This window comes from Artemia sp. Qi Xiang Cuo, chromosome 9 (assembly GCF_049724085.1).
Source record: "Artemia sp. Qi Xiang Cuo chromosome 9, ASM4972408v1, whole genome shotgun sequence".
NCBI lineage: Eukaryota > Metazoa > Arthropoda > Branchiopoda > Anostraca > Artemiidae > Artemia > Artemia sp. Qi Xiang Cuo.
Genome location: NC_142802.1, coordinates 2,461,920 through 2,588,230, shown reverse-complemented (window position 1 = coordinate 2,588,230; position 126,311 = coordinate 2,461,920). Strand labels below are relative to the sequence as shown.

Sequence of the window (126,311 nt, the reverse complement as noted above, 5' to 3'; positions counted from 1 at the left end):
TCACTTCGTTGAGAAAATTTAAAATTGAACTAGAACCTTTTATCTTCCGTGAAAATATTCACAAGTATGTTATTACTTTTTCTATCTTCCACCTAAAAATTTAGAATTGAACTTTAAATTTCTTTATGTCTTTGTGAAATAAAGAACTGAAGTGGAAGATTTTTGTTTTCTCTGGAGAAATTAGAATTGAATTGTGTTCTTTGATGAAATTCTGAAGAGAACTAGAACTATGAGGGACTAAGAATCCTAGCTCTGAAAAGTCCAAAAAGCAAACTACACCTCCCAAATCATAATTTTCTGAAAGCACACACCTATGAAATGCTAAGAAATCTAGCTCAGAAAAGTCAAAAAATAGCAACCCACACATCCCAAATCATAGGTTTCAGACACCACATACCTACGATAGACTAAGAAATCTGGTTATGAAAAGTCGGAAATAGCAAATTGCATACCTCAAATCATAAGTTTCAGACAACACACACCTATGACATACTAAGAAACCGTAGCTCAGAAAGTCTTGAAATAGCAAACTGTTCATCCAAGACCATAAGATTTAGAGAACAAACACCTATGAGGGACTAAGAATCCTAGCTCTGAAAAGTCTATAAAACAAACTAAAAATCCCAAATCATAATTTTCTGACAGCACGCACCTATGAAAGGCTAAGAAACCTAGCTCAGAAAAGTCAAAAATAGCAAATTAACCATCCCAAATCATAGGTTTCAGACAACACATATCTATTAAAGGCTAAGAAACCCAGCTCAGAAAATTCAAAAATAGCAACCCACCCATCCCAAACTATTTGTTTCAGACAACACAATTCAAAAAAAGACTCTGAAATCTATCTTAGAAATTTATGAAATTGTAATTTACATATCCCAAATCATAATTTTCAGAAAACATTCACCTACGAAATACTATGAAACCATTGCTCAGAAAAGCCTCAAATAGCAAATTAGACACCTCAAATCAAAAGTTTCAGAGAACGCAAATCTACTAAATACTATGAAACCATAGCTCAGAAAATCCTGAAATAACAAACTACTCATCACAAACTATTGGTTTCAGACAGCAAACATCAGTGAGGGACTATGAATCCTAGCTCTGAAAAGTCCAAAAAGCAAACGAAAACTCCCAAATCACAGGTTTCGGACAACGCACACCAACGAAAAACTAAGAACCGCATATCCCGAATCATAGGTTTTAGTCAACACACACCAGGTTTCAGACAACACACACCAACGAAAGACTAAGAAATTTATATCCCAAATCAAAAAGAAATTTATATCCCAAAGTTTCTGACAACACACACCTATGAAAGGCTAAGAAACCTAGCTCTGAATGGTCAAAAATAGCAAACTACTCATCCCAAACTATAGGTTTGAGACAACACACACCTATGAAGGTCTGAGAAATCTATCTCAAAAAAGACCAAAATAGCAATTTAAATATCCCAAATCGTAATTTTTTGACAACATTCACCTATGATATACTATGAAAGCCTATTTCATAAAAGTCTGAAATAGCAAACTACTCATACCAAAATAGAAGTTTCAGACAACAAACACCTATGAGAGACTAAGGATACTAGCTCTGAATAGTAGAAATAGCAAACGATACCTCCTAAATAATAATTTTCTGACAACAGACACCTATGTAAGGCTAAGAAATCCAGCTGAGAAAGGTCAAAATAGCAATCAACACTTCCCAAATCATAGGTCCCAGACAACAAATTCCTATGAAAAACCAATAAATCCAACATATAAATGTAAAAAATACCACCCAATACCCCCAGAATCATAGTTTACACAAAACAAACATCACCGAACGCGGGGTCTGGGGGTGGGCCGGGTAGGTTCTGGGGGGCCGGCTGGGACCCCGGGTGCCCGGTGTGGACGAGGAGGGTCCTTCGGAATGGGGGGTGGGGGATCGAAGCCATTTGTATCTGGGTTGGGCTATCGGAGCCCTTTGGGGCTGGGGTAGAGGACCTCACGACACTGTTCAAAAGAACTTGTTTACTATAGCGACCACACTCAAAACCTCTTCTAAAACTCTTTCTAAAATCATCTTTTAAAATGTCTCTAACTGTTTCGCCGAAATAATTCCATAACCTGTCTAAAACCGTTTCGCCCAAATAATCCCCTAAAAGTAATTTCTGTGTGTTCCTTTTGTTTTTGGCATCTCTGTGCTTTCACATTTCAAATTTCTAGGAAATCCTTTCCTACGTTAATCTCTTTATCTCATAAATGTTCCTAGCTAAACTATTAAGGTTTCGTTAGAATATCAATTTATCTCTCCGACTTAAAGCTCAGTGAAGCCTTATTTAAAAATAGAATTTCTATCTCTTTAGACTCCTGCATAATTCCAAGACAACAAGTGATGTCATTTATGATTCCGGACACTAAATATCAATGAAACCATATTTAAAAATAGAATATTAATTTTTCTCTCTGACCTAAAGAACGTTTATCCCTCAGACCTAAGATTAAAGAAGCCATAATGTTTCTTAATTCCCCCTTTCGTGAATCAATACATTCCCCTAGCGATTATGTAAATCAATTTCTCAGGTTAGGTTCGCCTAAAGATCAAAGAAGCCATGTTTGTTTCTTAATTCCCCCTTTCGTAAATACATAAATTCTCCCCCACCGATTATGTAAATCAATTTCTCAGGTTAGTTTCGCCTAAAGATATAAAACAGACATGAATTTTTGTTAACATCCATAAATGTGAGAAAGTTCCTGTTTTTTTCATTCTCACTGACAAAAACCCTTAAACATACATGAAATACTGTTGACATACTTAAATGTGAGAAAGTTCCCGTTTTCTCATTCTCACTGACAAACACCATAAATCATCCATAACCATCCATGAAAAACATCAAATAAATTGAACAACACACATAATCGTCCAAGAAAATATCCATAAATGTGAGAAAATTCCTGTTTTTCCAAGTGAGAAAATTCCTGTTTTTTTATTCTCAGTGACAAAACCATAAACCACCTGGTGGGCGTGGGAGTAGCACCCCCCTTACTACTGACGGAACCCACCTGGGCCCGGCGGCAGGCGTTATGAGTAATGCTTTAGGGGCATATATAGTTCTTATGGAAGGGATGCTCGTATAAACTTCGGGGAGGGCTCATTTGATTGGAAATTGAAATTTCTAATTCACTTTTTAAGAGTCAAAAGTGATTGGAGGGCAGCTAGCCTCCCGCCGCACTCCATTTATTTCTTTCCCAAAGGCACTTCATATAGAAGGGGTCGTCGTATAAACTTCAAAGGGGGCTCATTCGATTGGAAATCGAGAGTTCTAGCGCCCTTTTGAAGATTCAAAAGTGATCAGAGGTCAACTGGCCCCCAAGCCCTTTTTCCCCAAATACATCTGATAAAAATTTGGGGCAGCCATTTTGCTAAAAATAGTTCAAACATCATATAACGAAAAATCCTTTACGTATTGTCATTTCGTTAAAAATTAGTTCAAAGGTCAGATAAGAAAAACTCCTGTGTCGACACAACCCCCTCCCCCAAGGATTGGGGAAGGAGCTGTTAGTATTGCTCTGGGGGCATATACCGTATGGTTCCTATGGAAGGTATGCTCGTATAAACTTAAGAGAGGGGTTATTTGAATAGAAATTAAAAGTTGTGGTTTATTTTCTCAGAGTGAAAAAAGGTCGGAGGGCAACTAGCCCCTCCCGCCCTTCACGTCTTTGGGTGTATCGGATGGATAAACCCATCCGATAAAAATTTCAGATGACCATTTTGCTAAAAATAGTTAAACCATCAGATATTAAAACTCCAGGGTCGACACAACCCTCGCAGGGACAGGCGTTATAAGCTATACTCTGGGGATATATATGGTTCTTATAAAAGGGATACTCGTATAAACTTCAGAGAGGGCTCATTTGGTTGAAGATATAAAGTTCTAGGTCACTTTTAAAGAGTCGAAAGAGACCGAAGCTTAATCTAGTCACCCCCGCCCCTTTTCCCCAAACCCATCTGATAAAAATTTTGAGATAGCAATTTTGTTAAAAATATTTCAAACATAAGATAATAAAAACTCCGAGGTTGACACAAACCCATTTTTTTTTACTTTGATATTGTTACTTTGATATCTGTTTTGATACTTTGATGAATATTTGATTTTTTTTTAAGTTTGATTTTGAAATAAGGAATTTCTTAAAAACTTGAAATTTTTTGCAATCAAAAACGAACAAAAACTAATTAAAAAGACTTTCTGAAAAATAAGTTTTTCAAAGAAAAGTAAAGGCCATTTTAAACTTAAGCTCAGGAGATACAAATACCTTTTAAAATTCAAACTCAAAACAGCCAGAAATTACTATTAAAGAATAAATGAAACCCAAAACGAATAGAAATTAAATAAACAATCATAGCAAAAACATACAACAATTAATAATATAAATGAATAAATAGATCTTAAAGCGAGTAATGCTTAGATTGAATATGAAAATCAAGCTTAAAACGAAAAAAAATATTTTCCGATTGAAGTATAAATTAAAGTTAAAACGAACAGAAATTAAATAAACAATCAATGCAAACAAACATACAATGTATGTGATATGTGGATGTATGTGATACAGTTTGTTTGTTTTATAAGCCCCCTCCTTTTCCAACACATCTGTTCTGCGATTTGCTTGATCAGCTTTCTTGTGTGGGGTCTTTCTCTAAAAAATGCATTCGTGTTTTGGGAGATTTTAATTGTAATATGTTAAATATTGGATCAAATGATGAATGTGACCATCTCTTTGATGTGCTTTCTTCTTCTGATCTACTTCCTTCAATTTTTTTTCCTTCTCGTGTTCACCCTACTAGAAATTAGGCCAATTTAATAGATAATTAAATTAAAAAATACAAGTTTTTTAAACTGAAAGTAAGGAGCGACATTAAAACTTAAAACGAACAGAAATTATTCCGTATATGAAAGGGGCTGTCCCCTCCTCAACGCCTCGCTCTTTACGCTAAAGTTTTTTTATTGTTATAAAAAATATAGTTGTGAGACAGAGTCGAACTTTAGGGTAAAGAGCGAGGCGTTGAGGAGGGGACAGCCCCTTTCATATACGGAATAATTTCTGTTCGTTTTAAGTTTTAATGTCGCTCCTTACTTTCAGTTTAAAAAATTAGTTTTTTCTTATTTAATTTCTGATTGTTTTTTAGTTAATACAGCTTTGATTTTGGCTCACCGTCATTGAATAAGTAAACAAAATTTGCATAAAAATTTTACTTTTCTTTTGCTAAATGGCTGTCTCTAAATTTGGTTCTGACGTAATTTTAAAATTAACTTAAGTAACGAACTTCTATATTCGTATGTTTTTCTTCTGGCAAAAAATACAAAGTTGCAGATTTTTGCAGATATGAGCTTGAAACCTATGTAAAAGGGTTTTTTGATACGCTGAATCTGACGGTGTAATTTTCATTAAAATTCTTTCACTTGTAGGGGATGTTTTCCCCCTCTTTAAAAAATCAGGTAAATTTTCTCAGGCTCGTAGCCTTTGATGAGTAATACTAAACTTAATAAAATTTATATATTTAGAATCAGCATTATAAGCCCATTCTTTTGATACACTTATTGACATCAAAATTCCGTTTTTCTTATTTAATTTCTGATTGTTTTTTAGTTAATACAGCTTTGATTTTGGCTCACCGTCATTGAATAAGTAAACAAAATTTGCATAAAAATTTTACTTTTCTTTTGCTAAATGGCTGTCTCTAAATTTGGTTCTGACGTAATTTTAAAATTAACTTCCGTAACGAACTTCTATATTCGTATGTTTTTCTTCTGGCAAAAAATACAAAGTTGCAGATTTTTACAGATATGAACTTGAAATCTATATGCTAGGTTTTTTTGATACGCTGAATCTGACGGTGTGATTTTCATTAAAATTCTTTCACTTTTAGGGCACGGTTCCTCTCTCTTTAAATAACCAGTTATATTTTCTCAGGCTCATAGCCTTTGATGAGTCATACTAAACTTAATAAAATTTATATATTTAGAATCAGCATTATAAGCCCATTCTTTTGATACACTTATTGACATCAAAATTCCGCTTTTAAAAGTTTTGATTACTATTGAGTCGTATCGCTTGTTTTTTTTTATTACGTGTATGTTATTACGTATAAGAGGGGGTTCTCCGCTTATTCAATACCACGCTCTTTACGTTAAAAGTTAAAAAAAAATTTAATTCACAAACCCCTGAATCACAAAGGCCGTTTAAATAGAATAGATAGCTCTTTTGAAAGCACTAAAAAAAAACTTTACCGTAAAGAGAAAGGTATTGACTTGGGGGAGAACCCCCTCATATACGTAATAATTTCTGTTCGTTTTAAGTTCTAGTCTTGCTTCTTACTTTCAGTTGAAAAAACTTGTTTTTTTTTAATTTAATTTCTAATCGTTTTTAAATAATGCTTGGAAATCCGGCGCCCCCTTCATAGAAATTTCCCTTACCCCAAAGAAAAATCCTCCACGGAAAGATTCTCCCGAGTAGCCCGCTCCTCTAGCCCCCCCCCCCCCACCAGAAAAAAATTCTTCCGGAAAATGTCTGTATACTTCCCAAAAACCAAAACAAAATGTAAGCAATGGGCAAAGTTCATAACTTGCAGCCCGTACCCAGGGAACTGTGGGGGATTAATTCATCCTAAAAGACATATTTATTAGATTTTCGACTACGCTGAACAAAATAGCTATCTCAAAATTTTAATTGGGTGACTTTGAGAAACAAATGAGCGTGGGAGGGGGCCTTGTTGCCCTCCATTTTTTTGGTCACTTAAAAAGGGCACTAGAACTTTTAATTTCCGTTCCAATGTGCCCTCCTACGATATTCTATTACCATTGGGTCAGTACGATTACCCTGAGGAAAAGAAAAAAAAAATTAACACGCATCCGTGATTTTTCTTCTGGCAAAAAATGGAAAATTCCACATTTTTGAAGATAGGAGCTTAAAACCTCTACTGTAGGGTTCTCTGATACGCTGAATATGATGGTGTGATTTTCATTAAGGTTCTATAGCTTTTAGGGGGTCTTTTCTCCCTTTTTTAGAAAATCAGCCAAATTTTCTCAGGCGCTTAACTTTTGATGGGTAAGATTAAACTTGATGAAACTTATATTTTTAAAATCAGGATAAAATCTGATTCTTTTGATGTATCTATTGGTATCAAAATTCCGTTTTTTATAGTTTCGGCTACCATTGAGCCGGGTCGCTCCTTACTTACAGTTCGTTACCACGAACTGTTTGATATTTTCATTTCTCATTCTCCTAATTTGAAGTTTACTTCTGGTCTTGTTTTCACTGATCTTTCTGATCACTTCCCTATTTTTGTATCACTTTTTGTGCCTCAAACTGAGATTGCTGTTGATGAGCGGGGTGAGTCTTCTTTTAGAACTTCCACAGATAATGAAATTTGTAATTTAATACATAGTCTTCAGAGTAATGATTGGTCTAGTGTTCTTGACGCTAATGATGTCGATTCTGCAACGAATTTATTTTTGTGTCGTATGGGAGCTCTGTTGGATAAGCATATTCCTCTTAGAAAGAGGCCAAGGAATTCCACACCCAAATGTCCATGGATGTCTAAAGGTCTGATCAATGCTAGACATATGAAGGCGTTTTTTTTCTAGGCTGCATGTAAAAGTAAGACACAGGATGATCTTTTGAAGTATAAACTTTATTAAAATGTGCTTACTTCTTCAGTACGTGCAGCCAAAAAGCTCTATTTTTTGCGTCGAATTGATGAGTGTAAGGGGAATTTGGGAAAGATTTGGACTGTAGTTAATGAAGCTCTTTCCCGCAAGAAACTCAAACATCCCTCCCCCCCCTTGTCGTTATATGAAAACTAATGGATCTTTTGTGGATAAAAATTCTTCAGCAAGCGCCTTCAATTTGTATTTCACCACACTTCCTTCAGTTCCTATTCCACCCCATAGCAGAGTAAGTACTTTTTCCTTAGCAGAAAAGTCATTTTTCTTTTTCCCAGGCAGTGATACCGAAATTCCAAATATTATTTTTCAGCTTTCAAGTAGCCGTTCAGTCGATGGTTTTGGTTTGAGCTATAATGTTCTTAAAAAAATCGGTCAGTTTGTTTTTATCCCCATCTCACACATACCTAACCTCTATCTTTCTTCTGGTGTTTTTCCTCATTTATTTAAAGTTGCTAATGTTGTACCTTTGTATAAAAAAGGTGATTCATCACTAATTTCAAATTATAGACCTATTTCTCTTCTTCCTGTAATCTCTAAGGTTGTTGAAAAAGTAGTGTATAGTAGACTCTCTTCATTTGTATTTAGTACTAATACGACTGCTGGAAATTCTCTCATAACTAACCATCAGTATGGCTTTCGTTCCAGTTTTTCTACCTTGCATGCACTTTCAGATGCAACAGAGTTTGTGCGTGTTAATCTTGACAAGGGCTTTTGTGTTTTGGGTCTATTTCTTAACTTTTAAAAGGCATTTGATATGGTCGTTCACTCTGTTCTTTTGTCTAAATTATCTTCATTTGGAGTGCATGGAGTCCTACTTGAATGGTTTAGGTCTTACCTCTCATGGAGATCTCAGTATGTTTCGGTTAATGGTACTTCTTTCTCTTCCTTGTCTATTTTGAAAGGTGTCCCACAGGGCTCTGTGCTTGGACCACTTTTTTTTAATTTATATTAATGATCTTATTGATGGTCTTCAACCCCTTGTGCACCCTATTCTTTTTGCTGACGACAGTAACTTTTTCATTGCTGCAGTGGACCTGCCATCTGCCACTCCCCTAGCTCAAGGTCTTCTTGATAAAGTAAAAGATTGGTGCTGGTCAAATGGTATGACTCTCTACAGCCAAAAAAGTGCCATTGTACACTTTAGGACCCCTTATCGCATTTGATACGTAAGGGAGCCAACCGTCCTGACTTATGGCAATGATATTGTACCGCAGGCTGCTATAGCGAAATTTCTTGGTGTGTATCTTGACTGTTTTTTTTCGTTTAAACCCCATATAACTCATACCCGTTCCCTTGTCCTCCGCCAATCTTCAACGTTATACATGGTTAACTCATTTATTCCCCCAGATATTATGCTTTCTTTTTTTTATGCTTTTATTTTTCCTTGTCTTTCTTATTGTTGTTCTGTCTGGGGTAGTACTAATAAATTTCTTCTCTGCTCACTTCAAAGAGCCCAAAATAGGGCAACCTCGTTTTTTCTTCAACCTCGTTTTTACCCTTCCTCTGATCTTTATAATGATACCGGAAAAGCTCCACTGGATCGTATTGTGGGTAAAAGTTACCTTTATTTAGCGCATTCTGCTTTTCTAGGTAAACTTCCACCGTCTCTGCAGCAGTTTTTCTTTCTGTCAGGCTTAGGTAGGTACTCTTTTTTTTACGTAGCTCTTATCGCAGATTCATTTTACCTAGACGATCATCAACAGCAGGTCAGAGGTCTCCTGTTTATCAATCAATTCTACTTTGGAACTCCATCCCTCCTGATCCCTCCTCTATCTCTCCTCTATCTCTTTCTGCAAAGGCAGTTTCTCACCGGGTCTTTCCAGTATAGTAATTTTTTTCACTTTTTTTCTTTTTTTGAATTCCATCCTAATTTATATGTCTCTCTTTCTTCATTTAATATATTTTTCTGGTCCTTTTTTTTTATTCAATCCTAATTTTTAATCTCTTTTCTTCGTTTAAATATTTTTTTCAGTTATATGTTATGTTTCCTTCTAAATCCCCTATTTAATAATTGTCTCTTGATCCATTTTTTTTTGTATATTTATGTTTTTTTATGTGCTTTATTTAAGTGTCTTTTTTCTTTCTTTTTTTGCCCTCTACAAGCTGAGCTTCTTGGGCGTGTAAAAACCTTACGTTTGTAATTGTTTTTTTTTAGTATTAATAAATTGATTGATTGATTGATTGACAGTAAAGCGCCAAAGACGCAGTAAAGCGCCAAAGACGCATATATATATAATTAGCATAATAATTTTTTACAATTATCATAATTAATTGAATCATTCTAACTTAGCAATTAACAAAGAAAAAAAAAATGCACCTGAAAAAATCAGTACTTTCATCAGCCTTGTGCAAAAATTTAACTGCAGCCTCAAACAACTTGATTTTGCAACTTTGACAAAATGAACCTGCTGAGATTTTGATAATAATGTATTGAATATCTTTAAATTTGAATTTTGGTAAAAGCCAGTCTCCATTTGGCAGATTATGAAAATCTGTACTGCCAATCTGCAAATTTTATTTCAATGGAGACTTCTTTTGTGGAGACTTCCAAAATTCTTTTAACACTACTAATCATTTGAAGAAAACCTGGTAATGGTGCAGACTAGAGACCCCTGCAGTCAAAGGTGCAGAGGTACTGTTCAAATTAACCAGGACTTGCAGTAAGAAATTAATTGTTTATATCCTGCTTCTACTGGTCAGCCCTCTGCACCTTTAGAGCCCTGTTAGAGCCCAATAGACCGAATAATGTATAGTAAGAAATAAGATGTTTTTATCAGGAGTCCCTTTTATTCACCTTTACTGAAAACTTGGTTAGCCTCCCTACCTCTGCTTCTTGATCATTGAACTGCCATCAATAGCGCCCACTAATGACACCAAAAATTGTAAAAAAGTTTGGGATACCAGGTGATCTGTCACCTTTTACTATTCATTTCAAATATTCTGTTGTTTCCATAGGATCATGACTTTCTTGTCAATAAAGGATATTTTCATTTACAGGATGATTATTTTAAGGTGATTGAAAGCCAGTTGATACTCATTGATAGCCCCCGGCCTGCTGTACTATATACCTGTAAAGTTGCCATATGAAACTAGGTTATATTACTTTGCTTAAAAAAATTAACTTCAAAAAAGACAGAATGGAACAGCTACTGTATGTAAAAAGCTACGAAAAATTTTAGTCTCTTTTGTTCCTTAGAGGTTCTTTTTTTATAGATGTTCCTACAGTACCAAGGGGATAAAGGCCTGTTTTGTTGTATATAGCTATTTTTATAAGGAGACAGCCTTGCTTGTTTAGCCTGCCTGCCTGCCAAGTGAAAGGCCGAGATACTATGCAATGTTAACATAGCCTAGTTTATTTGTCATTGGAAATAAACTTAGCTTAATTTAACAGGGTGGCCCATAATCATAAGTCACAATAAATAGAAAAAACGGTTATGTTTGTATCGGAAATAATTCATAACATTATCTGCACTATTACCATTATGTTGGAAACACATTTTAATATGTTTCTCCCACTCTTAAATAAATAAATAAATGAGCAAACCGATGATCTGCTGCAAAAACATAAGCATATGTTCTATTTATGGTTACTTTTTTCATTCCTACTCAAATTTTACTCAAAGGACAGTAAAAGGAGTATGATTTGCTATGGAGCAAGGGGGATTGCTCTTCTAGGATATGGTGGTCAAAATAAACAAAATATAAAATTTATATGGCTGTATTAGCGTATTCAGTTGTAGTAGGGTCACACTACTAATCACACAAACGTTAACAGTGCATGAAATATATGTTTTATTTAGTTTCCAAGATTGTATCCCTGACGTCTGATATTTTTCAGATTAGTATGTGAGATAGCGTTAGTGAAGATTTCAACTCTAGTGTTTTACCCTCTTCAAATTATATAACTCCTCCAAAGAAAAAACAGAAGAAACGTGAACCTACACAAAATTCTACCACTCAGATTCAATACTCCCAAAAGTTTGTTAACTCATGGATGAGTGACCCGCAATTGAAGGGATGGTTAAAAAAAAAGAACTCATATCTTGGATATTGTGGAGCATACAGTACTGATCTCAAACAAGGAAAAAACGGAAAATCAGAGCTTATAAAGCACTCCAACGCAAAGAATCATATGTGAAACATTGAAGCACAAGGGTCCACTTCAAATACTCTTGATCACTTTTTGCAAGGGGGATTCACTGACCAGACAAAGCTTCTTGAGGCTAGAATCTGCACTTTTCTAGTTGAAAATGACTTGGCTATTTCTATGGTCGAGTCTTTTGTAGCCTTTTTAAAAAAAATTGCTTTCAACGCAAGTAGTAGAGAATGTGCAACTCAAGAAACAGAAAGCTACCAATGTTATACGAACAGGACAAAGTGGTTTTTATGAAGATCGTTTGATTGAAATCTTGCGGAATCGCTGCTTCTCGATATACATGCAAGAAACTGCCAAAATCCAAGGAAGACATCTGTCGCTCCATATATAGTCTCTTCAGTCATAGTCACAAGAGGCAACATGCTTTCCTTGAATTTCAAAAGTTCTACCAAGTCAACATGCATAAAATTCTGCAGGCAGGGCAGACTCGATGGCTTTCAGTCAAAGCTGCTGTGGCCAGAAATTTGGAACACTTGGATGCTCTTTGTACCTACTAACGACTTATGCTATTTGTGGACCAAACAAAGTCGAATGAGCTTATATCCACAAATCTGAACCCTGTTTTGAAGTGCAGGTTTAAATTTGTTGCCTTTGCATTGTGATTACTTACTGAATCCAATGTATCTTTTCAAGCTGACAAACTACTGTTTTATCACCTTAAACTAGAGACTGAATATCTTTTCAATGAATTGTCTATGAGCTTCATGAAGAAGGACTCTGTGAAGTCAACAAATGCATTCCAAATTAATATGAATGACCCAGTGTTTACCTTCCCCTCGAAAATATTTATTTGGGTCCAAATGGGCAGGACTCTCTCTTGACACTAAAATCAGATCCTGATATACCTCATGATGCAGTCGAAAAGATCCTTTAGATCTGCAAAGTGTTTTTACATAGAATCTGTATAGCAGATCCAAAATCGATTTCGTTTCGATGGTGATATTTACAAATATACAGAAATGGTTGACCCTGTATCAGCTCAGTCAGTACGATTTGGTTTTCTCCAACCATTAGTTCGAAAGTATGGAAAAGTATCATGGGATGGAAACAAAATCGAACAAGAGTGGAGGAAGCAAAGTCTCACCAATGTTGAAAATATTGAAAATATGTGCGGTTACCTACTGGCGTTTGATTTTTTCGAAGAAAAATTCCGCCGGGATCGAGGTATACGCAAATCTAAAATTAGCAGTAATATTTGTGTTTACTCTTCCTTTCTCCAACGTTGTCGTCGAAAGGTTTTTTAGTGCAGTAAAAATCATAAAGACAGACAGACAGAACTTTCTTAAAACGGAAACGTTACGTGGAATTCTGAAAACAAAATACGGTATTAAGCGGGCCCACGAAAGTGCAACATGTATTCGTGGAGACTAGCAGCTACTGCTGCACATGAAAAGAGTCAAGGTTTCAGCTACCATCGGGAAAAAGAATGAAGGTGTTGAATCTGATTCTGACTAGAAATAGATTTTTCTTTATTTATTTCTTTAATCAATATAACTGGATTCTGAGGCAACTAATGGATTGTTCACATTGGTGTAATAACCAGTGTGACCTTAAAGCCCAAATTACCAAAAATAACCATATAAAATAAATATTGGTTTGTTTTGACCACCATATCCACGTGCTGACTCAACAAATTAAGCACTTTAATTGGTCATCTGTAACAGAAAATAGAATTAAAATATATTTCTCTTACTCGTCTTACTACACCCTATACGCCTTTTGACGCCTTGTTGCACCTTGCTACACGAATGTGAACAATTCCTAAGTATTGTTTTATTTTTTACCTTTTCTGTATTACTCAAAGTATATGTCAAGCAATTTTCTATCCTTTAAGTTCATATTTTGACAGATCTGTTGACTGATATCTTTTTCTTTTTTTGAAAAATTTTTATTAACATAAACACAAGTCAATATGAAAACAAGTCAAAGCAAAAATAATGCTTGAAAAAGCGACCATTTGGATATCATTCATGCGAATCCATCCAATGGGGGTGTTGCAAAAGTAGTAATAAAGAAGAAAAAAATAATGGCAAAGAAAAATAAATAAATAACATGTCTTCATATGGTCCGGAATCTTGCACCGGAATCTATCAATTAAAACCGAACTTAACTAGTCTATAATTAAGAAGCATTGTTTTGAACGTCAAAGGAACATATTTTGGTACAAGTAAATGGTTCTAAGTTGCAAAATAAGTCGTCTTGAATAAATGCTATTAAAAGTCGGCATAACGAGGCTTTACTAGTGATTTGGAAAGAAGTCAGAAAATGGGGGAACCTTTAGGGATTTCGGTATTGAAAATGGGGGATTTCTAGGGATTTTCCACCAGCCTCTTAGGAATTTAAAAAAATATGAAGTGGAAACACTGGCAATCATATTCATTATATTTATCAATCAAAACCGGCAATTTGACTGTGGAATAGCCTATAGCATATTTTTATAAAGGTATGATTTTGTTGGGTATAATAAAATGATTGTTCGAGTAAGTAGAGCTTCCCTTGAAAAGAAATTTAGTAAAAGTTAGTTCAAGGATGCTTGAACATCTTGTTTCTGTGCAATTTTGCTGATTCAGATTCATTAAAAATAATTTTTTTTACTGTCAATATTCACCAAATCATATCATTGAGTTTCAAATAAAGTAAATATACCATTCCATGCCTTTTTTTTATGCTGATTACAATTATAACAATCATTTCTATTGGAAATAAATTTTAGCCCCCCCTATAGGCTAGGCTATATGCCAATTCAGGGTAGCCTATATATTTCTATAGGGTAGGCTAGCCTAGTAAAATTCTAGATGGGCCAGATACTTTTTGCTATCTTGGAAAGGGGATAGGTTAGGAAAATGAAACTTCCAGGAATGGATCTACAGACTGAAGTAGCCTATGCCATGGGAAAGTATTTTGAAGAACCTACCTTCATTTCTTTTCCCTCATGGGATCCTGACCTTTAACAGTCTTTGTTTATAAAGGTAAAATTTGGATATCCACTCTTTGACTAGGCTATTGGAAAAAATTAGGGTAAAGTTCTACGAAATCATATTATTGAGTTAGGAATAAAGTGAATACACCATTTGATGCCTTTTTGTATGCTGATTATGAATATAATAAGGGGAAGGTGCCCAATGGATATTCTTTAAAAAATTACATTCTATAGAATGTAAAAATAATATCCAACTACACTTAGTATCAAGATAAAATATCATGCTAGACAGATAATAACATTTTAAGACTCTTACACCTTTACCTACCTAGCTGAATATTTGACAGTCTATGCAATATACAGAATATCTACCTAGTTGGATAATAACATAGCTTAGTGTTTTGGATATATATATCCAAATAGGCAGATAAGAAGATTCTCTAAGCAGTTTTGGGTTAATATCCAACTAGCCAGACAAATTGTTTCTCTTAGGAACAGCAAGAATATCCACCTAGTTGGATAATAATGTAGCTTAGTGTTTCTGATATATATATATCCAACTAGGCAGATAAGAAGATTTTCTAAGCAGTTTAGGGCTAATATCCAATTAGCCAGATAATTCATTTCTCTTAGGCACAGCATGAACATGTAATTAGGTGGATAATACCAAGTCTTGACACTTCTGATATAGCCTATATCCAACTGGGAGGATAAGTAAATTCCATTACACAGTTTTCAGATAATATCCAACTAGCCAGATAAATTGTTTCTCTTAGGCACAGCAAAAATATCTAACTAGGTGGATAATAATGTAGCTTAGTGTTTCTGATATATATCCAACTAGGCAAATAAGAAGATTCTCTAAGCAGTTTTGGGTTAACATCCAACTAGCCAGATAAATTGTTTCTCTTAGGCAGAGAGAATATCTACCTAGTTCAATAATAATGTTGCTTAGTGTTTCTGATATATATCCAACTGGGCAGATAAGAAGATTCTCTAAGCAGTTTGGGGTTAATATCCAAATAGCCAAATAATTCATTTATCTTAGTCATAGCATGAACATCTAACTATGTGGATAATGCCAAGTCTTAAAACTCCTAATATATCCAACAAGAAGGATAAGTAAATTTCATTATACAGTTTTGGGATAATATTGAACTAGCAAGATAAATTGTTTCTCTTAGGCACTGCAAGAATATCTAACTAGGTGGATAATAATGTAGCTTACTGTTTCTGATATATATCCAACTAGGCAGATAAGAAGATTCTCTAAGCTGTTTGGGGTTAATATCCAACTAGCCAGATAAATTGTTTCTCTTAGGCTGAGAGAATATCTACCTAGTTGGATAATAATGTTGCTTAGAGTTTATGATATATATCCATCTAGGCAGATAAGAAGATTCTCTAAGCAGTTTGGGGTTAATATCCAACTAGCCAGATAATTCATTTCTCTTAGGCACAGCATGAACATCTAACTAGGTGGATAATACCAAGTCTTAACACTCGCTGTTATATATCCAACTAGGAGGATAAGTAAATTCCATTAGGCTATGCAGTTTTGGGATAATATCCAACTAGCCAGATAAATTGTTTCTCTTAGGCACAGCAAGAATATCTAACTAAGTGGATAATGCTGAGTCTTAGATCTTCTAATATAAATTTAACTAGGCAGGAAGTTACTTAACTAGCCTACCTAGTTTGATTAATATCAGAAGGGCTAGGATAAAGTATTATCCCCCAAGTTAGATGTTCATTCTATGTCTAAGAGAAAAAATTATCTAACTAGTTGGATATCATCACTAATTTGCATGAAGAATTAACTTATCTGTCTAGTTAGATATATATCAGAAGCATTAAGTTAAAGTATGATACACCTAATTGGAGATGCTAAGTTGGCTCTTATGCTCTATTGTATTTGACTAGTAAGATAAAACTGTTTTTCTTTTAAATTTTAATTATTTTCCAAGTTGGATAATTTCTTACTTGCTTAAAAGGATTTTTCAGATAGCAAACTAGTTGGATAATTTTGGCAATAACTAAGTATGGTTGGAAATTATTTTTACATTCTATAGAATAGAAATTTTTAGATAATATCCATTGGGTATACTCCCGAAATGAATTTCAGCCCCCCCCCCTATATATGCCAATTCAGGGTATATATGTCTACATTAGGGGGGGGAAGTGGGGGTAAAGTTTGAACTTACCTCCCATTTACATCAGAAACAAAATTTGCCCCCCCCTTAATGTAGAAATATATACCCTGAATTGGCATATGTAGGGGGGGGGCTGAAATTCATTTCCAATAGAAATGATTATTATATTCATAATCAGCATAAAAAAAGGCATCAAATGGTGTATTCACTTTATTCCTAACTCAATAATATGATTTGGTAGAACTTTACCAAAATTAGTTTATAAGCTTATATAGAATGGTACTATCCAATCTCCTTATAATATAAAACATTTTAGTCATCTAGTTGGAAAATTTGGCCCATCTGTATAGGAAAAATCAAAATTTACCAACTAGTTGACAATAAATGTTACCCCAGCAAAACTTTCATTTTCCAACTAGTTGACTAATAACTTCTCCCCAGCAAAACTTAATTTTGCCAACTAGCTGAAAAAAACATTGCCCCAGAAAACAATTTATTTTCCAACTAGTTAACTAATAATATTTAGAATTTATTCTGAATAGCATAAAATATGTTAATAATATAAGTTTTTTCAAATTTAATTATCACTATTGTTACTGTTGTGTTACAATTTCCATCTCTCTCCCTGTCTCCCTCTTAATGGGAGATATATTTTGAGTTATATATTGGGCTTTGAAGCCAGGGATTTTTTGTTTTAATTCCCAGGATAATTAGTCTTATACCTGGTCCTAAAAGTGAGATTCAATTTGTCAAAGCTTGGAGGGTTATTCCTCCTGTCTGTTTAAGGAAAACAGATGCATATTTGAAGTTTTGTTCATTTCTATCTTACATTTAATGGACATAAAGTGTGTATGTTCCTTCATTTATCAGTCTTTGTTTCTTTTCTGGAGGAATATTTTTGTCTCATTTTTAGAATTTGTAATTAATTTTTCCAACTAGTTGACTAATAACTTCTCCCCAGCAAAACTTAATTTTTCCAACTAGTAGACTAATAAGTTTTCCCCAGTAAAACTTAATTTTTCCAACTAGTTGACTAATAACTTCTCCTCAGCAAAACTTAATTTTGCCAACTAGCTGGAAAGAAACATTGCCCCAGAAAACAATTCATTTTCCAACTAGTTGACCAGTAACTTCTCCCCAGTAAAACTTTATTTTTCTAACTAGCTGGAAACAAACATTGCCCCAGAAAACAATTTATTTTCCAACTAGTTGACTAGCAACTTTTCCCCAACAATACTTTCTTTATCCAACTAGCTGGAAACAAACTTACCCTATAAACACTTTTGTTAGCCATCTATTTGGCTAGTAACTCTTCCTCAGAATAATGTCTTAGCTATTGACATGACATAAAAAGAAAACAAAAAACTTACTATTCCCGGTCCAACAAAAATTGGCAGGATGTGCTTTTAACAAATGCACTACAGCTAAGGTAAATCAAACAAACTGAATTCAGGAGTAAACAGTCTTGAAGCCACAGACCTAAGTCTTTTCCTTCTATAAGTGATTTTATATATATATATATATATATATATATACTATTTACTCATGAATTCAGTTTGTTTGATTTACCTTAGCTGAGGTGCATTTGTTAAAAGCACATACTGCCAATTTTTGTTAGACCGGGAATAGTAAGTTTTTTGTTTTCTCTTTATGTCATGTCATTAGCTAAGAAATTATTCTGAGGAAGAGTTACTAGCCAAATAGATGGCTAACAAAAGTGTTTATAGGGTAAGTTTGTTTCCAGCTAGTTGGATAAAGAAAGTATTGTTGGGGAAAAGTTGCTAGTCAACTAGTTGGAAAATAAATTGTTTTCTGGGGCAATGTTTGTTTCCAGCTAGTTGGCAAAATTAAGTGTTGCTGGGGAGAAGTTATTAGTCAACTAGTTAGAAAAATACAATTTTGCTGGGGAGAAGTGACTAGTCAACTAGTTGGAAAATGAAGTGTTTTCTGGGGCAATGTTTCTTTCCAGCTAGTTGGCAAAATTAAGTTTTGCTTGGGAGAAGTTATTAGTCAACTAGTTGGCAAATTTAAGTGTTGCTGCAGAGAAGTTATTTGTCAAACAGTTAGAAAAACTAAGTTTTGCTGGGGAGAAGTTATTAGTCAACAAGTAGGAACAACTATTTTAACATTCTTAAAATGAGACAAAAATATTCCTCCAGAAAAGAAGCAGACAGATAAATGAAGGAACATACACAATTTATGTCCATTAAATGCAAGATAGAAATGAACAATACTTCAAATATGCATCCGTTTTCTTTAAACAGACAGGAGGAATAACCCTCCAGGCTTTGACAAATTCAATCTCACTTTTGGGACCAGGTATAAGACTAATTATCCTGAGAATTAAAACAAGAAATCCCTGGCTTCAAAGCCCAATATAAAACTCAAAATATATCTTCCATTAAGAGGGAGACAGGGAGAGACAGAAGTTGTAGCATAATAGTAACAATGGGGACATCCACCACATGACTAATATGACTAATATGGGAGTAAATGTCATTTGTGATGCAAATGGATGTTATATTTAGATTGAGGATACAATTCTAGGTATATATTTGCACATTAGGGGGGTGGGGGTATATATACCATGAATATTTAAGTTCTAGAAAATTCATGAATTTCTTAGAAAAACACAGAAAGAAATGAAGATAAAGGCTCTCCCCCTGCAAAATGTGTCAACTAGGATTATTTTGCATATTATGGAGTAGAAATTGTTTTCTTAATATGTTCCCTCATGTCCAGCTGGACTCCTAGGCTTAAAATACTGGTTGGTCAGTTGGCTAATTCAAAGATTTGTATATATATACTCTATCAAATTAACCATATGGTGGTATCCTGTAACAATAGTGATAATTAACTTTGAAAAAAACTATATTATTAACATATTTTATGCTATTCAGAATAAATTCTATTATTATAAGTTTATAATTCTATAATTCTATTATATAATAAATAAAACTATTATTAGTCAACTAGTTGGAAAATGAATTGTTTTCTGGGGCAATGTTTCTTTCTAGCTAGTTGACAAAATTAAGTTTTGCTGGGGAGAAGTTATTAGTCAACTAGTTGGAAAAGGGAAGTTTTGTTGGGGCAACATTTATTGTCAACTAGTTGGCAAATTTGAGTGTTGCTGGGGAGAAGTCATTAGTCAACTGGTTGGAAAAATTAATTTTTGCTGGGGAAAAGTTATTAGTCACCTAGTTGACAAATTTAGATTTTTCCTATACAGATATGCCAAATTTTCCAACTAGATGACTAAAATGTTTTTAATTATAAAGAGATTGGATAGTACCATTCTATATAAGCTTATAAACTAATTTTTTTCAATAGTCAATGGGTAAAATTGTACTTTAGCTACTTTTGGCTATCTTGGAAAGGGGTTTGGTTAGGAAATTGAAACTTTCAGGGATGGGTCTACAGGCTAAAGTATGGGCAAAATTCTACTTTAGCTATTGTGTATCAATGAATAGGCTACTTTAGCCTGTAGATCCATCCCTGGAAGTTTATGTTTTCCTATTCTGACCCCTCTCCAAGATTGCCAAAAGAAGCTAAAGTATAATTTTACAGCTACTTTTGGCTATCTTGGAAAGGGGTTAGGTTAGGAAAATTAAACTCTCAGGGATGGGTCTATGGGATAAAGTATGTCCTGGGGAGGTATTTTGAAGTACCTATCTCCACTCATTCTCCCTCCAGAGGGCTCTGAATTTTGCCTACATGACAAAATTTCATGACCTATTGAAATTTTGATAGAACAATATTTTACCTTAGTTTTCAGTTACCAGTTTCTTTTTCTCTGGCTTTAGTTCTGAAAATGCAATCCCTGTTATTTGAGTAGAATTTTAAGCCACATCAATGTTTTTTTTTTTGTTTTTTTTTAATCTAGGAAATAATAATAATATAATACAAAACAAGTAGGCCACAGGACCTCTACAAAAATATTTTAAATTAAAAAAAATTGTAGGCACTTTCACTGTAGTATTTGTCCAGTTCCTGCTTGAACAAGTTTAATGAGTTGGGATTGATGACTTCAGAAGGGAGCTTGTTCCAGTGTTGTGTTACTTGGTTCTTGAATGCCCAACAGCCAATGTCCTTTTGGAACCTCTCCTCTTGAAGCTTGAGGTTGTGACCACAAAGGTTTGAGTGGCTGAAGCTTAAAACATCAGTAGCCTGGATGTTTTTGTAGGCATTGTAGCAAAGCCTCAATGAGGTCTCCTTGGTGCAGTCAATAAGCTAGTGAAGGAAGTTTGAGCTTGAAGAGCCTATCTTTGTAAGGTAAGTTTTGCAGAGTTGGACAGAACTTTGTTATTTGTCTTTGAACTTTTTCAAGAGCTTCAATGTCTTTGTTGTAAAAAGGATATGTAGTGCAGTGGCCATCTTCAAGGATTGGCCATACTGAAGCTTTGTACAGAAGGCAAAGGGTCTTATCATTTCCAAAAGTGAAGTTGCACCTTAAAACTCCTACAACACAATTTGCTTTCCCAATAATGCTGTTATAGTGGGCCTGGAAGTCAAGGTTGCTGTCAATGACAACTCCCAAGCTGCGCTCCTCCTGGCATGATGTGATCAGTAAGTATCCTAGTCTATACTCATAGTGGATAGTAGGTTTCTCAATCATTAGCTTATGACTATTGTCGATATTGATTTCAATCAGCCAGTTGTAAATCCAACAAATGAGCTTGTCAAGGTCCTCTTGCAGAGGACCTCTTGCAGATTGTTCATCAGCAACTTTTTTGATTACTTTATACAGTTTGTTGTTGTCTGTACACAGTAGAATCTCAGAGTTGATGCCTTCTACTAGATCATTGAGATACAGGATAAATAAGAGAGGGCCAATGACCAAGCCCTGGGAAACACTGCTGATTACTTCAACTTTAAGTGTGCTCAAAACTCTATCTACTGATACTGTTTGAGACCTTCCAATAAGAAACTGTTCAATCCAATCAACTGTGGTTCCCATACCAAGGTTGAGGAGTTTGTATAAGAAGCAACAATGAGTTACTTTGTCAAAGGCCTTTTTAAGGTCTATATAAATGACATCAACTTGATCACCCTTATCTGCATGTATTTTCCAGTTTTCTACCACCAGAAGAAGCTATGACTCTGCAGACCTTCTCGTCAAGAACCCAAATTGCATACTAGTGATTATCTTTCTTTTGCTTATGTGGTCAGATATGATAGATTCCAGTATTTTGCAGAATAGACTGATTGGGCAGTAATTTAGAGGATCTTGGCAGTTTTTTCTTTTTGTGCAATGGTATCACCATTGCCTTTTTCCAGATTAATTAAAAAAAAATCCAGAAAATAAGTTTTTCAAAGAAAAGTAAAGAACTCCATTAAACAAAAAATGAGCAAAAATAAAATCAAATAATCTACCAAGTGTGAAACATCCAAAAATCAGCATTGATAAATAAATGAAACCCAAAACAAACAGAAATTAAAATAAATAACCAAGTCAAACTCAAATAAGCAGAAATTAACATAAGTTGGGTGCAAAACCCCTATGCCTTCCCAAGGCCAAAACAAAATTTGCACTTTACAGAAAAAATACAAATAAATGTGCATTGTCAGTTTAATATACATATACTGATATTAATAATCAAAATATTAATATTATTTGATTTATTAAAGTTATAAAAGTAAAAACAGTTATGTTTTTTCAGTAAAGTGCAAATTTTGTTCTGGCCTAGGGGTTTTGCACCCAACTTATGTTAATTTCTGCTCGTTTTCAGTGTACTCCTCAAAAATATATTTTCTATTTGGAAATCAACTACACTGAACAAAATGGCTATCTCAAAATTTTGATTAGATGTGTTTGGGGAAATGATGGGAGTGGGTGGGGGGCTAGTTGCCCTCCAATCACTCTCAACTATTAAAAAGGGCACTAGCCCTTTGAATTTCCAATTGAATAAGCCTTTTTTGAAGTTTGTATGACAACACCTTCTATAAAAAACCTTATATGCCCCCAGGGCATAACTTAAAACCCTGGCCCTGAGGGTTTTGGGGTAGTTTCCTCCTCAAAAACATTTTTTCTATCTGTAAATCAACTACCCTGAACAAATTGGCTTTCTCAAAATTTTGTTTGGATGTGTTTGGGGGAAGGATGGGGGTGGGTGGGGGGAGGAGGGCTATTTGCCCTTCAATCACTTTTGACTATTAAAAGGGTACTAGCCCTTGGAATTTCCAATCGAATGAGCCTGTTTTGAAGTTTCTATGACAACGCCTTCTATAAAAACCTTACATGCCCCCAGGGCATAACTTAAAGTATCCTCTTCAAAAATATATTTTCTATCTGGAAATCAACTACGCTGAACAAAATGGCTATCTCAAAATTTTGATTCATGTGTTTGGGGAAATGATGGGCGTGGGGGGGGGGCTAGTTGCCCTCCAATCAATTTCGACTATTAAAAAGGGTACAAGCCTTATAACTTCCAATCGAATGAGCCTATTTTGAAGTTTCTACGACAACGCCTTCTATAAAAACCTTATATACCCCCAGGGCATAACTTAAAACCCTTGCCCTGAGGGTTTTGGGGGAGTATCCTCCTCAAAAACATATTTTCTATCTGGAAATCAACTACGCTTAAAAAAATGGGTATCTCAAAATTTTGATTGGATGTGTTTGGGGTAATGAGGGGCGTGGGTGGGGGGAGGAGGGCTAGTTGCCCTTCAATCACTTTTGACTATTAAAAGGGTACTAGCCCTTGGAATTTCCAATCGAATGAGCCTGTTTTGAAGTTTCTATGACAACGCCTTCTATAAAAACCTTACATGCCCCCAGGGCATAACTTAAAACCCTTGCCCTGAGGGTTGTGGGGAAGTATCCTCTTCAAAAATATATTTTCTATCTGGAAATCAACTACGCTGAACAAAATGGCTATCTCAAAATTTTGATTCATGTGGATTGGATTTGTTTGGGGGAATGATGGTTGTGGAGGGGGGCTAGTTGCCCTCCAATCACTTTTGACTATTAAAAAGGACACTAGAACTCTCAATTTCCAATCAAATGGCTAATGGCAATTTCCAATCGAATGAGCCCCTTTTGAAGTTTCTATGACGACTCCTACCATATGAAGTGCCAGCTCTAAAGGGAAAAATAATAAATAGTACATTGTGCCAATATTGTTCTTATATGCCCTCAGGGCATAACTTAAAACCCTTGCCCTGAGGGTTTTGAGGGAGTGTACTCCTCAAAAATATATTTTCTATCTGGAAATCAACTACACTGAACAAAATGGCTATCTGAAAATTTTGATTGGATGTGTTTGGGGAAATGATGGGCGTGGGTGGGGGCTAGTTGCCCTCAAATCACTTTTGACTATTAAAAAGGGCACTAGCCCTTTGAATTTCCAATCGAATGAGCCTTTTTTGAAGTTTGTATGACAATGCCTTCTATAAAAAAAAACCTTATATGCCCCCAGGGTAAAAATTAAAACCCTTGCCCTGAGGGTTGTGGGGGAATTTCCTCCTCGAAAAAATATTTTCTATCTGGAAATCAACTATGCTGAACAAAATGTTTATATCAAAATTTTGATTGGATATGTTTGGAGGAAGGATGGGTGTGGGTGGGGAAGGGGGGCTAGTTGCCCTCCAATCGCTTTTGACTATTAAAAAGGGTACTAGCCCTTTGAATTTCAGATCAAATGAGCCTGTTTTGAAGTTTCTATGAGAACGCTTCTATAAAAACCTTATATGCCCCCGGGGCATAACTTAAAACCCTTGCCCTGATGGTTGTGGGGGAGTGTCCTCCTCAAAAATATATTTTCTATCTGGAAATTAACTATGCTGAACAAATTGCCTACCTCAAAATTTTGATTGGATTTGTTTGGGGGAATGATGGTTATGGGGGGAGGGGCTAGTTGTCCTTCAATCACTTTTGACTATTAAAAAGGACACTAGAACTCTCAATTTCCAATCAAATGAGCCCCTTTTGAAGTTTCTACAATGACTCCTTCCATATGAAGTGCCCAGCTCTAAAGGGAAAAATAATAAATAGTACACTGTGCCAATATTGTTCTTATATGCCCTCAGGGCATAACTTAAAACCCTTGCCCCGAGGGTTGTGGGGGAATGTACTCCTCAAAAATATATTTTCTATCTGGAAATCAACTGCACTGAACAAAATGGCTATCTGAAAATTTTGATTGGATGTTTTTGGGAAAATGATGGGTGTGAGTAGGGGGCTAGTTGCCCTCCAATCGCTTTCGCCTATTAAAGAGGACACTAGCCCTTTCAATTTCCAATCGAATGAGTCTTTTTTGAAGTTTTTGAGAACACCTTCCATAAAAACCTTATATGCCCCTAGGGCGTAACTTAAAACCAATCCTAAGGGTTGTGGGGGAGTGTCCTCCTCAAAAACATATTTTCTATCTGGAAAATCAACTACACTGAACAAAATGGCTATCTCAAAATCTTGATTGGATGTGTTTGGGGGAAGGATGGACGTGGGTGGGGGGCTAGTTGCCCTTCAATCACTTTTGACTACTAAAAAGGGTACTAGCCCTTCAAATTTCCAATCGAATGAGCCTATTTTGAAGTTTCTACAGCAACACCTATAAAAACCTTATATACCCTCAGGGCATAACTTAAAACCCTTGCCCTGAGGGTTGTGGGGGAGTGTCATCCTCAAAAAGATATTTTCCATTTGGAAATCAACTATGCTGAACAAAATGGCTATCTCAAAATTTTGATTGGATGTGTTTGGGGAATGATGGGCGTGGGGCGGGGGGGGGGCTAGTTGCTCTCCTATCACTTTCAACTATTGAAAAGGGCACTAGCCACCCCAATTTCCAATCGGATGAGCCCTTTTCTAAGTTTCTACAACAACTTCTTTGATACAAAGTGCCTGTTGAAGAAAGAAAAAAAAACACATTGTGGCCACATCATTCTTAAAACCCTTGCCCTGAGGGATGTGGGGGTGTGTCCTCCTCAAAAATATATTTTGTATTGGGAAATCAACAATGCTGAACAAAATGGCTATCTCAAAATTTTGATTGGATGTGTTCGGGGGAATGAAGGGCATGGGGGGGCTAGTTGTCCTCCAATCACTTTGGACTATTAAAAAGGGTATTAGCCCTTCGAATTTCCAATAGAATGAGCCTGTTTTGAAGTTTCTATGACAACGCCTTCTTTAAAAACCTTATATGCCCTCAGGGCATAACTTAAAACCCTTGCTCTGAGGGTTGTGGGGGAGTGTCCTCCTCAAAAAGATATTTTCTATCTGGGAATCAACTATTCTGAACAAAATGGCTATCTCAAAAGTGTGATTGGATGTGTTTGGGGAATGATTTGCGTGGGGGGGGGATTCTAGTTGTCCTCCAATCACTTTCGACTATTAAAAAGGGCACTAGCCACCCCAATTTTCAATCAGATGAGCCCTTTTCGAAGTTTCTACAACAACTATGATATGAAGTGCCTGTCAAAGAAAGAAAACAAAACACATTGTGGCCACATCGTTCTTAAAACCCTTGCCCTGCGGGATGTAGGGGGGTGGCTTCCTCAAAACAAAATGGCTATACGCTGAACAAAATGGCTATCTCAAAATTTGGAGTGGATGTGTTTGGGGGAAGGAAGGGCGTGGGGGGTGGGCTAGTTGTCCTCCAATCACTTTGGACTATTAAAAAGGGTATTAGCCCTTCGAATTTCCAATAGAATGAGCCTGTTTTGAAGTTTCTATGACAACGCCTTCTTTAAAAACCTTATATGACCTCAGGGCATAACTTACAACCCTTGCCCTGAGGGTTGTGGGGGAGTGTCCTCCTCAAAAAGATATTTTCTATCTGGAAATCAACTATTCTGAACAAAATGGATATCTCAAAATTTTGATTGGATGTGTTTGGGGAATGATTTGCGTGGGGGGGGGATTCTAGTTGTCCTCCAATCACTTTCGACTATTAAAAAGGGCACTAGCCACCCCAATTTTCAATCAGATGAGCCCTTTTCGAAGTTTCTACAACAACTATGATATGAAGTGCCTGTCAAAGAAAGAAAACAAAACACATTGTGGCCACATCGTTCTTAAAACCCTTGCCCTGAGGGATGTAGGGGGTGGCTTCCTCAAAACAAAATGGCTATACGCTGAACAAAATGGCTATCTCAAAATTTTGAGTGGATGTGTTTGGGGGAATGAAGGGCGTGGGGGGTGGGCTAGTTGCCCTCCAATCACTTTCGACTATTAAAAAGGGAACTAGCTCTTTAATTTCCAATTGAACAAGCCTGTTTTGAAGTTTCTACAACAACCCCTTCTATAAAAACCTTATATGCCCCCAGGGTATAACTTAAAACCATTGCCCTGAGGGTTGTGGGGGAGTATCCTCCACAGCCCTAGTTGCCCTCCAATCATTTTCGACTATTAAAAAGGGCTCTAGCCCTTTAATTTCCAATCGAATGAGCCTGTTTTGAAGTTTCTACGCTAACGCCTTCTATAAAAACCTTATATGCCCCCAGGGCATAACTTAAAACCCTTGCCCTGAGGGTTGTGGGGGAGTGTCCTCAAAAATATATTTACTATCTGGAAATCAACTACGCTGTACAAAATGGCTATCTGAAAATTTTGATTGGATGTGTTTGGGGAAATGATGGACGTGGGGGGGAGGGGGGCTAGTTACACTCAAATCACTTTTGACTATTAAAAAGGGAACTAGCTCTTTAGTTTCCAATTGAACGAGCCTGTTTTGAAGTTTCTACGACAACCCTTTCTATAAAAACCTTATATGCCCCCAGGGCATAACTTAAAACCATTGCCCTGAGGGTTGTGGGGGAGTATCCTCCTCAAAAATATATTTTCTACCTGGAAATCAACCTTTGAATTTCCAATCGAATGAGCCTTTTTGAAGTTTCTACGACAAGGCCTTCTTTAAAAAACCTTATATGCCCCCAGGGCATATCTTAAAACTCTTGCCCTGAACGGTCTGGAGGAGTGTCCTCCTCAAAAACGTATTTTCTATTTGGAAATCAACTACGCTGAACAAAATGGCTATCTCAAAATTTTGATTGGATGTGTTTGGGGAATGATGGGCTTGGGGAAGGGGAGGCTAGTTGCCCTCCAATCACTTTCGACTATTGAAAAGGGCACTAGCCACCCCAATTTCCAATCGGATGAGCCCTTTTCGAAGTTTCTACAACAACTCCTTTGATACAAAGTGCCTGTTGAAGAAATAAAAAAAAACACATTGTGGCCACATCATTCTTAAAACCCTTGCCCTGAGGGTTGTGGGGGAGTGTCCTCCTCAAAAATATATTTTATATCAGGAAATCAACTATGCTGAACAAAATGGCTATCTCAAAATTTTGATTGGATGTGTTCGGGGGAATGAAGGGCATGGGGGGGCTAGTTGCCCTCCAATCACTTTGGACTATTAAAAAGGGTACTAGCCCTTCGAATTTCCAATAGAATGAGCCTGTTTTGAAGTTTCTATGACAACGCCTTCTATACAAACCTTATATGCTCTCAGGGCATAACTTAAACCCCTTGCCCTGAGGGTTGTGGGGGAGTGTCCTCCTCAAAAAGATATTTTCTATCTGGAAATCAACTATTCTGAACAAAATGGCTATCTCAAAATTTTGATTGGATGTGTTTGGGGAATGATTTGCGTGGGGGGGGGATTCTAGTTGTCCTCCAATCACTTTCGACTATTGAAAAGGGCACTAGCCACCCCAATTTTCAAGCAGATGAGCCCTTTTCGAAGTTTCTACAACTCCTATGATATGAAGTGCCTGTCAAAGAAAGAAAAAAAAACACATCGTGGCCACATCGTTCTTAAAACCCTTGCCCTGAGGGATGTGGGGGGGGTGTGTCCTCCTCAAAACAAAATGGCTATACGCTGAACAAAATGGCTATCTCAAAATTTTGAGGGGATGGGTTTGGGGGAATGAAGGGCGTGGGGGGGGGGGCTAGTTGCCCTCCAATCACTTTCGAATATTAAAAAGGGAACTAGCTCTTTAATTTCCAATTGAACAAGCCTGTTTTGAAGTTTCTACAACAACCCCTTCTATAAAAACCTTATATGCCCCCAGGGCATAACTTTAAACCATTGCCCTGAGGGTTGTGGGGGAGTATCCTCCACAGCCCTAGCTGCTCTCCAATCATTTTCGACTATTAAAAAGGGCTCTACCCCTTTAATTTCCAATCGAATGAGCCTGTTTTGAAGTTTCTACGACAACGCCTTCTATAAAAACCTTATATGCCCCCAGGGCATAACTTAAAACCCATGCCCTGAGGGTTGTGGGGGAGTTTTCTCCTCAAAAATATATTTTCTATCTGGAAATCAACTATGCTGTACAAAATGGCTATCTGAAAATTTTGATTGGATGTGTTTGGGGAAATGATGGACGTGGGGGGGGAGGGGGGCTAGTTACACTCCAATCACTTTTGACTTAAAAAGGGAACTAGCTCTTTAATTTCCAATTGAACGAGCCTGTTTTGAAGTTTCTATGACAACCCCTTCTATAAAAACCTTATATGCCCCCGGGGCATAACTTAAAATCATTGCCTTGAGGGTTGTGGGGGAGTATCCTCCTCAAAAATATATTTTCTACCTGGAAATCAACCGAATTTCTACCATTGAATTTCCAATCGAATGAGCCTTTTTGAAGTTTCTACAACAAGGCCTTCTTTAAAAACCTTATATGCCCCCAGGGCATATCTTAAAACTATTGCCCTGAAGGTTCTGGGGGAGTGTCCTCCTCAAAAATGTATTTTCTATCTGGAAATCAACTACGCTGAGCAAAATGGCTATCTCAAAATTTTGATTGGATGTGTTTGGGGAATGATGGGCTTGGGGAGGGGAGGCTAGTTGCCCTCCAATCACTTTCAACTATTGAAAAGGGCACTAGCCACCCCAATTTCCAATCGGATGAGCCCTTTTCGAAGTTTCGAAGTCTCTTGCCCTAAAGGTTCTGGGGGAGAGTCCTCCTCAAAAACGTATTTTCTATCTGGAAATCAACTACACTGAACAAAACGGCTATCTCAAAATATTGATTGGATGTGTTTGGGGAAATGATGGGCGGGGGGGGGGGGCCCTAGTTGAACTCCAATCACTTTTGACTATTAAAAAGGGCATTAGCCCTTTGATTTCCTATCGAATCAGCATGTTTTGAAGTTTCTGCGACAACGCCTATAAAAAACCTTATATGCACCCAGGGCATATCTTAAAACCCTTGCCTTGAGGGTTTTGGGGGAGTGTCCTCATCAAAAACATATTTTCTATCTGGAAATCAACTCTGCTGAATAAAATGAATTTCTCCAAATTAGTTGGCGTTTTTTTGCGGGGACTGATGGTCATGGGGGGGGGCTAGTGGCCCTACAGTCATTTTTGACTATTAAAAAGGACACTAAAACTCTCAATTTCCAATCGAATAAGCCCCTTTTGAAGTTTCTACGACGACTCCTTCCATATGAAGGACACTAAATCAAAACTGGATATCAACTACGCTGAACAAAATGGCTATCTCAAAATTTTGATTGGATGTGTTTGGGGGAATGATGGGCGTGGGTGGGGGAGGGGGGCTAGTTCAATCACTCCAATCACTTTTGACTTAAAAAGGGAACTAGCTCTTTAATTTCCAATTGAACGAGCCTGTTTTGAAGTTTCTATGACAACCCCTTCTATAAAAACCTTATATGCCCCCGGGGCATAACTTAAAATCATTGCCTTGAGGGTTGTGGGGGAGTATCCTCCTCAAAAATATATTTTCTACCTGGAAATCAACCGAATTTCTACCATTGAATTTCCAATCGAATGAGCCTTTTTGAAGTTTCTACAACAAGGCCTTCTTTAAAAACCTTATATGCCCCCAGGGCATATCTTAAAACTATTGCCCTGAAGGTTCTGGGGGAGTGTCCTCCTCAAAAATGTATTTTCTATCTGGAAATCAACTACGCTGAGCAAAATGGCTATCTCAAAATTTTGATTGGATGTGTTTGGGGAATGATGGGCTTGGGGAGGGGGAGGCTAGTTGCCCTCCAATCACTTTCAACTATTGAAAAGGGCACTAGCCACCCCAATTTCCAATCGGATGAGCCCTTTTCGAAGTTTCGAAGTCTCTTGCCCTAAAGGTTCTGGGGGAGAGTCCTCCTCAAAAACGTATTTTCTATCTGGAAATCAACTACGCTGAACAAAATGGCTATCTCAACATTTTGATTGGATGTGTGTGGGGAAATGAGGGGCGGGGGGGGGGGCTTGTTGAACTCCAATCACTTTTGACTATTAAAAAGGGCAATAGCCCTTTGATTTCCTATCGAATCAGCATGTTTTGAAGTTTCTGCGACAACGCCTATAAAAAACCTTATATGCCCCCAGGGCATAACTTTAGACGCTTACCCTGAGGGTTGTGGGGGAGTGTTCTGCTCAAAAACACATTTTCTATCTGGAAATCAACAGCACTGAACAAAATTCCCGTATCTAAATTTTTATTGGATGTTTTTGGAGAAATGATGGGCGTGGGGGGGGGGCTAGTTGACCTCCAATAACTTTCGACTATTTAAAAGGGCACTAGAACTCTCAATTTCCAATCGAATGAGCCCTTTTGAAGTTTCTACGACGACTCCTTCCATATGAAGGACACTAAATCAAAACTGGATATCAACTACGCTGAACAAAATGGCTATCTCAAAATTTTGATTGGATGTGTTTGGGGGAATGATGGGCGTGGGTGGGGGAGGGGGGCTAGTTGCCCTCCAATCACTTTTCGACTTAAAAAGGGTACTAGCCCTTCGAATTTCCAATCGAATGAGCCTGTTTTGAAGTTTTTACGACAACGCCTTCTATAAAAACCTTATATGCCCTCAGGGCATAAATTAAGACCCTTCCCCTGAGGGTTGTGGGGGAGTGTCCTCCTCAAAAATATTTTTTCTATCTAGAAATCAGCTACGCTGAACAAAATGGCTATCTCAAAATTTTGATTGGATGTGTTTGGGGGAATGATGGGTGTGGGGAGGGGGTTTAGTTGCCCTCCAATCATTTTCGACTATTAAAAAGGGCACTAGCCACCCCAATTTCCAATCGGATGAGCTCTTTTTGAAGTTTCAACGACAACTCCTTCAATACGAAGTGCCTGTCAAAGAAAAAAAAACACATTGTGGCTGCATCATTCTTAAATCCTTTGCCCTGAGGGATGTGGGGGTGTTTCCTCCACAAAAACATATTTTATATCTGGAAATCAACTACGCTGAACAAAATGGCTATCTCAAAATTTTGATTGGATGTATTTGGGGGAATGAAGGGCGTGGGGGGGTAGTTGCCCTCCAATCACTTTCGACTATTAAAAAGGGTACCGGCCCTTTGAATTTCCAGTCGAATGAGCCTGTTTTGAAGTTTCTACGACAACGCCTTCCATACGAAGTGCCCAGCTCTAAAGGAAAAAATAATAAATAGCACATTGTGCCAATATTGTTCTTATATGCCCTCAGGGCATAACTTAAAACCATTGTCCCGAGGGTTTTGGGGTAGTTGACTCCTCAAAAACATTTTTTTTATTTGGAAATCAACTACGCTGAACAAAATGGCTATTTCAAAATTTTGATTGGGTGTGTTTCGGGAAATGATGGGCGTGGGTGGGGGGCTAGTTGCCTTCCTACCAATTATGAATTTTAAAAATAACACTGTCTCTAGGAATTTCTAACCAAATGAGCCTGTTTTGAAGTTTCTACGACAACGCCTTCTATAAAAACCTTATATGCCCCCCAGGGCATAACTTAAAACCCTTGCCCGGAGGGTTTTGCGGGAGTGTCCTCCTCAAAGACATATTTTGTATCTAGAAATCAACTGTGCTGAACAAAATGGCTATCTCAAAATTTTGATTGGATGTGTTTGGGGGAATGATGGGCGTGGGTGGGGGGAGGAGGGCTAATTGCCTCCAAGCACTTTCGACCATTAAAAAGGGTACTAGCCCTTGGAATTTCCAATCAAATGAGCCTGCTTTGAAGTTTCTACGACAACGCCTTCTATAAAAACCTTATACGCCCCCAGGGCATAACTTGAAACCCTTGCCCTGAGGGTTGTGGGGGAGTGTCTTCCTCAAAAACATATTTTCTATATTGAAATTTACTACGTAGAACAAAATGCCTATCTCAAAATTTTGATTGGATGTGTTTGGGGGAATAAGGGCCGTGGGGGGGGGGCTAGTTGCCCTCCAATCACTTTCGACTATTAAAAAGGACACTAGAAGTCTCAATTTCCAATCGAATGAGCCCCTTTTGAAGTTTCTACGACGACCCCTTCCATATGAAGTGCCTAGCTCTAAAGGAAAAAAAATAATAAATAGTACATTGTGCCAATGTCGTTGGATATGTTTGGGGGAATGATGGGCGTGGGGATGCTAGTTGCCCTCCAATCATTTTCGACTATTAAAAAGGACTCTAGAACTCTCGATTTCCAATTGAATTAGCCCCATTTGAAGTTTCTACGACGACCCCTTCCGTATGAAGTGCCTCTGGGAAAAAAAAAAAAAAAAAACATTGGAGCCGTATGGCCTTTACTATAGGTAACGCTTTTGCGTTGCCTCTGAAAGTAAATAAAATCAGTTGAAGAAAAAAATAAGGATTTCAGCATTTCTGTCCGTAACTTCTCGGGCTCTCATGGGCCAGTGATGATCTTACAGTAGTAATTGGGATCCTTGTAATCCATCTGCCTATGCTCTGATGGCTTCTGAGTAGTCACTTTTTTAGTGTCCTCAAGTAACTAAAGTCACTTTTTCCACGCACCTCGTCGCGGCCACCCCTGTAAATTTAATAAAACTTACAATAAAATGAGATCTTTAAAAATAAATTGAAAAATAAAAACAGTCCCAAGTTTATTATTGTATGATGGATATGCAATGTGGTTTTTATTGTTTTAAAAAAATAGTTTTTTTTAGTACTTGGATCAGGACAATAGCTGTGGCATCCAATAGTTTGTCAATGATTTAGCTCCATCTTTGGTGGTCTAGGGTTCATCCCTGTGTGATTTTGACTCAGTTTTTGTCCCACTTTTGGTCAAAGCAGCAAAATTCCTCTTTGGGCTTCAGGCTAGCTTTGGCACAGGCAAACTATGTTTTGTGTTCTCCCCCTTGAAATTTCATTCAGCGGGGGAGAGGCTGGCAGTGAAGGGCTTTCAAAACACAATAAGAATATATTTCAGAAATGTTGTTTGATTTCCAACAAAGTTGGCATTTATAATTAAAAATATAAAGGATTGGGCAAAGAAAATCAGTGAAGAGAAATTGTGTTAGTGGTAAATACAGAATCATGAGGAATTAAATATAGTCTTAATGCATTTTGAGATGCTAACATAAATTACTAGAAGTTTGATTTTTATAAATAAAAATACAAGGCAAATGACCTACCCATATTTTCTTCTCAAATCTTATATAGAAATTAACTCTAATCTTCTAAATACAATCCAAATTGTTTTGTTTTAATATATGTTTCTACTATATTACATAAATGATTTTTACAAATATGACCCAAAGCTGTTTTAATATTGGAAAACTGAATAGTAAGACATTCAAATTTTGGCCTGATTGTGCCAGGGTGCTCAGTGCTGGCAATAAGTGAAGCTTGAGTCTGCTTCACATGGAAAGTTCGAGTTTTGCCACGCTTGGCATTTAAGAGTTTTCTGTAGTTTCAAAAAGTATGTATGTGCTTGCAGGTGGGAACACTGAAGTTAAAGCCCAAAACAATTCTCTAGAAAAATATCTTAAAAGGCAAACATTTTGGAATCTAAAACTTCTCTTCCTTCTACAACAGTATTGTTAATTGAGAGGGGGCATGTGCCCTCCCAGGCTCATTAAAAATACTTTTTTTATGTTTTTTTTATAAAAAAAATTGTTTCATTCATATTTTGTTTATGCATTATTTTTTTTTGTCTGTTTCTTTTGAAAAAAAAATTAAAAAGCGAAACGTTTATTTCCCTGGTCAAATTTAAAAACCTATACCTCCCCCTCACCAGAAGCTATACTCAGGATCATTTTATAGGTGGGGGGAGGTCAGATACCTCAAAGAGTGCATTTTAATCCTGAAACATCCTAACTTTCATTGAGCCTTCAGACAAATATAAAATTACTTCTAGGGAAGGGATAGAATTGATATTTAATCTTTCTGGATTTCCGGGAATATTTCTAGAACACCCCTCCATTCTCTCCATTCCAGACTCTTGAATTGGTGCCATTGTGTTACAGGTAGCTTTATGACAACTAGGTTTTTTATCTTTAAGTATACTTAGTTAAAGCTCAATTATTGCCTTTTAAGAAAGTCAACTAAATACTGGAAACATTAAGCTAATTGCCTAGATAGCTACCTGGAGATAAGGAGACATGTTACGAAAACAATTCTTACTTCATAATATGCAGAATAATTGTAGTTAACACATTTTGCATGCAGCCTTGCTATACTTTACCCTCCCCCCTAATGTGCAAATATATAACCCAAATTATATATTTTTCAATGCATTATGCAACCTGTAACTTGTTTTTCCAGTTTCTATGTTATCAGAGTTGATTCAATTTACAGGTACATGGGTTGAAACAACTGAGACACATTCTGAGAATAGATAAGAAATATATAATTTGGACTATATATTTGCACATCAGGGGGTTGGGGGGGGGGGGGGGAAAAGTAGAGCAGGGGTGCATGCAAAATTTTGTAGCTGTGATTGTTCTGCATATTACAAAGCAAGAATTGTTTTCTTAACATGTTTTCTTACCTCCAAGTGGCTATCTAGATTAAAAACTGTACGTTCATTATGTATTTTGCAAATGAGTTGTTTGCACAACTTACAAATGCTGCAATTTTTTTCCTTGGGTGTTTTCAGAAATATAATGAATTTCTTATTCACTTGTTCTATTTTAGTAGGTAATTCATCATGAAATATGAAAGGAATCGTGACTCCCGGGAAACAGAGCAGTTTAGGAAACTATTCATTGGAGGCCTTGACTATAAGACTACAGAAGACACCCTGAAATCTCATTTTGAGCAGTGGGGTGAAATTGTAGATGTTGTGGTCATGAGAGATCCAAAAACAAAGAGGCAAGTTCCAGTTTATATTTTGTTTATGTGTACTTATTTCCTGTTTCATCATTATTAGCTTGGTTAAAAGTAAACAATCACAAGGGTTCAATGCTCCCAGTTGTATTAATTTAAAAGGCTGTGTTTTATGCAACATAGGTTTAACAGGATTGTGGAACTGTGTTAAGATTGTGTAAAATAGCAATTATTACATGGTGTAACATAGTTAACATTGTGTTTAACATAATAAAACTTGACTGTGTTTAACTTTATTTTTTCTAGCATCTTTAAAAAGTATCTTTTATTAGTATGCAAAATACAATATATATTGATGCCATTCTAACCCATAAGTTAATGAAGGCTGACACTTCTAGCATTATTCCTTATTGCTGATTTTAATTCAAGAGGTCATTGGCTGAAACTTGCTAAGCAGTCTACTGTAATCAGATTTTGCACTCAATTCTTTTCCTCGACAATCGTCAACTGTTTGGAAAAACTAAAGATACGGCTACTGCTGTATCTGTTGTTGTTGTCAAACAAAGGCTGAATGATGAGAGGTCCTCAAGGGAGTGGAAACTCGAATGGGAAGTTACTCACCTTCCAACCGCACCTGGTCAATAAACAACAATGGAGACATCTTCAATTATCAACTCTGGAGCTTCACAAGAAGAAATCCTTAGATTGCTCCAAGCTGCAATTTAAGGTAGTATCCCAAGCTGTAATGCCCAAATATTCCTGAGCAAGAAAATGGAGATAATACATTTATGAAAAAGAGAGTGTTCCTATATATATATATATATATATATATATATATATATATATATATATATAAATGGAATACATTTCTAGAAACTGCTTTGTTGCTGGTGCTGCATCGATATATTGGTTTTTGAAAGTGCTACATAACACCTTTTAATTTATCTCACATTCTCTGTTAGCCTTCTAAAGAGTGTCTGTAGTACAGAGTTTCTGTACTAGTTGATTCAAAAAAAATATATTTTAAGGCAATATATATATATATATATATATATATATATATATATATATATATATATATATATATATATATATATAAATGGAATACATTTATAGAAACTGCTTTGTTGCTGGTGCTGCATCGATATATTGGTTTTTGAAAGTGCTACATAACACCTTTTAATTTATCTCACATTCTCTGTTAGCCTTCTAAAGAGTGTCTGTAGTACAGAGTTTCTGTACTAGTTGATTCAAAAAAAATATATTTTAAGGCAATTTTTCAGTTGGTTATAAACGTTTTTATAGGATTGTTTATACATTTTTATTTTTTTTGTCATTTGGGAGGAGTATTTGTGTTATATGTCATGATTATATCATTATAATCTATTTATTTGTGTCTTTTTTTCTTTTTTTTTATATGATGCCAAGGGGAAAAATTCCAGGACTTGTTAATAATGCTTTCTAGCAATGTAAGTATAGTATCAATATAAATCTATTAGACAAGCCTCCTTTAGCCATCAGGGGATCAGCCTGAAATATTATCTAAATTTGCTATTTTAAATATACTATATGCCATTCTGGTATATATATATATATATATATATATATATATATATATATATATATATATATATATATATATATATATATATATATTTAAAACCTTTTGTTTATTCTATGATTTATAATATCTGCCCCTTTGATTTCCTTATTTCCTTTAACTGCTAATTTTTAAAAGTAAATTGTTCTAGAAAACATTTACATTCTTTCATATTTTATCTTCCACTTTTACAAATTAAATCTTTTCCTTTATTCTCTGATTTCTAGCCTTTACCTCTTTGGTCTTATTTCCTGATTTTCTGATTTGTTTCAACCCCAGAGTTCTAAAAGTAAATTTTTAAGAAAATAAACTAAAGATTAATCAGCAAATAGTGCATGCTTGTGTATCCAGGTTTTTTCTTTACTTACAATTTATCTTGGAAGTATTGGAGTGATCCAGTTGCACCAAAGTTATAAGTGGCCTGGGTGTTGTTTGGAAATTGAAGCTTTACTTGGAGATTGGAGTTTTACCTCAATTCGCTCTTGTAATATTATACCATGTGACCCTTTACATATCATATGGTTGTGCTTAGAGGGTGAGTAATTTTTATGCAAATTTTAGAAAAGTGCAAATTCTACAGATTAAAGTTGGTCGATTGTTAGAATATTACGTTGAAGGAGTTGATGACAGAGTGTCTTGCATTAAGTATTTATGAGTGTATAACATAGAACAACCTCATGATTATCAAGCTGCCGTTTTCCCATTTCAATGTTGGAATAATGTAAGTCCTTGGGCCTTTAGTCAGTGCCTTTGTGTTGGTGGTGCCCTTCTTTCATAAGGTACTAGGAATACATATAATTATATATAATATGAAATATTATATGTATTATAATATAATACATATAAAATAATACATATAATTTTATTGTCGAGTATCCAGATAACTGATATGCCAAGTTCACTATCTGTTATCCAGTTCTGGAAATTTTGAATAATATTTCGATTGGCATTGGGGGCTGAGCACATTGGTTTATTAAAAAGAAATTAAAAGTTGTTTTTTTTATGATGAATTATAGTCCTTTAAATTCTATTTTTTGTAATATTTCTTGCTGCTTTTTTCTTAATAATAAATATGGTCTAATGAAAGGGCATTTTGACTTTTGCTCTTTTAAATGATTGATTAGTTGAGAGTAAAAAGATTACAGTCCTGTTTTATTAGACACTTGTTTGCTTTTCCTCGGCAGTTGTTTTAAATTATGTTTATTTTAAAGCAGTTTGTAAATGTATTAGTCAATCAGTCGTATAAAAGATGTGAATTGATATTAATTTGGAGAATATCTTTGAAGTAGTAGCTAAGATTCCAACCAAAAAGTAGATTTTGAGAAATCGGTATGTTATTGTATCTATAGTAATTTAAAAAAATCATGGAATTAAATTAATTTACTTTTAAGTCTTACTTCATGTAGGCTATTGACTCTTTCCAATAATCAACAGTTTCATGCCAACACGTCATTCTAATTTATAAGTCTATAATTAAATAAAAAAAAAACAAGTTTTTTTAACTGAAAGTAAGGAGCGAAATTAAAACTTATTTTCTAAACTATTTTTCTTAAAACTATTTTCTATCCGGAAATCAACTACGCTGAACAAAATGGCTATCTCAAAATTTTGATTGATGTGTTTGGGGAAATGATGAGTGGGGGGGGGGCTAGTTGCCCTCCAATCATTTTCGACTATTAAAAAGGGCACTAGCCCTTTAATTTCCAATTGAATGAGCCTGTTTTGAAGTTTCTACGACAACGCCTTCTATGAAAACCTTATATGCCCCCAGGGCATAACTTAAAACCCTTGCCCTGAGGATTGTGGGGGAGTGTCCTCCTCAAAAATATATTTTCTATCAGGAAATCAACTATGCTGAACAAAATGGCTATCTGAAAATTTTGATTGGATGTGTTTGGGGGAATGATGGGCGTGGGGGGGGCTAGTTCCCTCCGATCACTTTCGACTATTAAAAATGGCACTAGCCCTTTAATTTCCAATCGAATGAGCCTGTTTTGAAGTTTCTACGACAACACCTTCTATAAAAACCTTATATGCCCCCAGGGCATAACTTAAAACCCTTGCCCTGAGGGTTGTGGGGGAGAATCCTCTTCAAATATATATATTTTCTATCTGGAAATCAACTACGCTGAACAAAATGGCTATCTGAAAATTTTGACTGGATGTGTTTGGGGAAATGATGGGCGTGGGGGGAAGGGGGGCTAGTGACACTCCAATCACTTTCAAATATTAAAAAGGCACTAGTTCTTTAATTTCCAATTGAATGAGCCTGTTTTGAAGTTTCTACGACAACGCCTTCTATAAAAACCTTATATGCCCCCAGGGCATAACTTAAAACCCTTGCCCTGAGGGTTGTGGGGGACTGTCCTCTTCAAAAACATATTTACTATGTGGAAATAAACTACGCTGAACAAAATGGCTATCTCAAAATTTTGATTGGATGTGTTTGGGGTAATGATGGAAGTGGGGGGGGGGGCTAGTTGCCCTCCAATCATTTTCGACTATCAAAAAGGGCACTAGCCCTTTAATTTCCAATTGAATGAGCCTGTTTTGAAGTTTCTACGACAACGCCTTCTATAAAAACTTTATATGCCCCCAGGGCATAATTTAAAACCCTTGCCCTGAGGGTTGTGGCGGAGTGTCCTCCTCAAAAATATATTTTCTATCTGGAAATCAACTACGCTGAAAAAAATGGCTATCTCAAAATTTTTGTTGGATGTGTGTGGGTAAATGATGGGTGTGGGGGGGGGAGGGGGCTAGGTACAATCCAATCACTTTTGACTATTAAAAAAGGCACTAGCCCTTTAATTTCCAATTGATTTAGCCTGTTTTGAAGTTTCTACGACAACACCTTCTATAAAAAACCTTATATGCCCCCATGGCATGACTTAAAACCCTTGCCCTGAGGGTTGTGGGGGAGTGACCTCCTCAAAAATATTTTATTTATCTGGAAATCAACTACGCTGAACAAAATAGCTATCTCAAAATTTTTATTGGATGTGTTTGGGGGAATTATGGGCGTGTGGGGGGGTGGCTAGTTGCCCTCCAATCATTTTCGACTATTAAAAAGGGCATTAGAACTCTCGATTTCCAATCGAATGAGCCCCCTTTGAAGCTTCTACGACGACCCCTTCCATATGAAGTGCCTCTGGGGAAAAAAAATAATAAAACATTGGAGCCGTATGGCCTTTACTAGACAACGCTACAGCGTTGCCTCTGATAAATAGCTCTGATGAAAGTACAAAACAAACTTTAGCGTAAAGAGCGAGTTAATGACTAGGAGGCGAACCCAATCGTGCACGTAATAATTTCTGTTCGTTTTAAGTTTTGATGTTGCTCCTTACTTTCAGTTGAAAAAATTGTTATTTTTCTTTAATTTCTTATTTTTTTTTTAAATAATACTGGGAAATCTAGTGCCCCCTTCATAGCAATTTCGCTTCCTCCATAGAAAGATCCTCTCACTTAACCCCCCCCCCCCAATACCATAAAAAATACACCCTGAAAAGTTCTGTATATTTCCCAATAACCAATACTATATGTAAACATTGGGCAAAGTTCATAACTCGCAGACCTTCGCTCGGGGACTGTGGGGGATTAAGTCAGCCTCAAAGACATAACTTTTGTATTTTTCGACCATGCTGAACAAAATGGATATCTCAAACTTTTGATCGGGTGGCTTTGGGAAAAATGAGCGTGGGAGGGTGCCCAGCTTCCCTCCATTTTTTTGTCATTTAAAAAGGGTACTAGAACTTTTAATTTTCGTTTGAATGAGCCCTCCCTCGATATTCTAGGACCACTGGGTCGGTACGATCACCCCTGGGAAAAAAAACAACAAATAAACACGCATCCGTGATCTTTCTTCTGGCAAAAAATACAAAATTCCACATTTTTGCAGATAGGAGATAGGAGTAGGGTTCTCTGATACGCTGAATCTGATGGTGTGATTTTCATTAAAGTTCTATGATTTTTAGGGGTGTTTCCCCCCTTTTTGAAAATAAGGCAAATTTTCTCAGGTGCGTAACTTTTGATGGGTAATGAAAAAATTTACATATTTGAAATCAGCATAAAAATCTGATTCTTTTGATGTATCTATTGGCATCAAAGAGTTTCGGTTACTATTGAGCCGTGTCGCTCCTTACTTACAGTTCGTTGCCACGAACTGTTGATTAGTTAGCCAAAAATTCAGTAGGTAATAACATAACTACACTTAAGAATATTAAATTATCATTTAGTCGACAACCAGAACGTCATTTGTGCTTTACTGAAAACAATACATTTTAAAGTGTTTTTTTTTACGTTAACAAGTTCAAAATTGTTTGAGACTTTCAAGAATTAATATCAATATACACTGAGCTAACAAACCACATTCATTCGTTTTGGTATTTGACCAGTATTTCACACTGGAATGTTTATTAAATCTCTTCATTAGTAAATGGCTTAAAAATCCAGAATTTTTTTTATTTGGTTATTTATTTTTCTGTTCAGATCTCGTGGTTTTGGATTTGTAACATATTCAAAAGCTGCAATGGTTGATGCTGCACAAGATGCTAGGCCTCACAAAGTTGACAGCAGGGAAGTGGAACCCAAGAGGGCTGTTCCTAGAGAGGTATGATTGATAATGATCTACTTTGTTACATATTGTATAGTTTACTGATTGCCTTAGATTTTCCAGAGTTATCAATGGTGCATAGGGCGTTTACGAAGCGTCTCCAATTGTCCTGGAACTGCTGCTGTGGCAATGTCTCTCGATTCTGGATGGACACAGCATATTGGTCATAATATTATTTATAGATACAGATAACTCAGACCCTGTAACACCACCTACATTATTGTTATTCATTCGGCTCCAAGAATCGGGTGTGCCACCTATATGAATTTTTTTTCCTCTCTCAGTGGTTTAATTTATTCTCAGGGCCCTTATAGTTATCACAGTAAACCTAAGCTAATGGAAGTTGATCTTCTCAGCTAGTGTCATAACCCATATACAATTTTTGTACTTTTCTATATTTTACGTCAAACTAACAGACTTTTTGTGAAATGAATAGGTATGCTATAGTCGCTGCAGAAGCAAGTAAGCGTCTTTAGGAACTTTTATTAACAAAACCCTGTCAAAATACAAACCTCGCCACCTTAATGTTTCTGAAACAACGATGTATCAAAATAAACCCGCTTACCATAGATTTTGAGTTTTTGGCTTAAGACTGTCGAGATCATAGACTATTCTATCATTTTTTGTTATTTTCATATAAATAATTTGCGGAAATAAACAAAAGAAATGTTTCACTATTGATGGTGGTAATGTTGCCCTAATTGGCGACTGTGGGATGATGTAGGAGACTTGTGCGCATATTAATATATTTTTTTATTTCTTTACACTCGATAATTTAAAGGAGCATAATGTCTTGAGCAATAAGATGGTGGAGCCAAAATGATTCCAATCATTATGATCAATATATTTTACTTCAAAATATTTCTGCTAACTTATTTCGTAAATTATGTGAGCCTACTTGTATTGACAGATAAAAATTCAGGGGTCCTTGAAGATTTGTTTTCTCTAGTGCTTTGGTTTGTACGTCATTGTACTTATTAAAATTTATTTAATTGAACAAAAGCAAAATAATGAAATATGGATTATAAAGTTTTCCCAAAAATCCTTAGTGCAAGGAAAGACATAAAATTGTCATTAACTTCATTCCTAGCGATTCCTGGATATAGTAAAAATTGAATAATAGCCTTTAAAGAGCAAAGGTAATTCCTATGCAGCTCAAAGGAAGATATTATGACAAAAAACAAGAGCTACTGATAAACTTTTGATGATACCTATTTTTAACACTCGGTGTAGCAAGTGTGGTGGAAGGGGATGGTAGTTCAGGACATCAAAAATTGTCATTAAAATAGGTAATTTTTACCTTCTGAAGTTTATACTTTAGTACATCTATTCGAATGCATGTCTGTGTGTCCTATATGCATTACGACTCCTCTCATCCGATGGCCAAGAAAGCTAAGGACGTTGTTGAGTAAACTCTTGCAAGTTTTCTGTACCCCCCCCCCCTTTTCAATAACGCCCACCTAATTCTTTTCATGCTGACTAAAATTAGAGACCTTTCAGCACAACTATGAGCATGTCTCTTTTGGTCAAATTTTCTAGATATTCAATTTACGGGGGAATTAATTAGGAATTATGTCATCTAACACGTTTCTGAAATTGTAAAATTTGTTTTCAATAAATTGGTTGAATTTGGTTGTCAATAGTTTCGTTAATTTTGGTATTGAAGCTAATTTTTCAAATACTTTTCAAATTTAAAAACAGTAACGTTATTTTGAACGTGGGATAATTTTCCAGGATGGAATTTTCTGTTGGCGAATTACTGCAGTGGGAGCGGATTTTTCTTAAATTTCCTTTCTTTTGAGGTTGCTGCAACGTACGATGGCTAAGCTAGCTACAAATATTTGAAAAAAAAAGTAGTTACTAAATGTTCTATACGTAAAAACTATTCTGACTTCTGTTCGACTTGTTCGATTGTTCAGAACTTGTAGCCTTTCTTTCTTATTTAGCTCATTGGCAAACCTGAAGCAGGTGCTACTGTAAAAAAGATATTCATTGGTGGATTGAAGGAAGACGTCGAAGATGAGGACCTTCAAGAATATTTTGGAAAGTATGGCACACTCACTGACGCTGCTGTTGTGTTAGATAAAGAAACGAAGAAGAAAAGAGGATTCGGTTTTGTTGAATTTGATGATTACGACCCAGTTGACAAGATTATTCGTAAGTTGTTTTGCATTCAACTTTTGCTATTTATAATTGGCCTAAAAATGCAGTTCATTACCTTTTCCTGTATATAAAGCTATAAAACTAATATTTAGTAAAGAAAGAAGAGGCGTGTATTTAGGGATTCAGAGGAGTCTGGGAGTTGTCAGAGAAAAGCATAAACTAAACCAAGGAGTTTTTTTTGGAGAGAATTATAATTGCATACCAAAATTCATTGATATTATGATCAATACTTACCGGGTTCTAAAATAGAGCCTTATAAATTAGTGTTTTTGTTTTTTTCGGCTGCTTGTGGAATTAAATATACTCCTAGCAAAACATCCTTTTTGGGGGGATCAGTTTTGTGTTTTCAGCTGAGTGCTAGCTTTTTGAAAATCAAACCAAAAAACAAAAAGTGAACTAGAGGCAAACTAGGAAGTTTATAGCCCTATAAGAAAGAGAAGAAACTGCCAACATACATTGATTTGTAACTTATAATGATATTCATATATTTAATGATAAATAAACTTTAATAATAATCCCTAATTTAAGTTGATGCGTCGAAAATTTATGATGCATAGTTCCAAAAATAGGGGGTATGGTGTTTAAAACTTCCTCTTCCCCTGAGTTTTTATCCGACTTGTAAGAAAGCAAAAAAAAATGCATATTAACAGATTTTTTATGTGTTTTTTAAGTTCTTGTCATAACATATATTGATGTTACATATGTTTATAACATAAAATGATATTCATACATTTGATGATAAATAGTTCTAAATATAGGGGGTATGGTGTTTCAAACTTCCCTTTCCCCTGGAGTTTTTGTCCGACTTGTAAAAAAAAAGCAAAAAATCCATATTAGCAAATTTTTGATGTTTTGTTAAGTTCTTGTCATAATATATAATGATGTTACATATATTTATAACATATACTGATATTCATATTCTAGATTATAAATAGTTCTAAATATAGGGGGTATGGTGTTTGAACCTTCCCCTTCCCCTAGAGTTTTGTCCGACTTGTAAAAAAGCAAAAAAAAGTCCATATTAACTAATTTATGATGTGTTTTGTTAAGTTCTTGTCATAACATATATTGATGTTACATATTATTATATATACTGATATTCATATTTTAGATGATAAATAGTTCTAAATATAGGTGTAAGGTGTTTCAACCTTCCCCTTCCCCTAGAGTTTTTGTACGACTTGTAAAAAAGCAAAAAAATCCATATTGATTAATTTTTGGTGTGTTTTGTTAAGTTCTTGTCATAATATATATATTGATGTTACATATATTTATAACATATACTGATATTCGTATTTTAGATTATAAATAGTTCTAAATATAGGGGGTATGGTGTTTCAACCTTCCCCTTGCCCTAGAGTTTTGTCCGACTTGTAAAAAAGCAAAAAAAAATCCATATCAACTAATTTATGATGTGTTTTGTTAAGTTCTTGTCATAACATATATTGATGTTACGTAAATTTATAATATATACTGATATTCATATTTTAGAGGATAAATAGTTCTAAATATAGGGGGTAAGGTGTTTCAACCTTCCCCTTCCCCTGGAGTTTTTGTACGACTTATAAAAAAGCAACAAAATCCATATTAACTAATTTTTTATGTGTTTTGTTAAGTTCTTGTCATAACATATATTGATGTTACATATATTTATAACATACACTGATATTCATATTTTAGATGATAAATAGTTATAAATATAGGGGGTAAGGTGTTTCAACCTTCCCCTTCCCCTGGAGTTTTTGTCCGACTTGTAAAAAAGCCAAAAAAATGGATATTAACAAATTTTTTATGTGTTTTGTTAAGTTCTTGTCATAACATATATTGATGTTACATACATTTATAACATATAATGATATTCATATATTTGATGATAAATAGTTCCAAAAATAGTTAATAACTTTTACTGCAGTAGTTGTAGTACCAAAATTGCATAGCAACTACAACTTGAAAGTATGGCTGATTTGGATTAAGACGTTAGTCGAAACACGAGAAGGGACATTGCTATTCTTTCCCTGTACATTCATTCCTGATTCTTTTAGAGGAAGGCTGTAGACATGATTTGATGCTTATTAACTCTTAAAGCTCCTCTGAGCCCTACTTAATACAAAAATTCACAGCAACGTAAAATTGAAAACTAAAACTCTGCCCTTGAATTCAAAATGAATTAACAAATTAAAGGATTGTGTCTAATTTTTACCAATCATCCTTCCCAACTTTTTGAATCTCAAAAAATTTCTATCACTTGATATATAATAAACCTATGACTCGCATTTAGACTAAACCAGGAAATTTCCTCCTTCAATCCATTTAATCCTTATACCATCTCAAAAAATAAAAAAAAATATGCTCCTCATTTCCACGAATTGGACAAAAACAAGGTCCTCATATACTGGGAGATAGAGATGCCCTTATGCTCCTCCTTGAAGAATAGGGGCTGGCTCTTAGTTTTAAGTCAACAAACAACTTACATCACGCTATTACCTGAGATCGGGAAACTGTCAAGTCAACCCATAAAGCAGCGTTCACCTGCGTGTCTAGCTAGAATCTCATGTCTAAACACGTGTCTTGCCAGAAATCAATGTCTATGTAGCTACCGTTCCCAAGACGAATTCAGTGCTTAGATAAAACTACAAATTTAGTTTCAAATAGATTACAGTTGTCATTTCTTGCCAATCAAGAGAGCTTGTGTGGGTAAAACTTTCAAAATTGTAATCTCTGTTTTTACTGTCACAAGATAATGGATGAGACAAGGGTGTTGCATATTTGCCTAAAATGGGAAAAAAATTACTAAGAAAACAAAAATAAAATTTCAATTTAAAAATATAAACATAGATGATGAAAATAGTGGAACTTGGCACATTCTGATTGGATGCAATCAAAAATCTTACTTTGAGTTCTAGAGTCTAGAACCGGATGCTTAGCTGTAACATGTCTAGCCAATCACCGAATTTTACTCGTGAACAAATAAAGACACATGTATAGACATGGGATTCTAGCTAGACACTCATGTAAACGCTGCTTAAGGAAAAGAGGCAAATGTTCCAGGCTTCATGACGCACACCTTGATTGTCTCCAGTTGGTTGAAGTTCTGCTGGTATGAAAATTAAAGGATATCAAAGATCACACGATCACTAATATTAGTTAAGCTAGTATCACTGGCTAATAGGAATGAACTGAAGAGAACTTCGATAATGTTCTTAGTAAACTGATTCTTGATCAAAAGACAATGTTCTTGATCAAAAGACATGGAACTAGACCGAAAGTCTGCCTCAGAATGAAATTCCTAGTCCTCTGATATGCTTGAAATTCACTGTTATCATACAGTAGTAAGATGTTACTAGCATAACTAGCCAAAACTTGTCCTATTGTTTAGGGGTAAAGCTTATTGACAAGATACCAAATGCCGATCTTCACGAGACAAGAGGTTATAGCACTACGCCTCTGGTCTCAATGCCCGTAGTTGAATATTATGACAAATAACAAACTTATAATTACAATTGACAAACGTATAATGACAAATATTTCAGTGTGTGGTCTTAATGCTCTTAATTCAGCTTTTATTTTCTCACTGCTCTTTAAGCGTCATAGAGAATATTATAGGGCCGTTCTTTTACTCATCTATGTGCTAAGATCTTACATCTTTTGACAAAGAACCCTTAAAAGTGAAATCTTAGCACAAAGATCTTACAACTTATGGCGTTCTTTTGCAAACGTTTTTCATCATTCTGCTCTGATCAGCAGTCTGAGAACAATGATGAGTATATCATCAAAGTTCTCTCGTCATTGTTCTATATGGCAGAAGTTGGCGTCTTTCACAGTTTTTGCTAACGTCAGTGAGCTGTAAGATCTTAGAACAAAGATGAGGTAAAAGAACGGAAACCTTTGCAGAAAGATGTGAAATCTTAGACGTAAGATCTTAGTGCAAAAGAACGGGTCTTATGTCTTTGAGGATGAGAACCCCCTCACAACCCTCAGGGCAATGGTTGTAAGGTATGCCCCAAGGGTATTTAAGGTTTTTATGGAAACAGTGGTCGTATAAACTTCGGAGGGGGCTCATTGTATTGGAAATCAGAAGTTGAAGGGCCATTTTTAAGAATCAAATTTATCGGAGGGCGGCTATACCCCAACCCCACGTCATATTTTCCTCAAATGCATCAGATAGAAATTTTAAGATAGCCATTTGTTAAAAAATAGTCCAAAGAGCTATTAACATGGTCTTTGGGGTTGACACAGCCCCCCAGAGTATGGGGGTAAGGGTTTTAAGTTATGCCCCGGGGCGATGTAGATCTTCGAGAACGGAAATCATCAGAAAGATGTGAGATCTTAGATGTAAGATCTTTGTGCAAAAGAACGGGCCTTATGTTTCTTTAGAGAGTGTCCTTGTGGGTATATTAATATGGGTAAATGGGTAAAATTTTACCCACTTTGGGTGTATTCCATCCAAATGGGTAAAACTTGGATGGAATGTTATCATGTTGGATTAAGAAATACTTATTTACACACCTATCAGTGCTTAGGTTTGCCTCAAAACTTTATTCCATGGTTTCACCTAAATGTTTCTATTCCCTCCTTCTTTTATTTTATTGAGAGGGGGGTTATATCTGGACCCACAAAAAGCAGTTAAAGCTAAATGTGAATTATCCTAAATGTTATTTAGACAAGAATAGTGTCCGAGTGGCTACATAGGTCAAAACTCTTTTGGGTATGTTTCTGACTATTAGTTTTGACTTATTTAAAACTTCAATTCCTGTTTTCTGATTATAAGTTAGAAAGTTAAAATTGGATTATGAGATAATAAATAAATAAAAGTTCAAATACGGGTCAAATCCTTCTAATAGACAGTGATTTTCACAGTGATAAAATTTCACAAAAATACTAGATATTTCGGTCACATATGCAGTGACCGTCATCAGTAGTAAATCATATTTAACAAAAAGTAAAACAGTTTTACTACTGATGACGGTCACTGTATATGTGACCGAAATATCTAGTATTTTTGTGAAATTTTATCACTGTGAAAATCACTGATCTATTAAACGGATTTGATCCCTATTTGAACATTTATTTATTTATCGTCGTGGAAAGGCAGTGTTGTGTCCGAAATTATCTAGATTATGAGATAGTTATCGAGACAATATACCGACGATACAATAAACTAATCACTGCACAAGAATCTTCAGCTTGCTTAGTGGTACCATTTGGTGATAAACATATTTAGAATTTGTAGGTTCAGGGTAAATTTCGCTCAGTCTCAAATAAACTTCTGAAGTGTCTAGTCCATTTCCCATATTGGGAGCTTTTTTCCCTTATTTTGCATTGGTTTGCTACCCAGCCTTTTGAGTTCTGCTTTTGTGACAAAGTTTATTTCCTTTCGTTTGGATTTCTTTCATCGCTATTGTAAACAAGTCCTAGGACCAAGGGAAAAGCGTGTAAGGAGTTTAATATCTTATATTTAGAATTTTTCTGTATCTTTATTATTGTTCCTTTTTTTAGAAACTATTGTCAAAACCAATAGTATGAAAAGAGGAAAAAACAACAAATCTAATGGTTAAATTGTCTCAAAATAACTTTTGTCAAATTTCTTCATAAAAGATGATACCAGAAAAGTATATAGCTGTTTCCATTACTGATACTGAAACAAACCAAGCTGCGACCCCGAAGCCGCGCTGAAATAAAAATGGTGGCGGTGGATACAATTATGCCACCATCGGCGACGCAGAAAAATTATCGGTGGCGCGCCGTCAATTGATCGATATTTGTTCTATTTTCGAGGTTTTTTTTTGGCTACTTTAAAAAAGTTTTGGAAGCTTAACCGGTATCAGTTTTTATCGGAATTCGATCCACAATTCCTTTCTAGCGTCATTACCATTACCTAACCTCGGACATAATAAGGACAAAATATCAATCTTAACTTCTCAGTAACATTCTTTTAATCAAATAGGTAATTTAAAATTTAATTCAAATTAAGCTCTAAAACTTGAATGAAACAAATTTACTTGCACCATAAATCCATGGCTAATTTATGATAACATCAATGGAATTTAATGTGTATATCTTATTTTATGTTCGAATTTCCTGGTCTTGCAACCTGCATTCCACTTCTTTGACTACCTTATCCCTCAACCTCTCACTCTACGCTGCAGAAGCTATTATTTGTTATTGCTTCAAGATTGAATCTTCTCAAGTGATAAAATAAAAGTTTGAAGATTAAATATTTTAACCAACTCCTTTGAGAATGAAAGAGCTTATTTTTTGTCCTTCTCATCTTAGCAATTAAGGAATTATTATCGTGGACGTACTTGAACATGGCGGATAAGCATATCACACGATCAAAGTTATACTTTAGCGTATAGGATTAAATATTCGATTTTTATTTCATATATACATATATATATATATATATATAGCCAATGTTCAGAAAGCTAGCATGTCGTTTTTTAAGAAGTTCGTTTCCAGGTGTAAGGAGAAAAAGAAGCAACATTCTGTAAAGAAAAGCATTCTTATAATTATATTATCAAATGTATTATTAATATATTGTTAATTTTTTTATTCTGGCTTTGAATTTCAGAATTTAATTTGAATTAAGTTTTAAATTCCCTATTTTGTCAATGTTCATGCAGTTAAAGGAGCCAAAATTAAAAATTCAAAACACTTAGCTAGAAATCAGCTCTCGCACTTTCCTTTAAAGCTTTGATGAGCTTGTAGTTATCATGTATAAAAATAAGCTTGTTTACAGGGTGTGGACCCAAAATAGAACGCATAGCAGTGACAATTAGTCCTGCACCACTGAAATCTCTTTCTGCTGCAGCATTTATTGGTGGCAACGATAGAACTTTTCTTGCCAAAGCTGCAATCCATGACAGCTGAATGGTATATATTTTTCAGAAGGCAATGGTTGGATTGATTGCATCAACTAGGACAGGATCATCTCCTGGCATGAGCTGCCAATGCCACATATAAATCGCCTTGACGCCAAATCACACGATCATTTTCATCCTGTTCTTCATCATTGCTCTCACACATTTATCTGAACAAGCAGCCTTGCTTTTTTATGTATGATGAGGAGATTTAGAGTTTCTTCTCTTCTGAGAAAATTCACTAGCTATATTCACATGACTGATTGGGGTAGCTGATCCACTGACAGCACCAAATATTACAGTCTCCTCTTCAAGCTTTTCGGGGGCCTTCTCCTCTTTGTACAAGAGAAATCTCTACTGCACTAAAATGCTCACGACAAGTTGAACCTTAGGAACCTGGAGTGTTGATTGGACAAATTCCGTTCACAGAAGGTGTGATAAAGTACCTTATGTCAGTCTCTAGCACTAGAGTCTTTGCCATTTCTAACAAGAATTCCCTTCTTGTCGGTGAACCATCAAGAAGCTTCAGATGGTCATCAGTTTCATTTGTTTTGAATATTTCGAAGTCCAAAAGTGCAGTTGTCACCATGAGATGGGAAGCAAAAATCAAAATTGTTTCTCATCTTTTCTTTCAGAAGCAAAATACAGCTACTATCATTTGGTTACTCCCCAAGGTGACCTTTTAGGAGGTCCGGACAGAGCAGAGCAACATTTAGGGTGGGAAAGAATTCTCCCTCAATAGTTGAAAAACTTGATAGTAGACAGCAAAGGTCACGCATTAGTTCATATTCCTCATAATCTAGAGCAAGGTCAGGTTTCCCAAGTTTGCAGAAAACACTTGCCAGGGGGCCTTTGTATTAAATAATACTTTGCACCATACTATATGTTGCATTCCATCTTGTGGGCGCATTCCATTTTAAGGACCTCTATTGTTCTTATCTTGGTAACATAGGAGGCAGATGATCAGCAATCTGCAGAATGAGCAACTGAGCATCAGCTTCAATAACCTAATCTAAATCACAAAATTTTTTAAGGATTTCATTTCTAGTTTAAACTTGAATTTTTTCGAGAATGTTGTTAGGAAGACAAAAAAAATTTTCATATAAGTTTAGTTCTTCCACTTTGTAGATGTTTCCATGTACATATGTAAAAATCTTGTTCTAAGGCTTTTGTAGAATAGCTGCCTTTTGGATATGGTAAAGCATTTCTAAATAAGGGATTCGAGGAATATCATGGCTAGTCGAAACTCATTTTTATTAGAAAATGTTACATTGCAGCGAAGAGGACAGAAACAAGTGAATGATATTCTAAAGTCTATAGTTGATGAGTAGGTACAAAAATGCTTTGAGAGGATCCAAAAATTTTGCTCGTACCATCAAACATTAGATTTTGCATTATATTTGCTTTTCAATAGTCTCAGAAAATAATTCGGGGCTTCAAATTTTCGGCTTGCCGCCGCCGACCGTATCACTGGCGGCGGCGGAGCGATGATAGGTTTTCGGTGGCGCGCCGCCGGTTTTTGGCACAACTTCGGGGACTAGCTTCTTGTCTTTTTTTTTTTCTCTCATGATCATGGAATTTAATATTTGAACTTGGGATCTCGGGAAGTTTATATATTAAACAATGGGCTAATAAGGAAGAAAGGCTGAGAGGACTAGAGTATGTTTTACGGACAAAGGATGACAAAATTTCCAAAAATTGTCCTTTTTAGCCATCTATCTGGGGCCAAATGAATAGCAGATCGTCCCCGAAAAGGGTCGGAAGAGGTCACAAGGAAGGATTTAAGGGAAACCAGAAATTTGGGGGAGGGGGTAAAGAGTGAAGCTTTGAATGGATCGGGCGGAGGAGAAGCATACGCAGCTGTGTTCACACAGCTCAGAAGGTTTGGTGCTGCTGTGAGTTTTAGTGGTAGTTACGATCAAAAAGTATGTTAGGTATAGGCTATTTTTTGCTAGTATGGGATATTGTTAATGATCTCAGTGGTAATCCTACAACAAACATGCACATTAATGACTGTGTACCTTTACATAGTTGTCCCACACCGAGAAAAAACGTTCAAATGGCAGTACAATATTCAGAAAAACAGCCATATCTTTCAAATACCACACAAAAATAGTCAAAAGAACCTTCCATCCCATTTTCTATTGCTTATACTTATGTTTATTTTCTTTCAGTTGAAGGTAATCACTACCTAAAGGGTCGTAATGTTGATGTTAAAAAAGCCTTGAGCAAACAAGAAATGACTGCTCATAAACAAAAGCAAGATCGCTCTGCCACAGGTGGTCGTGGTGGCTGGGATGGCCCAAGGGCAAATGAACAACCTGGTTGGAATCAAGGCAGTACTGGAGGTGGTAGCTATAACCAGGGTTCTTCTGGTGGCTGGGGTGGTGGATATGGTGGAGGAGCACCTGCCACACAGGTAAAACCTCTTGTAGTTCAGCCTTCTAAGTGTATAAGTAATGAAACTTTCATTTGTACTAATCACTATTTATTGAGTCGGGCGGAGGAGCCGTGTGCGCTGCTGTTTTTATACCAAGTAACTATTTACATAAAATATTGTCTTTTTTGAGTAGCTAAAACCGAAAAAAAACTTGATATTTGAAAGAAACCTTTGGGGCTACATTAATGTCCCAAATTAGCGATCAGGGTGAGGTTTTCTAGTTTTTGTCTCAGCCAACAAATTGGTGAAGTCTATTTACTCCTTCACTTGTTCGAGAACCAAACATCTTTTAACTATTCATTGTAGCTTGTGCACGTAGAAGTGCATTAGTGTGACTGTTTGTTGGCAGTAGGAAAAGAGAGACATAAAAAATGATATCATTTTGTTGGAAGATGAGCGAGACTTTCCAGGTTTGTCTGTACCGAGAAGATGCTATCTTAGCAAATGGCATTTTAATTGTTTTTTTCTTGTCGCACTCGTCAGTAATTAAAAGTTATACCCCAATTAAAAAATTAGTAAAGCTGAAAGTCAATGGTTCCAGTTCTTGAGACTGTGGAGTCCCCTCGCGACTCTTTCTAAAACACCAGTTGGTAAGACAGAAATAGAATGTAGAACGTGCAAAAACTGATTTAGTCCAGGTTGGTCGACTGGACCATTTTTGTTCTGATCCTCGTGAGGATTTGGAAAGGGGTAGCCCTGGAAATGTAAACGGAGAGTCGAACGCTAGCGATGAAGCTATTGTAGAAATCAAGCTTAGCTCTGGCATCGTGAAAAATCGTTTTTTAATATGAGTTATCAGATCTTTTGGCTGGGTAATTTGTAAATCTCTAAAATTTATAATCTATATTAATTTCAAGATTTTGGTTTCAAAGCAATTATCTAAATTAAAAACATTATAGAACGCAAACTTAAGTGACCACATGCATCTGCTTTATCCACCGCAAGCAAAAAGTCCTCTAATCCCTAAAGTGTTTTATTCACTTTAAAGCATTTACATTTAAAATATAGATGTTTACAAACTATTCGAAGTCGGGAAACGTTTTTTGTAAGATATTCAATTAAAACTTTTTATCCGTTTTTTTTTCAATATTTTTATTGTTGTCAGCACCTAGCCTTCTTAGCTATTTATGATGTTAAAAAAAATATTTTTGATGGAGCTCTAATGGATAGGTATGGCAAACCCCTGCTGTACCGATTAATTTTCTCTTTAATGGGTATCCTTTTTTATCTCTTCTTATAAACAGGTCTTATGATCTTGTTTCCAAAGGGTGCAGCGTTAAGACGGTGGCCGGCGTTTATAATTATTATATATTTATAATTATAATCAAGAAAAACGGGAGATTTGAATAAAGAAAAGCGGGTCTAATTATCAAGAAATAATAATCAAGAAAAACGGGAGAGTTTAATAAAAAAAACGGGTCTAATTATCAAGAAATCATAATCAAGAAAAACGTAAGAGTTTAATAAAGAAAAACGGGTCTAATTATCAAGAAATCATAATCAAGAAAAACGGGAGAGTTTAATAAAGAAAAACGGGAGAGTTTAATAAAGAAAAACGGGTCTAATTGTCAAGCAATCAAGAAAAGCGGGAGAGTTAATGAAGAAGAACGGGTCTAATTATCAAGAAAAACGGGTCTAATTATCAAGAAATCATAATCAAGAAAAACGGGAGAGTTTAATAAAGAAAAACGGGTCTAATTATCAAGCAATCAAGAAATCACAATCAAGAAAAACTTGAGAGTTTAATGAAGAAAAACGGGTCTAATTATCAAGAAATAATAATCAAGAAAAACGAGAGATTTCAATAAAGAAAAACGGGTCTAATTATTAAGAAATCAAGAAAAACGGGAGAGTTTAATAAAGAAAAACGGTTCTAATTGTCAAGAAATCATAATCAGGAAAAACGGGAGATTTCAATAAAGAAAAACGGGTTTAATGTAAATAAAGCAGTGACAAACGTAATAAAAACAAGAGCAACAATAAAATATTAATTTAAAAAAATCCAAATATTTCGACTTCACATCCGGGAGCCTTTATCAACGGGGAAAAAAGAAAAAATAATAGTTAATCAACTTAAAGAAAAAGACAAAGAACAACACAAACAAGAGGAAACAAATAATTAAAACTCACAGTTTAACAAAACTTCCAAAGTACGACAAAACTGTAATCATAGAAAAGACGCCAAAATCTCTAGATAATGTTCCTCTATGTGTCTATGGGTGTTCCTCTATGTCTATGAGTCTTTTCTGTGGTTACAGTTTTGCCGAACTTGGGAAGTTTTGTTAAAATGTGAGTTCTTATCTGTTATTTCTAGTTTATGTTGTTCTGTCTTTTTCTCTAGATGATTAACTAATTTTTTTTATATTTTTTTCGTTAATTTCTCCCAGATGTGGAGTCGAAATATTTGGAATTTTTTTGTAATTACTGTTTTCCTGTTGCTTTTGTTTTTAGTACGACTGGCACTGCTTATTTAAATTAAACCCATTTTTCTCTCAAACTCTTGTAAATGGAAAAGCAGTGTAGTCTAAGAAATTATTAACTTTCATAACCAGTTCTTTCTCACTAATCAGTATCATTTCTCAGTTCACAACTTGCATATTCAGTCCATTAGTTCTGCTTCCTTACTATCACCACTAATTTCACAACTTTCATAACCAGTTCTTTCTCACTAATCAGTATCATTTCTCAGTTCACAACTTGCATATTCAGTCCATTAGTTCTGCTTCCTTACTATCACCACTAGTTTCACAACTTTCATAATCAGTTCATCTTAAAGTACATCTAAAAAGTTAACAATCAATATTTCTTGGAAATTAAGACCTAATTTAAGGACAATTAAGATCCTCCTCATTATTAGGGGTAAAGTGTAAAACTGTTAAGTATTTAACATTTTATTGTAAGTAATTAAAAATAAATTTGATGACAGTGACAAATGGGATGATTAATATGTTAGTTAGACTGCATTCGGTTTACTGCGAATTCATATTTAATCAAAGAAACGTCTTGGAAAATCGTTTTTTTTTCAGGTAGAATAGACCTAAGATGAATTATGGAGGTAAAAATGCTTTTATTTTGATGTCCTTAGTACATTGATATATTGTATCAGTCATCAGTGTCATTTTTTTGTAAACTATTTCAGAAACTTCCAATGATCTAAAAATGGGCGAAATATTTCAGACTCTAAAAATTAATCCCTCTAAAAATTTCAATATATCTTGAGTATTTTAAGGTTTATTGGGTCTAATTTCGTGCATTGGTTCTCATGGTTGGGTTATTCAGGTATCAGGGCCGTTTTTGCGGATATTTAAAACAAACTATAGAGATTAAATTCAAAACTGTTTCTAAAAGTAAGTCCTAATCCATATGTTTCTCTGAACAAGCTGGTGTCCCAACTCACAGTAGTTAAATGGCTCTTTTTTTAATTCAAGAGCATGAATGCTAAGATATAAGAAATGAGGCATCTGATGCTTTGCAAATAATTTCTGGGACCACACTGGCTAATCATTATATTGCATAAAATCGCGAAGAAAGGAAGAAAACGAGGACGATAAAACAGACAGTGAAAAAATTGAAAAATTATGCAAATATTACGGTCAAGACCTCCCTTGACCGTCCTCAGTGCAGAATAAAACTGATAAAAATATTAAAAGCCAATCTTAAAACAAAACACAAAACTAAAATAGGATGACCCTTTCTGAGTAACGGTGAAAGGGTAACTGAATAAAAAACACAAGTCTAAATGAATAATATTTCTCAGTGAAACTGTTCTTCCTTTCTTCGCGATTTTATGTTATATCTGATGCTTTGCATATATTTTTAACGTGTAGCTTTATTCCAACAAATAGAAGAGTTCATAGAATAGGAAGAATATTTTTGAAGAAGTCCAATTTTTCGAATCTGTAGGGAGGTTACGGTGCCGCTCCACAGCAGCAATGGGGAGGATCATACCCCCCTCCAACTGCTTACCCTAATCAACCATATGGTGGGGGTGGATATCCAACACAAAGTGGCACAGCCGGAGGAAGCCATGGCTCAGGTTACGGTGGTGCACCACAAGCTGCAGCACCTCAAGGATGGGGTAGTCAACCATCACAGCCTTCCTTTGGTAGTGGATATGGACAAGAGTCAAGCTACGGAGGTGGCGGACCAATGCGAGGTGCTGGTTACCAGGGTGGCTCCCAAAGACCTGCTCCTTATTCTGGTAAGTGGCTAATTTTTTTATATTTTTTTTTTAAGTTTTTCGTATTTAGTGCTCCTTTTTTCTAGTACCCTCCTAAAGAAAATTGTCGTCTGTTTTGAATTCTTGATATAGCGCTGAGCAGACTGATTCGAAACAGATTTGATATAGCTAATATATGTTTAAATTCCTATTTTTGCTTTTTATTATGGCAACTAGTTTAAATAGCCTAAAAACGGAATTTCCTTCGGAAATTTCACGAATAGAATGTTATTATCCTCGTTTGTCTCTTCTTTACGGTTTTTATTGTTTTGTCATTTTGTTTAAACATACAATAAACACTATCTCTTGTTATATCAGCTATGGTTTTATGTGTAACATTGTTAATGATTTCTTCCAATTCTTTGCAGTTGAAAAGTTTAAATTAATTGGTAGGGGGAGAGGAAACTTTTTTAATTCAAACATAAGGGATTCTGCACTGTTTATTTTGTTTGGGTTTTTATTTTTAATTTGTCCCTTAGTTGTTGTTTTTTTATTGTTGTTACATTTTTTAATTTGGGTTTTTGTTTTTAATTTGGCCCTTAGCTGTTGTTTTTTATTGTTTTTTATTCTTTATTAGTTGTTGTTAGTCATTCTGTAGCAGATTATTCAGTATATGTTGTGATGATTTTTGGTTTTTTTCCTTGAAGTCAGCGACCATGCAATAGTACGCCCTTGTTTACGTAAATATGTTACAATGAAGTATACTGTGGGGTTATTTCTTATTTGAAGTTTTTCTTCTAATTCTAAGTTATTTTTAATATATTTCCCCTCTTTCAACATCTTCAAATGGCATTTATATCTAAAGTTTGTGAAACAACTGATAAAAAAAGAAAAAAAAACAAGATTGAAGTAAATCGTTTGATACGAGGTTGTAGGAGAGTGTATTTAAAACATCAGTGTATGATTTAAAGGAAAGTTTTTTGGATTAGTGAACTTTTCTCAGTTTCAAAAATGTTTAGGTTTTAGAGTTGTAAGTTCTAATTTTCAGTTTGTGGTGACGAACTGTAAGTAAGGAGTCACTTGGGCAACAGTAATGGAAACTGAAGGAGGAAATTTTGGTAACGATTTTAATTCTGATTCCAAATATGTAAAATTCATTAGTTTAATGTGATCTTAGACGCCTCAAGCCTGGGAAATTTTGCCTGATTTTCGAAAAAGGGGGTAACGCCCCCAAAAAGGCAAGTGATCTTAAGGAAAATTGTACCGTTAGCATCAGCATATTTGAGACCTTGCTTTGAAGGTTTCAAACTGATATTTGTAAATTTGAAGTTTTGCAATCATTTTTTGTTTTTTTTTTTTATTTTTTTTGTTTTTTTTTTTTTTTTTTTTTTAGTAAATGAAAAAAAAGAAAACAGGTAATAGTTTTTTTAGTACCATTTCTGTTTCTGTTCCGTTTTTTTGTAGTTTTGCCGTTTCTAAGTTTAAGAGAGAAAACGGGTGTAGTTTAAATAACAGAAAAAAAAACTTTAAACAATAAAAATCGAAATATTTCAACTACACGCCTGGGGTCCTATATCAACGGTAAAAAGAGGAAAAAAAAATTGGTTAAATCATCTAAGGAAAAAGAAAAGAAAACTAAAAGCAAACAAATAATAATGATGGTCAGTCAGTGGCCAGAAGGAATTATTAGCTATTTAATTCAAGTTATTTTTCGGCCAGTCCCAAGTTTGATATGTTTATGCCAGCTTTGCCTCTCACTCAGACTGTCTGACGACTTTTTTTTTAATTAGTCAGGGCTCTTAACTTTTTCATCACAGTCCACCAACGTCTATTTTAATTCAAAAATCATTCCCAATTTTGATATGCTATTCTTTACAAGATCTGGCTTTTTGGACCCTGCAATTTACGATAATATGAGCGATATAGACCCAGCACGCAAGTCCATTTCCTCAATTCTCCAGCAGTCCAATTGAACTCCGCATCTTTCCGAATTGACGTCGATCCTACCAAGGCAGGTACTAACAAAATGTATCGCCGAATCCAGATCAAGAAGACAGCTTGGTTGCTAAGTCTCTCGACAGGACTGGGCTTCGGATGAACTTTTCAAGTCAAAATGCCAACTATATAAGCACTGCCTGCCTAGCAACAACTATTGTCAGGGCATATAAGGATTCCAGTTTTCTTGAGCGAGAAATAATTCTGATCTGCTAATAGCAGTACTCACCAATGAATGCAAAGTCGCTTGAACTTCGAATGTTTTTAAGGGATTAGTTTTAATTCATATGGTCTTTTTGTATATTCGGTCTTTTGTATTGATCTATATTAGTACATATTCACTTTAATCTCATAATTTTTTCTTATGTTTCTGTTCCGTTTATTAATTGCTGTTTTTTACAAGTTTTTTCTTACCATGGTAATAACTGAATTTTTTACTAAACTGAAACAGCCCAGCAGTAGAAGTATTAACACTCCGGAACAATGTTTCTGTATAAAAATGTGTTGTCCATACTCGTAAGTCATGTTAAAAAGTAAATCAAGTTGGAAATAATCAAGTACTTGAAAAAATTGGACTGTATATAATGGCAACAAAGGGTGTATACCTTTTTTCTTTGTTCAGAGTCTTTTTTTATTATTTTAGTGAAATAAACCTGCAAATAATTTCCATCTGAAATTTTTACCGTTTCTGCGAAAAACAGAAACAGTGCTGACCTCTTTGCTTTTTCTTTGTAAAGAATTTTTTTTTTTTCTCTATAACGGTGATCGTATTGAATTAATGGTCATTGAAGATTGGGAGAGGGCTCATTCAAACAGAAGTTAAATGTTCTAGCGACCTTTTAAAGTCACAAAAAATATTTTGCTACGGGAAATTGGCGTTTTCTGCAATTTTGTGGCACCAAACTACAGTTTTGGAGCAAAAAAAAATTCTATCGATTGGAAATTCTGAAATAGTTTCCCAGTTACATAGGAGTTTATGCCACAATGTAGCGTATTCATTCATGAAAAGTAGGGAGTCCATACAAGATAAATGGTTAATATGTATGGTTATCTTAATGCTTGATGACCAAGTTGATTCATTATGTTTCTCATGAAATTATGTTTAGTGATGTATAACTGTACATTGGGTATTATGAAGGATGAGCGGGGGGGGGGGTGGAGGCTGTCTAAAAAAAATTGCATTTCATCGCCCAAATTGTCTAACTTCACGACCAGTCAGATAAATATAGAAAGAGGTATGGAGGGAGGGTAGGAGTTAGTCCCTCATCTTTTTCCGTTTAGGCTAAGCCTAAATAGGGGTGCTGTGGGGTGATATATCCCTTCTTATTGCAAAAAAACGTTTCTGACATTTATTTTAAAGCTTCATTTAACTAAACTGATCTGCTTCATGTCTTATAAAATAATTTTCACAGTGATGTGTTAGCACGCATCAACTATTATGAGGGGATGATTGGGGTGGTGGGTGATTTTTTAGGTGAGGGGGTGTCTCAAAAATTAAATTTTCATGTTCAAATATCCTAACTCTTATTGAGCTTTCAGATGAATATAGAAATGAATTTGGGGGAAGGCGAGGGGGGGGGGGGTAGAAATGCATATGTAATCCATCTTTATTCCTGGGATTGTTTTTGGTCTATTCCATGGATTGTTTTTTGGTATAAAATATTACATTTACCTGCCTACCGGCACAGAGGTGCAAAAGGCGATTGTAGATGTCGCGATGACTTCAACCGCGTAGAAGAACTAAAGTCACATGGCATTTTTATCCATATCAATTATAATACCCCTTTCTGTCCCATCAAATTTTGTTGTAAAATATTGTTAAGGACTTGTCCAATAAAGTTACTGTTCTAAGAAAGTTTTTACCGAATATTTAAATTTTGTCAAAAATTTCATTGCAATCTAACATTTTAATTCTTAAGCAGAAATAACTGAAATAGCGGGACACTATCAATCAATTTTCAATTATTGATACATATAATTTATCAACGATTTTCGCTTATAAGTGAGTTTTATGGGGCAGGTACCCCAAATAATATCTTGGTTAGGCCTGGGCATGATTTGAAAAACGGTCAGAAATGAAATAACAAAAACAGTTTTTTTCTACCTTAAAAAAATTCAACTGAAAGTAAGGAACACTATTAAAACTTAAAACGTATAGAAATTATTCTGTTTATGAGTGGGGATATCCCCTCCTCAAATTTGACTAGCTTATTCTCAATCGACGTTTATATCTCAAGTTTTTTTTATTTGTTTATTTATATTGTTCTTTCGTTGTCTATAGTATTCTTAAAGTAATTAAGAATATTGATAATTAATTGAGAATATTGATTAAGAATAATACGGAATTTTATGAAAATAAGAATGCTGAAACCCTGGGTTAAGGTTTGTTGCAATAATTTTATTTAGTATTGTTACGTATTATCATTTTAATATTGTTTTTGTGGCTTATTTAGTTTGATTGTTTCCTCTTGTCTGCTAGTTACTGGGTAATTTGCCAGAATTTGTGTAGAGTGCAAGAGAGGTATCTCTGTCAATCTCTGGCATCTTCGTGCAGGTATCTCTGGTATCTTTTTCATATATCAATAGTGTTTTTGTGTCTTATTCAATTTAATTGTTTCCTCTTGTCTGCAAGTTATTGGGTAATTTGTCAGAATTGGTGTAGAGTGCAAAAGAGGTATCTCTGTCAATCTCTGGTATCTTCGTGCAGGTATCTCTGGTATCTTTTTCATATATCAATATTGTTTTTGTCTCTTATTCAAATTGATTGTTTCCTCTTGTCTGCCAGTTATTGGGTAATTTGCCAGAATTGGTGTAGAGTGCAAAAGAGGTATCTCTGTCAATCTCTGGTATCTTCGTGCAGGTATCTCTGGTATCTTTTTCATATATCAATATTGTTTTTGTGTCTTATTCAAATTAATTGTTTCCTCTTGTCTGCCAGTTATTGGGTAATTTGCCAGAATTGGTGTAGAGTGCAAAAGAGGTATCTCTGTCAATCTCTGGTATCTTCGTGCAGGTATCTCTGGTATCTTTGTCATATATCAATATTGTTTTTGTGTCTTATTCAAATTAATTGTTTCCTCTTGTCGGCCACCTATTGGGTTTTAATGAGTGACGTAGTGCTGACGTATTTATAAACGATATTCTATAAATGCTCCTCCATTCATTGAAAAAAAAAATGATTTTTTTTTTTTTTTTTTTTTTTCAATGAATATAGGAATGAATATTCATTCATTCATTCAAATGTAATATTACTTTTGACAAATAAGGTAGTATTAAAATATAAGGAACAAAAATTTCTTTTCTATATTTTAGCAACCCAGTAATTTCTTCAAGAAAATATTTTTCAATGGTATTCCTCCCACTAGATCCTCGGTGAGACTCGGATCGAGGGATTAATTAATTGTCATTAATACCGGTAGTTGGAATGAATCTTGAAAGAGATTGTACAACTTCTCAAGAACGTCTGAGCCTTAGTGATACACAGTGGCGTCGTTTCGGGGGGGGGGAGGGTCAAGGGGGCAGCTGTCCCCATCTCTATGATTTGTAGAAAAAATCATAATATAGCCCATGCCCCCTGACTCTCTGGATGTAGACCCCTTTTCACCCCTCCCCAATAAAACTACTGGAGCTACGCCCCTGATGATACATTAAAGGTTTTGAAAAGGGGTCAACAGCATGAGGATTGCATTTTCAGGCCACAACTCGCTTTTGGATTACCACTTGGATCAATGGTAATAACTGTTTGTTCCTCCATGCTTTAGCAACAAGAAAAGAGAATGAGCCACATCTGTTGTACTAAATGAAAAACACTACCATAAAAAACTTCTTTAATGTCTTTAAAAGAAATTCAATATGAACCAAAGCTCGAAAAATAAATAAACAACAAATTACCCAGTCTGTATCTTCTGTTTCTGTCTTAAGTCCACATTCTTTCGTGTTGATCTTCTCAGATTGCTCTTGAGTTTCTTCAACTTTTACCTCTTTGCTTCCTCTCACCGTCTCGTCAGTTTTGGACAGTTCTTCTTTTATGAAGTCCAACAGCTTGTGGCGGGGAATTTCAGGAACAAATTCATTTTAGCACAAAGTTATTGGCTATTGGGTACATATTGGCACATACATATCTTAAAAGACATATATATATATATATATATATATATATATATATATATATATATATATATATATATATATATATATATATATATATATATATATATATATATATATATATATATATATATATATACTATCTTTATAAACGAGCAATAATTGTACATTTATGTATGTAGTTTTTCTCAAAAACGGCTCCATATTTTTTCGGGAAAATTAGTATCTGGGGATATTCTCGCATTCAAAAAAAACGATCTAGATAGGACAGAAGTCTGAGAAACTTCGTTAAGAGCCGTTTGGTTTTTGCAAATGACGTCATGTACTATGTTGGTACATCATATAAGCATTTTCTGATATGATGTTATGCATATAATAAATAAGATTGTTGATTTTCCACCGCATCAGTTATTTATATAATATAATGTCTGTTGGAAGGCCCAAAAAATGAGAATTTACAGTTGCAGTTACTATAAATGGTGATTCTTTGGAACCAACACCTGAACTATCAAACCTTATAAGATGTGAAAATCGACAACCTGGATCATCAATTGCGACAACGCCAATACGGGCAGCTAAAGCAAAGGCCATTGCTAAATTGTCTGAAGTAACCAAAATCCAAAAACGTGTCAAAAATGAAAATGAAGAGCAAAGACACGGGCTCTTAGAAGATATGCAAAAACGACAGTTAGAGCTTGTCAAAAATGAAAATGAAGAGCAAAGACTCATGCGGTCAGAAGATATGCCACACCGAGCATGTGAGCTAGTCAAAAATGAAAACGAAGACCAAACACACACGCGGTTAGAAGAAAAGCGGCGGCGTATCAAAAATGAAAATGAAGAGACAAGACATACGCGGTTAGAAGACATGCGACACCGAGCATATGAGCGAGTCAAAAATGAAAATGAAGAGCAAATACACAGGCGGTTAGAATAACAGCTTCGGTGTGTCAAAAATGAAAATGAAGAGCCAAGACACATCGATTAGAAGGAATGTGACACCGAACATGTGAGCAAGTCAAAATTGAAAATGAAAAGCAAAGACACACGCAGTTAGAAGAAATGTGACACCAAACATGTGAGCGAGTCAATGAAAATCAACCTGGACGGTGAGAATCAAAACGTGTCTAAATTGAAAATGATAGCGATGGTGATTGGGACTGGGAGTAAAGGTTCGGTTATGCGTATTTCGTAATGACGAAAGACAAGCCGAGGTAAAATGAACCAAACAAATTGAAAATGATAGCAATAATGATTGGGTTTTGGATTTTGACGTGGATAAGGTCATCAATGCCTATCATACCTTTGAAAATAAAAAATCTGGACTGAAAAATCGTTGGAAGAAAAAGAAGTTTTTGTCCCACCACCTGAACAGTTAAAAGGAACAAGGTTCGACGATATGTCTTTCATAATGACAAAAGACAAGCTGAGGCAAAAGTTAAAGGTGCATTAAAAGAAAATTAATTTTACAAAGGCACTACTTCTAATTTAAGGTCCATTTGGACGTCATGACATCAAGAAAAGACTCAAATTGTCTGCGTTTAAAAGACACGCGACAATAAGAATCCATATATAGAAGCCTGGTGCGTGTCGTGAAGCCGCTATGCCACTGTACTATATATATATATATATATATATATATATATATATATATATATATATATATATATATATATATATCTTCTTTTTTCCCTGTTTTTGCTTTTCTTGTTTATGCCCTTTTTCGCATTATTTTTTCATGCTTTACTTTACTATTTACCTGTTCGATTTATGTGATTGATAAAAATGTGTTAAATAATTCTGTCGTTCGGGAAGTGGCGAGTATTCCATTCCAAAAAAAAAATCTTTTCAGTTTTTGAAATTGCAAATTATGTAAGTTTCCTATTTAGAGCTGGAGGGGAGAAAATAATGGCTACCTTTTTTGTTGCAGCACCAAGTGGTGGTGCTGGAGGATATAGTTCTCAGCCTGCTGGTGGCAGAAGATACTAAAGCGGTAAGTTCATATCTTTACTTAGTTATATTCTTCCTCGTAATATTTTATTTTTTCATTTCATGACGGATTTTTCTCTATGCTGAAAGACAACGACATCGTTTATATATATATATATATATATATATATATATATATATATATATATATATATATATATATATATATATATAGATATATATGAGTATGAAGAACACGTTTACGTGTGTGATTATAGTTTCATAATTTACCTAAGCGTAAATTCAGGATTATATAACATTATTTTTGAATTTCCCACTACAGGGGTTGGTAGTACCTGTTTGAAGAACACCTTCTGATTTGTGATCTTAGCTGCATAATTTCCCTAAGCCTATATTCTGAATTATCTTAGATTTTTATTTTATTTTTTTTTTATTCAGGCGCCTTAGTATCAGTTTTTTGCTGCTCTTTTGGCGCACGTAGCAGCGGAGTAGTTTTTTTGTTATTTCTGGACAATAATTTAGTCGTATTGTTTTTGCATATTTCCATTTTATCTGCTATAATTTTCTCCGTCTATCTGTTACAATATAGAGTTTTTCTATGATCGGTCTTGGGTGAGGAAGCTTTGTTTTAATATTATTTTTGAAGAATATATTTTAGAGTTTTAGTAATGTGTTTTATTGGAATAGTCTTCAGCATAACTGATGTATTTTTTAATTTTCTTCGTCTAGGTGTCATTTATCAACAGTCAGGCAGGCAGGAGGTTTAGAATGAGGATAGACATCGCCAAGTGACCAAAAGTGACATCTATCACTTAACCTTCTCCCATTTGTATTTATATCTTGTGGTCAAATAATTATTGTGACATGCTCTTTTTTAAATTAATAGATTATCAGGAAATAAACTAAATTAAATCTATTGAAAAGTTTGTTTTATTTTTTGGGAACTCAATATTAAAGCATAGTGGTTGGGAGCAAAGGTTTATTGTTTTTTTCATCAACTCTGAGAGATTATGAAAGAAAACTTGTCATTTTCTAGGAAGAGCTTTCGGCTATATTTTTGACGAATTTTGGAATTTTTGACGAAATTCCGATATATTTTTTTTACAAATCCAGTGGTTTTAGGACATTGGCATAAAGGGAAGGAAATATTATTGCCAGCGTTAATTCATAGAGGTTTGAACGCTACATACGAGCGGGAGATGCTGAAAAAACGGAGGTTCCTCGGGTCTGAATACGCCCATCTCCTGCAGATCCGCTTTGTGGGTATGACTAGGGTGTGGGTTTAGACCATTGCAAGAAAACGGGAAGTAGTACCAATTGTCATGAGTAAGGTAAAAAAAAATTGTATGTAGGAAAAACAAAATGAAATTAAAATAGTGGTTATTGAGGAAATAAACTCCGTGAACCTGAAACAGCCTAAATATTGGACCTTTTTTTACATCTCTCTTCATCTGTTTAAATATTTTGCCAGAAGACAAATCTTTCGGGTTGAACTTGCGAATGGTTTCCTTTTCAATCTGATAGTATACGTAGGTAATACGTAGGTTTTCCTTCGTCTGAAAAGAACATAGAAACAATAATAGGGTGTAGCAGTATTACAATAAAACAATAAGGGTATAACAATAAAACAATAATAGAAACAATAACAAGAAATATGGGTTTTGATGAAAAAATGGGTTGGAAAGGGTTGAAACGGGCTAGACGAAAGATTAATTGAAGGTGAGAATACTAACGAGGATGATAAATGTAATGGAAAATTCTTCAAGTGGAAAGTGTGGTTTAGAGCCATTTATTTAGAGCAAAAAATAGCTGAGGTTCGCAGAAGAACAGAAATGCAGGTTGACACACGGCAGGTATAGATTCTCGTCTTACAATGCAGATGGGTAGGTAACCAAACTCAATTTATCATAAAGACGGTGAAAGCTTTAACCAACAATGATTGATTGTTAATATATTTTTACTGTTTTTAATTTGACTGGACTTATAACTCTTGGTTTTTTAATACTTGTCATGGACTTAACCGTTTTTGTTTTGTTTTTTACTTTACTTGCTAAAAAGCAAGCTGAGTTTTGAAGAATGAGCTATTCTTTTGTATTGAGAATCACTTGATAAATTTTCCAATTTAAATAACAAATAAGTCCTTGTAAATCGTTTTAAAGGATATTTCATGGATGGACTACGGTCTGTCCTTGCCTATCGCCACTGTAGAAGAACTGACTACTTGTTTATATGGTGCAAAAAAGTTGTAGTGGCCATATCCATATTTTAGTTCAGCGCTGTCATGCCAAGTCAATTCCTTATCCATTTTCATCGTCGTATTTTGAATCCTATTCGCCATGAGATTCTAATTACACCGAAAATCAGTCCATTCCGAAAGCCTGTATTAACTGGCTGGTGAATGGGTCTTAAAGAAGCCAACGTTACTTTACATATTTAAAATTAATCTTTAATGTTTCGTCTGAAATACACAATTTTGTGAAAGCCTATAACTGTAACTTGAACTCAAAAGTCAACATTGTTAAAGCAATGGATTCACCAGTTTCGGACCTATTCATTCACTGGGCCGGAGTTATTACTTTGACTAAATTTGTCTAAAAAGTAGGAAAATGTTTGTCTTTTCAACCATTTTCAGAAATTTTTGATGTGTTTTTCAATCTTAAAAGAATGAATTAAAATTTCAAAATATATTTCGGTTGATGGACAATGCCGAAGCACAGTGACCGAATAGTAGACACATTATCGTCTTATGGTGAAAGATTAAAACTAAAGGGCTACAGAAAAACAGCATAACAACAACGTGCACAGGGAACTGAAACCTTGATGAACATTCTTGGCAAAATTTTTCTTGGCAAGTTTTGGCAAGTTTGGAATTTTGCCAAGAAAGCTTTCTTGGCAAAATTCGTTATAAAATAAAATTGTGTAATTGCTGATGATATTGAGAAAATTGTCGGGATTAATTCAATTAAATCGGCCAATGGTGCCGATGTAGTGTAGGATCAAATTTATTGTGGATGAAAAGAAGAAAGATAGTGCATTAGATTTGAGAGATAGTAACAGGTATCAGGATATTATCAGACAGATCATTGATAGATGGGAACAATTGTTGAAGATGAAGAAGTTTTGCCAATTGTATAGCATTTTCGCGAATTAAAGAGGAAAGGATGTCTTAGATCCATATATTTTAGAACAGAAATCTTTGTTTGGAATGGCTGATTAAACACTTGAACAGGTAGAAACATTTTTTATTATGTATATTAGGTAGGAGAGTTTATCCAGATTTTGTCAGAGTTTCTTCTTTTTTTATATATACAGAGCCAAGATTATGTTGTTCGTTTGACAAACATCGGAACTCTACGTGTGTCTTTTTTTTATTATAGTTAATGAACCTTACGCAAAGGCGAATGGATAAGTTTATTAAAGCCTGATAAAATGCACCTTAAATATATAATAAATGGTTCTAGGCGTTTACCCCCCCCCCCCCCCGTGGAAAATAAGGCTTTTTAAATTTGAGAATTTTGTTTGAGTTTTATTTTTTTAATTTTCGTAGGGGGGAGGAATTTTGGTACTTGTGTATTATGCGCCACTCACTCAAGTTTACGCTGTGTAAAATTCGGACCCCTGCCCCCCTCCACTCCCCCCCCCGTGGAAAATAAGGCTTTCCAAATTTGAAATTTTTATTTGGGTTTTATTTTTTAATCTCCGTAGGGGGAAGGAATTTTGGTATTTGTGTATTATGCGCCACCTTAATGAAACACTACATTACCCTAATAATAATACTTAATGCTTGGAAAAACGGTCATTGAAAAAAAAACACTAAACACTTCGAAAAAAGACTTAAATGAAACATTACATTTACTTGAAACAAAAAAAAACTTTTTTTTCCTTTATTATTATTATTATTTAGTTAGTTAACAAAGATTCCAGATACCTCGTTATTCTTCTGGTTTTTTTTAGTGACCATATACCTAGAAAGAATTGTTTTCTGACTTCAAACTGTCCAAATACTTTACCCCCTCCCCCCTTATGTTCAAATACATAGCCCAAATTATATATTTCCCATATATTCTGTCACTTGTCTTTGTCTGGTCTCGCGCTAAGCTGAAATAAAAACTAACGAAGGACCGGTTTGTTCTCAATTTTTACACCGCGTAAACTTGAGTTAGTGGCCCATATACACAAGTACCAAAACTCCTTCCCCCTACGGAAATTCAAAAAACAAAACTCAAAGAATATTCTCAAATTTGGGAGAACCTTATTTTCCACGGGGAGGGGGTATTTTTCGGGAAGGTAAACGCCGGCCACCATAATAAATGAACCGTTATCTCTGTATCATGAATATTTAATTATCAGATAATATCTTATTAATTAAAGGGACGTTCGGAGATTCGACGTGAATAAAAGAACTGAAAACCACGAATTAAAAAAAAAAAACTAATCTAAAAATTTCTGACGATCTATCAGAAGCCAAGGACCTGACGCGTCTTGGATGGTTTTATGCTGCATTGGTAATAGTGGTGTCAATTAATTTTATCAACTTTGAAAATTTGGGACAAGAATCAAATAGAAAAACTACAATGATACTGACGAAATTTCTCGTCAGTTATTGAGTTCGTAGGGATTTTTCTTTGTTTTTTTTTGGGGGGGGGTCAAAGTGCCTTTTCCTAAGGTTGAAATTATGTTTTTATTGCTATGGGAATACAGCTGTAAGATTCGTCCATTACACAATTTTTTACGACTAAGGCTCAGCAAGAGTTAGTTGAACTCTGGAGCCAGCTAATGCTTTTTGAATTCAGCTAGGACCAGTGAATTAGAGACTTTCGTTATCAATCCTTAGCTGTACTGAATTTCAACCATTTCATGAATATTTGCCACTTTTAGCTAGTCGGAATAGCCTATCAGATAAATCTTACTATGAATATTAGTACCTCTCACAAGTCACGGTGTCACCAAGCCGGCTGATCTCAACAGATGCACACGCTTCTCCACCCTAGTCTATTCGAAGCTTCGCTCTTTACGCCCTCTAGTGAAGTTTCGATTTGCCATAAATCTCCTTAAAACGTCTTCCCATCCTTTTTGGGGGTGACTTGCTTTTTGACTGGCTCCAGATAGTTTGCCAAAAACACGAAAAAAACCAAAAATTTGGCTTTCTGTTGTTCTTCATCTGGAAAACATGGTTGGTTTGATATTAGCCAATCGCATTGTGATCCCTTTACAGTTGAAAGGTGACGTAACATTCAAAATATTAAAGATTTGCAAAACTTATTTTATGCGGAAAATTCAACTTCAAAAATGAATTATAACACACTCTCCAGTATTGATTGCCTATAGCCGTTAGTACGCTGGTTCTGTTTGTTTACTTTTAGTTTGAATATAAATAAAATCCTCCCTCCCCCCCCCCCACCTTCCCTCTATAATATTAGAAAATGATCCCTTTCTACAGTTGCAGACTCAAAAACAGATTTTATTTCTTATTATATTCACTGTATTCCGTAAGCACTGATTTGAAACTTCTTCATACTGTAATATATACGATTTTCTTGTATTCCTCCTTCTTTAATCCTCCTCACAATAAGAATGATAATTGAGACTGTGAAATTTCCAGAGGGTACACCCTTGAAACTCCTGGTTATACTTGTAAAGCATACATTTATTAAAGAATATCAGGTTTTTTTGACGTTACACACTATGTGCTCCTTTTTTAAGTCTAAAATTTGAAACATATTAATGAACATATTAACAAAAATCATTGAACTACCCTAGTTTAATGCTCCACAGATTATTACTAATCATGGCTTAAAGTAATTTCGTCTATTTGTTCAGTATGTTGCATTTTACCCTGTAGATACTAGTTGTTCTTTTTTATGTCTTTGTAGTTAAAAATGGAGCGCAATTGTTATAACAGCAAGGATAGTAAAAAATGCGATCGGATTACTTGAATTAATGAGGTAGAAGTTTGCACAACCATATTTTTCGTTAATAAAAAATCAAAAATTCGACCTTGAACAAAAGACCTCCATGTGCGGTTTGGTAGTAGGGGAAGCTAAAATAAAAAAAAAGAAACGTATGTGAAAAATCAGAAGAAAGTGAGCCGAAAAAGGAATGGCCCCAAACAGCTTAAGAAGGCGTGGCTTTCCTTTTCAGATGGCTTTCCGTTTTTCCTTTTCACCACATTGTTAACATCTAAATTTTTGTGGCAAACAAGTGTTGTCAGATTGTATCGGTTAAACGTAACAAAATTCACGAATATTGGGATGTTTCCATAAAAAGTTCATAGTTTTGAAAAAGAAAAGTAGTTTTCAAAAGAAAATTTTGGAAAATCCTGGTTGTCAAGTATGAATAGATAGTTGCAGGGGGTGGAAAATTTGTATTTTGATGTCCATAGCACTCTAATAAATAAAGGAGGTTTTTGGTTGAATATTGTCCCATTGACGCACAACGTGAAAACTTATGCCATTGTTTTTTTTTTATGCTCGTTGTTGACATATCTTTGTATTTTTTTTCGAAACTTGTAGTGTCATTTGTGTTCATATGAGTCTAATATACTTTTATTTTCTAGCCTTTACCTAATGGATTTGAAAACCAAACTGTGATATTGGACTGTGATCAGCTTTTAATGTTGTAGCTTTTATTGATTTATTAAAAATATTGTCTAGAAACTTCGATTATTTTTTTGCGACTACCGGCAGAAAAAACACATGGCGTATATACCTCTCTGTGAGGATCGGAAAACTACTAACTGTATACCACAGTATATAAATATTAGACAGTATGATCGTCCCCTATCTCACCCATTATAAAAACCCGAACCGAGGTGCGAGGGCTCCGGAGAACGTAAAAACATAAGCGACATTAGATCTTTTCACGGGTAGTTAAGTCAGATTTTTCTTGAATGCGAAACTTGGCTTCAACGTTGGAACACTAAATTTTAAAGAAAGTAATTTTAAATTAATTTATTCCAATACATATATGGAAATTGGTAATTAGTAGTGCAATGTTATTATTAGATGTTTTTAGGAATTAAAAATAGGTTTCGAAGTCTCGAGTTGGTTTCAAAGGCATTTTGAGAAAGTTTCTGCCAAAATACGTGTTCGAGAGTAATTGGACCGCTGATGGCAGATCAAATGAGAGGAGCTGTTTATGAAAGAGTATGTGGGAGGAGCTGTTTGTTCGCACCGCGAATGAAGAGCCAGAAATCATCTGCGGTGAACTTACTGCTAATTATCTTTATACAGTGTTGTATACTGAGAAATACTGGCTATGTAGGAAACAACAAAAGCACAAAGAAGCTATGTAGGATGCCTTTAAGTACCCCTTGTATAATGTCACACGATTGCTTTCAGAGTTGCTAGTCACCGTCATAGCCAATTATACTGGTAGATGCGGTGCGGACTGCTTTGAAGATGTGCTGTCTGTCTATCAGCTTCCTCTTTGAATTAGTTAAAAAATTATGGTGTATTTTATGATCTAGAATGAGCAGTCCTTTTCCAAGGCTCTACAATTTCTAGAAAACTGAGAACTTTTCATGATCCTCTCCCCTGGTCAATCCACTAATGTCACCCCTTCATTAAGTATGTGATTTAAACAACATGCGTCACGTTTTTTGTCACTTCTTTTAATTTTCATTGTGAAATATTCTTAAAGACTAAGAAGCGTGGTGTCTGAATTATTTATTTATTTTTCTTCGTTTTTTCTTTTGGGGGGGGGGGCTTAAAAAACGTTGGATTTGGTATTTCTGGTATTGCCTTTTGAAGTTGGTTAGAATCAGGCTGTTTTTTTTTCTAGAAAATAGGGCGAGTCTTTTAAGCAACCTCAGTTGTGATTATTTTATTAAGATTAAGTTGGTCTTCAAAGTCAGTTTTTAGAGTGTTGTTGATTGGTACAAACTAATGTTTTTTTGTTGTTTTTTTTTTTTTATTGAGAAATTTAGTAAGCTGTTTTTGATTTTGTGTATGTTAAAAACAGGGAAAACAGGGAAAACAGGGAAACAGGGAAAGTAGAAAAAGCTTTTGGGCATTAAAAAAAAATTCAACAGCTTCTAAGTTCTTAGCTCTGGGATATATTCTTTTTCCTTTTAAAGAACCGTTCAATCCCCCAAAAGGAAATTTGGCTTACTTTCATACATTATTTCTAATTATTAATCATCTAGTTTGTAATTGATGCTTTTGGAATATTTTTTCTTTCATAAAACTGACTAAACATAACTAAATGGTTAAACATAAAAATATAAATTCTGATCTACTAATCATCCTGCCTAGAGCAGTTCTCGACATAGAAAAAATAGAACGATTTGATTATATGGAGTTGATTCTGTATTGACTGATTTGTACGGCAAATTTATTTACTTATTTCAAGTTCAAAAAATATAAAAACAATCTCGTAATTTCCTACTCCGACTTAACGATTTTGTGGAATTTAGGGTTTTCCGAGTTATGAATGATTTAAAAGTAATGCACTAATCAAAAATAAGGTTTGCAGTATGATCGGGCTTCTTAGCCAACGTGATGTCGATGTAACCCTATTCCTCGAATTGTATTTTTAGCCGGTTCTTTCAACAGACGGCTACTTTGTAAGCAATACACGCAGGTCACGTTATGCAGAGGAAGAATAAGATAGATTGATAGATTTTTTTTTCATATAACAATACTAATACTACAAATCGCCACAAAGGCTCCATGGCATGTAGGAGGGAAATTATGAAACAAATCTCATAACATCAAACTATTAAATATTCAAACACTTAACATGTAAAGCACTTGCTTCATAAAAACGGAGAAATTAAAAAGATGAAGTAAGCATAAGGAAAGAGAGTTCATTAAGTAAGCTGTATCAAACTGTAGTTAATCGCAACGTCTATAACTATAATTAAAAAAATGGATAACATTACACGTCAAGGGAAAACCAATAATATGGAATTCAAAAAAAAAAATTCAAGTCTTTTGAAGCTGCCAAACGAGTGGCATTCTCGAGCCGAATCGGGAGGGTGTATCGTATCAAATGACACGCAACGAAAGAATTAAAATCGGATCTTATTGTTGATGTATGCAGAATTTGAATGTTTTGAGAATTACGGAGCTGGTTATTTGACCGATCAGATACAAAAGAAGATGTAAATCTAAGGGACCTAGGAATATCACCATGGAGCTGAAGGAAAGCGAAAGACCCACAGGAAAGAATCTAAAGTTTTTCAACATCAAGCAACGGTTCATTTACCGAACGATCTACATCCTGGAAAGGATTTATAGCTTTATTGTAGTCGTTCGAAAGCAGTTTGAGAAAAAAAAAGAAAATGTAGACATCCATATGACTGGACAATAAGAATTAATGAAGTTGTGAAATAGGATTCTTAGAATTAGTCCAGGAAAAATATGTTTATGTTAGAATACAAAGGCTTGTGCATACCTTCATTTTAATTAAGTCACTATGGTGTTTAAAAGATAAATTTTCATCTAGGAGGATATCTAGGAAATGGACATTGCCATCCTTTGGTCTATTAATAAACCCTTTGGATATATGAATTTTAGATAGTTGAGGACAAGCCTGAGATATACGAGAAAAACTAGACTTAGAAACATCTAGGGCAAGAGAGTTGGGATCAAACCAAATTAAAACTCTCGAACAGGTCCACTAACTTTGTACGAACCTCGTCCTCTGTCTCCCAGAAGTAATAAGGGGGGTATTTTCGGCAAAGATAACGAGAGAATCTGAGGAATTTAAACTATGTTTATGGGTACGGGAGAATGTTGGACGACAATAATAAAGAGGATTTTTCTTTCTAACTGCAAAAATTAGGTCGTTCACTTATATTAAGAACAATACTGGCCCTAAAATTGACCCTTGAGGGACCCCGGGTCAACACTTGATGGTGAGCAAAAAAGCGGATAAACAGAAATTATTCTACCAGACATGAAAGAATTGAACCAAAAAACGCACAACTTTCTATATTAGTCTCTGGCTCCAAGAACATTGACTTAATACAAGGTGGCCCAAGATAAGACCTGAAATTGGATCGTGAAGGAGAAGAACTAACAGCAGAAACAGTCCTTTCACCAATACTTGCAAAATATGAAGTAAATGCGTCTTGAACATTCAGTTCACCCTTGATAGTTTCGCCATCGAGATCCCAAAAAAAAGGGACTGATGGAGACTGAAAAGAGACCCTAAGGACAGAATTTATAACCTGCCAAGTTTTTCGAATTTCTTTACCGCAATTTGAAAAACAATTAAAATGATACTGGGACTTAGGCTTTCGACGCACAGAATTATAAATATTCCGGTAAATTTCGAATCGCTGAAAGCGAATAGCTTTCATTGACGGGCTAGCAGACTTGCACGCCTTGGGTCATCCAAGGATTTCTAGGAAAACCCCTCTTAGATTTACGATTAGAAGATGAAACAGAGCAAATATCAAGAACAGCGTCTTTAATAGACTCATGAAAAGTATCAAATAAATTACAAAATCAGAATCACTCTCAAAATTACCCCAAGAAATTTCTGCCAATATTGACAGGAGCATTAATACCACTTCATCAAATCTAAAAGGTCTTTTACCATTCTCACTAGTCCTATTAATAGTCAGATTATCAAAACAGTATATAGAGTAAACCAGAAAATGATCAGAAATGTCACTTGCTAAAGCATAATTTTGGATCAAGGTAGCTGTACAGAAAACATTTTCTATCAGAGAGGATGTAATGTCTGTTATGCGAGATGGGATACATACAGAAGGTAAAGTACCTGCGGCAGGCATGGACGAAAGAAAATCTAAAGATACAGCAGACCTTACATCCATCAAATTTATATTAAAATCTCCCATAATAATTAACTCAGTCGACTGTTTGAGGATGGTATCCAGTAGATCATTAAGGATGTGTGGAAACAGAGGAATAGAGCCGCTAGGAGATCGATAAATAAAACCAAATATTATATTATTACCTCCACATTTAATATGGAGGAACAGTGATTCAAAGACACCTTCGATTTTTCTGGATAAATCCATTATAAGAGAATATGGGAAATAATTAGATACATACAAGGCAAGACCCCCCTTGGTCATCTTTTACCGATTCAGTCGCTCCATCTTGTAACCTTGCAAACCCAAAAGTATACCATTTTTACGATCTAAAAAGTCTCACAAACCAACAATATTCGATGGCCCTTCAGAAGCAATCTATTTTAGATGGTCAATTGAGGAACAAAGACCCTGATTAAAAATATCCAACCCGTGTGGCAGCCTCCCTTACATTAGAAGCATATTTACTCGTTACTGAGGTGTTCATGTAGTCAAATCGCTGTTAAAATGCGCAATCTAACGAGTTATTTTCCAACTCAAAAAGTCGTCCTTCAAGGGGTAAATTACCCCTAGAAGCACAACAAACTGGGGACGTAGCTAATTTGGCAGTAAAAAAAGTAAATTTTTATATAATTAATAATACAACAAATTTCCTGAAATATAAAAAAAACATGGAAGAATATTTTGAAGAAATTCTCTATTTACATTAACATCCAAAGTTAATAGGTCGAAATTAAAATCAGCCGACATCAGAACGGAACCGGATTTTCGCGCTCCGAGAACTGAACAAGTATTATGATCAAAAACATCAAAAGAAACTCGCTGGATTACTAGACAGAGGTCTGTAAAAAAAAACATAAAATAACGGTAAGCATCCTGACAGAATAATTTCCATAAATAAGCTCTTGCATATTCCTTCTTTCCAAACAGATATATCACACATCATGATAGAAGACCAGCTATTTTGAACATAAATTGCTAAGCCACCTTTCGCCCTAACATTCCTCTTGTGGAAAGATAGCTTTATATTTGGGGATATCCAGCATGGAAACAGGAGTATTATCCAGTAAAATGGTTTCACAAACAGTAACAACGTCACGTGGACTCGAAGCTAGTAAGAAATTGAGTTCCTTGTGAGCACTTTGTAAACCTTGAGCATTTAACTGTAGAAAGATTAGGAAAGAAAAAAGAAACACTGGAAACACTGGGCAGAAAAAGGAAAGAAACACTGGGCATTTGACGACCATTCGAAAAAAAATCCTATTCTGGCAAGTCTTTTACACTTGGTTGGTCACATTCACTGAAGAATTATGGTCCTTAAAAGTGTATCTAGTTTCAACTTTGAATCTAGAAATCCTTAGAAACAGTTCATATCAGACACAGATTATGAATATGTAACTAATCATTATTCAAACGGAAGGTCGGGTCTCCAAACTGCAAATTTCGGTTACATCAAAAATCGTCCTACAAGGTTTAGTATGTGAATCATTTCTCACATATATAACACCTCTAAGCGTCCACACATTTTTTGCCTCAAACTTATTGCGTGCTAGTCTGAAAACATCTTGTCTTTGTGTCATGAGCGCTTCATTGACAAAAATCTGGGAACCTTTCAGATTTTTACAATTTCGCAAAATCTCAACCGATGAAGCTTCTGAATCAAGGGTAAGTTCAATTGGAGCATTAGTTTGATCAGCAGCTCCAAGACGTCTAGCTTTCTTAAAGACGGATATGTCAGAAGGAAGGCCCATAATAGTGTTTAAGCAATCAATAACTTTTTTCTTCCAAGGTTGGCTAGATCATGAGCAGAAGTGTCAATACCAGAAATAATAACTTCATCCAGAAGTGTACTTTGATGCATATCTTCCAGTTTAGTTTCAAGCTTTAATAACTTACAGCTATCCTTCAGTACTTTTGATCTTAAATCATTCAGACTTTTCTCGATCACATCGAACCGTGGCTGGAATTGCAAATTGATGGCTTTGTATACGGACTGAGTAAAGGTGCCCAAAAAATGATTTTTAAACTGCGAAGGAGATACACTCTCGATTCGGGAAACCTCATCCTCTGCCTTTTTCCTGATTTCATCCTTATTCCCAACTTGCAGGCTACTTAATTCACTCTGCATTGATGAAACTGAAGCAGACAAATCAGGCAATACGTCTTTATCATCCACACTTAATTTGACCGTCTTCTGCATGTTCTTCCTGTCATCTCTAAGGGTCTTCGGCAAGCTGCTCCGTTTAAGGCTAAATATTTCTGATGTCACGACCTTAAGTTCATCAGTGCCTTAACAATGACCTTCATAGTTATAGCTATCGGTCATAGCAGGTATCAATGTCTTTATTTTACCTGGCCAAAGTTTGTAATATCTGAAATGGGCGTGTAATATCTGAACGTCTGGGGAAAGGTAGTAAAGGATTTGGTGGAAATAAGAAATTCATGGGAGTAGCAGAGAGTGGAGTTGCCAGCATATTGGGAGGGACGTGTACAGATGTGTTGGCCTAAGGTGGATTTTGCGTAGCACGATTATCACTTGTATTAAGCGAAATATTTGTAGAGATGTCTTGGATCTTCGTTTTTGGAATGCTTTGGCTCCTATGTGATGGAAAGGCAGCATGGTTTTCGTATTCGCGTACTTCATTGTTAAATATAAAAGTAATTTTACTTTATTTTTTTCAAAATCAATACACTATGTTGTGACTTGCAAACGGGATGCAGATTAGGGATATTTTATAGTTTTGGGTATACGTATTCATGGAAAAAGTAGAAAATTGATTAAATTGTATTAGTAGTGCCTTATATTTTTGCCAGGAATTTTAAGAAATACTACGATCTATAAAAAATAATAGCGTTGCAATGCTGGGCCACTCGCTAGATCATAATTTTCTCGCTATTAAATGAAGATATGAAACACTTGCCGTTAGCGCAAAAGAATATGGGAAACTCACAAGAGTGGGAATTGGCCCTAATGTCAAAAAGAAGAGTCACTGACCCCATCTAGCCTTCGCTGATTTTGTTTGGTCTTAAACTGATGCATATGTCCTTTTAAGACTTGTAAAATAAAAAGGAGGGTAAACCCTGCATTCAGTAGAGCTCATTGCAATTGGGTACAATATTTTATTGAATAAGCTTAGCTATTGGACGCGGTTTGAACATTAAAATGCATTTCTCAGAGGAAAATAATAATACAAAAAAGAAAACCGTGTAAACCCATGGAACCTTTGAAACCAACAAAAAAATTGTTAGCTTTTAATAAGAGACAAATATTCCACGAACTTTCTGTCTGAAAAAGGAGGAATCGCAACTTTTTGAACTCTGAAGTACCATATGCAAATAATTAATTGCAATAGGTTTCATTAGGCGATTCTAAGCGGAATTCAAAAATTGCAATTAAACATGAAAAACTGTTAAAATCGCAATTGTCATACGCTTATTCAACGTGGGGTAAGGCGGCGGAATTATGTACCCGATTAAATCCAACTAGTCCACTCAAACTGCCAAGATTTTTCCAAGCTAACCTAGGCCTATATATCCAGGATAGATTTTGGCTGAAAACAGAGGTGTTTTTGCCCTCATACATCCAGGGCAAAATCTTGATTAGCAAACCCCCCCCCCCCCGTCTCCCACAAAATTATCGGGCTAAGTTTTAACATTTTGTATTTATTTATAAAAATATTTTCCATTTATTAATCAATTAATAATTCATTAATTAGTATTTTCAATTACTTATTTATGTGTTATTAATTATTTAATTTTTTTATTATTGAAATTTTTCATTTTTATTTTACCTATCAGTTAATAATTTTGTTAATTATTTTCATTTGCGTCTTCCAATTTATTTTAATAAAAATAAAATTAAAAGGATTATAACCGTTAGATTACTTATTTGAAATTTTGTGCTCCTATTTCTGCGTCCGGTTCAAGTGCTCCCTCTGTCCTTCGCCTAAAACCGCCTTTGACTTGAAAGGATTCTTGAAAACTAAAAGGCGTTGATTAATTATCACTTATAGAGCACTTTCAGCTCTAATCCTATTCCAGATTAATTATACCAATTTTCTTGGAAATTTTCTATTTTTTAGAAACATCTTCCCATGCTAGATCGCCGAAGATCCAGCTCCTATAAGTTTCTCACTCTCTTTGACTAGTACTGTAAAAACAAGTATATTCTAATTTTGGAATACAATAAGCTTGTATGAACCAAGAATCCCGTCCTGGCCGAATGGTTAGCACGTCAAACTCACAAGAGAAGGATCGCTGATGGCTGATGGCTATGATTTGATTTGGGGTGAGGGTTAGTGGCGTTCCCCTGTAAGACAAGCCAGAGATTTACCCAACTTCAAAAGGGTACCTAGAGGAATCGAGGGAGAAAAACGGGACGCGTCTGGTGATTTGGTCCCCAACACACATAGCACACTTAGCTGTGGGCAGGGTATTATGAGATTAGTGGTTTTGTGGATTCATGTAGATAAATCCCTCGCTTTAATAGATATAGCTGTGTCTTCTCTAAATAGAATTGCAAGACTAATATTTTCCTACAAAGAAGGATCATTAATATAAGATAAAAATCAAAGCGGACCTACAACTGAACCTTGAGGGACACCGATATCATTACTGCTATTTAAATTAGAAAGTTGTTCATCGACATCTACCGCAATTTTACGTTCACTCATGGAACATGTGTGACATGGAACAAGAACAAGTTCACATATGGAACTAGAATATGTCTTATTGATTTGGGGTGAGGGTTAGTGGCGTTCCCCTGTAAGACAAGCCAGAGATTTACCCAACTTCAAAAGGGTACCTAGACGAATCGAGGGAAAAAAACGGGACGCGTCTGGTGATTTGGTCCCCAACACACATAGCACACCCAGCTGAGGGCAGAGTATTAAGAGATCAGCACCTACGCTCTCCTGACCTTATTTGTCCTTTTGCTAAAGTTTTTTTTTAATCAGAAACAACAAGTAGAACAATAGGGAATATTTTTTTTTTCAAGACAGTGGAATACAAACTTCAAATGAATGTTTTGACCCTATATCCAAGGGCCATCCTCAGCAAAACAAATGAAAAAAGAAAATATAAAAGAAACTAATATTAAAATACGATCTTTAAAACTAAAATCTTTTCAAAAGGGTCCTAGCATCAATACTTCAGGGAAGTTCAACCAGGACTGGTACATCAAGTGAAGTGAAAAAAGGCAATTTGAGATTTAACAAATTACATTAAAAAAAAACAGTGAACAATACCACTCAACCGGTTACAGATAGGCCTTCTGGGCTGTCTGCCAGAACGACAACATTAGCTTTGAGAGCTTTTTTTTTTACTGTTTTTATTCCTCTTGAATGTTTTGCCTTTTTTCACTTCGCTTGATGTACCAGTCCTGGTTAAACTTCCCTAAAGTAATGATACTAGGACTCTTTTGAAAAGATTTTAGTTTTAAAGATTGTATTTTAATGTGAGTTTATTTTATATTATCTTTTTTTATTTGTTTCGCTGAGGATGGCCCTTGGATATAGGGTCAAAATATTCATTTGAAGTTCGTATTCCACTATCTTTAAAAAAAATATTCCCTATTGTTCTACTTGTTTTATGATTTTAAAAAATGCAGAGTAATCATTGTCGCTATTTATGTTTTTTTTTAAAATCCATAATCGGTACGTCAATCTTCATCGATTATACTTCGACACATCAACTTTGTCACTATATCCCGTCTGTCGATAAAAAACCCATGTTTGTGAATGGTTCTTTTTCCTAGTGGACTTTAATGTTATACTAGTGCTACAGAAACAGAACATATTAAACAGTTCGTGGTAACGAACTGTAAGTAGGGAACGACCCGGCTCAATAGTAACCGAAACTCTAAAAAACTCTAACCGAATTTTGCTACCAATAGATACATCAAAAGAATCAGATTTTTATGCTGATTTGAAATATATAAATTTCATCAAGTTTGGTCTTGCTCAGAAAAAGTTACGCGCCTGGGAAAATTTGCCTTATTTTTGAAAAAAGAGGGAAACACCCCCTAAAAGTCATAGAACTCATTTTTCAAAAATGACATTGAAGTCATTTTTTTCTTTTCTCCCTGGGGTGATCGTATCGACCCAGTGGTCTTAAAATGTCGCAAGAGGGCTCATTCGAATAGAAATTAAAAGTTCTAGTGCCCTTTTTGAGTGACCAAATAAATGGAGGGCAACTAGGCCCCCTCCCACGCTCATCTTTTTCCCAGAGTCACCCGATCAAAATTTTCAGATAGCCATTTCGTTCAGAATGGTCGAAAAATATAAAAGCCATGTCTTTGAGGATGATTAATCCTCCACAGTCCCCAGGGGAAGGGCTGGAAGTTATGAACTTTGCCCAAAGTTTACATATAGTATTGGTTATTGGGAAATATACAGACATTTTCAGGGGGGATTTTTATGGTAATGGGGGGGGGGGTTGGATGTTACTTGGGAGGATCTTTCCATGGAGAAAGTTTTCATTGGGGAAGGGACATTACTATGAAGGGGGCACCGGATTACCCAGCATTATTTAAAAAAACGATCATAAATTAAATACAAAAAAATAAGTTTTTCAACTGAAAGTAAAGAGCACTTCAAAACTTAAAACGAACAGAAATTATTACGTATATGATTGGGTTTGCCCCCTAGTCAGTACCTCGCTCTTTACACTAAAGTTTTTTTTTTAGTAATTTCATAATAGCTATTTATTCTAATTAACGGTCTTTGCGATTAAGGGGTCATTCTTAAAGAATTAGAACAAAGTTTGAACTTTAGCGTAAATAGCGAGGTATTGACTAGGGGGCGAACCCCCTAATTTACGTCATAAAAATATACGAATATAAAAGTTCTTTACGTAAGTTAATTCGTAAGTTACCTGTATTATATTACTAATAAAAACGTTCGTAAATAAAATTAAACAACTTTCGAGAAAGCCATTTAACCAAAAAAGTAAAATTAATGTGCAAATTTCGTTTTAATTATTAATGTGCCGTGAGCCAAAATCAAAACCTGGATTAATCAAAAACGTTCATAAATTAAATAAAAAAAAAGTTTTTTTTAACTGAAAGTAAGGAGCGACATTAAAACTTAAAACGAACAGAAATTATTCCGTATATGAAAGGGCCTGTCCCCTCCTCAACGCCTCGCTCTTTACGCTAAAGTTTGACTCTTTCTCACAACTCTACTTTTTAAAACAATAAAAAAATTTAGCGGAAAGAGCGAGACGTTGAGGAGGGGACAGCCCCTTTTATATACGAAATAATTTCTGTTTGTTTTAAGTTTTAATGTCGCTCCTTACTTTCAGTTAAAAAAACTTTTTTTTCTATTAATAAATAGAAATGAAATTTGGTTTGAAAGTGTATGTATCACCGCTAATATGCTGTCAAATATTTTCTGCTGGCTATTGTCTTTATATCTTTTTTCGTATTAAGCACACTATACATCTTCTGTGCATAATTTGTTTTGTTGAACAGCTTGACTATAGTGCGGCTCGGGTATAATGCAAGATTGGACACAAAAGAAACTTTTCAATCAAATTAGAATTGCCCATAGCTCTTCCATACTCATTCTCATTTTCCACACCTCCTCCCCTCCGTAAGAAGTAAGAAACCAATTGATATATTGAACAAGAACAATAGTGATGATTAAGAACGTAACTCAAGTTTGATATGGCTGTAATTGAGCCGATGAAAGATTGTGTCGTTCCCTCAACATATGTTATAATCCCAAGGTTGTCTTATCATATTTCTGTCCGTATTTTTGCAGTAAACCCATTTTGCAACAACCCATTAAAGTTACTCATAATTTAATCATTTTTATCCCTATGGTAGTACAATGGAATGATGTTCTGCTTGGCAACACGGGACCCGGCAATCGAACCCGTTGCAGCAAAATGGGTCGACAAGCTTACTTCTTGTCCCTGTAAAAAAGAACCAGTAAGTGAAACGGCGGCAATCGAACCCGTTGCAGCAAAATGGGTCGACAAGCTTACTTCTTGTCCCTGTAAAAAAGAACCAGTAAGTGAAACGGCGACTCGACCCCCTATGCGCCAGCATTGGCTCTCGAGGATCTTCATTTTTATTTTATTCTTAGTGATTATTATAATGCGTATCCCAGCATTAGTTTAAAGACCATTCTCGGTTTCCAGGTAATTTGTATTAAACCTGAAGTAAATACCTATTAATTAAAATTTTGACCAGGAACGTACTAAAAGACATTGAGAATTTGCGGGCCTATTTGAAGGAAACTGGAACCCTCTGGCGAAAAACAGCGACCCAGCATGTTATCTTTATTGTAGATGACGGGTAAGGGATACAAATTTGCGCAGGACAGTTTGAAATCGAGCATTTATGATCCAAATGGTGTGCAGGGGGTGGAGCCTTAGAATTGGAATATCACTACCAGGATACAAGGTACGTAGAGAGAAATCAGTTCTATGAAAAAGTTGGCAGTGACTATAACTACTCGTCAAGTAAGTAGCTACTCATCTATATATTTGGGTCAAGGAGGAATAGACTTGCTTTAGCCTAGTTTAATATCTGAGTCCTATCTTTTTTTTGCTTAGATTATAACTAGCCTATGGTATCTTCTAAGAATATAGATTTATGGATCTTATGATCCCTGTTCTAATGATTTTAGGCTGGATTTATGCAACCATGATTATATATCAACTGTTTTTTATCATGAGATAGGCCTAATAGCCTCAGCCTACATCAAAAGAGTAGGTATCCTACAGTCCTAATCAAGACAAAGCCAAGTGGGTTAAGGATATTTGTAAGAGAGAATTCAGGGTAAATTTTTACCAAATCATATTAGGCTATTGACTTGCAAATAAAGTAAACATACCACTCAATGCCTTTTTTTATGCTCTTTCCAAATATAGCTAATGATCATTTTTGTCTGAAATGAGTTTTACCCCCATCCCTATTTATACCAATTCAGGGTATATATTTGCACATTAGGGGAGTGAGGGTAAATTTTATTTCTGATGTAAATGAGAGGTAAGATTAAACTTTCCCCCCACCTCCCCCCCTAATGTGCAAACATATACTCTGAATTGGTATATATAGGGGTGGGGGCTAAAATTTATTTCCCACAAAAATGATTATTATATTCATAAAGAGCATAAAAAAAGGCATTGAGTGGTATAGTCAATTTATTTGTAAGTAAATAATATGATTTGGTAAAAAGTTACCAAGTTCAGTTAGAAAAAAGAAGGAAAAAAGCCTCCCAAGGCTGGATGCAAGTTTGTTGATTGTGTTTTTTCCCCTTTATTTGGAATTATGAACAACTATTGTTAAGTAATAAGATAAACAAGTAACAGAAACTCCACAAATTCAGTAAAATTTCATGTGCAGCCTAGGGCTAAATCTGGTCCCTTTAGAGGGAAGGGGTACAATTCAATTAGAAGAGTACTGATCATTGTATTTGGAATCTGTATGCCTTGGCCAGGATAGTTCTTGATTTCAGCAAAGTATATTAAGCCTTATTAAGCATTTCAGAATTTTTTTTTGCTTGACAAATTTATTCAGATGACTAGTAGGAAATGTTTATAGAGAGAGGGACAATTACTACTACCCATGGGTGCCCATAAGGGGGCACCCCCCCCCCCCTGGCTAAATGATGCTGCCTTATTTTTATATTTTTGTTCTGAAATTTCTATTATATAGCATTAAAAGTGCCAATTAGATGAGGTTTCCCCCCCCCCCCCTCCCCTGGAATTCAGATTATGGGTGCCCATGCTACAAATCAGGAGTTAAATGACATTCTCATAATCTTTCATTATCTTCTATTGATAAATATTAATAATGGTTTCTTGTTTCCTAGGGATGGGAGGGGGATTAAAATGTGCATTGCTGTATTTTATTTGTATATATTTTTTAATCTGGCTTATTACCTCCTTTTCTGCTTTACAGATTTGTATAGATGCAATTAAAAACTGCATGCTTGCCAAAGCAAAGAGGAGGCTTACCAACCTAGAATTATTTCCCAGGATTTGACCTAGAGTCTTTAACTTTTTTTTTATTTTTTTATTATTATATATATATATATATATATATATATATATATATATATATATATATATATATATATATATATATATATATATATATATATATATATATATATATATATATATATATATATATATATATATATATATATTTATTTATATATATATATATATATCCAGATTCACCTTTCCAGATTCTAATTTGGACCCTAAGGTTTGTGAGAGGGAGAGGGTATATATATATATATATATATATATATATATATATATATATATATATATATATATATATATATATATACATGATAGGCATAGCCTATGCTCATAGAATTTTGCAATCCTTGCACAAAAGATAGTAGTTTAATTTGGTTCCAAAGGCACCTTTACAGATTCTAATTTGGACCCTAAGGTTTGTGAGGGTATGAATGACATTACTTTTCCAAGTTTGTGGTTAGTTTCTGTTCTGGTGAGAGTGGATTAAATTGGGTAAAATAATAACAATAAAAAAACACTATTGCCTAAAATGACACAATAAGTCTTACATTTTCTGCATGGTAACCAAGACCAAACTATTCTCTAATAAATAAGAATTGGTTTCAAAACTGGAAGAATTGGCATACTTTAAGAAAATTGCAGACTGGATCTAAATTAACTTAATACAGTACTGTCATTGGTACTAGTGCTTTTTACTTACAATGTGCACAGCAATTAATATAAAATATTATATTGCCTAGAATTTACTCAACTTTGCTTACTCAACTTTATTATAATGATAATACCCTTTTGGATTGTTTACTTTTCTGCTGAAAAATACTCCTCCTACTTTTAATAAAAAAGGGTAAAGGACAAACAAGAATACTTTATGGAGAATTCTACATGTACATTTTCTTCTCAGGAAAGGCTATTTTAATGTTGTGTCACATTTGCTAAGCAAAAAATATGTGCTTCCTTTTCTTTGAGAAGTAGCAGCTACAGATATTGCTCTTGAATAGTAGTTTGTCATATGAAGTTGATGTCATATAACTTGAGAATGTCAGTTGTCAAAGAATGTCATAAAGATGCCATATAATTTGTTATCTGTGTTGGCTCATTTGATTCTATGAACTCTTAGCATATCTGCTGGTTTTTCTTCTTTTAATTTAGGTGCTGTGAATGGGATATTATTCTTCTAAATTGCTCCTAGTGCAATGTAAAGCAATTCTTTTGACCTGTAGCCAAAAAGATTGCTAGTCAACTCAGCTGTTCTATTAGAATTTAATATGACCTGATTCATGCTTGGCAATTTTGCCAATAAACCTTTATTTTGATCAAGTTATTGAGCAAAATTTAGCTATCCATATTCAATTTCAGCTGGTTCACAATTAACACTGTCTTGAAATGGGGTCTGAACAGGAGTACTGTCTCAGATGGAACAATCATCAAAGCACAATTTTGGCACTCCTTGGGAAACTATTGGTCTCAGAATCACTGACTGATATTACACTTGCATGTGATGGAAAAACTCTAAAATGTCATAGAATTGTATTATCTGCTTGTAGTCCCTATTTTCAGGTAAGTTTTTTTTCCCACATACATTGTATTTTTCCTCTTTTCTTTAAGTGAAACATTTTTCTCAATGATATTTCACCTCTATACAATGTATATACCTATTTAGCTTTGCGTTTCACACTTACAAAGCTAAAACAAGAGTTATAGATTTGATTTTCTTTTCATTGATTGTTCTAAACTTTCAAAATGAAGTCCTTATTGATATATGGCTCAATTGTTGAATAAAATAAATAGTTTGTGCTAAAGTAAATGACATAAACTATAGTGTCCCATTATGTGTTGCATTTATATTACCTATAGTGCTTATCAGAGCTGTGCAGTTCAAGCTGCAATTTGGAAACCTGGGCGAAAATTAAAATAATCAGACTTGAGAGGTAGTAACTGCTTGAATTTTTTTTTGCATACATACAATAATCCCAATTGTACAGGTACCATATCCTAACTCCCTTCCTTTGGGCAGGTGGGTAGTGTCTGGTTGGGGGTAAGTCATCCAATGCTTCTTATCTTTTCCCCCAGATTTCTCTAGGTACCCATTTGGAGCTGAGTTGACTCTTACTGAGTCTTACTGCTGACCCCTATTCCAAACTAAATAATCAGCAACACCAGACCTTGAACCCCTGCCTTTACAGAAACAGAAATGCAATTTCAGTGTGCTAACCACTCAAGATAGTATAGCCCACTGATTTAAACACATGGCCATTATGAAAGGAATGAAAAAATGTAGTATTTATATTCTGAACGCTTAATCACCATAGCACAGTGTAGGGCTATCTTTATTTCTTTTATTAATCTAGCTATTTTAACCAAGTGTTCACTGTTTTAATTTATGTTGGTTTGTATATAAAAAACATGGTCTCCATTCTAGATCATAACTAGTGACACTACAGGAACTGTGTTTTAGGAGGGTTACACTTAGTTTTGTATAAAGAAATTTATTTACAAAAAATTTATCTTCATAGTGATTTCATTATTAATAAATAAGGAATATCTGTGTATAACTTTTTCAGTTTTGAGGATAAGGACAGCTGTTAAGTGGACATGTGGAAGTGGCATTTGCCCTGTAGATTTTGAAAATTACTTCTTTTGGCATTTTCATTTTAAAATGTGAAAGAACAACACAACTGCCCACCCCTCCCAAGGATTTGAAAACTACATTTTTTATGGCTTCATTAAAACAGAATTGAACAAAATCCTTGTCCCCTCCCTGTAGTTTTGCAAATTGGTGACCCTGCAGACAAGGAATCTGGACTTCAACACCCTTGAGGCTATTCCATTCATGAAAATAATTTGAATAATGCAAATAACTAAGATATCTTCTTAAGAATAGGCAAGCCTAGTTTAAGAGTGGAAGGAATGCGCAATGTTGGGTTTCTGGTTTTGTACCCTCTTTTATAGCTCTAAATAATTGCCTGGAGAAATCTGGGGGAAGTAAGCAGGAATGGAGTGCAAAAGCACAGGATAGCTTGCCCCCATTCACCCATTGCACTTCCTGGCTGAAGGGCCTTGAGATGGGATCAGCACTGCTGGTTTGGACTTTAAGGGTCTTGGGCTGTATCCTTTACCTTTAAACTGTTTTTGAAACCCTGTTTTTGAAAGATTTTCACAGTTTGTATATAAGTCCCACATTTTCCTTGTAAAATATGTATTGTTTGCATTTTATGGGAGTTTAGGCGTCCCCTCTTTTTTAAACAAATTTCTGCAAATTGGTAAGGGGATAGAGATTTTAGGATCACTTGAGTTTGTTGGAAAGAGCCATGGAGACTTGGAGTTATTTCTCCCTTTTCTTTGGACCTCATTAATAGAGATTGTAAATTTTTATTCCAACCAACTTGTTTAGTGCTCAGCTGTGTTGCATAGAATATAATGTTATCTGACTTTCGAATTGGTGTTTATTTTATTTTGTTAAGCCTGCTTCAAGTGGAGGATCTTATTTGTAGGCAGTAAAAATTAAGGGGAAATCCCTAGGGGAAGGGTTTCCCCTTATATCATCATATAATCATATCAGTTCATCATATCAGCTTTGATGCCCAAAGTTCTCCTAAAAAGAATTTCTAACAAAAGATGAAAGAAGAAAGGCATACAGCTACTTTTAAAAGGTTGCAGCATTAAGCTGTTTCAGACAGACAATTTTTGTGCATTCTGCTCCATGGCAGCTTCTCAAGACATCCCTCGAGATTTTAAGTCACTTTCATAGTCTTTTCCTAACCTAATCTGACTAAAAAAAAAAAAACAGAAAAAACTTACAACCTTTTCTTACCAGCTTTTGGGCTATATAGCTGAACCACAGTCCTAGAAGGCAAAACCAATTCACTTAAGCTACTCTGTCATAATAAATTAAGTGATAGGGTTGAACCCCTTTGTTGGTAAAGAATCGTGTTTGATGCTTCATTGCCAAGTTTTATTCCTAAAATTACCCCTAAACAGTACTTCTGAAAATAAAACAGCCCCACCCTATTAGTTAAAGTAAACTTGAGTTAGAGCAATAATTAGAATGATTATCTTCACCCAGACTCGAAGCAAGGCTGGTCGAGAAGGATATTGAATTTTAAACCTTTTGAAAACCAGATTCCCCTTTTACATCAATAGATATATAAAAATTGGCTTGTTATGCTAATTCCAAATATATAAGATTATTCAAGTTTATTGTTAACAGCGAAAGCTTTTTTATTTTTTGTTTGTTTGTTTGTTTTCCCTAGGGGTGATCCCATCGAACCAATAGCCCAGTAATTATACATTTGGGGATAACATGATCCCCCACAGCCCCTGGGGAAAGGTCTGTAAGTTATGAAATTTGCCCGTTGTTTACGTATAGTATTGGCTATTGGGAAGTATACAGACATTATTCGACGGGGGGGGGGGTGTAAATTTTCTGCTGAGAGGATTTTCCACGGGGATAATTTTTTGTGGAGATGGATGTTTCCGGGGGGATGGGTGAACTTTCCAAGAAAAATTTTGCACTGGGGAATTTGCTAGAATTCCTATACGAAATTCTTTTTTCTGTATGGGGGAGTTTACTACGGGATGAATTCTCCAGAGAGAATTTGTTTACCGGAGTAACTTTCTCCTTGGGGGTGGGGGTATTTGCGGGGAGAATTTTCCACGGAGAGGGAGATTTCTGGCGCGATTTTAAAATCAAACGAATTAAAATATTTTTCAAATGAAAGTGTGCTAAGAAAAAAAAATCAGCCGAAATAGTCCGCAAGAAATGTTCTGGGGAGAATTTTCAGCTAGAAGGAAATTTTCTGTGGGGAATTTTACGTGGGAAGAACTTTCTAGGGTGGTATTTCCCGTGGGAGGGGGGGGGGTAGGAATTTTCCGTGGAGGGGAGCCGGATTCCCCGGTGTTATTTAAAAACGATCTGAAACTAAATACAAAAACAAGTTTTTTCTACTGAAAGTAAGGAGCAATATCAAAACTTGAAACGAACAGAAATTATTACGTACATGAAGGGGATTTCCCCTTCCCCAATTCTCCAGAGTTTTTTTTTGCGGGAGTTACTTTCTACTAGGGAGTGGGGGTATTTGCGGGGAGACCTTTTCACGGAGGGGAGGATTTTCGGCACAATTTTAAATTAAACAGAAATTGAAGTATTTTTCAAATGAATGTATGCTAAGAAAAAAAATCAGCTAGAATCGTCCGCAATAAATTTTCTGGGCAGAATTTTCAGCTAGAATGAAATTTTCTGGGGGGTATTTTACGTGTGAAGAACTACCTAGGGAGGAATTTTGATGGGGAGGAGCCGGATTTCCCGGTATTATTTAAAAATGGTCTGAAACTAAATAAAAAACAAGTTGTTTCAACTGAAAGTAAGGAGCAGTATCAGAACTTGAAACGAACAAAAATTATTACGTACATGAAGGAGATTGCACCCTCCTCAATACCTCGCTCTTTACGCTAAAGGTTTTTTAGAACTTTTGAACAAATTTGTTATTCTAATTAAACGATTCCTGTGTTTCAGGACTCGTTCTTAAAGAATTCGGACAAAAAAAAAATCAAACTTTAGCGTAAAGAGCGAGATATTGAGAAGGGGACAAACCCCTACATGTATATAATAATTTCTGTTCGTTTCAAGTTTTGATATTACTCCTTACTTTCAGCTGAAACTTGTTTTTTTTATTATATAATAAAGACAAGCACTGTATCCAATCAAAATGAGAGAAACCCTTGCATAAGCGTTTCCAATAAACTATCCGTGTAACCGTATAACTGATAATTTTTTTTCAAATAAGTTCTGAAAAAAAAAACATGTAGATATTGTAAATATAACATATTCCTTTTGTAGGAGAGAAGTAAAATCAATCGTGGTGTTTAATTAATGAAAAAAACAGTTTCAACACATATTTCAACTTGGACCATCCAAAATCAAAATGTATTCAATCAAGTGTAAACAGTTATGAACTATTGTTCACAACTACTACTACTACAAATTCGTCACGGCATTAACCCAAAAGGCCAATAAACTCCTTCTCTATCCCTTGATGCTCCATCCCATTGAGCAGTTAAGAGTTTGAACTTACTAGGTTATAAAGATTTTTTTTTAAGTTAAAATTAAGTTTATTGATAATAGCAAAACTTAACAAAATAAATAAATATATATATATAATACTTGAAAAACAAAGTCTTTCAACTAAATCTTCTACCCTGCCCATGCACTTGCAAAGATAAGTTGTCCCAGGGGCGTGCCAGGAATAGAAAAAAAAAATTTAATTCTGGTTATAATCACAAATTACCTATGTCACAAATACTGATATATATATATATATATATATATATATATATATATATATATATATATATATATATATATATATATATATATATATATATATATATATATATATATATATATATATATATATATATATATATATGTATATATAAATACTTATATGATGTACTAACATAGTACATGACGTCGTTTGCAAAAACCAAACGGCTCTTAACGAATTTCTCAGACTTCTGACTTATCTAGATCGTTTTTTTTTAATGCGAGAATATCCGAAGGTTCTAATTTTCCCGAAAATATATGAAGCCGTTTTCGGAAAGAATACATACATAAATATATACATTATTCTTTGCTGAGTACTCAGCACCGTACTGGAGTCACCGTAACAACGAGGAAAACGACTATCCAAAGAATCCACTATACTCCTTCGTACACCTCAAACGACAATAGAAGAAGAACGAAAAAAAAATATTACATAAGTAAAAAAGACAAATAATAGCTTAGAACTCACAATTAGAATGCAATTTTTCCTTAACTTTATTAAAAAGATTAACTAATTAATTAAAAAAAACCTGTTGTTTAAATGAAAGTAAAGACCAACGTTAAAACTTAAAACTAAGGGATATTATCCTATAAGCTATATTATCCCTGCTATCTCTTGAGCTAGTTTCAACATATTATTTACGCTAATTCTACTCTTAATAAAGTATGAGCTAAAATCTAGTGTAAAGATAGGGGGGGATTAGAGCCCAACTATTTGCAAGTAAGCGGACGAATAGTATCTTTTTTTTCAAGCCAAAATTATTTCTGTATTAATAGGAGAGCTATAACCCATTTAACAACAACGTTAAAAAAAAATCAGCAAAGTACTATAAGAAGAAAAGCAAATTAACTTGAAAAATGCAAAAAGAAAAGATGTATTTACAAGAAGACACAATTATCATCTCTCTAACTCGGAGGGGAAATGTCGGCGACATCAAAGAACATGTTTCTGTGTTTCTTTTTTGAAAACTTTTCTTAATAAGGGATTGACGAAATCGGCTCATCGATGTGGTTTTTCTCACAAAATAATGTATATTTTAGATACAATAGGAGGCTCAGCAAAAATATCAAGTATTTACAAACGCCGGAACAAATACGGAGCTTTTCGGTATTTGCGACTTGCAAGCCGGTGCCATGCAGGAGACACGTGGTGGTAGTAAGCAATCAAGAGTACAACTGCGGAGAACACCCGAGCAAAAATATGAATTCAGGCTACTGATTTCGCGTAGTCCAGACGAAGACCGGAAATACCTCCCCCATATACATCTCAAGGGTCTTTCACGCAAAATTGGGTATACAAATTCTCTTTTTGAGTCTGCAGGCACCCCTTCTCCCGCGAAAAAGATCCACTGCCGCTCCCCCCTCCCCCCAAAAAATGGTGTGTAACTATGCAGTAGTGTATGACAGTTTTCAAAGTAATACTGAGTGCACATTCATTTTAATAACCATTTTTCTTGTATGGACTGTATATTGTGTTTGAGCGACTGCTGTGAAACTATGTGGTCATGTCAATAGCTGTTCGATAGTTCTAAGCTGATTTGCTATTTCATCATAGTCGCGCGATACTTTGTCATGCTACAATCTCCTTTCTTGCTTAAAAAGGGGTCCTAGAACTCTGAATATCTGTTCAAATGATCCGTCTCTCGGTATTTTGCGAATTTATCCCTGATTAACTTTCTCAGGAACATGTAAAATTTAATGTTTTTGCACACAGGAGTTTGAGACCTCTGACATAGGGCCAGGAATTTGATTACGTCAGTTTAATCAAGATTGTCCCTTTTTGGGGAAGTTTAATCCCTTTTTTTATAAAACTATGAAAATTTTCTGACATTATTGACTTTTGATGGGAAACTTTAAACTTAGTGGATTTTACATATATAGAATCAGTAAAAAGAAGCAAATTCTGTGGATGGGTGTATTCTAATTGAAATTTTATTTTCTTAGCATTTTTGTTACTATTAGTATGGGTCCGTCTTTTCTTACAGCTTTTCAGCACAAAGTGCGTGATGATGATGTGTGCCATATTTTCAATGAGCATAAATCTTAAAAAAAACGTTTAGTAGTTTCAGCGGTGCCACCAGTTAATACATAGGTACCAACAAATTTGGGTGTACACACAAATGGAACCCTTGGGTTATCAGGAAATTTTCTTTGGGGAGATTGTCTAATACCAAAAAAAAATTTAAGGTGTAAATTTTTTATATTTTTCTGGGAATACTTGGGGTCACTATTTGAACTATTTTAGGTAATGAACTACTATCCTCTTTTGGTTCCTTTAAAGGAACATGTGAGTCAACCTCTAGAATACTATATAGTCATGTGACACTTCTAACCATAGAGGTTTGCGCAGAGAACATGATGATATTTTATTTTCCTTTGTTAAAGTTATTGTTTATTAAATCCATCCATCTATTATGATGCTGCAATGAGCTGTTAGTAGTAGTAGTAGTTGTATCTAGATTGCAAAAACTAGGTTTTATACTTAGTTTATTCTTGTAGGAAATTCTAAACTCAGTGAGCGATGATAAGCATATAATTGTGTACTTAAAAGATGTTTCCTACGACGAGTTGCAATCATTAGTTGAATATATGTACAAAGGTGAAGTAAACATAGTCCAACATAAGTTACCAAGTTTAATCAAAACTGCTGAAAATCTGAAAATTCGTGGTCTATGTGAAACTGAAGACTCAAAGACAGTTGAAGCCCCATTGACCCCACCCAAAAGTGAAAGTCCATCTTTCAAAAAACGAAAGCTTGACAGTTTAAATGTGAACTCAGTGCCAACGCATCCAATGATACGAATTCGCAAGTTTGATCAGGCTCACCCTCCACCACTGCAACGTATTGATGAAAAAAATTCAATTGATTTGGACGATTCCCGCCTTGACTATAAAGAAAATATGGTTCAGATTCCGAGACCTGAAGGAGATTTTAATGACAGCGATACAGAGGTGAAGAGTGAAGGCGAGTGGTCTGATGTAGAATTGAACGCGTCTATTGGTGAAGATATACTAGGTACGTTTCTTCTTCTTCTTCCTTAATAAGATATTTGAGCTTTGAAGAAATTCTACCAATCTTGTAAAGGAAAGTCGATTTCCGAAATTTATATCAGCTGATATTTGTATATTCTCTTTTAAGAAAAAGAAACTTGATGAAGTTTTAGTCAGGGAGTTGGAATTTATACTATGGGGGGGGGGTTTATAAAATCATAAAAACAGGTAAAATGTAGGAAATCTTTGGCAACGTTGGAAGATATAGGAAATTATATAAACAAATGTATGAAGTTATAACGAATAGTTATCAAATTGAGTTGTTAACATTCAAATTTTTACATTTGGAGTTATATTAGAAAGTATCTGTGTGGATTTATATATTTTTTTTTTGTAAAATTTCGACGCACGACACATTTTGTGTTTTCTTGTTCAATATATCCTACTTCCACTAGAAAAAACTGCTAAATAACGAGAGTAGGTCGCGTGCCCAGGACTTTGTTTCTTTGGGGTGGTGCCAATTGTAAAAAGAAAAATTTAATTGATAAATTAAACAAAAACTTACCAAGTTTGAAGTTTGGTTGTAATTCTACTCCAAAGAAGGAGCGCCAGCGTAGCTGAGAGTTCAACTGAGATAGACCTTTGCAATCGCCTCGATTGACCAAAGCAACACTAGTATTTTAAAGTCATTATAATATGCGGTGGTTAAGCTCATGATGAAACGCTGAGATTTCAACGGGAACGGAAATTGGGAGGGCAGTTGAACTCTTCCACAAAAGTCGATCCATTTTTCAATGTAAACTTTGTACTGGCGCTTAGTTGAATCCCGCCACCCATCCATGATAATATCGACTGTGGAGGGAGAATATCCTTGGTGGTGAAGCCCTTGCCGGAGACGACGCAAGCCGCTAGGTGTAACGTCTTGGACAATGGATGGTGCAAGGTCGGTTTCTGTGGGAGAGACAAAGTAAAATTATCATTTGGTAGTAATATTGGACTTCCTATTAAAAGCTTTAATAGTAAGGGATACCATACTTGTGTGGTCCAATTTGGAAAGATCAAAATACCAGTGGCCTGATCTGTTTCCACCTTCTGAAGAGTCGTCAGAAGTAAACTGAATGGGGGGAATGCATAAAAGAAATAATGCTTCCAATTCATTGCAAATGTATCTACGAAAAAACATTCTGGATCTGGTTTCCAAGAAACAAATGGTTTAATCTGAAAATTTAATCTAGTCGCAAACAAATCAATATCTATTGACTGACATACCAAAAAATTCAAAATAGTAAATATTTCAGAATCCAATTTCCATTCCTTTTCATTATCAAATTTTCGTGATGCCTTATCCGCGATATTTGGTGTTGCTTTGGTCAATCGAGGCGATTGCAAAGGTCTATCTCAGTTGAACTCGAAGGCGGAGCTAAGGCGCTCCTTTTGGAGTAGAGTTGTCATTTTGGATAAGAAATGCCCACCAATTTAGGAGTATTTGCAATTTCGAGGGGGTGGGCCGAGAGCTCCCTCCCCTTGTGTATGTCCTTTAATAAAGGCAGAATAGCTTTTTGTCATCTATATTCAGCACACTTGATTACAAAGTGCATGCAAATAAACCCAAAGGAGGATATATTTTTGTTTAGACTAGCAATGTTTTTCTCATATTGTTTTACTCCCCTTCCCGATTCCAGACTGAACCCGCTCTCTTGAAAATGAATTGAAGAAGATAAAAAAAAATTAGTTATGGGAACCCTGGTAGTGAATTTGTTGTCATTATATGTTTTTTTTTTGTTTTTTTTTGTAAACAGTTATTGTTGCCTTTTTTCGTCTATTCTTTCCATCCTCTTTCTTTTTTTACCATCTTTAATTATGAAGGGATTTCTTCATTTTTACGCTGTTATTTTATTTTTAGTTTTATGTTCGGGAATTAGTTGTCCAAGAAGGGTGCTCAGGTATGAATATTTGAATTAAGGTGACAGGTGTATAACCCATTGAGAATGTAAAGGGGTTCTGGTTATTCATGTTTATTGGGCTTTTTCATTGATAATTGGAGGGAATTAGTAAAGCCTAGGATTTACGGTTAAAACCATCGATAATCTTTTGACTTTACAGTAGCCTAGCATATACAATGAGAAAATTATAGGAGCAAAACTGGCGAAAACTTGTACAATAGACTTGGGAAAGTTGTGCTTTTTCATTGAAAATGAATCCACAGATAGAAAGTTTGTACTCTGTTTTCTAAATTTTGCCAAAATTTAAATATAATTGACAATTAGCTTGTGGGAATAGAATCTGAAAAGATAATCTGGAAGGTGAGGTGAGGGTTTGTCTTTTTTATTTACCACCTGAGAATCCAGACTATGAATGAAAAAGCCCTCAATCATCAATTGAATATTATTTAATCCGCTTTATACATATTTGTTCCTTCACTAACATTATTGTGCTTAAGAACTCAACTTTTAATTATTGTACGCTACTTGTATTGTACTCGTTAACCCAACAGTATCAAATGGTCAGGCGGTTAAAAATTGCATAATGCACTATATCAGCGCATATACTGGGCCCTAATGCTAGGTGTGCTTCTTTTAAGGTTGAGGAATCCTTTCCTTTCTTTAATTATTTTTTTCTTTTTTAATACACTAAGAATAAATAACTTCTGCAACTTTTAGCCAAGTAAATTCTCGCGCTTTTTATCACGAAACATTGTGCTGATGCAGTCCCTTTGACGTGTAAGAAAATATGTTTACAAATATATGATTGTTCATTGAAATTGTAAGTTTTACTTCTGAAGAGAAACAAGCATCGTCAAATCTAATGAAAAAAAAAATCGTAATTCAGATATCTATAATAAAAAAAAACTTCTTGAAAATTCTGGTCCCGGCATCACCTTTCCCGCCCCCCAAAGAGAAATTCTGACTTGTTGACCCTAATAAGTTACATTTGTACTTTATAATTGTGCATAAGTGCACTTTTCAAGAAGAATCAAGAAAATAATTTTTCTGAATATATATATTTATGTCTGCAAAAGTGCATGTCAATGTGTGCTTTTCTGTATATAATAACTTGGCCTACAGTACGAAAACCCGCATTTCTTAAGTGTATCCTGTTGTCTCCAGAATGAGCCGGTTCACGTTATATATATATATATATATATATATATATATATATATATATATATATATATATATATATATATATATATATATATATATATATATATACATTAAAGTCTGCAAAAGTGCATGTCAATGTGTGCTTTTCTGTATATAATGACTTGGCCTATGGTACGAAAACCTGCATTTCTTAAGTGTATCCTGTTGTCAAACAGTTCGTGGTAACGAACTGTAAGTAAGGAGCTGACCCGGCTCAATGGCAACCGAAACGTAATGAATGATACTTGTTATCATAAAAAATTTAAATTGCCAAAAAAAAATAAAAAAAAGGCGGGAGGGGGCCCAAAAAGTTGGAGGGAGGGGCCACCCTTCGAGTTTGGGGAAAGGGGACCTCTGGAGGGTTGATGTTTCTGCTGGTTAGGGTCATTGGTGCTTATGATCCTTGATGGTTCGTACTCACATACACCTTACTACTTGATTTGCAAGGATTTCTATGGTTTGTTCTGAATTTCTTTATTAAAATTATTTTCTTGCCATCTACATCTCTCTTAGTATCAACTTTTTAGTATACTATAACGTTGGACCCTATTTTAAGCTCACAACATTGTTCAAACACAACTTGTGTATTATACAGAACACATCGAAGAAGTAAAGCTAGGTCAACTCATAAGACCATTTTATTATCGTTAATCATTTTCATAGATTAATATTTTTCCAAATTTATAATAAATAAGGTATGAATTGACATACTCTTCAGGGTTACCTTAACTGCTAATCACTTTAACCCTTATTTTCACCATCTTCCAAGCTCCGATGTCTCTGACTGGCTCCTAAAAACGGATGTTGGCTCAAAAAAACAGTGTGGTTGAAAAACTTGGAGTTGAAACACACTTGTGTGGGGAATCCCCGTTCATACTGCTATCTTTTTTGCAATGTTTAGGAACCGGTGGGGAATCCCCACTCGCTTGAAAAGGTACCAACGAAAGGCAAGCAAAACTCTCACTCATCCCTCCAAAAATATTTTATTCAGAGATTTCTTGTTAAAAAATTATCCAATCACTAATTAGAATCAATCACACTCCTATTATTCAAACATTAATTAATATCGTTCATATTGTCCAAAATGCGAATTCCTTATCCCTTTTTGCAAATGTCAATCAAACAATTCCGATTGTAAAAGCGTGTTTAATCACGTTGCTTGGAAAGGTATCCATAAGTACATGCTCTGAAAAGGTGCCAAGGAACGTAATCTCCCCAAACACGTCAAACTGTGTGAGGGAGTACTGACTCTCTTTGAAAAGGTGTAGAGCTGCTATAGAATAACATAGGAAGGAACATAGTGCTATAGAATAGCATGGGAAGGAACATAGGGCTATAGAAATATCACCTAGCACTCTTCTCACTACCCCCCCCCCTCTGGATATCACCTTGATAGGATGCCGTCTCTGATTTAAATTTAAAAAAAAAAAATTTTTTGGGACCCCTGCTTTCAATAAAAAATTTTTCGAGATATTACCATTTAAATGTAATACCTCCCTACCCTCGACCCTCTGGATACCACCTTGATAGGATACCGTCTCAGCTTTCATTAGAAAAATAATTTACTAACAACTAGGTCACTATATGGTTCAAATAAAAAACACGCAAAATAACGTTAAACAGCTTAGTGTTCCTTGAAAAAAAAATTGAGGGAATGAGTAAAGGGATACAAAGACAACAACAATAATTTAAAAATTATTCAGATATACCTCAAATTATTGGCAAACTGAGTCATTAATTCACCGTGGCATTCAATAACATCCAAAGAATCTATTTAAAAGGGAGCACACACAAAAGCTAAATCAGGCCTGTAGCCTATGATAAATCTCAAAATACCCAAGACAATGAACAAGTCCTAGTAGGAGACTCTGGGTCTATCAAAATATTTCAATGGTTTCCCAGATAATTTGATATCATTTTCTTCTGTCTCCACTTTAAATGAAAAAAATAATTATCTTTTTGGCGTCCCTGCTTAAAAAAAAGGTTTTATCATTTGAAAATGATAGCTTCCTTTCTCCCCCCCCCCTCTATCAGCAATAATTTACAATTTATTTATAGCCCCAGGGCATAACTTATAACCCTTGCCTTGAAAACTGCGGAGGGAGTGTCCTGCTCAAAGATATAATTTCCTGAACTTTAAACTGCGTGGAACAAAATGGCTATCTCAAAATTTTGATTGGATATGTTTGGGGGAATGGTGGGCGTGGAAAGGGTGTTAGTTGCCTTCCAATCACCTTCTACTCTTAAAAAGGGCCCTAGCCATTTCAATTTCCAATCGAATGAGCCTTTTTTGAAGTTTCTACAACAGTACGTTCTATAAAAACCTTGTATACTCCCAGGGCATAACTTACAACACTTGCCCTGGGGGCTGTGTCCTCCTCAAAAACATAATTTCTATCTGGAAATCAACAGCGTTGAACAAAATGGCAATCTAAAAATTTTGATTGGATTGTTTAGAGAAAAGGTGGTCGAGAGAGGGGGGTTAGTTGCCCTCAAATCACTTTCGCCTATTAAAAAGGGCACTAGACCTTTGAATTTCCAATCAAATGAGCCCTTTTTCAAGTTTCTACGACAAAGATTTCAATAAAAACTTATATGCCCCCAGGGCATAACTTTTAACCCTTGCCCTGAAGACTATGGGGGGAGTGTCCTGCTCAAAGGTATAATTTCCTGAGCTTTAAACTGCGGGAAACAAAATGGCTATCTCAAAAGTTAGATTGGATGTTTTTGGGGAAATTATGGGCGTGGAAGGGATGTCAGTTGCCCTCCAATCACTTTCGACTATTAAAAACGGCTCTAGCCTTTTCAATTTCTAATCGAATGAGTCCTTTTTGAAGTTTCTAAGACAGCACTTACTATAAAAACCTCATATGTCCCCTGGCCGTACCGGACAAGCCTTGCCCTGACGGCTTTGAGGGGGTTTTCTCCCCCAAAAACATAACTTACAGAACTTAAAACTATGTTGAACAAAATGGCTATCTCAAGATTTTAGTTAGATGTGTTTGGGGAAAAGGTGGGCGTGAGAGGGGAGTTAGTTGCCCTCAAACTGCTTTCGACTATTAAAAAGGGCACTAGCCCTTTGAATTTCCAATCGAATGAGCCTTTTTTGAAGTTTCTACGACAACGCCTCCTGTAAAAACCTTATATGCCCCCAGGGCATAACTTACAACCCGTGCCCTGAAGGCTGTTGGGGAGTGTACTCCTCAAAAACATAATTTATATCTGGGAAATCAACTACGCTGAACAAAATGGCTATCTCAAAATTTTGATTGGATGTGTTTCGGGAAATGGTGGGCATGAAAGTGGTGTTAATTGCCTTCCAATCACTTTCGACTATAAACAAGGGCACAAGTCACTCCAATTTCCAATTGAATAAGCCCTTTTCGAAGTTACTACGACAACTTCTTCAATACAAAGTGCCATGCTCTAGAGGAAAAAATAATAAATAATACATAGTGCCAACATCGTTCTTATATGCCCTCAGGGCATAAATTAAAACCCTTGCCCCGAGGATTGTGGGGGAGTGTCCTCCTCAAAACATATTTTCTATCTGGAAATCAACTACCCTGAAAAAAATAGCTATATAAAATTTTTGTTTGGATGTGTTTTGGGGATTGAAGGGTGTGGGGGAGGGCTAGTTGAGCTCCAATCACTTTTTACTATTAAAAAGAGCAAGCCGCTCCAATTTCCAATTGAATGAGCCCTTTTCAAAGTTTCTACAACAACTTCTTCGATATGAAGTGCCCTGCTCTAAAGAAAAAAAAATAATAAATAATACATTATGCCAACATCGTTCTTATATACCCTCAGGGCATAACTTAAAACCCTTGTTCCGAGGGTTGTGGGGGAGTGTCCTCCTCAAAAACATATTTTCTATCTGGAAATCAACTACGCTGAACAAAATGGCTATCTCAAAATTTTGATTAGATGTGTTTGGGGGAATGATGGGCGTGGGGGGGGGGGGGTCTAGTTGCCCTCCGATCGCTTTCGACTATTAAAAAGGGCACTAGCCCTTTAAATTTTCAATCAAATGAGCCTTTTTTGAAGTTTCTACGACAACATCTTCTATAAAACCTTTTATGCCCCCAGGGCATAACTTACAACCCTTGCCCTGAAGGCAGTGGGTGAGTCTTCTCCTCAAAAACATAATTTATATATGGAAATCAACTACGTTGAACAAAATGACTGTCTCAAAATTTTGATTCGATGTGTTTAGGGAAATGGTGGGCGTGGAAGGGGTGTTAGTTGCCTTCCAATCATTTTCGACTATTAAAAGGGCACAATCCACTCCAGTTTCCAATTGAATGAGCCCTTTTCGAAGTTTCTACGACAACTTTTTCGATATGAAGTGCCCTGGTCTAAAGGAAAAAAAAATAATAAATATTACTTTGTGCCAACATTGTTCTTAAATACCCTCAGGGCATAACTTAAAACCCTTGCTCCGAGGGTTGTGGGGGAGTGTCCTCCTCGAAAACATATTTCCTATCTTGTAATTAACAATGCTGAACAAAATGGCTATCTCAAAATTTTGATTGGGTGTGTTTGGAGGAATGAGGGGCGTAGGGGGGGGCTAAGGGCCCTCCAATCACTTTTAACTATTAAAAAGGGCACTAGCCACTCGAACTTCCAATCGAATGAGCCATTTTAGAAGTTTCTACGACAACTCCTTTGATACGAATTGCCCTGGTCTAACACCAAGAAAAAAAAATTACATTGTGCCAGCATTGTTCTTTACTTAGGCAGTGCTATTGCGCTTCCTATGACAACAAACATACAAATCAGACTAAATGAGGTCAAACTATTACTAGAATAAATAGGGTTTTAGCTTAAATTTAAGAACAAGCATTGATTAAAATCAACAACAGATCCATGTGATGAAAATATTATTTTCAATAAATATAAAGACACGTTAGTGTTTAATAACAATAACGTTTCAATAAATATACAGACACTGTTTCCTGGAAAATAAAACATTTGAATATCTACGGTTGGCTATCTTTTTGATAATCACACTTAGTTGTACTGAACAAATATCACATATTTATGAAAAAAAAAACAAAAAAAACAGTACTTGGAACATAAGTGAATATGTGAAGGGTGGGAAAGGGGAAGTTGTCTAAAATCTACAAAAAGACAAACTAGAATAATCAATTTTTTGCACCCCTCCTACTTGAAATCTATTGACTGCAATGTATAAAAATAGCAACACCTGAACAGCTCTTGATACAAAAGTTTGGGAGAACTAGGAAACTTGACAGAATTTAGACAAGTTGAAAAAACCTGATGGAATTATGTGCTTTTTGCCAAGGAAATAATAGAGATAAAAAATGGCAAGACAAAGACCACAAGACAATAATAAATGTCACAAGATAAAAAATCAACAGCTTGTAGGTGCTTAGTGGTAGCTAAAAAAAGAAGATTGTTTGGTGTATCCTCTTCCATCACCAACATATACTTTATCATAAACTCCTTTTCTTTTTCTTGATTTATTTACACATGACAGGAAACAAACAAAATTCAAGAATTGTTTTCAAAAAGGTTGTAGGCCATTTTGTTTTAAAATGTTTATTGTAAGAGACAGAATCTAGTCCCTATAATTAATATATAATAAACTATTATAGACAATTCTAATAACACTAGTCCTTATTATCAATAGATAATCATTGTGGCTGCTATAAAAACTGACTCTTTAGTAAGAATGCTTTTTTCTTATTGCTTTCTTAATTTGCTTTCTAATTTTTCTTATTGTTTAAACCTGAAAACAGAAAATAGTAAGAGAAAATTTTTCAACTTCAAGACATGTTTCTCCTCAAACTGAAAATATATAGCTAATAAATTAGACTTTGTTTAGCAAAATAGCCCTTTTATTACATAGCTTTCATCCAGTTGCATGTTCGTTCTTTTTGCTATTTTTACCAGGGAGAACTTCAGAAGCAAGAGCAAAAAGAGACAATTGTTTACTAAAGAAAAACAGCTTTCTTTTAAGTTTGTTACCAAAATCTTAATTGGATAACTTACCATTTTTAACAACAGAAGTCTCAGGAATGGTGATAGGCTCAGCCATGTTTGGAATTTGAGGCACATCCATTATATTATTTCTGAAATAAGTTAATGTCAACTATAGAACATATAATACTATCAACACCACTTGGAAATGGCACTCCATTTTTAAATTATGTCAACAAAACTTGCAGATTGTTACATATTCACTGTGATGGATTTTCAAACTGGTATTTTTCCAGTTTATCATAACTTTCTGAAAATAATTTTTTCTTTTATTTTTAATGTCTTTTTAGTGCCTTGAATTTTGTTAGAGTAAAGCATATATAATAAAATTGCAGAATAAGGCTTTTATTACCCTGAAAAAGCAACACTTTCTAATCAAATTTAAAGCCCAAACTAGGGCCCAGGAAGATGCGTGACAGTTTAGCTGCAAACTTGTCTTAAGTCAAGTGCTTTCAAAATTACTTTGATGAAAGGCTTGTTGATGGTTTCAATGATTAAGAAAACTAAAAAATTCAATAAAGCTTGAAAAATAATTTACTGCTTACTTCAAATCATAGAACCAAGATGATAAAAATGACTATTTTGTTTATGATCAAAAGATGTAGCATATGCATGTCCCTGATTGTAGAAAATTTATTTATCCTTGTGGCTAATATGTTGTCACTTTATTTATTAATATCAAAACAGGATGAATTTTAGCAACTATCCTAGGCATTTGCTACTTTGGTCATACAGATTATGCATTTTCCAAAGTCCTTAATTAGCTGTTCCTATCTGATTTAGTGACATATGATTAAAAAGTGGATACAAATAGGATTCAAATATTCACCAGATAAAAACCCTAAAAAACAATAATTAGCCTCTTAAGGGTTCATAACTGATCCCCCCCCCTCTACCCCCAATACCTGGTCTTAGGGGGGGGGGGTATTACTCCCCCCCCTAAAAAAATTGTCTCAGAAAAAATCTACTAGGCAGCGCCATATCACTGATTAAGCAAAGAACAATGTTGGTAAAACTTTTTTTTTTTTTTTTTTTTTTTAGACCTGGGCATTTTTTATCAAAGGAGTTGTCGTAAAAACTTCAAAAAGGGCGGATTTGATTTGAAATTGGAAGGGCTTGCACCCTTTTTAATAGTCAAAAGTGATTGGATGGCAACTAACCCCCCTTCTACACCCACTATTTCCCCAAACACATCCAATCAGTATTTTGAGATAGCCATTTTGTAACATAGTTGAAAGTTCTGCAAATTAGGTCTTTGAGGATGATAACCCCATAAGAGCCTTCAGGGCAAGTGTTGTAAGTTATGTCCTGGGGGCATATAAGGTTTTTATAGAATGCCTCATTGTAGGAACTTCAAAACGGGCTCATTAGATTTGAAATTGAAAGGGCTAGTGCCCTTTTTAATAGTCAAAAGTGATTGGAGGGTAACAAACCCCCCTCTGACGCCCAAGATTTCCCCAAACACATCCAATCAAAAATTTTGAGATAGCCATTTTGTTCAATGTAGTTGAAAGTTCTGGAAAGTTCTGGAAGAATGTCTTTGATGATGACAAACCCCTCACACCCCTCAGGGCAAGGGTTATAAGTTATGCCCTGGGGGCATATAAGGTTTTTATAAATAGCTTTGTTGTAGAAACCTCAAAAAGAGCTCATTCAATTGGAAATTGAAAGGGCTAGTGCCATTTTTAATAGTTGAAAGTGATTGGAGGAAAACTAATCCCCTTCTCACGCCCACCATTTACCCAAACAAATCCAATCAACATTTTGGAATAACCATTTTGTTCAATGTAGTTGAAAGTTCTGGAAATTAGGTCTTTGAAGATGGTCACCCGCCCCCCCCCCCCACAAACACACACACACACACTCCTCATGGCAAGGGTTGTAAGTTATGCCCTGTGGGCATATCAGGTTTTTTTTTTTAGAGAAAAGGTTGTTGTTGAATCATCAAAAAGGGCTCATTTGATGGGTAATTGAAAGGGCTAGTGCCCATTTTTAATAGTCAAACATGATTGGAGGGCAACAAACCCCTCTATTATGGCCACCATTTCCCCAAACACATCCAATCAAAATTTTGAGATGGCCATTTTGTTCAACATAGTTAAAGTTCTGGAAATAATGTTTTTGAGGATGACAAAGCCCCCACACCCCTCAGGGCAAGGGTTGTAAGTTATGCCTTGGGGGCATATAAGGTTTTTATAGATAGCGTTGTTGTAGAAACTTCAAAAAGGGGTCTTTCAACTGGAAATTGAAAGAGCTAGTGCCCTTTTTAAAAGTCAAAAGTGATTGGAGGGCAACTAGTCCCCCTCTCATGCCCACCATTTTCCCAAACACATACAATCAAAATTTTGTGATAGCAATTTCGTTCAATGTAGTTTAAAGGCATGGAAATTAGGTTTTTGAGGATGACAACCCCCCTCCCCTACAACTCTCAGGGCAAGGGTTGTAAGTAATGCCCTTGGGGGCATGTAAGGTTTTTATATAAAATTTTGTTGTAAAAACTTCAAAAAAGGCTCACTTGATTGGAAATTGAATGGGTAACTTCCATTGAAATATCTTAAGATGAACTGCCAAGCCATGACAAAAAAAAACAACAAAGAGAAAAAAAAACAACAAACGAGACTGGCCAGTGGAGAAAAAAGAAAAGATAACGCGGATATTTCGCCTATATCACAAACAAGGCGTCTTCAGCACAATAGACAGAAAAAGAACAAGTTTAGTTTTAACTTTTTTTTTTATCTTGTTCTTTTTCTGTCTATTGTGCTGAAGACACCTTGTTTGTGATAAAGGAAAAATATCCACGTTGTTTTGCATTTGTCTTTTCTTTTTTGTCCACCGGCCACAGTCTTATCTGTTGTTTTTCTTTTCTCTTTGTTGGTTTTTTTTTTAACTTCCCTTTTTAATAGTTGAAAGTGATTGGAGGGCAAATAACCCCCCTTCCATGCCCAACATTTTCCCAAAAACATTCAATAAAAATTTTGAGATAGTCATTTTGTTCAACGTAGTTAAAAGATCCGGAAATTATGTGTTTGAGGATGAAAAAAACCCCAGAGCCCCAGGGCATATAAGGTTGATATAGAAAACGTTGTTGTAGAAACTTCAAAAAGGGCACATTGAATTGGGTATTCAGAGGGCTAGTGCCCTTACTAATTCAAAAGCAATCAAATGGTAAATGCCATGCCCCCCCCCCCACACACCCATCATTTCCACAGACACTTCCGATCAACATTTTGATATAGCCATTTTGTTGAACATAGTTGAAGGGTCTGGAAATTATGTTTTTGAGTATGACAACCCCCCTCCAGCCCTCAGGGCTAAGATTCTAAGTGATGCCCTGGGGGCATATAAGGTTTTTATAGAAAGCATTTTTGTAAAAACTTCAAAAAGGGCTCATTTGATTTGAAATTGAGAGGACTATTGCACTTTTTAATAGTGGAAAGTAATTGGAGGGAGAATCACCCCCCTCCCCATGCCCATCACTTCCCCGAACATTATTATACGGCTATTTTATTCAACATATTTGAAAGGTCTTGAAATTATGTCTTTTAGGATGACAACCCTCCCTCCATAGCCCTCAGGACAAAGGTTGTAAGTTATGCCCTTGGGGCATGTAAGGTTTTTATAGAGTTTTGTTGTAGAAGATTCAAAAAGGGCTCATTCAATTGGAAATGGAGAGGACTAGTGCCTTTTTTATTAGTCAAAAGTAAGAGGGCAATTGCCCCCTCCCCCTAACACCCGTCATTTCCCCTAACACTTCCCATCAAAATTGTGAGATAGCCATTTTGTTCAAAATATTTGAAAAGTATGGAAATTATGTCTTTGAGGATACCAAATCCCCCCAGCCCTCAGGGCAAGGGTTGTAAGTTATGCCCAGGGGGCATATAAGATTTTGTATAGAAAGCATGGTCATTTAAACTTTGGAGAGGCTCATTGGATTAGTAATCAGATGCTCTAGTGCTCTTTTTTAAGAGTCAAAGTGATTGGAGGGCAGCTATCCCCCCTCCAAACACACACACGCACGTTGTATTGGCCTGAAATGCATCTAATAGAAACTTTGAGATAGCCATTCTATTCAAAATAGTCTAAATATCATATAGCAAGGCTATGAGGGTTGAAACAAACACCAGAGATTAGGGGCAAGGAATATAAGTTATGCCCAGGGGTTATTTAAGGTTTTTATGGAAGGCATGGTTGTTTAACTTTAGAAAGGGCTGAGTCTTTTTCCCTGAAACAGACTATGTCAATATAAAACAAACAGAAATTAATTTAAAAAAACTTTCCACAATATAAGTTTATTGAAAAAAAAGTAAAGAACTCCATTAAACCAAAAATGAACAAAAAGAGAATCAAATAATTTACTAAGCATACAACTACCACAATTCAGCATCAATTATTAAATGAAACCCAAAACAAACAGAAATTAAAATAAATAACAGTCAAACTCAAAACAAGCAGAAATTAATATGAGTAGGGTTCTAAACCCCTATGCTTTCTAAAAGGCGGCATACAATTTGTACTTTACTGAAAATAATTTGTTTAAATGTTTTCATTTTAAGAAATCATAACTTTAAGAAATCAAACCTTAATTAATATTTTAAGGAGTAAATATCAGCATATGTATATGCTGACAATGCACATTATTTTTCAGTAAATTCATTTGAATTTTTTCAGTAAAGTACAAATTATATTCTGGCTTTGAGAAAGCATAAGGGTTTAGACCCTACTCATATTAATGAGTATAACCTAAAATATGAACCTACCACTCAATGCAATTGTATGTGGTTTCATCAAACAAATAAAACTGAGTAAAAAATAAAAATAACATAAAACATACCTTACAAGAAATAAAAATTACATACAAGTGCATTGCTGGGAGGAAGATACAGGTTATTCCCACCTACCCATCCTTGATTTTGAAAATAACTTTTATGGTAATTTTAATGAAATAATACATTTGCTTTATACTTTCATTGAAACCTTCATGAAATAAAACTTTTGTGAATTTACACCCTTGATTATACATTTTGGTCTCATGTTTTGAAATTGAGAAACTAAAATATTCATTAACTGACATAATTATGACATATCATTCTAGAGAATCCATGCAGGTGCATTAGGTGACTATGCTACATTAACTTAGCATTGGATTTTGAATTACATTGGACATGGCAGATTTTTTCTTAGTTCTACCACATAATAAGGGGGAGGGGGAACTGGAGCAAAGGAACATTTATCAGTAATAGGTAGGCTAAATAATTTTTTAATGTTTGTTACCAGTCTACAGCTTCAGCTGTTCTTAAAGAAACCTCTTAGTATCAGAAAAGAGCACCATTTGGTTTCTTACTAGTTACTATGACAGGTATAATTATGGTTTAGCTACTTTTTGCTATCTTGGAAAGGGGTTAGGTTAAGAAAATAAAATTTTCAGCATTGAATCCAGGGCCAAGACCATACTCTAGGAAGGCGTTGCAAAGTTTCCGTGTTAACACTTCTGATTTAGAAGTCTTAGAAATTTCCCTACCTGAGAGGTCTAGCTATTGAAATTTTGATAAAACAACATCTTACCTTAATTTTCAGTTTCTTTTTCACTAGTTTTAGTTCTGAAAATGAAATTTCAGTTATTTGAGAAGATTTTCAATCCATATAAATGTTTTTTTTTTCAGTTTAGGAAATGTGTGTGGATCTTCAAAACCTCATAAATTTGGATTGAGCAGAGTTGTGAATCTAAAAACAGTTTTGTTGTAGCAAGATCTATCTTGCAAGGTTTCATTTTTATAACACAAAGATTTGTAAAGGTCATCAGAGGTCATGGCCCTCTAAAGGGAGAAAAAAAGAGGTAGTTACTTTAAATTACCTTCCCTGGACATAATTTAGTCAGTAGACCCATCCCTGAAAGTTTCATTTTCTTAACCTAATCACTTTCCAAGATAACAAAAATTAGCTAAACTAGAATTGTACCCTATGACAATCCCCCTAATGATCCCATATATAGCTCTGACAGTATATTTTATTATTATTGAACACTGTTAAATGTGACAGGCTCTTTGTTGAAATGTGTCTTGACTTAATACAAGATGAATGTTTCTTTTTTTGTAACAAGACAATTTTTAATGCAAAAAAGTGCCAGTTGCAAAAAACAAGAAGGCAAAACTGGCTTATAATAAAGGCTGGTGAAAATTGTACCAGCTAATTCTAAACAACAACAAAACATAATCTTTTTTTAAATTGACCATTCTTCTATTGTTGTCACTTATTCTCACAGCCTTGGCTATATGTACATGTGGCCTATGTGAATTTCATTTTTATGTAAGCAAATCATTTGTTGGTTCAAATTTGTGGTAAATTTGCAGAGGGTCATATAATTTAGCTAGGATGAGAGTGAAAATGTCATTTGATGCCTTTTTTATGCTCTTTAGTAAATTGAATAAATGCTTCTGGGGCTAATTACATGTTGGGCCCTTAAAAGGGTCCCAAAGGTATTTTATACAAATTATGAAAGAGCATAAAAAAAGCATCAAATGATGTTTTCACTTCAATCTTAGCTAATTTAAACAACCACAAATTTACCAAATTGGTTATGATTCCTGATAACATAGAACAAATTTTTATGTTAATATTTGGCCACAGTTAAAATACTGAAAGATTTTTAAAAAGTAATGTTAGCTTCTTCAAAAAGCTGACAAGAATATGATGAAAAAAGTAGGCCTAGTTCAAATTTCAAGTTTTACTATGCTCATGGGACAATTAATTTGAACATAAGAGCAAAAACCAGCAGCCAGAATTACTTTCTGCTAGCATTATGGTTTTGCTTCCAGAGTCTCATCAATTCTTGTCTTCTTACAAATATTAGGGCAGTTTTTTAGCACTAAGATCTTTCATTGTTCTGCAAAGATTATTGTTTTTTCTACTCATCTTTGTTGTAAGATCTTACAGCTCACTGATGTTAGCAAAAAGCATGAAAGATGCCATCTTTCTGCCATATAGAACTATGATGAGAGAACTTTGATGATATACTTGTCTTTGGGTAAATTTTTACCAAATCATATTATTGAGTTAGGAATAAAGTGAATACACCATTCAATGCCTTTTTTATGCTTATTAAAAATATATTATAATGTCTATTGGAAATTATTTTCAGCCCCCCCCTAACCTAAACTAACGTCATTTACAATAGAAATGTTTGTTATATTTGTAATCAGCATAAAAAAAAGGCATTGAATGGTATATTCACTTTTTTTGAAACTCAATAATATGATTTGGTAAAAATTTAGGTAATTTTTTACCAAATCATATTATTGAGTTCCAAATAAAGTGAATATACTATTCAATGCCTTTTTTTATGCTGATTACAAACATAATAATCATTTCTATTGGAAATGAATTTCAATCCCCCTCCCCTATATATGTCAATTCAGGATATATATTTGCACATATGGGGGTGAGGGTTGGGTTAGGGGGCTGAAATTCTTTTCTGATAGAAATGATTATATTTGTAATCAGCATAAAAAAGGCACCAAATGGTGTATTCACTTTATTCATAACTCAATAATATGATTTGGTAAAAAATTACACATCTTTGTTCTCAGACCACTGATCAGAGCAGAATTATGAAAGACATTTGCAAACAACAAAAGGTGTACAATATTAGTTCAAATGTTTCCCTTTTCAAAGTTTTCTGACAAAAGTTGTGAGATCTTAGCACATTGATGAGTGAAAAAATGGCCCTATTGGTCTAACAGCTTTCTGCTAGTTCAAACAATAGAAATTAAATATAGAAAACTAAACTTTCTTTTCCAGCTCCCCGAAAAAGGCCACTAGTTTTTTCAGAAATGTTTAAAACGATTAAAAGAAGTGCATATGATTGAGCATAAGATAAAATACTAGAAATTACTAATTAAATGCTAAAGTCCGCCATGTTCAATATTTTTATTTAATCATTTCTTCATTCATTTTCGCATCAACATTGGCTGAAATCCCTAAAAACAAGTGTGGAAAAAAAATCTTTAGCCGTAATTGCTTTTGGCGACTTAGTACGCAGTTGCTCTTGTGTAAAACACACTACAATTGACCAAATCATAGGCAACGCACTAGTACTGCATAAGTAATAGGTGATGTGGGCACAATGTATTTTTTCATATATTTTTCTTTTAGCGAAAATAAAGACAAATAATCTTCCAAGCATAAAACTACCATAAATCATTAACAATAAATAAATACAACTCAAAACGAGCAGAAATCAGAGGCAACGCTGTAGAGTTGTCTATAGTAAAGGCCGAAAGGCTCTAATCTTTTATGATTATTTTTTCCAGAGACCCTTCTAATGGTTACTTTTAGTGCCTTTTTTAAGAGTTAAAAGTGATTGGAGGGCAACTAGCCCCCCTCCACGCCCTTTTTTCTCAAATGCATCCCATGAAAATTTTGCGATAGCCATTAAAACAAATTCAAAGATCATGTAACAAAAACTCGGGTGTCAAAACAAGCCCCCAGGGCCCGGCGGCAGGCGTTGTAAGTTATGCCTAGGGGGCATTTATGGTTCTTATGGAAGGAATGTCCCCATAAACTTCAGAGAGAGCTCATTTTATTTGAAATTGAAAGTTCTATTTCACTTTTTAAGAGTCAAAAGAAATCGGAGGGTAACCATCCCCCCCCGCGCCCTTTTTCCCAAATGCTTCTTATAAAAAAATTTTGATGGCCATTTTATTAAAAATTGTTCAAAATACATATAACATAAACTCCATTTTCGACACAACCCCTCAGGGCCTAGGGAAGGTGTTGTAAATTATGCCCTGGAACAAACATAGTTCTTTTGGAAATGATGCTCGTATAAATTTAAAAGGGGGCTCATTTGATTAGAAATTGAAAATCCTAGTTAACTTTTTAAGAGTCAAAAGAGGTTGGAGGGCAAAAAGCCCCTACCCTCCATTTTATTGTCTAAATTTAATCCAGGCTGATTCCAAAATGAACTTCGAACGTCCTTCTAATTAAAGTTCAACGTTCTATTGCTTTTTGCTGTAGATGTTTGACATCACCGGTCACCGTTCACAGTTTTACTCGAGCAAAACGGAAATAAGCACAATGGTGAACTTGCTGGCCATCAAAAACAGATTTTAAGCAGGACGATGGTTAGACGGCGATCAAAAACGCAGCTACTTTGCGTATGCTGGTTGCCAATAAGACATCTCAGAAAAATCCCAAGAACGACTGAGGGCATTAAGTTGAAACTTTCAGGGCTACTACTATTACTACATCTGCTTTTATAATTTAATTAAATCAAAATATTGTAAGTTTATTCAGGTTGTCAAAGGGCATGGGTATAATTTTTTTGGAATGATATTAAAGGTATTGCTTTTTCACATGAACTCGAGAAAATATAGAACTAAATTAAAAACTACTAATTGATTCAAGATTTACAAAAGGGTGAAGATAAATCTTCTTAAGCATAGAAATAGCAAACCAAACAATTGATTGTAATACACAAAAATGAAAAAGTATTATTTTTTTCTTTTTCAATGAAAAACATAACGTCAATAATAAACGAACAGAAAACAATTTAAAAGCTTTTTTCAGAAAATAAGTTTTTCAATGAAGAGTAAAGAGCGATATTAAGGCAAAAATGATAAAAAAATCAAATAATTGTCGAGGCGTAAAAGAATCACAAATTACTATCATTGAATAAATGAAACCCAAAAAAAACAGAAATGAAAATAGGGCTGACACCACCCATGCCTTTTAAGAGCAGACCATAATTTATACTATACTAAAATTCAATAAAAGAATGTGGATTGACAGTTAAATATCCATATGCTGATTTTTTTTTTTCCTCATAGTTTAAATAATTTTTGATTTATCAAAGTTATAAATAGAAACATTCAACATATGTTTTGTTTCCAGTAAAGTGTAATTATGTTCTGGTCTTCAGAAGTCATGGGGGCGTCAACCAAGGGCATAGCTCCAGCATTTTGTCGGTGGGGCAAAAGGGGCTCACATCCGAAGATTCAAGGGTATATGCTACATAATAATTTTCTTCTCCAAATTACTGGGGGGACAACTGACCCCCCTTGCCCCTCCGAAACAATACCACTGGTGTCAACTCTACTCGTTGTTTTCAGCCCTACTCATATCAATTTCTCCTCGTTTGAGTTTGATTCGGTTATTTTTTGTAGTTAATTTAAAAAACTTTTTCCACAAGATAAGTTTTTCAAAAAAAAGTAAGGAGTTCCATTAAGCCAAGAATAAGCAAAAATAAAGTAAAAAAATCTTCCAAAACTCAAAACGAACAGAAATTGAAACAAATAGCCTAGTCCAACTCAAGACAAGCAAAAATTAACATGAGTAGGACTAATAACCCCTATGCCTTCTCAAGATCAGAACACAATTCGAGCTCTACTGTAAAAACCAACAAACAAATGACCGTCGATTGTCAGTTTAATTCACATATACTGACATTTCTTCCTTAATATTTTGATAATTTTTCTTTTATGAAAGTAAGTAGGGTGAAAACATTGCAAACACATTTTGTTTTCAGTAAAGTGCATATTGTGTTCTGGTCTGGAGACGGCATGCACTTTTCAGCTTTCTTGTACTCTACTTACACTCTTTTTCTTTTTTTAAATTGCAAGAGCAGAAGTAGTAATAGTAGTATTCCCAAAAGTTTCAGCTTAATACCCCTGGTCGTTCTCGATATATTGCTGAGGTGTCTTTTAGGCAACCAATAATAAAATGCCTTTTGTTTTATTTTAAAGCAACATTTAGTCTTAAAGCATAATGGGCCAATTGCATAATTGTGGGAGATTGCCATGCCTAATATTCCTAAAGACATAGTTGCTGGACCGTTCTACTATGCTGAACAAAATGGCTGTCTCAAAATTTTGACTGGATGTGTTTGGAAAATTAATGGGCTTGATAGAAGGGCTGTTTGCCCTCCAGTCTCTTGTTACTCTTAAAAAGGGCACCAAACACTTGCACTGTAATTGGAATACAAGGGGGAGGATTTCCTCCTTCATATATCTTTAAAAACATTTTTAAAAAAGCATAAACAAAGTCAAAACATTTAAGATTTATTTTTTTGTCAGTAAATAGCAAATTATGGTCTGACCTTGAGAACGCATGGGCGTTGTCAGCCCTACAAATGTTAATTTTTGCTCATTTTGAGTTTGACTTGGTTATTTATTGTCTGATTTAAATAAACGAAATATATAATTTAAAAAACTAAATATATAATTTAAAATATAATTTAAAAAACGAAATATATATATATATATATATATATATATATATATATATATATATATATATATATATATATATATATATATATATATATATATATATATGTGAGAAAACTCATGTATGTGAGAAAACTGATGTATGAGATGTATGTGATGTATGTGAGAAAACATGAGAAAACTGATGTCTGTGAGAAAACTTTTTCTGTGTCAAACAGTTTGATTAAGCACCAAAGAGTGCATACGGGTGAAAAACCTTTTAAATGTGATAAATGTGAGAAAACTTTTTCTCAGTCAAGCAATTTGATTACGCACCAAAGAGTACACACTGGGAAAAAACCGTTTAAGTGTGATGTATGCAAAAGAGGATATTCTTCTAAAGTAAATCTTAACAATCATATAACAACCCATTTTCAGAAAAACCCTTCTAGTTCATAGTCTAAAATAACAACTTCTGTGGTCTTGCTGAACCCCATTATAAACTGTTCCCTTGTTTTGTTGCTTATTATTTATACATTTTTTTCAGTCGATTAATTGTTTTGCGGAATATTTTTGTTAATTTGTTCAGTGATTTTTTTTCGCTTTTTCTTTAAACTTGTTCCTTCTTTTGGCTATGACTCCCCCCCACCCCCAAATTAGTCACTATATGTATCCCTGTTTGAGTATATACCACAGTAAAATCCATTCTATTATTATTTTAATATTTTCTCACCTTTTTTTAAAATCTCTTTGCTTATCAATTGGATTGAAACATTGTGAACAAAGATGTATGTAGTTTTTGGTCGGTCCTCAGTGAAATAAATCCTTAAAACAGATTGTCACCAGGATTTCTAATCAAGAGATAAGGGGAGCATATCCTTTTGAATGATTATATATCCTTGGGGAAACCAATGCAGAAGTAAAGAAAAGAAAAATATTGGTTTGTTCTAGTGTTGTAATTGGTAAAACTCGGTATTTTACCATAATATTTCGGACCCCTTTAAATTGGTATTTTACCTATTTTTTGTATTTTAAATATTTTACTAGCAAATATTACGGTGATTTATAGTTAACATAGTGCAAAACTACCCAAAAGACTGGAAGAAACATGTTTGGATATGATATTGTTATTGTGATTTCTACTGGATACACAGCAGGGTGAAAGAAAGGAATATAATTGCATCCATTAATTTCGTTGTGAAGTGTTTATAATTGAGTGATAAATTAGTATTTGATTATCCCTTATCCAACAGCATGTCACTTTATTTGCATATGCCTATTCTCTTTAAATGAACAGTTTACTTGATCTTTCCCCTAAAAAAGTTTCAGAAGCAATATCATTTGGTTTACGTGTCTGTAGCAATGTTTCCTTGTCTAATCTTGTCCTTCTTCTCTCTTTCCTTTTGACTAAAGATTGGACGGACCTACAATTTTCTCTTCTTTCTAAAAAATAGCAGGGTATTCTGCTTCCAACCAGAGGTCTAAATTGATTGGGATAGGAGGAAGTACTTTATCCAGACTATTGCTCAACACCTGATTTGCCTGGTATGAAAGACCCTACTCAAATGTAACATTACTAAATACTACAATGTTTGAGCCTTAATTTTGCACCTTAACAAAGCTTTAGATCCCTCAAAATAGCAAAAACAAAGCTATTGTTCTTTGGAAAATATAGTCTGACTAGAAAAAATATGGTAATAGAATTTGCCTTGAAATTTAGAATCAGAAATGGACTTCATTGAATCTGTAGTCAATATAATATGCCTGGTGGTCAAAATTCCTAAAAAATGTGATTATTGCTGTCATTTAGCAATGATTAGTGAACAAAAGAGAAACCAATTTTTTTTCCATTTAAGATTATTGATTGTTACCAAAATAAGCTAGTAATAAAAAAGCTTAATAATTGGATAAATAATTTCAGAGTTAATCATCACACCACACACACACCACACAAACACACAGATCACACACACACACCCCACACACACACACACACCACAAAAACACAGATAAAAAACCCCAAACCACACACAAACACCCCTCCAACCAACAACACAACAAACAACCAAACACACCACACACACACACACACACACACACCACACACACCACACGCACCACACACACACACACACACACACCACACCACACACACACACACCACACCACACACACACACACCACACCACACACACACACCACAACACACACACACACCACACCACACACACACACCACACCACACACACACACCACACCAAACAATTTGGTTTTTTTTAAACAATAAAAACATTATATATATATATATATATATATATATATATATATATATATATATATATATATATATATATATATATATATATATATATATATATATATATATATATATATATATATATATATATATATATATATATATATATATATATATATATATATATATATATATATATATATATATATATATATATATATATATATATATATATATATATATATATATATATATATATATATATATATATATATATATATATATATATATATATATATATATATATATATATATATATATCGAGCTCGAATTGTGTTCTGAGCTTGAGAAGGCATAGGGGTTATTAGTCCTACTCATGTTAATTTTTGCTTGTCTTGAGTTGGACTAGGCTATTTGTTTTAATTTCTGTTCGTTTTGAGTTTTGGAAGATTTTTTACTTTATTTTTGCTTATTCTTGGCTTAATGGAACTCCTTACTTTTTTTTGAAAAACTTATCTTGTGGAAAAAGTTTTTTAAATTTAAGATTTAAGGTACATTTAAAATTTAAGGTAATTATAAGGTAATTTAAAATTTAAGGTACAGCTGGGAGGCTGCCGCCCCCCAAACCCCCCGCTTTCGCAGCCTTTAATTAAAAAAACACGTTTTTTAAGCTGAAAGTAAGGAGCGACATTAAAACTTAAAACGAACAGAAATTATTCCGTATATGAAAGGGGCTGTGCCCTCCTCAATGCCTCGCTCTTTACGCTAAAGTTTTTATTGTTTAAAAAAAGAGTTGTAAGAAAGTCAAACTTTAGCGTAAAGAGCGAGGCGTTGAAGAGGGCACAGCCCCTTTCATATACGGAATAATTTCTGTTCGTTTTAAGTTTTAATGTCGCTCCTTACTTTCAGTTAATTTTTTTTTTTTATTTAAAGGCTGCGAAAGCGGGGGGTTTGGGGGGCGGCAGCCCCCCAGCTGTACCTCCTAATCCCTGTACGTTTTAAGGTTCGAACTTGTGACTCAGCCTCTTTAACTCTTTAGAAAACGTAGTTTTTTTCAAATAATTTACTTGGTAAGGAGCAATGCGTCAACCATGCATTAGCACTTTTTATTCATTATTTGTCCCTTCTTATTCATTATCACATAGACCAGATGGGTATTTGAGGTTATTACGTGGAACTCATTGTTTTCAAACGCTCCCTCCCGACTTTCCAGTATAAACTTGTTCTGCATCCTGAAATGTCTTTAAGAATCGGAATTCCAATTATGATTTTGTGACAATTTTCGGCTTTATTGATTTCTGCCTTTTCTGCTTTATTGTATTCGCACCTTCCCAATCAGTGTAAATTTACTGCATGTTAGTGGTTAATCCTCTAGTTAGAATAGGACAACTTTGAATTTTAAATTGGACGGTCCTTTTAAATTATCAAATAATTGTCCTGTGCAATTGAAACTAAGCTTGATTTTATCTTTTCGGTTCCAAAATTTCTACAACTCTGAATATATCAGTTAAACTCTACTTTTTCAATAATCTTTACTTTTTAATGGTCTTATGTGAAACACTCCTGTGTGTCGAGTTTAATTTTTAAGCTAAACCTTTTTGATATAGTATAAGCCAGCGATAAAATGAAGGATAAGGAATACGTTCAGTTCAAACGTTGAAATTCTGCGCTTTTGCTATGTCACCATCAATATATAGCCAATATCCAGAGGCCAAACGGATTGATTCAACCTCTATATCTTTTAAGTTTTGGAGATGACTTCTATTTGCACACTCAGAAATAAATTTTACAAAACTACAAAAGCAAACAACTACCACCCCAAATGATGAGAAAAATTTGAGGCATTGAATTAAATCACTTTCAGTAGTCCAAATTGACTTAGCTCATACTTTTGATGCCAAAATTTAACTCACACTAAAATGAACAATTTTATTGTATTAAGACATAAAGATAATTTTGGTAAAAAAAACATGATCATTTACCGCTTGACACTTGGTACGTTGCAGTCAAAACTAAAAATGCATATTCTTTTTCATTTTTATCAGTTGTTTATTTTATGAGAGTTCAATGATCAGGAATTGTAGATACTTATGGTTTCATCAAATAGTTTTGGAATTCAAATGTATCTGGGATATGTTTTCTCATATTGTATCTTTTTACATTATGACTCGCAGTAGAGCCTGTCGGACAACAGGAATATAAAAATGGTAGCATAGGCCTATTCATTTGAGTCGACAAGGAAAATATTTTGCCCCTTGAAGTCCTTTTACCCATCTCCCCTCCTCCCAAAAAGGTGAAAGTGTCAAATTTTAAGGGATAACATAGGAAAAACTAGCTTTATTTCTTTTTTAAGTAAACCTGACAGCATAATGAGAAATATTCGCTTGGCATCAGGGTTCAGTTTCCCAGTGTATAGTCGCACGATTATTGAGATCGACTGGACGTTGCCGACACAAGCGGTTACATAAGTAGATTTTTTCTTAATACAGTATTTTTTTTTAGATTTGTGCCAGCTTTCAGTCGTCTCGTTTCATGGAATATTTGTATGTGGATCACCTATGAGCAAATCAAAAAAGCAGTTGATCAGTCTTTCCGTTCTTAGTTAGTTTAACTGTGCTATTTTTATTTCCTTTTTTTACAATGATTAAACGTTTTCCTTACATAAAAGAAAACCAATTTTTTGAACTATGGTAGTGAGACAGGGAAGCAATGTACAAGTCGGGTGCGGTATCTTGTCGTTAGGCTACGCAACATGAATTTTTATAGAGAACTAAAGAACGGAAAGAGTTTCGGTTTTTCTGGCAAGAAACGTTTCTTTTTAGGCACCCAAGATGGAGTAAAATAATTGTACCAGGAGCTCCATTTTATCAACTGTAAGCTTTTCCCCATCGTCCAATTATTAACCAACAATTTTCTGCTATATCGAATAAACAGGAGTGTTAGCTGACAAAATTTTTAAGAAGGATCAGCATAGTAGTTGAACAGAAATCCCAAGAAAATCAAAGCCTGGAAAAACATTTCAGTTTCCTATCAGTATCTCAATATTGCACTTCTGTTTCTCCAAAAGCGATTCTATCTGTTATAGAAATTAACAGTGATCGCAAACAATTTTTTTCCAGCTTGTGGAAGCACAATCATTAGTAAAAAGGAAAGCGGAGCCTTCTTTTTTTGAGAAGGAGGATCAGGAAAGTTCCTTCTTTCTGAAATAAAGTTTCTTAGCCTCTTACCCAACGCTAACTATAGTATGGGCTGTCGGGTTGGATACTATTGAACTTAGAAGTTTGAAATCTTTAGTTATATCTACTCAACCAAAAGAAGAAAACATTTATAAAAATCTAAAATCAACAGTAGACAAGTAAATTAAAAAAATATTGAGGGGAATCGAAAGTTCTTGCATGTGCCATTGAATAGTGAATTTTGCCTTATATTTTCATCTCAGTAAACTCAGGAAATAATTCGGAGGTAGAAATTTATGGCGTGGTAGAAATTTTACGGCCGTGGCGTACCACGGCCGACCGTACCGGTGACATGCCGGCGCGCCAAAGTTTTTTTTGACGGCGGCGCACTGAAATATTTTTGGGGGCGCGCCGCCGGTTTTTGGCGTGGTTTCGGGGACTTGTGACATTGCCTGTACCATAAAAAGCTCCCTGATTAACCTCACAAATCATGCATGGGGACAATCTGTAATATAAAGAACTCAGTCACTGTATGACGAGTAAGCCTATTTCTAAAGTTGATTAATTAAAAAAACAAATCTTATTAACAAAGTGAAGTTGAAGCTTAAGACGAACAAAAATTACTGCTTCCCCGTTTATTCAATATATTTGAAAACTGAAACAAACTGGATTTTAATATTAACCTATATTTGTAGAAGTCTGAAAAACTAGGGCTATGCTGAAAACTAAACATTGAGTTTTTTTTTAGAGTTAAAACACCGAGTGGTTAGTCCTAGTCGTCCTAGCCGAGTGGTTAGTGCTCCAGACTTGGAATTATGTGGTCAGGGGTTCGAGTCCTGGTGTCGCGTGTTATTTTGTTTATAACGGGGGTCAATGGTGTGACACAGTAAGCTCAGCCAGAATCGACCCAGCTCTAAATGGGTTCCTCGAGAAATCTGGGGGAAAACACAGGAAGCGTCGGATAATTTACCCCCAACTACGCATTGCACTCCAGTTTGTACCCAGCGAGCGATGTATCAAGCATGTAAGCGATGAAGATAATGCCATGGATATTGGCAAATTGTTGCACAAGAGTAGTAATAAAAAGCAGCATCTCCCAAAGTTTCTTATTTATGACACACAAAAATTCCCAGTGGAATTTGAGTTGGTTGGAACATGCATTATTTCTGCAGTTAGCCAAATGTCAAAGCGCGATTGGTCAGCCCATCCCATCCTTTTCTAGTATTGAGAAGTCTGCGCCTGCTTCCGCTTTCGTATGCAGTAATCGTAAGAAATCTGCCAAAAGCCTTAGCATCTACGAAATGTGTAAAAATGTAATTGAATCGCCGGTTGGTCTGGAACAATCCAGTGATATTTACATCCGCAGAAGAAAGTCTGAGCTTCGTGTCCTAGTTAACAGCTCAAATAAAAGCTGAAAAGATTGCAGGTTCGCTGATGAACATTGACGCAAATACGTCAGTCAAGGTGAAGGCAAAAGAATTTGTGGGCATTATTAAATGTGTTAACTTGAGGAATTCAAAGCCTCGCCCACAGATATAGTGAAAAATTGTTAGAAAACCGAACGCTGTGGGATAAGTCAAGCTTTTAAGTTGTATTTCTCTTTGGACGCGGACTTGCAGTGTGCCTTAAGGAGAGGCAAATGCTACGAAATCTGTCAATAATTGGTTGAAAAAATGGTTCTTACAATATTTTCATTAATCTGGGGTGTACGACATTTCAGCATATTTCCAATTATGGGTATTTGCGAACACAAATTATTATAAAAACCACACAAAAAGTCCAATTCATCCATAGTTTGATTCAAGCTCTTATACCTTTGCTGATACGTATAATTGGTAGGATGTGTAGTTTGATAAAAAAAAAGTGTAAGGGAAATAATGCAAGAAAAACTTCTGGTTTTGTTTTAAAATTATTCGATATAGTAATTTCTGCTTTCCATCCTTTTAATCAGCTTTGTTCGTCTTCTGAAATGCTCTCACCATGGGGACTCTGCCCTAATAGTAAATCGTCTTTGAAGTCTAAATTGCAGTTTAAGGCTCTTTGTTCATAGATCGTCTTCAAAGATCAACGTGGCGTGGCACAAAAAGGTTGTTACCATCGTTGGCAGAAATATATTTGCGATATCATTTTTAATGCTGATGATCAGAGAATCAGATAGTAATCAAAACAAAAGAGACTTGTTATGGTCAAGCTGAATTCATCTTAGAGAGAAAGAGAGGGACAGAAAGAAAAGCAACAGGGAAATTGTATTATTTTTCCCACGCATACTAGATGACACATTCAACAGCTTATCTGCCAAAACGATGCCAGTTGGCTCAGGCAATTGTCACAATTTCAAAGAGATTGATTTCTCATACAAATAAAAATACGTTCCCGCACTGCTGAAAACCTTTACCAAAGTTCAACACGGATTTTTCAAATTTTGTGCGTGGAAATGTTTTTTTTAAAATCCGCATGCACAAAATCTCTAAAGTAACTGTTCATAGTAAAATTAAGTGAAACTAGTTTTAACGATGTATGCTGGACAGACTGTGAAGCAATCAGTTTTATTCGTTTTAAGTTTGAACTTTGACCTTTGCTTCCCTAAGAAAAACTTTTAAATTAATTAAACTATATGACGATAAAATTTAATACAAATTTTATATGCCAAATGGTCAAACACTTATCAAAAGGTCAAAGTCAAAATAAATTAAAAAGCAAGTAAAGTGTAACAAAAAGGGGGCAAACTGGTTTAAAATTTTAGCTATATAGGAACAAAAGCTCTGAAACTTATTTGTTTGAAAATGAGGACTTTTGTTGAGGCAGAACGAGGGAGGCAAGTTCTGCGAGGGAAAAACTACTATTGAAGATTGGATTTTAATCGTAGGTTACGGAGAACACTATTGTTAAAGTGGAAGCAGCATTTTGTCCTCCTTACCTAAAGGATTGATTAAAAAAAATTAAAAAAAATACTGAAAGAGAAGTTTTTTCATAGAAACGTAAAGCCCATATTAAAATTAAGATCAGCAGATACAGATATCAGTTAAAATTCAAACCTAAAACGACCAGATATTACTATTAAAAGAAGAAATGAAACCCAAAACGAACAGGAATTGAATAAACAATCCGCAAAAAAACATACAACACGTACTATTAAAAATGAACAAATAAATCTTAGTGACTAATGTTTAAATTGAATATACAAATCAAGCTCAAAAAGAAAAAAAAAGTTATATTAAAGTATAAATGAAACCCAAAACGAACAGAAATTAAATAAAAAATTAATGCAAACAAACATACAATAGATAATAATGTAAATGAATAAATAAATCTTAAAACGAGTGAAACTTAAATTGAATATGTAATTCAAGCTTGAAACGTACAAAAATCACTACAAACAAGAGTTTGGGCATCGCCTCCTCTCATTGTAAAAGTCCAAAACCTACTGCGTCATTGGCGCTTTACTGAAAACTATGTGTCGTGAGCAGTCTTGGAAAGTACAAATAAGATCAAATTGAATATTTGATGTATAATGATAATAATCGTTGAAAGATCATTAGTTCAAGATTTTATTTCAGTGTAGTTTTATTTCCATTTTCAGTAACGAAAACTGGAAAAGAAAATGTTTTTAGTTATTATTATTATTATTATTCATTTATTGCCCGTAAAAAAAAGGTACAAAAGGTACAGTAGACGGAGTAATCACTAATGAAAACAAAAAGAAAAAAAAAGAAGAAAAAGAAGGACACAAAAACACATTGAAAATTCAAATACATGACAAAAAAAAACTTCATTACATTAATGCGAACAATGATGCTAACGAAAGGATGATAAAAGTTTCTTTTAAAACGGGAGAGAGATTTGTTAATACTAATATTAAATTACATGCATTACATTAATACAAAAAAAAACTATTGTGAACAAATTGGTGACCATGGATGATTAAACTTACTTTGAAAACGGGATAGATTTGTTAATACTAATATTAGGGTCAGCTAGCTTATACAAATGAATAATTTTACGGTTTCTTGTCCAAGGGGGCCAATGTAAAAGATATTTAGCAAATCTGAACAAGATTGATCGTAGGTGCTTTTTATCTGTAACTGTAAAGAATTTCCAGAAAGGAGCAATGTAAAGCAGATGAGGAAGGGCTGTGGCGTTGTAAATGGATTCTAGAAGGTAACGATCGAAACGTAGTTTGCTTTTTACGATTACAGCGTAAGAAATGCTAATTTTACGCTCGACGTGAGAAATCAGCAAACGACGTGTGTGGCCTATAGATATGCCAATTGGAAGGCCCAGGTATGTAATATGGTCTGAGGGTTTAACAAGAGAACCGTCCATATTTATAAGAGAAGTAGAGGGATTTCGCCAATTGAAAAGGATTACTTCGGATTTCTTAGGATTAAAAGACAGACGGATTTTTGAATATTCATCAGTAGAGATGGGGGTGCTACTCCGGTACCCACACCATATATGGGCATAGAGTCCCTAGGGGAAATGGATTTCTGAGAACTTGATCTAGGACTCGTGGGGGAAGTGAATTTCCGAGAACTTGATTGCGTAATCAAAGTGTGTCAACAACAACAACAACATCGACCTTGGAACACCTGTGCTGTCGACCTCAATTCACCTATCGTGAATCAATAATTCCCCTTAGAAACAAC

At 34.9% G+C, this 126,311-nt stretch overlaps 2 protein-coding genes across 5 annotated transcripts in view; both read left to right on the top strand.

The window, feature by feature from the left end:
* Positions 1-14,258: 14,258 nt before the first annotated feature.
* On the top strand, positions 14,259-72,422 carry LOC148948222 (heterogeneous nuclear ribonucleoprotein A1-like 3). Of its 3 annotated transcripts, none has more exons than XM_089094215.1 (8): positions 14,259-14,307; positions 35,761-35,937; positions 41,978-42,098; positions 44,048-44,258; positions 53,299-53,543; positions 57,468-57,765; positions 65,756-65,818; positions 72,332-72,422. In XM_089094215.1, exons 2-7 carry the CDS (start codon positions 35,774-35,776, stop codon positions 65,812-65,814), a joined length of 1,098 nt encoding a protein of 365 aa, XP_088950341.1. In that variant the 5' UTR covers positions 14,259-14,307; positions 35,761-35,773; the 3' UTR covers positions 65,815-65,818; positions 72,332-72,422. The 3 variants fall into 3 exon arrangements, with proteins under 3 accessions (XP_088950341.1, XP_088950339.1, XP_088950340.1); XM_089094213.1 differs by lacking the exon at positions 72,332-72,422 and adding an exon at positions 66,505-69,202; XM_089094214.1 differs by lacking the exon at positions 72,332-72,422 and adding an exon at positions 66,505-69,202 and having other exon boundaries at positions 14,284-14,307; positions 35,764-35,937.
* Positions 72,423-84,920: 12,498 nt separating this feature from the next.
* LOC148948221 (uncharacterized) overlaps positions 84,921-126,311 on the top strand; it is a 69,283-nt gene continuing 27,892 nt past the window's right edge. Inside the window, exons 1-3 of one of the 2 annotated variants that reach the window (XM_089093829.1) lie at positions 84,921-84,974; positions 87,926-88,126; positions 95,391-95,907. In XM_089093829.1, coding sequence (XP_088949955.1) covers positions 87,953-88,126; positions 95,391-95,907 — 691 coding nt within the window. In that variant the 5' untranslated portion in view covers positions 84,921-84,974; positions 87,926-87,952. Of the gene's footprint in view, positions 84,975-85,000; positions 85,034-87,925; positions 88,127-95,390; positions 95,908-126,311 lie in introns of those variants that run through there. The other variant, XM_089093830.1, reaches the window with a different exon arrangement.

What these genes read in the sequence shown, in the direction of transcription:
- LOC148948222 (XM_089094215.1), top strand. Translation starts at nt 35,774, where the DNA reads ATGAAATATGAAAGGAATCGTGACTCCCGGGAAACAGAGCAGTTTAGG. An exon ending in AGAGGGCTGTTCCTAGAGAG is followed by an intron (nt 42,099 to 44,047) that starts GTATGATTGATA and finishes TTTCTTATTTAG; the next exon opens with CTCATTGGCAAACCTGAAGC. An exon ending in GAGGAGCACCTGCCACACAG is followed by an intron (nt 53,544 to 57,467) that starts GTAAAACCTCTT and finishes TCGAATCTGTAG; the next exon opens with GGAGGTTACGGTGCCGCTCC.